At 33.7% G+C, this 144179-nt stretch overlaps 2 pseudogenes; both read left to right on the forward strand.

The window, feature by feature from the left end:
• Positions 1–16540: 16540 nt before the first annotated feature.
• LOC141519121 (ATP synthase F(1) complex catalytic subunit beta, mitochondrial-like) lies at positions 16541–100388 on the forward strand (annotated as a pseudogene).
• Positions 100389–132468: 32080 nt separating this feature from the next.
• On the forward strand, positions 132469–132778 carry LOC141516114 (small ubiquitin-related modifier 2 pseudogene; annotated as a pseudogene).
• Positions 132779–144179: the final 11401 nt, after the last annotated feature.

Genomic DNA, 144179 nt, shown 5'->3' on the forward strand with positions numbered 1-144179 from the left:
AATCATGACCAGCCAAACTTTAGAGAAGTATGGAAAGATTTGCATGAGTTGGTGCTGTGTGAAGGGAATATAACCCAGAGAACATTATATGTATTAACTGCGATATTGGGAGATGACCAACTATGATGGATGCAGCTCCTTTAGGAGTAGAGTTATCAAGGACAAACTTTTAAGGAAAATGCCATCCATATCCAGAGAATAACTTAGGGATTCTTAATGCAGAGCAAAGCATACTAATTTCTCTTTTTTAAAAAATTCCTGTTATAGTTTTTTCTTTCTAATGGATTTTCTCACATTGATTCCATTTTCTCTTTCACAACATGATTGATATTGAATTATGTTAATCATAAGTGTATGATTTATCAGTTTATTAATCTCTGTGGGGAGTGGGGAGGGAAGGGAAGGTGGCAGAAAAATGTGGAACTCATAAACTTGCAAATGCCGAAAACTATATTTGCATGTAATTAAAAATATTAAATAAAATTTCAATAAAGGTTAAAAAATCAAGGATCACTTTGGAAAGAGCTGTTCCAATTACGTATTGTTACCAATGGTTCATAAGTACTTCATCCATAGTAATTAAAATTACTTTTATTAAGACCTACTCTTTCTAGGAAGGGGGCCTTGAACTGATGCAGAGAATTATGAATGTAGCTTGAATGTTGTTAAATTTTGTTACTTGTGGAAGGCAAGCTCCTGAGATGTAAATGGGTCTCTGTTGATTGTATCCTGTCTCCCCATTCTTGCTTCACATGGTTTCTGGTTCCCATTTACTTGACCTTGCCCACTGATGCTAGTGTGATAGGAAATGGAATGCTGAACTTAGAGGTCATGCACTTTGGGTCAGGAAGGACCAGTACAGAACTTGCACTTTGGAGAATCCCTGACCCCTAGGTCATGTGCTAGGCCTTAGTGGTTCACCATGGGGCCCCATGCGATGTGACCAGACTGTTTCCTGTTTCTCTCTCTCTCTCTCTCTCTCTCTCTCTCTCTCTCTCTCTCTCTCTCTCTCTCTCTCTTTCTCTCTCTCTCTCTCTCTCCAACTATCCTATAATCAAAGTGCTTATTTATTTTCTAGGAGTTTTAACCTGTTTATTTTTGTAATAATTTGTAATAAGGTACTGAGCAATTTTAAAATCCCAAAGGGAGCATGTAAATTCTTTTGCATTTCAGTGACCTTAGATCTTCTATCTTCTTTCTCTATATCTCAAAAGATATCACAGCAAGGTTTTGTCTTATGTGCAGTTTAAAAGGCTGGTCCTCCCCCTTCATGTCTATCATTGGTCAAGGTCACAAAGTAATTTATACATTCACCTCCATATGTTTCCACTGCCCTGCAGCGAACTGAAGAGTAATCTTTCTGAGCAAGTGTAAAGGATAATAAAACAGACCTTCATTCAACTTCTGACTAGTTGCAAAGTCATTTCTTTAAACATCTTTCATTTAATTCTCCCCTTCATGTAAGCAGACTGGCATCTTTAAGTTGCTGCAAAGACCAGACATCCTGGTTTTTGTAATATATTATCCTCATAGATATTGTGAGATTTTACCCATAACCTCTCTCATCCCTGTGGAAACAAAACCCTTGATTCTTTCCCACAGTAAAATGACACTATATTGAGACTTTTCCCTGAGATAGTAGGAGAGGGTCAAAGTAGGGAATAATTATTGATTATTATGGGATAATCTTATAGCAAATGCAATATTCATACTGCCAGTGTAGTACTACCAGACTGAAGATAGATTTGACTGGTCTATAGAAATGAATATTGTAAACCAAAAGGCCCCTTAGAACAGAAGGGACATATGAAAGTATTTTGAAATTACATGAGAATTGTGGTAATGCATTTGATGGAGTACCTGTCCTGGAATCAGGAAGATCTGAGTTTAAATCTGGCCTCACACACTCAATAATTGCCTAGCTGTGTGACCTTGGACAAGCCACTTAATTCCATTGCCCTGCAAAACTCCCCCTCGCCCTCCAAAAAGAAATTACATGAGGAGGTATTTAAAAAAAAAAACAACCTTATAATCAGAACATCTATTGATCTGTAAATTGTTAATCTCAGTCCAATATGGATTTTGTTTTGTTTGTTTTTTGTGTTTTTTTGAATACTGGATATTTGTTATAAGGATTTTATATATTTGTTCAATTTGGAAGGGATACATGTTAGACAATGATAACCAAAACTTAAATAAATAATTTTTAAAGTTACACAGTACATGTTGGGAAAATTGGAACTTAGTATGACAAAAACTTGGATTAGATCAACACCTCATATCCAATGAAAGATAAGATCAAAATGGAAACAGGATTTAGATATTAAAACAAATATAATAAACTAGGAGATCAAGGAATAATTTACCTGTCAGAACTATAGAAGGGGAAGCAGTTTATTAACAAGGAAGAGATGGATAATATTATTTAAAACAAACTAGATAATTTTGATTACATTAAATTAAAAAGATTTTCACAGACAAAACCACTGTAACTAAGAGAAAAAGAAATTTAGTAAATTGGGAAACAATTTTTACAACTTGTATTTCTTTTTTGTTTTTTTAGGTTTTGCTAGGCAATGGGTTTAAGTGGCTTGCCCAAGACCACGCAACTAGGTAATTATTAAGTGTCTGAGACTGGATTTGAACCGAGGTACTCCTGACTCCAGGGCCAGTGCTTTATCCACTGTGCCACATAGCCGCCCCCCCCTTTTCTTTAGAAACAACTAGTATTTCTGACAAAGAACTCATTTCTTTTTTTTTTTAGGAACAACTAATATTTCTGACAAAGAACTCATTTCTTTTTTTTAGGTTTTTGCAAGGCAAACAGGGTTAAGTGGCTTGCCCAAGGCCACACAGTTAGGTAAGTATTAAGTGTTTGAGACCGGATTTGAACCCAGGTACTCCTGACTCCAGGGCCAGTGCTTTATCCACTATGCCACCTAGCCACCCCAGAACTCATTTCTAAAATATACTGAGAACTGAGTCAAATTTAAAAAAAAAAAACCATTCACCAATTGACAAATGGTCAAAGGATATGCAAAAGCAATTTGCAGATGAGGAAATCAAAGCAATCCATAGTAATATGAAAAATTGCTCTAAATCACTAATTATTAAATAAATGCAAATTAAAGCATGTATGTGGTACCACCTCACACCTCTCAGATTGGTAATATCACCAGAAAAGACAATGAGCAATGTTGGAAGGTATGTGAGAAATCTGTGACAGTAATACATTGTTGGTGAACTCATCCAACCTTTGTGGAGAGTAATTTGGAATTACCCTGAAAGGACATCAAAAATGTGCATACCCTTTGATAAAGCAATAAAACTACTGGGTCTATACCCTGAAGAGATGATGAAAAGGATAAAAACATCACTTTTACAAAAATATTCATAACAGCCCTGTTTGTGGTGACAAAGAATGGGAAATTGAGTGAATGTCCATCAACTGGGAAAAGGCTTAATAAATGGTGGTATATGTATGTTTTCTAATAGAACACAATAGTGTTCTATTAGAAACTAGGAGGGATGGGAAGTCAGGGAAGGCTGGAAGGATTTGCATGAACTGATGCTGAGTGAGATAAGCATAACCAGAAGAACATTGTACACCCTAACAGCAACATGGGGGTGATGATCATCCTTAATGGACTTGCTCATTCCATCAGTGCAATAATCAGGCAAAATTTTGGTGTATCTGTGATGGAGAATACCACCTATAGTCAGAAAAAGAATTGTGGAGTTTGAACAAAGATCGAAGACCTTTGATTTAAAAAAAAGAATTTTCTTATTATGTAATTTTACTATCTCATATTTTATTTTTCTTCCTTAAGGATATGATTTCTTTCTCATCACATTCTACTTAGATCAATATATACCATGGAAACAATGTAAAGACTAACAGACTGCCTTCTGTAGTGGTTGGGAGGGAGGGAAGTGAGATAAGGGGGGGAAACTGTAAAATTCAAATTAAATAAATAAACAAAATTAAAATTTTAAAAAATTGCATAGTAGATATGTAATATGAAACCAACAGAACTGGAAATTTGTAGTGGAACAATATTGGAAATGAACAATATTGGAACAGTACTGGAAATAGTCATTGTTGCAACACTAGAAGTATAGCATAGCCTTTTCTTTTATGTTTTTGACTTTGCAACAGCTATCCCTCATCTCTAGAATGTATCCCTCCTCATCTCATGTAATATACACAGTCCTAGTGCCACTTATCAGTTGGACTATTTTTGAAAAATGGTGAGATTTTATACAAATAAATAGGACAAGGTACTTAACTATATTGTCTCTGCATATCAAAAATCAATTATTTCTCCACTTTAGCAATGTTCTTTGACCTTTTTCTTTCCTTTGTAATTTTTTCAAGAGTACTTTTGTTTCAAGTTGAAGGAAGGTGCTTTTTGTTTTGTTTTGTTTTTTTTGTCTATTCAGGTAACAGTCACTCATACTGGAATAGGGCATGTCCAGCCTGAGGGCTGTATTGATCAAACATTGCCAAGGCAACTGCAGGCAGGAATCAAAATTCAATAATTATAGTAGCATTTTAGATATGAATTGATTAAATATTTTACCAAATATAGCCCAAAAATGATTAACACAAGGATAAAGTCTACATCCTATATTTCTAATTTTCTTAGAGTAATCTGAACCCTTCACACTCCCCAGTGAAAATGATTTTTAATCTATTTATTTAGGCCAGTAGGTTAAATGATTTGTCCAAGGTGACACAGCTAGGAAATTATTAAGTGTCTGAGCTCAAATTTGAACTCAGGTCCTCCTGACTCCAGAATCAGTGCTCTATCCATTGCACCACCTAGCTGTCCCCACCAGTGACAATTTAAGACCACTACACTAGTCATTATTTAAAAGGAAATGAAGAATATTTAGTCCCAAGTTTCCAAATGTTGGCATAAAGATCACCTGTTTCTTACTTTACTAAAGATTCATCAAGTATTTAGTCTTTCATTGAGACTGTATTACAAGGAGATGAGAGAGGCCCTGGCATTAACCCTAAGGCATTTGCCACTCTTTGTTCCAGTAAAAATTTATTTTTGTTTTCTTCTCTCAACCTGTTTTCTGAAAATTCAATGGGAGTATAACAGTGAAGATATGGTTTTAGATAAGAATTGACATGAAAAAGAGTGTATTTAGAACTTACTTTAATACCATAATAGACTGAATTAAAATTGCATTGACAGTCAAATAATGCTTAGCTTATTTTAATATATAAAATTAATTTCAATGTTTTCATCTTTAAAAAGTGCCAAATCAAAATAACACTTTAAAAATACTATCCACTTTTTTCTCTATTTATTAGACTCATCTCTAGGAAATCACTCTACTAGAATGTTAATATATGAGTTAAAAAATCCAATACATTTTCTTACATAAATCTAAAAGTCCTCAGAAATATCAGTTTAAACAAACCACATGTTATACATATGGGATTGATTACTTCAACAAAACTCTAATTTTTCATTACAGTGATATTTGATCTACAGTTTGTATAAGAAACCTTTGAATAGAACATAAAGTAAAGTTCGAAGAACAATTTATATGGAAAGGTTGGGGATACTAAAGAATTTCTATGACTAAAGTTAATACCTTTAGGAAGTATTATATTTTGAAAAGTAACAACTGACAACTTTATAAAGCCTTTTAACCAGCTGTGTTGTAAAACATGCCTTTGCTTTCAATAATATTTTTACTTATTTATCACATTCACTCAGTAGTTCATAGTATTTTAAATTCTTTCATTCCCCTTATAACTACTATAACTACAATAATTTCCATTTTTAGTGACATAAGATGAAATGTCTATTTCCCTCTAAATCTGTTCAAAAGCTCAAGCAACAAATTCTTACCATCTGAATAGTATAGTGACTTCTCCAAAGTCATAGCCAATTCTTTACTCAAATTCCATTTAGAATCTCAACATTCCAAGAGTTAGGGGCGGCTAGGTGGTGCAGTGAATAAAGCACTGGCCCTGGAGTCAGGAGTACCTGGGTTCAAATCCAATCTCAGACATTTAATAATTACCTAGCTGTGTGGCCTTGGGCAAGCCACTTAACCCCATTTGCCTTACAAAACACTAAAAAAACATTCCAAGAGTTTCCTTGGCTCTTCTAGGCAAACAGAACCCAGTTAAACTTAGGATTTACATCCATTCCAGACAATGTAGTCTTTAAACTGTAATTCTCTTTGAAGTATTTTCTAAATCCTTGAGGGAGGGGACTATTTTGATTTTCCATTTTTATTACTAGCTATTAGCCTCTAGTAAGTTCAAAATAATGTTTGTAAATTCTATTCTTTTATTAACTAAAAACTCTCTTTTTCATTTCATGCTCAAATAAATAAAACCAAAACTACTTATAGCTATAGAAAAATACTCTAAATCACAATTGATTAGAAAAATGGAGATTATGAGGTTAATCTCACATCTATCAAAAATGACAGATGCTGGAAGGGGTGAAGGAAAAAAATCTGATTTGTTGGTGGAGTATGAACTGAAATGACAATTCTGGAGAACAATTTAGAAATAAACCAAAAGGGCTGTCAATCTATGCATAACATTTAAGCCAGACAATATCACTAATAGATCTGTATGCCTAAGAGATCAAAGAAAAAGTAAAAGGACTTATATGCACAAAACAATTCTTTTTTATGATATCAGACAATTGGAACCTGACTGAACAATTTGTGGCATATGATTGTCATGGACTACTATTGCGCTGTGGGAATTGATGATTTATATGATTTCAGTAAAACATGGCAGTCCTATATGAAAGAATGCAAAGTGAAGCAAGACAAGCAAGTGAGACATGTTATCTATATTGTTGTAATGATGATCAACTTTGAAAGACATCAGTACAAGATAATATCCAAATATTGATAAAAGAAAAAGATGCTATGCACCTTTGATGTACAGAATTATGAATGTAGTAGAAACAAAATTGGTAATATTTTAATGGAGTTGAAATCTGGAAATCTTGTTAAGGGTGTGGAAAGTTCTTTGCTCTTGAAATATAAATTGACTCCTATTGTTTCATTCTTTAATGTAAAATTTGTATTCTGTCTCCTTGTTCCCAATACTCAGCCTTAAAATTTCCACCTGGTTTAGGTCACAGGGGGAGAAGGGATTTCCTCTTTTGCCCTCAATGCCCAGAAAAGGAGTAAGGCTATAAAACCTAAACTGGGCCTCCACTTGGGGCTGATCTGCCAGCTTTTCCTAATCAATTCACCTGCCTCTCTCCTGCTGTCTGTCTCTCTGTTCTGCAAGCAGCTTCTTCTATCCTTTTGTTATTCACCCTGTGATAAAGTACTTGACCTTCAAGAGGAAGATTTTTAACCTTTTTACTTTGTTATGTTTCATAATAAAATTCTGAGTAGTTTTAACATCCCAGAGAGCTTGATTTCTTTTGCCTTTTCAGCGGCCTTAAAATCTTCTGTCTTCTAACACAAACTCATTTTTAATTGACTTTAAGTACAAACATGTATGATTTTGTCATTTTATTTTTCTTGAATTTGGGGGCAATATATTTATTACAGACCTATGCTTTTCATGATTCTATATGTATATGTTATCATATAGATTTTCAGTGGGTATATAAAGGGTGGGAGGAAGGGAGAGAATCTGGAACTCAAAAATGTAAGAGAAAAGAGTGTTCAAAAGTAATAAATAATAAAGAAAAAATAGAATCTTCCCTACTCTCAAGGAATTCACATTTTAAAACGGGAAAAAGAATACATAGAAGTCTTACCTACACTTCAGATAAATGGTCCTTATAGCATAGGAGCAAAGCAGGTCATAAATTATCCAATTTAAAATTACTTCCATTAATAAAACTAGGTATGTTTTTGATGTTGAAACATTTGAAAGCACTAAGGTCTTTCTTCTCTAGCCTTCTGGAAAATGAAATATAATATTCCTAGATGGATACTTATGATCCTCCACTACTCTGTTCGAGTAACTAGCTTGCCTTTTCAGTTTCATTTCATTTTATTCCCCTTTGCTATTAGAACCTATATGTATTTTTCTTTTTACATTTCCTTTTTATATTTTCTACTTAAAAGTAAGTACTAGATGATTACTATTTATTGCCACCACAGTGCTTAGCACAGTTTCTGCCATATAATAAGATCTGTAAAAGTATTTGTTAAGTTACTACTGTTGACACATTCTAAATTTAAAAAAATTAAATTTAAAAAAATACCTTGACTATTGGCTTTACTTCCAATTTGATCTTATTCTCTCTTGCCTAAGTCCATATGTAGAGACCTAACATATACTATCTGTATCTCTGCCTATAGGAAGTCTTCTCTTCTTCAGTTGTCAGAAGTCTTCTCTTCTAGTTGTCAATTTCTATATGATATTTTTAAAGTACCCTATGCACTATTCCTATTCTTAATATTTCTTCTCAAAGAAATGTTCTTCCTTTGCTTATTTTACTGTTTTATATATATATATTATATATATATATATATATATATATATATATATATATATATATATGGCATGTATTAATTGACTCTGGAAAAGTCATTCTTTCTCTATTTCCTCAGCTGTAGGATGGGAATAACATTATTTTCCAGGGTTTTTGTGAAAACAATGTTTATATAAAATACATTAAAAACCTTAAAGATATTACATCCTAGCAAATGGTAGCAATACTACTAGAAGTATTAGTAGCAGTCTCAGTAGTATATGTCCTATTTGATCTACTAGATTGCAAACACATTGAGGGCAGTTGACATTTTCATAATAACTTCAATGTGGAATATAATGTCTTGCTCATATGAATAAAGGCACTTGCTTCATATTTCTAATTTGAATTGTGACATCGCTAAAGTATTCTCAACTGACACCTCAATGCTTCCAGAGTTGAACTTTCTATTTACTATTTAAAATCTTAGAGAAACAGGTTATAACGGGTAAGGGTAACATCCTCATATTCACTCATATTCAAATTTTCAAGGTCATATTATGCATTTTTCTCTTACTTTATCTCTTTATCTCCACAATTTTAATAAATTATTCCTAATAACATTGATTCTGAGAGAACTTTTCCATTCTAGTCTGGTGGTTATACTTCTACCTTATTTGGTATTGGACACTCCTGTTGCTATCATCATCCTAAGGTGCTTAAAGCACCCTTCTGATACCATTAGTCAGAAAGTTAATGTTTCTGTGACTCCCCATTCCTTACTAAATAATCTCTAAACTTCTTAGTCTAGTATTCATTGATTCTTTTTCATTTGATGCCAACTTGTGTTTCCAATATTATCTTCAATCATCTTCACTCCCCCTTCATTTTCATCAATGTGTACTACTCGTTATTTTATGAATGCTTCCCTCATTCTCTTGTTTTCAGTCATTGATTCACATGACTCATTTCACTTAAAGTTGTCTTTTCTTGAGAAGACTTCAGTGGTGGAGCCAAGATGGCAGCTTGAAGCTCAGTAGCTCCCAGAATTTTATCCCCCTAACCAGACTTAAGCTTCAACTTTGACACCAACACTGCAGATGCCATTAAAAAGAGTGAAACAAAGTTTCAACTCAAGATGTCAAGGAAGAACTTCAGTAAAGGTCAGTCTCATGGGTTTAAAATGGGAGAATGACCCAGAATGAAAGGGGCGGGGGTTATGTTGGCAGCAGAAGGTTCTTAACCACAGTAAAGCTCAGTTCTGGGCTCAGCATGGCAGTGGTGCAGCAGTTTAGCAGTGAGGGACCAAATATCATCTAGAAAGACAAAACCAAGTTGCAGAAATGCAACAAGGAGGACTGATTTGGGTTAAAACTGGGAACAAACTGCTAGCAAGTGAAACATAGGCAAAACTAGTGAGGAGGAATAAGGAGAAAGGAGAAAATAAAGTACAAATAAGGGAAAGAAAAAACTTTTGCACAAGTAAAACCAATTCAACTAAGATCAGAAGAAATATAGAAAGTTGGACAACAATTGTCACAGCTTGTGGTCCAGTTAGAAATAATGTGTAGATGGATTCTGAAAAAGTCTGAAAGACTTGCATGAACTGTTACTGAGCAAAATGAATAGAATCAAGAGAATTTTGAATACATTAACAGTAACCTTGTAAGATGATCAACTATTCTTACATTTTGTTTAGTAAGTCTTTACAAATTGTTTTAATTCTAGGGCTTTCCTTCTCTTATTTCTTGTTGATCCTGTCAGCAGCTTGTTCGTTTGTAGTTGTTTGTTTGTGGTCTAGCCCATTAGATTGTGAGGCTCTTAGGAGGAAGTAAATTTCTTTTGAGTACTTTATAACAAGTTTAACACAGTTCTTGACATATAATAAATGTTCTTGGCTTAATAAATGTTTATTGGCTAATTATTAGTACCTTTGCCATCTTGCACTCCATGAGCATAGAACTCAAGGTATTCTCCATGATAGTATGTGGCTCCAAAGTAGAGATTTAGTAGAAGTTAAAATTATGATGATCAAAATTCAGTCCAAAGGTTTCTACACAAGAAATGTTCCATACTTTGTTTTTTTGAGTAGTAGTAACGAGAATTGAAATCTACCTGGTAATAACAAGTCATATTTTATATCAGGTAGCTTTCTAGTTCCACCTGTAGTTTACCATGGTATATTTATATAATACTTGACATATTAAAGAGAGAGAGAGAGAGAGAGAGAGAGAGAGAGAAAGAGAGACAGACAGACAGCACACACACACACACACACACACACACAAACACACACACACACACACACACACACACACACACACACATACACACAGACCAAATTAACTATTGCTTTATCTCTTAAAGTCAAGTGATTGATTCTTCCACTGAATTGATTGGTGGAGTGTCCTTCTTATGGACATATGTAAGAGCATTACATGGAAAATACATCTTGGTTAAGCATTCTTGAAAAATTTGGCCAATGAGACTCAATTTTTCTAGGATGACAAATATTTTTCTAAAATCAGTAAAAAAAATATTTTACCTGGAGGTCTGGGAAATTGAAAAAAATATTTATACATTATTCTTTGTCCCTTCCATCTTCAAAGTAGTTTCCAAATGTAAAATACAGTGAAGAAGACAATTAAATAAAGTTATAAGACTGAGAGTAAGAATTCTCTCATTTCATTGTTATATGAAAAATGAAGATGCTTTCAGTATGCAATAAGGAGAAATATAGATGCAATCTATAATAATATGCCTGACAAAATAGCATTTTGGGAAAAGTAAGGTAGAAACAAATAAGCAAAGAGAAAATACCATGGAATGAGACATTATTAATTTAAGGACATGGAAAAAGTAAGTTAGAAACAAATAATCCATGAGAAAATATCATGGAAAGAAACATTATTAATTTAAGGACTAAGAATCTTCAGATTCTATTTCTGGGCTCAATCTGCCAGATCATTAATTCTACTTTTAACAATCATTAGACTGCTCTTGAACTAAAATGACAGAGTAATTTAGATTCAAAGGTCATTGGTTCAAGTACCCAAAAAAATCACATCCAGAGAAACTTTGATTAAAGAACTCTAAATGAAAATCTGGCATTTAATCTGATATTTTATAAAGATCTTTTAAATATTCTTCCCTATGAATTAATTTCACATTCATTTGCAAGGACACTTGATCATAGGAAATATGACACTGTGCTCATATACTAAAAGAAGTTAATTAAACAATATGTTCTGCCAAGGACATCATTGTCCTGTAATGTCCATCATCTCACTTCAATAGTTCCTTATTTCTATAATAAGTTGCCATGATGTTATAATGAGAGTATTCTATAATTCCTTAGGAAATCAGTTTGCTTTAGAGTGAAATGCTGGCATGCGCCTTGCAGTGCCTTTGTGTTTGCCAGGGCAATTCAGAATAAGTCCTTTGTATCAAATTTGTAAAGAGAAAGTTTGATATATTAAGTTCTCAAATGGGTCAGATGGCAGTGTAACTGCTCCTTTATATGCCTTGAATTGAAATTCTTAACCTGGGATAAGTTAATATTTCTTTCTGTCTGTCTGTATGTCTCTCTATCTATCAATCTTTCTACATATATATCATGTAAATATAGCAAAATAAACATGTGGAAAATAAGTATATATACTTATACATTCATATATATGAATACACACATATATACATAAATATATGTTTGCATATTTACATATACATAAATGTCAAAAGAAATGGATAAGAAATGTAGAGATGCATATTTTATATGTTCAGTTTCTTTTCAAACTCTATTTTATTTTATTAAAATATATTTTAGAAGAGGTCCATTAACTTCTCAATATTGCAAAAAATTGAACACATAAAAGAAATGAAGAATTCCTGGATCAAAGTAATGCATTGAGGATCTATAATAAATGGAACAGAATAACATATCAAAATCTGCTGAGGTGGCCAGAACTGTGAAAAGAAAGAGATGGGGGAAAGGCCAATAATTGTTTCTACTGTGTGCCTGGCACTACGGTTAGCATTTTACAAATATTATCTCCTAAGCTACTCATAACAAACCTTGAGATCATTTTTATTGGTATCCTTATTTTACAGTTAAAGAAACTGAAGTTACTGATCCTGAGTCACAGAGCTAGCAAGTATATGAGGCTTGATTTGATTCACTATGTGACATATTGATCAGAAGATCAGATAAGAAAGAAAGTTTATCTGGCATGAAGTTTCTGATATGCAGTTTAGTAACTTCCTATTTAGCTAATTATTCTTGACAAATAGGCACAAGTGGATATTTTTATGCCCCTGGTGGTTTGCAATTACTTCAATGTCTACTGTCCTTGGGACAAATGCCAGTTGTTCACCTTAGTTTGAATCCTGAAAATAGTGAAAATTTTTAATACTTCTCAGTTGCCAAAAGTAAAAATGTATGCATTCTTCCAAAATGCTAAATCAATCAACAAGCATTGTGGGAATCACTTGCTAGGTGCTGGGCATGCAAAAACAAAAATAAATGAACTGAAAATGGTCCTTGGTCACAATGAGCTTACATTCCATCAAGAGAAATTATTGACTAAATAACTAAATACAATATAAATAGGAATTTATGGGATAAGGAAAAGGGTGGTTAGGGAGGGACATTAACAGTTTAGGGTAAGAGTTTTCTTTTTATTTTTTTCCAATTATATGTAGAGATAAATTTCAAAATGATTTTTGAAAGAAGAATTAGTAAACAAAATAAAAAATGTTAAATAATTTGGGGCTATTCTGCTTTCAATAAAAGTAAGAATTATTCAGGCCAATTTTTAAAATATGGATAAATCAGAAGTGAAGACCTAAATTACACTTTTGTTTCTTTCTATTGCCCTCAAATTTCATTTAGCAGTTTTAACATCCCAGAGAGCTTGAATTATTGTGTCTTTTCAGTTGTCTTAAAATATTCTGTCTTCTATTACAAAATGTTTATTAGTTGAGACAACACCTCCAGAGAGGGAGAGAGAGAGAGAGAACTGATAAATTTTAATGCAAACATGTATGATTTTCTCACTCTCTTTATTTTTCTTTAATTTAAAGGTTAATCACTATGTAATATTCCTTGATATTTTGCTAGTGTTTTGTGTACTAATAAGAAATATCTTCAGCTGAGGTATTTCTCTGTACTGCAAGGATAATATGAGACAAGATTTCAAAGAGATATTGAGTACATTATGTCTCATAAAATAAGCTTAATAAAAAAATCCTTCCCCTTTCCTATTACCCAAATACAAAACTTTCATCAGATAAACCACCAATTAACAGGAAGACAAAAACATATTTAATAAAAATAAGTAATGATATAACTTCTTCAATTGTCTTTGCTTGGATTACTAGCAGATGTTGTTTTTTACCAAATTTAATGTCTTCTACATTCTTTTAACCACATAGAAAAATCAATTCTAATCTATTGTTCAATATACCCAGGCTCCAGTTTCTGAGATAAGAACTAACTATTAGATAAACACTACTGCAAAAGCTAGGAAATAGTATGGCAGAAACAAGGAATTCACCAACACCCCATACCCTATACAAAGATAAGATTAAAACAGGTACTTGATTTGGACATAAAGGATAAAACCTTATCAGTTATAAAAGCAAGGAATCCTTTTCCTGTCTTATTTATAAAGAGAAGGAAAATTTAGTGAAACAATTTTACACAAACAAAACCAATATAACCAAATTTTAAAGGAAAACAGAAAGCAAGAAAACAATGTTCACATCTACTGTTTTTGATAAAGGACTCATTTTTAAAATATATAAAGAAGGGAGTAAGATTTATAAGAATGATGTTGGTGATATTTGTCCTTAATTCTTAAAGAAGACCATGAAATTAGGGAAGTGATGCCGTGACAAGATGCATTGCTAAATCACCAACTTCATTTTCTCCTCCTTAGCCATCAGGGTCCAGTGAGCAGATATGAATCAGGATTGCTGGAGATGACCCTGGATGAGAGACAATCCAGGTTAAATGGTTTGTAAAGTTCACACAGGTAGCAAGTGTCAAATGTCAGATCTGAACTCCTATATTCCTGACTCCAAGGTCAGTGTTCTTTATTCACAGTACCACCTAGCTGCCCCTAACAAATATAGGAGATCTGCCAAGAACTGTTTTCTCTTTTTTGAAAACAATCACAAACCAAAAATTCCTTTGGCACTTAGAAAAATAACTAAGAAGCAAAAAAAATCACTGGAGGGGAGAGGGTAGTAGAAGGCACATCATATTTGTAATTCTATTAGAAAAGACATCAACTAAGTTAGTAAAAAATACATGCGATCAGAGTTAAGTGACTTGCCCAAGACACAGCTAGCATTAAGTGCCTGAGATTCAAACTCCTGTCCACTTGACTCCAAGGCCACTGCCCATTCACTGTGCCATCTAGCTTTCTTAAAAGAATATCAATTGATAAATTGATATGAACTGTCAGTTTTTAGATAAAGAAATTAAAGCTATCTATAGTCATCTGGAAAAAATGTTCTGTCACTTTTAATTAGAGAAATGTAAATTACAATAACACTGAGGTGCCAATTCATACCTTCACGTGGTGATCATTTTCCATTGCAAGTTCTTTAAATTGTCTTTCATTACTGTGTTGCTGAACCTATCGGATTGACTTAAGTGATAAAAAAAAAGGAAATGAAAAATGCTGGAGAAAATGTGGGAAAACTGGAATGTTAGTACACTATTGGTGGAACTGTGGACTGATGAAATCATTCTGAAGAGCAATTTGGTACTATGCCCAAAGGACAATTGAGCTGTGCACACCCTTTGAACAAACAATACCACTAATGGGTTTATATTCCAAAGAGATCACAAAAAGTGGGGAGGGAAGACCCACATGTACAAGAATATTCATAGCAACTCTTTTTTGGCTCATTAAAGAATTGGAAATTGAAGGGATGCCTATCAATTGGGAAATAACTGTCGTTGTGTAATACGAATATAGTGGAATATTATTGTTTTATAAAAATCCATTGACCAGGCAGATTTCAGAAAATAACCTGGAATGGCTTTAATGAACTCAGGCTCAGTGAAGTAAGCAAAGCAGGAGAATATTAATAGGAACACTGTGTGAAGACCTACTTAAGGGAAACTGGGAGGGAGATACTTTTTTCAAAAATAAATGCTAAAACTTATCTCTATGTTTAATTGGAATAAATAAAAATTAAATGAAATAAAATAAAATATTCTGACAAAAGAAAGTGATTCTCTTTACCTTTCTTCCTGTATGTCTGACTCTCTCTCTCTCTCTCTCTCTCTCTCTCTCTCTCTCTCTCTCTGTCTCTCTCTCTTTGTTTTTCTGTCTCTTTCTCTGTATTTTAATTCTTTTAAGGCACTCTATTACTATTTTTTATGAAACTTTATTACATTTCCTTGCTAGACACCCATGAGATTTTTAGGAAAAGCCATTCATCATTCCTATAGGAATTTTAAAAATTAATTTAATATTCTATTTGCCCAATTATGCATATTCTTTTTAATTTAATTTTTTATTTTTAAATTCCCCCCAGCTATAGTCACAAGCAAGTTATAACATTTATTTCAAAAACTCTGAGTTTCAAATTCCCTCCTTTACCCTACTCCTATCATTGAAAAAGTAAGTTACTTGGTATAGATTAAAACTGCACAGTTATGAAAAACATTACTATAGGAGCCATGTTGTAAAAGCCAACATAGGGGATGGAGTCAATATGGCAGCAGGAATACAGCCTCTCTTAGGTCCTCTCTCAAAATATGTCAAAAACCTTAACTTATGACACTAACTAAATTTTTTGAGAAACAGAACCACAGAAAGATCCAGTGAGGCAATTCTCCAATCCAAGGTAATCTGGGAAATGGTGGGAAGGCTCTATTCTATGTGGTTGGAGGGGTGGCAGTGTCACAGCAAAGGAACTTCAGCCTCACTTCAACAGACCCAGAATGCCTGGGACTCCTGGTTCCTGGCAGCAGAAGCAGTTTCCTGACCTGCACCCCAGAAAGCACAAAGCACAACTTGAAAGATCAGCAGGGAGACCTCTGCCAGAGCAAGCACAAAGCCCAGGCCATCAGGGCCCTCCTCAGCATGGCCACAGTCTTCAGTGCAGCCCATATTCCAGGAAATGGATGCAAGCTCCTGGAGCCAACTACCCAGCAGGAACCTCCTAGGAGCTGCTCTCTGAGTGTTCAGTCCACGGAAGGTAAGGGAGTAGAGGGAGATTGTCAAGATTTGTCCTCTCTCTCTGGGACATGACTCTGAAGATTTATCCATAATCAAGCCTATTAATAATTCTTTCTAATCCCAATTGAGTGTGTATGTAATTCCCTCTCCGAGTCACTTCCAAAAAGAGTAAGCCTCATGTAGCCCTCCTCAACTTCTCCCTCCTCCACTTCACTATAAAGCTTTTTCTTATCTTTTTTTATGTGAAGTAGTTTACCCCAATCTGCCATTCCTTTCTTTTTCTCCCAAGATACTTTTTCTCCCCCATTACCTCCATCATTTTAATATCTTATACCTTCCAATTCAACTAACTCCTGTGCCTTGTCTAAATATACTGCTTCTAACTGCTCTAATAAATGAGAAGGTTCATATGAGTTATCGGTATCATCTTCCTATGCAGGAATGCAAGCAGTTCAACATCATTAAGTCCCTCATTCCATTAAGTCCCCTATTCCATTCACCTTCTCTATGTTTGAAGGTAAAAATTTCTGTTCAACTCTGGTCATTTCAAGGAGAAAGTTTGAAGGTCCCCTATTTCATTGAATGTCCATCTTTTTTCCCTGAAGGAACAACTTTACTAGATCATTGATTCTTGGTTGTAATCAAAGTTCTTCTGCTTCCCAGAATATCATAACCAAGACCTACAACCCATTAATGTAGAAACTGCTAAATCTTGTGTTATCTTCATTACAGCTCTATGATCTTTGAATTACTTCTGGCCCTTTAAATTATTTTCTCCTTGAATTAGGAGTTCTGAAATTTGGCTATAATATTCTTGGGAGTTCTTATTTTCTGATCTCTTTCAGGAGATGATGGGTGCATTCTTTCAACTTCTCTTTTGCCTTCTGCATCTAGGACAACTAGGCAATTTTCTTGGAGAATTACTTGATAAATGAAGTGTAGGGTCTTTTATGGTCATGAGTTTCAGGTAGTTCAATAATTTTTAAATTCTCTCTTCTGGATTTGTTTTCTAAGCCTGCTTTTGTTTTATTGTTTCTTGATTTCTCAAAGTCATTAGTTTCCCATAGCTCCATTTTAAGGAATTATTTTCTTTAGAGAGTTATTTTATTCCCTTTTCCAGCTAGTCAATTCTGCTTTTTAAGGCATTTGTTTCCTCATTGACCTTTTGGACTGCTTTTTTTCCATTTGACTAAAACTGGTTTTGAAGACGTTATTTTCTTCAGTACTTTTTTGTATCTCCTTCACAAAATTGCTGACTCAGTTTTCATGATTTTTCTAACATTTCTCTCATCACTCTTCTGAATTTTTCCTTTACTTCCCTACCTTGATTTTCAAAAATCTTTGTTGAGCTCTTCCATAGCCTGAAATTAATTCACAATTTTATTGGAGGCTTTGGATTCAGAGGCTTGACTTTGTTATCTTTTTGAATGTGTATTTTGATCCTGCAAAGTACCAAAGTTATTGTCTATGGTCTATTGTTTTTTCTTCAGTTGATCTGTTCATTTCCCTAGTCTATGACTAGATTTTAATTCTTTGCTAAGTGGGGCAGTTTTACCAAAGTGGAAGATGCATTGTCCCAAGTATTTTTGCAACTGGAATACCCAAGGACCTTCAGGTTTTTAATTCCTCCAAGGTCTTATGAGAGACTCTGACTGTTCTGCTGACCTGTGCTCTGGTCTGTGGATGACTACAAGTGCCCTTTTCTACCATAAAATCGTGAGGAAGATTCCTGCTCTGTTGCAAGCTGTAAGTTCTGTTGTGCTTCTCCTTTTTCTGAAACTGGGGTCCCATACTGTGACCTGGATCTTAGTATGGGTCTGAAGTAGTAGAATACTACCTCAGGGATAGTTAAGAGACCTGTGCAGTCTCCCCCAAACCCCTTAATGGCAGAGGACTGAGCTTTTTGGAAACACCTGTTCCTCAGCTTCTGAGATATGTTCCTTGGTCGCTAGCACTGGGTCTGTGATAAGGCCTGTACTGGACTTGGCTCCTTTATCACCCTGGTGTGACAGCATTTTCCTACTCAACTTCCAAGTTGTGCTTGGCAATCCCTGGATTGAGAGAACTGAAAAAGCTGCTGCCTTCAGGGGAAAATGGTGGCCTGTGGTCTGTTCCTAGATGACTGGAGATGGTTCACTAGTTACTCTGTGGGCTCTTTCTAACCCCAGTGCAACATAACCTTCTGGCAGATATTCCAAATTGTCTTGGCCTGGGAAATTGTTTCACTCAATCTTTTTGTGGATTCTGCCACTCTAGAATTGGGTTAGAGTCATTATTTAAAGCAGTTCTGTCCAACCTTATCATTTTGGGGGTGCCTCATTAAAATAAAATAATTTTGAACTTGCAGTCTTACCTTAAATAGGTTTAGCAAATGCTACAGAAATCAAATATAAAACAACAAAGCAATAACAAAGCAGTATAAATATAGGTGCATACTGACTAGCCTGCATTGTACAGATAACACATTTCATAGATCGATTAAAAATTTCCTGCAATATGTTCCATTCATAATACAGCTTAAAAACACCAAGGAAAATTAACATCAATGACATCATTTATTAGTAATGGAATTAAAAATCTAACATGCATTCCATGCAAATTATTATTTTTTTTTTGCTAGTGAAAATTAAAAACTACAAATGGGCAGCATAAAATTGCTCTGTGAGTCATGTTTTGGACAGCCCTGATTCAAAGATATTTGGAGTGGTTTGGGGAGAGAACTGAGGCAAGTACAGGGACTTCTGCCATCTTAGTTCCCCTACTCCACAGAGTTTTAGTATAGAACTCTAACAATCTGAATTTTTATGAAAATAAAACCTAAAAGTAAAAAAAAAATGAAAACAAAAGCAATTAATAATTGTTTACTTTCAATCCTGTGAGTATCAAATAAAAAAGCAGCAAATGTAGCACTATTTTTGAATTTAAGACCTTTGGGCTTTAGGAGGGATAGTATATTCCTATAATGTAAAGTAAAATACATAAACCATGAGTGAAAATCTTCCTCTGTCTCAAATAGAGAGAAGTGCCCATGACCTAGCAAAGTTGTAATGATAAAAAGTAGGTACTCAGACATATGAGATTGAAAAAAAAGTTTTTAATTAAGGTATTTCCTTAGTTAACTATTTAAAATAAAGAAATTGAGGTCATTAAAGGTCAGAGAATAAGAATAGGTTGGTTCAATATTTTGGATCCCAATCTTAAATTCTATTTTACCATGTTTCACCTTGTATATGATTTTAAACTTTAATGATTGAATTACTGCCAAAATGGAAGGATAAATAATGCCTCAAAAAATCAAAGACAGGAAAATAGTCCATACTTCTTATAAAAGTAGGAACTGACATCATAATGATGAAAAAAATCAGTCCAGAGGTAAACTAAGTTTATGAAAAGCAGTGATCTAACTAATGAATGTCATGATTAAAAAATATACAATTGTCAACTGATGACATCATTAGAAAATCAAAGGCTACCCAAAGAGGTGGGTCAATAGCCAGGCAAGTAAGCAGGTATCTTTGACTTGTTTTATTCAGTATGATAAGCATTTATTACATATGAAATATGGCTAATGCATTTTCTTAGGCACTAAAAATATAAAGATGAAAAATTATGTTCTCATTCTCATTAGCAGTATGAAAATTGATCCCTTTTCTTCAATCCAAATACATCTCTCCACATCTTTTAGGAATTCATTACCAAGGGATACTTGTTCAGAATATCTAGAGGTGCCCTATATTTTAGAGCACAATTAGATAGCAATGAAGTTTAATAAGTAAAATTAAAATTGTATTTATTATAGGAACTTAATCTTGTTAGAAAATCTTGTTCCTTGTACACTTGGTTGGTAAGTAGATCATATTTTCTTGCTCTATCCTTTGGTGTCTGCTATTGTCACATTGCTATTCTCCAATTCAGCATCTTGTATAGATTTCCTTCCTCAGACCACTTCTTTTTAATATCTTTTGCTAATGGTTTCCTTAGCCCCTAATCCTGGACCTCTACTGCACTGACTAAACTATTCTACCAAATCAAAAAAGGGGGACAATAAAGAAATGGGAGAATGGAGGTGATTGAATGGGGCAAATCACATTACATAAAGAGTTACAAAGTACCCATTTCAATAGAGGGGAAGATGGGAGTTGGTGAGAACTTCCTGAATCTTACTCTCATCAGACTTAGCTTAAGGTTAATTTACTTGCACTCAGTTAAGAAATGTATCTAATATATCTAACATTAGATCTAACATATCTAAAGTAGTAAAAGTGTAAATGGAGTAGAGGGAGAAAAAGAGGAACTAATGGAAGAGAAGGAAGAAGGAGCAAAGGGAACAGGGAAAGGAAGGAGAGGGGGCATTGGATAAAAAGGGGAAAACACTGAAAGTGGTGGTATTCACGAACAAAATAATGTGGATTATGGATAAAGGGGGAAAATGTGGAAAATACAAACAGGGAAAGTATGGAGGGAAATAAAGATTAGTAATTATAATGTTGAATGTGAAAGGGATGTACTCTCTCATGAAATGTAAGCGGATGGCAGCCTGGTCTAAAAAACAGAATCCTACAATATGCTGCTTACAAGAAACTCATTTGAAGCACGGAGATACATATAGAATAAAATTAAAATGTTGGACTAAAATATATTTTGCTTCAGCTGGAATGAAAAAAGCAGAAGTAGCAATCCTTATCTCAGACAAAGCAGCTGCAAAAATGATCTCATTAAAAGAGATAAAGAAGGAAACTATATCCCCCTAAAAGGTACAATGAAGTGATTTCAATTCTAAATATGTATGCACCAAGTGGTGTACCATCCAAATTCTTAGAGAAGTTGAGTGAGTTACAGGAAGAAATATATAGCAAAATTCTACTAGTAAAAGACCTCAAACTCCTGCTCTCAGATTTAGATAAATCTAGCCATAAAATAAACAAAAAGGAAATAACCTTTGAAATTTAAGATAAGTTTCTTAACTTAACAGAGTGTATCTATGTTAACCTTAAGTCAAGTTTGCTGAGAGTAAGATTCAGGAAGCTCTCATCTCCTCCCTTCTTACGCTCTATTGAAATAGATCCTTTGTAACTCTTTATGTAATGTGATTTATACCAATCTCCCAATTAAATACCAAATTAAAAATTCTAAAAATTAAAAGAGAAATTTATAAAATCAAAAACAAGAAAACTATTGAACTAATAAATAAAAGCAAGAGTTGGTTTTTGAAAAAAACAATAAAATTGATAAACCTCTGGTAAATTTGATTATAAAAAAGAAAGAAGAAAACCAAATTCCTAGCATCATAAAAGAAAAAGGTGAACTTACCACCAATGAGGAGGAAATTAAAGTAACAATTCAGAAATATTTTTCCCAATTCTATGCAAAAAAAATTGATAATCTAAGTGAAACGGATGAATATATATGTTACCCAGACTAAATGAAGAGGAAATTAATTATCTAAATAACCCTGTCTTAGAAAAAGAAATTCAAATAGCCGTTATCGAACTACCTAAGAAAAAATCTCCAGGACCAAATAGATTCACAGGGGAATTCTATCAAATATTTAAGGAACAATTGGTCCCAATTCTATATAAACTCTTGGGGAAATGGGTGAAGTCAGAACTTAAAATAATAAGCAGTAACTATCTGAAAACATCAACAAGCATTATGTGCAATGGGGATAGGATAGCAGCATTCCCAATAAGAGCAGGGGTGGAACAAGGATGCACATTATCACCACTACTAGTCAATATTGTATTAGAAATGTTAACTGCTGCAATAAGAAAAGAAAAAATTGAAGGAATTAAAATTGGCAAGAAAGAGACAAAATTCTCTCTCTTTGCAGATGACACAATGGTATAATTAGAAAAATCCAAACAAAAAACTACTAGAAATAATTAGCAACTTTAGCAAGGTTGCAGGATATAAAATAAACCCACATAAAATCTCAACATTTCTATATATAACAAGAAATATGTAACAGAAAGAGCTAGAAAGAGAAATCACATTCAAAGAACTTCAAACAACATAAAATACATGGAAGTCTCCCTGCCAACGCAGACTCAGAAACTTTTTGAAAACAATTACAAAACCCTTCTCAAAATAAAATCAGATTTAAATAACTGGACAAATACCAAATACTCATGGATAGGCTAAGCTTATATGATAAAACTGACAATTTTGCCATAATTAAACTATTTATTTAGTGCCCTACCAATCTCCCAATTAAATACCAAATTAAAAATTCTAAAAATTAAAAGAGAAATTTATAAAATTGAAAGTGAGAAAACTATTGAACTAATAAATAAAAGCAAGAGTTGGTTTTTGAAAAAAATAAAATTGATAAACCTCTGGTAAATTTGATTAGGTGCAATAACTGGAAATGATTATAGTAATGTGCTGTTTGATAAATCCAAGGAGTTCAACTATTGGGATAAAAACTTTCTCTTTGATAAAAACTGGTAGAAAATTTGGAAGTTAGTATGGCAGAAATTTGTATTAAACCAACACCTCACATCGTATATCAAGATAAGATCAAAATGGATACAGAATTTAGACATAAAATCAATATTACGAGCAAGTTAAGAGATAATGGAATAATTTACTTTTCATGTCTATGGAAAGGGAAACAGTTTATGAACAAGGAATAGATGGAGAACATGATTAAAAACAAACTAGATAATTTCAATTACATTAAATTAAAAAAGCTTTTACACACAAAAAATAACACTGTAACCAAGACCAAAGAAATGTAGCAAATTGGGAAACAATTTTTACAACTGGCATTTCTGAAAAAGGACTCATTTCTAAAATAAACAGAGAACAAAATAACACTATAAAGAGAACTTAAAACAAGCCATTCCCCTATTGACAAATGGTCAAAGGATATTCAAAGGCAATTTACAAATGAGGAATCAAAGAGATCCATAGTCATATGAAAAATTTCTCTAAAATCCTACATACTAGAGAAATGCAAAAAAAATCACTGAAGTACCACCTTACACCTCTCAGACTGACCAATATGACCAGAAAAGACAATGATCAAGGTTGGAAGGGATGTTGGAAATCTGGGATACTTAATAGATTGCTGGTGGAGCTATGATCTTATCCATCCTTTCTGGAGTGCAATTTATTGGAATTCTCAGGTGACTGATTAGACTGGAAGGCCTGGGAGGTTCTTAAGAACAGCAACCTTTATAGAAAGATTCCAACTGAATGAAAGACAGTCTATTGAAGATAAGGAGAGAAGTAGTGGGCAGGAAATAAAGTATCAAAAGAAATTTCAAAGGATTTGCTACCCTAGAACATTTTAGCCAAAATGAAGAAATGTTCTTATTGTACTCAATTCAGGGAACAAAAGACTAGGTAGAGGAAGAGTGAAATATATTGCAGGAGGGGTGTTTAGGTGGCACAGTGGATAGAGCACTGGCCCTGGAGTTAAGAGTACCTTAGTTCAAATCTGGCCTCAGACACTTAATAATTACCTAGCTGTGTGGCCTTGGGCAAGCCACTTAACCCCATTGCCTTGCAAAATCCTAAAAAAAATGTACTGCAGGAAATAATGTTCTACCTTAGTCAATTCATTTTAAATAATGCATGCAGAAGTCTTTCTATCACTTGTCCCCAAATATTGTCAGTCCAGATGACTAATACTCTGTTTCCAAATGAATTTGTGAGAAAGTAGTCAGTGATAAGATTGTAAAATTTTCATAGACACATGAACGGCCAAGGGACTTGGTTGGATAGATTATGGAATGTTAATAAGGATAAGGAAAAGATGGGAGGAGAGAGTTCCTTTTCCTTTTTCTCATTTTTCTTTTTTATTAATATCTTATTTTTCCAATAATATTCAATAGTAATTTTTACCAAACATTTTTAAAATTTTAAATATTTATTTATTTGTTTTTCCAGCTACATGAAATGGTAGTTTTTAATCAATGAAGGGCAGGGGATTTTTTTCCCACATTTTTTGAGTTATACAATTTTTAAAATCCCTTACCTCCTCCCCCCGTCAGAGACCAAACTGAAATAAGTTCTATATTTATAACCATGCTAAACGTAGATCAATATTGAACATGTGAGAGAAGATTCAGATCCAAAATGAAGAAAGAAAATAGTAGAGAGAAAATAATAACAATACATAAGACAACTTTTAAGAATAAAAAATAATAAGATGTGATCATCATTTAAACTCCACTGTTATTTCTCTGGAAATGGATGATATTTTCCATCACAAGTCTTTTAAAATTGACTATCATTATTGTACTGTTGAAATGACAAGTCCATCATGGTTGATCATCATTCCATATTGTAATTGAGTATAATGTTCTTCTGGTTCTCCTCTTTTCCCTCAGCATCAATTCATGCAAGTCTTTTAAGTCTCTTCTGAAATTCCATCTCTCATGATTTCTTTCTTTTTTTGGTAGAAGCACTTTATTAGTAAAATTGCATCTTCAGAAAATTAAGAAGTCATTCACCTGGATCAGGTCCAGTTCCTAAGAAAAAGCTTGGACTTTCCCAAACACATAAATAACTGCCCACTTTTAAGACAGTTGCCAGCTCCCAACAAGGAATTAAAATGGTTTATTGTGCGAAATAATCACGGGGTTAACAGGTCGCTCCTCTGACTGTGAGTGAGAGAAATGTACAGTCAGCTGCACATATTCTGGTTGAGACAGCTCTGTATTAGTAGCACTGGATGCTTCTGCTGGAGGCTTGCAAATAATAGATTTACACAACTACTCTGTGATTTAGGAGCTCTCTTCTAACTACTTAGAACACAAAACAAAACAGAGAAGTTATTGTGAAGGCTTTCTTGAGGCAAGGCTTGAGCTTGCTTTTTCTTGACAGGAATAACTTATTTCATTATGATCTCTGACTTTAAGCATAACCTCTAACATACAAATGCTACACAGAGATGTAGGTAACAGTAATTTAAACTATATCACAATACACATTTTACTGGAGCACATAGCTTCAAGAGATGAATACAATCAATGGCAAGACGAATTGTTTTGGGTTGTTTTTTTTTTTTTTGGTATCTGCACATTCACTGACAGACTTCCATATTGGGAGGGGAAGCAATAGTAGTTACTTCTTATTGGGGGAAATGCTGTGATTAAGTGACATATGGATGGATGGATGGATGGATGGATGGATGGATGGATGGATGGATGGAGGGAGGGATGCATGCATGCTTTAGTAAGGAAGGGGAGGTGGTCTTAGTGTAGAATGCTTTTCCTTTCACTGGCCATTCTTTATAACCCAAGCTTGGTCCTTCTCCAGTGTCTATTCTTTGAGTTGCCATTTTTATTGCCAGTTTTCATCCAAATGAACTGGGGAGTGGGGCAATTCTGCTTCTGTTTTTTGGCCATAAATCTCTTGATTCTGAATGTTTTATGAGAGGACATGATGATGAGATGACAGCAGTGCTTCCATCATGATGGCTAGATGGGTGAAAAAGTCCCTCATGATTTCTTATAAGGCAATAGTCTTCCATCACATACATATACACAGTTTGTTCAACCATTCCCCAATTGATGGACATCTAATCATTTTCCAATTCTTTGCCATTACATAAAGAACTTCTATTGAATATTTTTCTTCACGTGGCATTTTTACCTTTTTTACATGATCTCTTTTGGGATACAGGGGCAGTAGTATTGCTAGAGGACAGGTATACACATTTTCATTGCTCTTTTGGCACAATTACAAATTGCTCTCCAGAAATGTTAGATCAGTTCACAACTACACCAACTACCACATCTCCTCCAGCATTGATCATTTTCCAATCTAGTCATTTTAGGTAATCTAAGGGATGTGAAGTGGTACCTTAGAGAGATAGGATAATTTGCATTGCTCTTATCAGAAATGATTTAGAGCAGTTTTTCATTTGACTATAAATAATTTTGATTTATTTGTCTGAGCATTGTCTTTTCATATAATTTGACCATTTATCAAATGGGGAATGACTTTTTTTAATAAATTTGACTCTCTTCTCTACATATTTTAGAAATGAATGCTTTGTCTGATACAATACTTGTAAAAGCTGCTTCCTGATTTATTCTTTTTAATCTTATTTGCAGTGGCTTCATTTGCACAAAACCTTTTTAATTTAATGTAATCAAAATTTTCCCATTTTTTATAATATTATTTATCTCAATTTTGGAAATAAAATCTGACAGGGAAACTATTATTTCTCATTTTTGGCTTATAAAGTTACCTTTTATATCTAATTCTTGCATACATTGTGACCTTATCTTGGTATAGTGTGTGAAATGTTGGTCTATGCATAGTTTCTGCAATACTACCTTCTAGTTTTCCCAGAAGATTTTTATTAAAGAGTGAGTTTTTATCCCAGAAAGTCATTTACTACTGTCTCTTTTGCAACTAACCCATTCAAATTTTCCAACACTCTATTTCTTAATCAGTACAAAAGAGATTTGATGACTCATATTTTAATACTTTAAGGTCTGTAATGGCTAGACCTCCTTCTTTTCCAATTTTTTTTCATCATTTCCCCTGATATTCTTGACTTTTCATTCCTCCATACGAATTTAGTTACTATTTTTCTAGATCACTAAAGTAATTTTTTTGGAAGTTTGATTGGGCACTAAATAGATAGCTGAATTTAGAGATGCCATTTTTATTATATTAACTTAGCCTACACATGAGCAGTTAACATTTGCCCAGTTATTTAGATCTGATTTTATTAATTTGAAAAATGTTTTAAGTCCTTTTCATAAAGTTTCTGAGTCTGCCTTGGCAGGTATATTATGTTGTCAGAAATTATTTCAATTTGAATTTCTCTTTTTATCTCTTGTTGCTGTATATTGTATATATATATATATATATATATATATATATATATATATATCCATATATTGTAATATATGGAAATGTTGATGACTTATGTGGGGTTATTTTATATCCCATAACTGCAAAATTTGCTAAATATTTCCAAGAATTTTTAAGATGTGTTCTAGAATTGTCTAGGTATACCATCATACCTTCTGCAGAGACTGAGAGTTTTGTTTTTCATCAGTGATTATGTGTCCTTCCATTTGTTTTTCTTCTCTTATTGCTAAATAAAACATTTCTAATACAGTAGTGATGATCGAGGGCATCTTTGTTTCACACCTGATCTTATTAGGAATGCTTTTAGCTTATTATGCATTACATGTAATGCTTGCTGATGATTTTACACTGATACTGCTTATCATTTAAAGAACATTTAATTTATTCCTCTACTCTCTAGTATTTTAGTAGGAATAGGTGCTGCATTTTGTCAAAACCTTTTTCAGCATCTATTGAGAAAATTATGATTTATTTTAAGTTTGTTATTGATATGGTCAATTATATGCTGACTGTTTCTCTAATATTGAACCAACCTTGCATTCCTGGTATAAATCTAACTTGATCAAAGGGCATTATCCTAGTGATAAATTGCTGTAATTGGCTTGCTAATATTTGAAATATTGTATCCATATTCATTAGGGAAATTAATCTATAAATTTTGTTGTCTGTTTTTACTTATCTTGGTTTAGGTATCAGCACCAAATTGATGTCCTAGAAGGAATTTGGTAGACCTTCCTCACCTGTATTTACAAATAGTTTTTTTTTAGAATTGGAATCAATTGTTCCTCCCCATTATTTTGTTTCTGAATTCCACTTTCCTCTTTCTGTTTTCTCCTTCTTCTTTCCCTCCCTTCTTTCTATCAGTTCCTCCTTCTCTTTCCTCTCCTAATACTTGAAGGGAAAGATAAACTTCTAAATTCAAATGAGTGTGTATGTTAATCCCTTGTTGAGACAAATGTAATGGGAGTAAGAGAATAAAGTTCTCACATACTCCTTTCTTTCCCCCAATTGCCTAAGGTTCTCTGTACCTCTTCGTGTGATGTTATTTACCCTATTCAACCTCTCCTTTCTTACTTCCTCTTTACAGTTCTCCCTTTTTTAAATGAATTTTTAAAAAATCATTCCATCAAAATCATGGACATACTCTCTCTAATAGAGTTGCAATTCTCAAGAATTTTGAGAATTTCCCTACCAGATGAAACCAGTTTAATCTTATTGAATAACAGTTTTTTTCTTTTCCCCTGCTTACCTTTTTACATATCTTTTGAGTCTCCTGTTTGAAGCTCAAATTTTCTCTCTAGCTCTCAGGTTTTTCTTAGGAAAGGCTTAAAGTTAACTATTTAATTAAATTTCCATTTTTTTCTCCTGAAAGAGAAGGCTCACTTTTGCTTGATGATCTATTCTTGGTTGTAATCCAAATTTTCTTGCTCTCTAGAATATCATATTCCATGCCTTTTGATTCCTTAATTTTCATGAAGATAGCAGGTCCTATGTAATCCTGACTGTGGCACCTTAGTATGTAAATTGTTCTGACCAGTGCAGGATTTTCTACTTGATCTAATAATTTTGAAGTTTGTCACAATATTCACTGAAGTTTTCATTTGGGGATACCTTTCAGGATGAGATCAATGGATTCTTTCAATAATTATTTTTCCCTCTGGTTGCAGAAGTCTCCCTTAAGTATATCATGACATATGGAGTCCAGGCTTTTTATTTTTAATCATAGTTATCAAGTATCTAATTTCCAGGTCAGTTGTTTTACCAATGAGATCTTTTACATTTTCTTCATTTTTTTTCATTTTTCACAAATTTTATTTAACACATTTGTGATGTCTCATGAAGTCATTAACTTCTGCAGATTCCAATCTATTTTTCAGAGAAGAATTTTCTACATTTGTGAATGTCCTTTTCCATTTGGTCTACTCTATTTTTGAAGGAGAATTATCTTTTTGCCTGGCTCCCTCTAGAATCAAAATATGTTTTATAATTTTATTCCCTTAAATTAGAGCTGTACAAAATGGCTCAATTTTGCTTGAAGTATTTTTTTCCTTAATCACACATGGAATACAACTCCTTCAACCTACCAGCAGGCACTGGGAACTCTATTTATGGGACCCAGAGATGAGCTAACTAACCATGATTAGTTTAGAGTAAATACTAATGTTACTAGGTAGTCAGTGAAATCCTGGGACTCCACATTGATTTGTTAATTAACTAATAATTTGACTTTTGTAACTAATTTTTCAAGAGTCCATTATCTTCATTATTAGAATAATAAAGATTGCAATAGTAATAGCAACTAGCAATTATCGGAATGTGCTAGTGTAAGCTGAAACCAACTCTACAGAATTGATTGTCACATATTTACATTTACATCAAGAAATTTGGCAAATACTATAAATCATACTTTTATTTATTGTTATGTTCACAATCTATTCTCCAGGAAATGATGGGTGAAATAATTCAAATTAAGCTTAAAATGTATCATACATACATTTTTATTAAGTTTTTATACTTTGTTTATGTAACATTAAACATTGTGAAGCACCTTCAAATAAATCTCATTTCATTTGATATATTTCATTTATAGTATGGAAGTTTAAATTATGAAAGACATATCTGTAAGAACTCTATTTGAGAAGAGAGGACATGAGTTTGAATTCCTATTGTCCAATTTATCACCCACATGACCATGGTCAAGTTCTTTACACTTTTGTCCTTAGTTTTTTTATCTGTAAGGGAAAAAAATTGGAAAATGTAAAAATCCCCTTCCATTTCTGTATACGATCCTATAAATACATTCTCCATTTTTTGCCGATAGTAGAAAGTATGCATTATTATAATAAATAGAACTGATATATATATATATATATATATATATATATATATATATATATATATATATACTCTAAGAAGCCTTAAAATATCTAAAGTAATTATCAGGTTAAAGTGTGAAAATGTGGTTCAAAGTGTCATTATATTATCTCCATTTTCCAGTAAAGTAATACAGACTCTAAGAGCTATAATGACATTTAAGGCCATAGCCTAAAAGAGATAGAGAAAGAGGAGGTCTTAGAGGCTGCTCAGAAAAAAAAATTCAGGTAATGATCCCAGGAAATTTATTTTCAAATTCATTAGGTTTCTCATTGTACCATGCATTTTTGAATGTAGGACTTCTGACATCAAATCCAGTGTACAATTTTCCTACTTTCCTTCCTTTGTTTCAGTTATTCATTCAGTTATTCATTTATTTAAGTTTTTATTATTGATTTATTAATCTGTTTATTTACTCATTCATTCATTTGTTTTTCTGTTTGCTTATTATGTTCTTTTGAAGTACTTAAGGATGCTTTAAATTTCTATGCAAGTTTGCTTTTTGATCAAGAATTCTTAGAACTTTGCAATTACATTAAAGTACAATTCCCCCCCAGAATTATATTGTTTATCTGTTTAATATAGTTTTACTTTTAAAGCTATATATCTTTTGACATCTGCCTAGATGAAGCTATACATACATACAAACAAATGGAGCTATCATGTAGATGAACTCAAACCAATCAACAATTAAAAACTTATTAAGCATCTTCTATGTTCCAGGCATTATTATAAACACTGGGAAATCAAAAAGAAGCAAAAGAGATCCTTGTCAACAAAGACTTAATGGCTCAGGCACTTACAAGCAGTATGATATTGTTAAGTCATTTCAACTATCCCATTTTTCTCAGCTCTAAAATCTAGAATGATAATACTACCTCCCATGGGAGTGGAGACAAGATGGCAACATAAGGACAGCATTTTCCAGGAGCTCTCTTCCAAAATATTTCAAAAACCTAAAATTATGACTCTAATTAAATTTTTGAGATACATAAAGATCCAGTGAGGCAATTCTTCAGGTCAAGGTAACCTGGAAGATCACGCATGGGAGGGTTCTGTTCCATGGGGTTTGAGGGTCAGGAGTAAATGCAGAATCCCTGTGCCAGAGTGAAAGAGCTCCAGCCTTGAACAGCCCATGGAGTGCCTGGGTCCCTGGGAACACTGGTTAATGGCAGAAGAAGCTATTTTCTGACTTTTCACTCCAGGGAACACCAAGCACAACTTGGAAGATCAGGGTGGAAACTTCCTCTACCAGAGCAAACATGAAGCCCCTGGATCTTAGACCATCCCAGATCCCAGGAAATAGGAGTAGATCAGTCTAGCCATAGTCACCAGGCAGGTGCTCCCAGAGCACTCAGTCCATGGTGGTAAGGGGCTGGGGGCAGGCTGTCAAAGTCTTTCCTCTGTTCCTGCACCAGGACTCTGGTGTTTTGCCCATATACAGACCTGTTCACAGTCTGGGGTCCCCTTTTGCCATAGATCAGGGCACCTCCTCACAGCTCTAGGGCAGTGGGGTGGTTTATGGTCATCCACAGACCAAATCACAGACCCAGGGAGCAGTCAGAGACTTTCATAAGACCTTTAAAGGACTGAGGTCCATGGCTGTCTCAAAAACATTTTAAAGCTCAGGAAACACCCAAAACCAGGGCATGGCCTGGGGAGATGGGTAAGCAGAAAAAAAAGGAACCCCATCATGCACAATTACTTTGGTCCCATGGAGGAAAAAAATGCATACTAAAAATATGACAAACAAACTTCTCTGTCAAAAGCCTCCTAGAAAAATTTAAGTTCAGCTCAGGATACAATAGAACTCAAAAAAGATTGTGAAAATCAAGTAAGTGAAGTAGGGAAAAAATTGGGAGGAGAAATGTGAAAGATGCAGGAAAAACCCATGGAAACCAAATCAGCAGCTTAGTCAAGGAGATACAAAAAATGCTGAAGAAAAACAATATGTTAAATCCAACTTAGGTTGAATGAAAAAGCAGTCCCAAAAATTGATTAGAACAATACCTTAAAAAGCAAAGTTGACCAGATGAAAAAGGAGATGAGAGCTCTCTGAAGAAAGTAGTTCCTTCAAATGTAGAATAGAAGTAAAGGATGCTGATGACATGGGAGGAATCAAGAAACAATGAAGCAATACCAAAAGAATGAAAAATCAGGAGAAAATGTGAAATATCTTATTGAAAAAACAACTAACCTGGAAAACAGATCCAGAAGAGACAATTTAAAACTTATTAGGCTACCTGAAAGTCATGATCAGGAAAAGAACCTTGACTTATTTTTAAAGAATTTTTATAACAAAATTGCCCTGAATCCTAGAAGCAGAGAGCAAATTATAAATTGAGAGAATCCACTGATCTCCTCCTGAAAGAGATAAAAAACAATCCCCAGAAATATTACAACCAAGTTCCAGAACTCCCATGTCAAAGAGAAAATATTAAAAGCAGCCAGAAGGAAACAACTCAAATATTATGAAGCTACAGTCAAGATTACACAGGGCTTAGCAGCTGCCACATTAATGGCTTGTAGGGATTGAAATATAACATTATGGAAGGCAAAAGAGCTGGGAATGCAACCAAGAATCAACTACCTAGCAAAACCACTCTTCCAGGGATAAAGATGGTCATTTAATGAAATCGGGGGAATTTCAAATGCTCCTGTTTAAAAAGCCAGAGATAAACAGAAAGTTTATTCTTCAAGTACAATGCTAAGGTGAAGCATAGAGAGAGTGAAAAAGAAGGGGAAAATTATGAGGGCTTTAATGATGTTGAACTGTATGTAGTCATACATGGAAAGAAGATACTGGGGACCCATATAAACTTCTCATTTATTAGAGTAGTTAGTAAGAGCATATACACAGGAAGGAGCTGAATTTAAAGGTAAATTTTTTTGTAATGTAATCAATGGGTGAAAAGGAAATGTACTTGGAGAAAGGGAAAGGAGAGGTAGAACAGGCTAAGATATTGCATGTAAAAGTCAGGGAAAAGCTTTTTCAATAGTGTGGAAGGGAGGAAGACAAGGGGAAATGAGTGAGCCTACATTCTCATTGGAAATGGCTCAGAGAGAAAACCACATCCATACTTAATATGTTATAGAAATCTAGAGGAAAAAGGTGAGAAAGGCAATGGGAGGAAGGGGACAGAGGGAGGGGAGGAGAAATACAGGTGACATAGGAGAAGGGAAAACATGGGAGACAATAGTTAAATACAACACATTGGCTAGCCTGTCTGAGGTGGGATGTAGACTTGGGGCCTCCTGGCCCCAGGGCCACTGATTTGTCTACTGCACCATCCAGCTGCCCCACAGTGCACTTTTGAAGAGGGACAGAGTGAAAGGAGAGAGAAAATATAATAAATGGTATTAGAAAGGAATGGATGGTGGAAATTACAATCAGAAACAGCAAATGTGGGGAAAAAAATAGAAGTAACTTCACTGAAGGAGCTATAATAATGAATGCAATCTGCCCCAGAGACAGAATATGAACACAGACTGAAACACATTTTTTCTCTTTCTTTCACTTTATTTCTTGTGAGGGTTTTTTCTTTAATGGGGAAGATTATGATTACTCCTACAAGACTATTTTAGTAATGAGTAAATTTTAAAAAATGTAAATTTAAATCAAAATTAAGCAGGAAATATTTAACAAAATAACAAATGTTTTCAAAAGAAAAAAAATAAGCATTTAATAAATGAGAAAAGTGGGAAAAAAAGGAGTATCTCCCTACAGGGATTGCTCTTAGTATCAAGATAATATTTGTAAATTTCTTAGTTCATAGTAGATGCTTAACAAATGTTTATTTTCTTCCTTGTGAAATATTTTATTCTAAACTATATCTTTATAGTGATGTATTATAAATTATATGTAATCTTGCCTTTTGAACTTCATTGATTAAATTTTTTGCTTCAAAATAATACACCATTTTCTTCTCTGAGTTTCCCCTATAATATTACTGGTTCTTTCATATTATATTTTCTTTCAGGAAGTGATTAATAAATTCGTTCTATTTTGACATTGACCTCTGATTTTAAAACATCTATGAAGCTTTTTTATATAATTTTGAATTACTATATGCAAATTCCTTATAGTTTTTTTAACCTGTACTTATTACATCATGACTTTTCAGTAGTAAACTTATTCTTTGAGTTATCTTTCCTCAATCTATATTTTAATTTTTTAAATTTATTTAAGGCAATGGGGTTAAGTGACTTGCCCAAGGTCACACAGCTAGGCAATTATTACATGTCTGATGATGGATTTAAACTCAGGTGCTCCTGACTCCAAGACCAGTTCTTTATCCACTATGCAACCTAGCTTCTCTCTCAGCCTATATTTTAAATCAATTGCTTTTAATACGTGATTTCTTTTTTGTTTGTTTTTTTTAGGTTTTTCTAATGCAATGGGGTTAAGTGGCTTGCCCAAGGCCACACAGTTAGGTAATTATTAAGTGTCTGAGACTGGATTTGAACCCAGGTACTCCTGACTCCAGGGCCGGTGCTTTATCCACTGTTCCACCTAGCTGCCCCCCTAATATGTAATTTCTTACATTTTATTATATTTTTTTAGTATTTTAACTGTTTTTGCCTCCTGGAATCATTTTTCTCTATTTAATCCATCCTAATTTTCAGGGAGTTTCTTTCTTGGATAATGGAGTTTTTTTTTCTTTGCAATACAATGAGGTTAAGTGACTTGCCCAAGGTCACACAGTTAGGTAATTAATCCAGTCTGAGGCTGGATTTGAAATCAGGACCTCTTGACTCCAGAGCTGGTGCTCTAGCCACTGCAGCACCTATTTGCCCTGGATAATGGTGTTTTTTAATCTCATATCAAATTTCTAATTCCCTTTATGAATCTGTCTTTCCTTTACTTGCATTTCTTTTCCATTTTTTTAAATATAGAACTTTTAATTCATATAAAAAATATTTTAGACTATTTTAAAAAATGAAAGCAGAAAGAAAATGAAAGAAAGAGAAAGCAAATAAACAAGCAAGCAAGAAAGAGACAGAGACAGACAGACAGACAGACAGACAGACAGAGAGAGAGAGAGAAAGAAATTCTTTCTCCATCTGTTGCAGGAATTTTAGTTGACTTTGTGACAAGCTGTTTTTCTCTTAGGTTTTGCTTGAAGATATTTTGGAATCATTCTTATTCTAGATTTATATTTTGAGTGACTTTGTCACAACAATAGCATTTTATTTGGAGTCCCATCTGTTTATTTGTTATTTCTTCCAGTCTATTTTCTGATTTTTTACTTTATGATAAGGCCGTATTCTAAAGGGTCCTGAAAGGAATATTTGGCCTCATCCTGCTCTTGCTTTTCTGGGATTACAGAATATAATAAATCAATCAATACCTTAGCAATATCTCTAGCAGAAATTTCTGAACTACCATTAAAAGTTGTGTCATGCAGGAAAAAGCTTGATCAACGCCTTCCTAATCTGAACTCTAAAAGTTCTTGATCTGGGTGGTGGTCTGAGCCACATGACTGGGTTCAGTCAAGTTTAAAATCTAATAGATTTCTTGTAGACTTAGTATAGGATTCTGGAAGGCTGCACTTATTCATAATGACAAAACTACAGCATCCTCTTGTTCTGGTATTCTGCCTTAGTACTAAAGATGTCAGATTTTACAGGAATCTAGAACTGTATTGCTTCTGGACTCACTATCACAGAGTCAGCTTGATTGTGAATTTGCTTCTTGTTCATTAGTTATCCTGAGACTCTGACTCACTCCTTACTTTGGAATATTATCCTAGGCACAGAGCACCTTCTCAGTTTGTCTTGGATCTATGACCTTAAAAAAGATAGTAAGTGGCAGAGCTGACAATTAGTATCTGACCCTTCGACCTTTACAGGTTTATGCAGTTTAATCTTTGATTTGAGATTTGTAAACATACTACCCATGAGTGGGAAAGTTTTTGCTTTCTCTCTATCACTGGCTGTTGGGCTTTGTTGATAATATATAAAAATACTGATAATTTATTTGGGCTTGTTATATATTCTGTTATTTTGCTAAAGTAGTTATTTTATATAAATATATTTGTTTTCCAATTATATACAATAGTAGTTTCTACATAACATTTTTATAAGGTTTTAAATTTTACATTTTTCCCCACCCTCCCTTCCCTGCACCCTCCCCCAAGAAAAGACAATCTGATATATTGACATTGTTTCCACGATATGTGTTGATCAAAATTGGATGTGGTGAGAGAGAAAAGAAGGAAGAAACAAAATATTAGAGGCACCAAAATTGTATAGTACAAAAGAAAACTTTTTTGAAATAAATTGAAAATAATAATCATTGACCTTTGTTTAAATTCCACAGTTCTTTCTTTGAATACAGATGGTGTTTGCCGACACAGATATCCTAAAATTAGTTCTGATTATTGAACTAATGGAGTGAGGAATTTCATTAATGCTAATCATCACCTCCATGTTGCTGTAAGAGTGTACAATGTTGTTCTGGTTCTGCTCATTTGATTCACCATCAGTTCATGCAAGTTTTTTCAAGCTTTTCTGAAATGTCATCTGTCCTGATTTCTAATAGAACAATAATGTTCCATCACAAACATATACAACAGTTTCTTTAGCCATTGCCCAATTCATGGACATCCCTTAGAATTCCAATTCTTTGCCACAAAAAAACAGAGCTGCTATGAATATTTTTGTACAAGTAATGTTTGTACCCTTTATCATGATCTCTTCAGGGGATAGACACAATAGTGGTATTGCTGGCTCAAAGGGTATGAACATTTTTTTAAAGATTTTATTTGAGTTTTGAGTTTTACAATTTTTCTCCCAATCTTACTTCACTCCCCTCACCCCTACCCTGCACAGAAAGTAATCTGTCTTTATTTCATTGATCCAAATTGAGTGTGATGAGAGAGAAATCACATCCTTAAGGAAAAAACAAAAAGTATAAGAAATAACAATGTTCATTATCCTTTCTGGTCATATTGGCCAGTCTGAGAGGTGTGAGATGGTAACTCAGTGAAGCTCTGATTTGCATTTCTCTAATAATTAATGATTTAGAGCAATTTTTCATATGGTATGGATTGCTCATCTGTAAATTGCATTTGCATATCCTTTGACCACTTGTAAATTGGGGAATGGCTTTGTTTTTTAAAAAGATATGACTCAGTTCTCTGTATATTTTAGAAATGAGTCCTTTGTCAGAATTATTAGTTGTAAAGATTGGTTCCCAATCTACTACATTTCTTTTGATCTTGGTTACAGTGGTTTTATCTGTGCAAGAGCTTTTTAATTTAATGTAATCGAAATCATCTAGATTGTTTTTGGTGATGTTCTCCATCTCTTCCTTAGTCATAAACTGCTCCCCTTTCCATAGATCTCACCGGTAAACTAGTCCTTGATCTTCTAATTTGCTTAAAGTATTGTTTTTTTTTTTTACATCTAAATCCTGTAACCATTTAGATCTTACCTTGGTAAAGGGTGTTAGGTGTTGGTCTAATCTAAGTGTCTTCCACACTAACTTCCAATTTTTCCAGCAGTTTTTATCTAAGAAAGAGTTTTTATCCCAATAGCAGGACTCTGGGTTTATCAAACCATAGGTTACTATAATTGTCTCCTGCTTTGACACCTAGTCTATTCCACTGATCCACCACTCTATTTCTTAGGCAATACCAAAAAGTTTTGATTACTGATGCTTTATAATATAATTTTAGATCAGGTAGGGCTAAGCCCCCTTCTTTTGCACTTTTTTTCATTGAATTCCTGGAAATTCTTGACTTTTTATTTCTCCACATGAATTTATTACAATTTTTTCTAATTTATTAAAGTAATTTTTTTGGTATTTTGATTGTTAGGACACTAAATAGGTAGTTTAGTTTTGGTAGAATTGTCATTTTTATTATATTAGCTCTACCTATCTATTCATGAGCAGTTGATATTATCCAGTTATGTAAATCTGACTTAATTTGTATGAGAAGGGTTTTATAATTGTTTTCAAAAAGTTTCTGAGTCTGTCTTGGCAAATAGACTCCCAGGTGTTTTATATTGTCTGAAATGACTTTGAATGTAATTTCTCTTTCTAGCAGTTCCTGCTATATCTTGTTAGACATATATAGAAAAGTTGGGGATTTATGAGGGTTTATTTTATAACCTGCAACTTTGAAAAATTGCTAATTGTTTCCAGTAGGTTTTTTTGGATGATTTCTTGGCATTCTCTAGGTATCATCATATCATCTGCAAAGAGTAAGAGTTTTGTCTCTTCATTCCCAATTCTAATTTCTTCAATTTCTTTTTCTTCTCTAATTGCTGAAGCTAACATTTCTAATATGATATTGAATAGTAGTGGTGATAGTGGGCATTCTTGTTTCACCCCTGATCTTACTGGGAATGCCTCTAGAATCTCCCCATTGAATATAATGCATGTTGATGGTTTAAGATAGAACCTGCTAATTATTCTAAGGAACAGTCTATAGGAATGGATGCTACATTTTGTCAAAAGCTTTTTCAGCATCTATTGATATGATCATATAATTTCTGAAAGGTTTCTTGTTGATATAATTGATTATACTAACAGTTTTCCTAATATTGAACCAATATTCCTGAAATAAATCCTACTTGATCATAATGTATTATCCCAGTGATAACTTGTTGTAATCATTTTGCCAACATTTTATTTAAGATTTTTGCACCTATATTCATTAAGGAGTTAGGTCTATAATTTTCTGTCTCTTTTTTAACCCTTCCTGGTTTAGGTATCAGCACCATATTGGTTTCATAGAAAGAGTCAGACAGAGTTCCATCTTTCCCTATTTTATCAAAGAGTTTATATAGAATTGCACTCAATTTTTCCATAAATGTTTGGTAGAATTCACTTGTGAATCCATCAGGCCCTGGAGATATTTTCTTAGGGAGTTCAATGATAGCTTGTTGAATTTATTTTTCTGAGATAGGGTTGTTTAGGTATTTAATCTCCTCTTTATTTAAGCTGGGTAACTTATGTTTTTGTAGATATTCATCCATTTCACTTAGATTATCAAATTTATTGCCATAGAGTTGGGCAAAATAATTTTACTTTACTTTAATTTTCCTCCTCATTGGTGGTGAGTTTATCTTTTCCTTTATTATACTAGGAATTTGGTTTTCTCCTTTCTTTTTTTAATCAAATTGACCAGGGCTTTGTCAATTTTATTGGGTTTATTTTCATAAAACCAACTTTTGGTTTTATTTATTATTTCAATAATTTTTTTGCTTTTGAATTTATGAATTTCTCCTTTAATTTTTAGAATTTCTAATTTGGTATTTAATTGTGGATTTTTAATTTGCTGTTTTTCTCATTATTTCTAGTTGCATGTTTAGTTCATTTATTTCCTCTTTCTCTAATTTATTCATGTAAGCATTTAAAGACATATAATATATCCCCTGAGAGCTGCTTTTAGTGAATCCCATAGGTTTTGGTATGTTTCTCATTCTTGTCATTATTTAGGATGAAATGGTTATTTTTTTTTTCTATAATTTGTTGTTTGGTCCTTTCATTCTTTAATATGAGGTTATTCAGTTTCCAATTGATTCTGAGTCTATATCTCCTTGGCCCAATATTGCATATGACTTTTATTGCATTGTGATCTGAGAAAGATAAATTCACTATTCTGCCTTTCTGCAGTTGATCATTCAGTTTTTATGTCCTACAACAATTTTTGCATAAGTTCCATGTACTGCAGAGAAAAAAAGGTATATTCATTTCTATTGCAATTCAGTTTCCTTCATAAGTGTACCATATCTAGTTTTTATAACAATCTATTTACCTCTTTAACTACTTTCTTGTTTATTGTATGATTAGATTTATCTAGATCTGAGAGTGGGATGTTGAGATCTCCCACGAGTAGAGTTTTGCTGTCTATTCTTCCTGTAGTTCTTTCAGCTTCTCCTATAAGACTTCAGAAGCTAACCCATAGGGTGCATATATATTCAATATTGAAATAACTTTATTGTCTACGGTAACTTTTAGGAGGATAAAGTTTCCTTCCTTATCTCATTTAAAGCTATCTAGTTTTGTAGCTGCTTTGTCTGAGATAAGGATTACTACCCCTGCTTTTTTCACTTCAGCTGAAGCAAAATATATTTTACTCCAAACTTTTACCTTTCCTATGTATTTATCTCTCTGCTTCAAATGAATTTTCTTGTAAGTAGCATATTGTAGGATTCTGTTTTTTAATCCACTCTGCTATTTGCTTGTGTTTTAAGGGAGAGTTCATCCCATTCACATGCAAAGATATTATTAGTGATTCTTTATTGCCATCCATGCTATCTGTCCTCTGTTTGTATTTTCCCCCATCCCCCCTTTATCCATATTCCCCAGTATTTTCTTTCTGAATATCACCCCTTTCAGTGTGTTTGCCCTCCTATATCACCCCTCCCTTTTCTTTTCACTTTCTCTTTTCTCTTCCTTTCCTTTTGTTAGTTCTCTCCCCCCCACTCCACCTCCCTTTCTCAATCCCCCCCTCCACTTTTCCCCTTTTAATACTTGAAAGGTTAGATTTTTTTTTAAGTTAACTAAGTATGTGTAAATTGACTTTAAGCCAAGTCTGATGAGAAGGAGATTCAGGTGTTTCTCATCTCCTCCCTTCTTCCCCTCCAATATCATAGGTATTTTATATCTCTTGGTGTAATGAGATTTACCCCATTCAATCCCCTCCCTCTTCCTGTCTCCTTCCTGTCCCCATCATTCTATCTGAGTCATAGAAAATTCTGAGTATCTGCCATTTCCAGCTTAGTTCTTTCTATCTAATAGAGTTAAAATTATTGAGAGTTATTAGAGTCTTTCTCCCAAGTTGGGTTAAAGCCAGTTACATCCCATTGGATAGCGATCTCTTCAATAGGTCATTAATGTCCATCACTTCTGTCTAGGTACATTCTCTCTGTTAGAGATACAGTTCTCAAAATTTATGATAATCTTTCCACATGCTGGGATATAGCCAGTTTCAAATTATTGCATAGCAGTTTTTTTTCTTTTACCCCTCCCTTTTATTTACCTTTCCATGTGTCCTTTGAACCTCCTGTTTGATGTGCAAATTTCCTCTTTAGCTCTGGTCTTTTCATCATGAATTTATGGAATTCTTCCATTTCATTAAATGTCCATCATTTTCCCTCAAAGAGAAGGCTCAGTTTTGCAGGATAGTGGATTCTTGGCTGCATTCCAAGGTCCCTTACTCTTTGGAATATCTCAGTCCATACCCTTCTATCCCTTAATGTTGATGCAGCCAGGTCCTGCATAATCCTTACTGTGGCTCCTTGATATTTAATTTTTTTTTTCCTTTCTGGCTGCTTGCAGGATTTTCTATTTTATCTGATAATTCTGGAATTTGGCTACAAAATTCCTTGGTGTTTTCATTTTAACATCTTTTTCTGGAGAGGATCAATGTATTCTTTTAATAATTATTTTTCCCTCTGGTTCCATGAAATCAGGGCAATTTTCCATCATGAGATCCTGTAATATTAAGTCCAACTTTTTTTTTCTCTTCTATGTTTTCAGGAAGTCCAATAATTCTCAGATTGTCTCTCCTCGACCTATTCTTGAGGTCTGTGGTTTTGCTGATAAGGCATTTTACATTTTCTTCCATTTTTTCTATTTTTTGATTTTGATTATACAGACTCTTGCTGTCTCATGAAGTCATGAGTTTCTGCAGACTCCATTTTTTTAGTGAGAAATTTTCTTCATTAACCTTTTGCAACTCCTTTACCAATTTGTCAATTCTGCTTTTGGAGGAGCTTTCCATTTGACCAATGGAGGTTTTGAGAGAATCATTTTCTTTTCGCATTTGCCAAATTGAGGATCTGAGGGAATTATTCTCATTTTTTATTTGTCCAATTGATGATGTGAGAGATTTATTCTCATTTTGTAATTGTCCAATTGATGATCTGAGAGATTTATTCTCATTTTGTATTTGTCCAATTGTACTTTCTAAGGATTTGTTTTCTTGTTGTAAGGTGTTAATCTTCTCTTGGGTTTCTTTTTCTAAATTTTCCATTTGATTTTTAATCTCTTTCCTTATTTCTGCAAGGAAGTCTTTCTGTGTTGAAGAACCTCCTCAGAGGTTCTAGGTTTCTCTGAGTTAGGGTCTTTTCGTTCCAAGAATTTTTCTATGGATCCACCTTTCCACTGAACATTCTTCATTTTGCTAAGACCTTGAGTTGGGGAGAGGCTAGTTCACAGGGATGTGGGATTGCTAGAGAATTTACTCACTGAGTTCAATTTCTCTGAGTGGCCAGTAGGAGGTGCTGGTTGCTTTCTCTGGATTGTCTATTACCTTGATGGAGGCCTGCTCCCTTAGCTTGAAGAGAGCAATTGAAGCTACTGAATCTTTTTGCCTTCAAAGAATGGTGGGCTTTACCCTGGTGTGAGGTCTTTGCTCTCCCTATTGTCAACTGGGCTGGTTATTCTGCTCACACACCTGTGCCTGAGGCAGCAGTAGTCTGCTATTTTTTTGTTCTCAGAAGAGGCCTCACCTGCAATGGAGGCATGGACTCAGTTATTCAGAGCCAAGGACCTCAGGGATGGTGTCTGCAGCTCTACTGCACCAGACCTCTCCCCACCCCCAGCCCTGTCAGTAAGCTCCAGAGTGTCAGTGCCAACATCAATGCCTCTGCTCCCTAGTTGACTCAAGCCCCCATAGTCTATCCACATCGCTGATCTGGTAGGTCTGTCTTTTGGGTCCTCAGACTCCCCAACTCCAATTCAGCTGCTAATCTGGCTGATCTGCTGTCTGAGTCCAGACTCACCCTGCCCGGATTCTCCCAAGGCTGCTGCAGGAGACAAATCCTGAGATAGATGTTCTTTCTCCTGTCTTTTGTTTCTGGGTTTTGTGGGTCAGAGTTTGGTTAAGAGGCTTGTTTCATATCATAGATGGGGAAAGATCAGGAGACTTTAGAACTGAGCCTGTCTTCTCTCTGCTATCTTGGCTGGAGGTGGGTATGCAAATCTTTATGGTCCCTTGGGCATAATTCCAAATTGCTTTCCAGAAAGTCTGGATCAGTTCACATTTCCACCAGCAATATGTTCCAGATTTCCCACATCCCTTACAATATTGATCATTATTCTTTCTGGTCATATAGGACACGCTGAAAAGTGTGAGGTAGTACCTCAGAGTTGCTGAAATTTGCATTTTTCTAACCAGTAATTATTTAGATCAATTTTTCATATGACTAAATTAGGATTTCTTAATTTGCATATCCTTCAAAGATTTGTCACTTGGGGAAATTTGACTTAGTTCTCTATATATTTTAGAAACACTACTTGTAAAAATTGTTTCCCAATTTCCCTCATTTCTTTTGATCTTGGTTAGAGTGGCTCTTTTGGTGCAACAGATTTTCAATTTGAAGTAATCAAAATTATCTAGTTTTTCAATGATGTTCTCTATCTCCTCCTTTCAGTAAATCTGCAAGTAGACTATTCCTTGTACTCCCATTTCTATTATAATATTTCTTTTAGGTATAAATCCTGCACCCATTAAGATCTTATCTTGGTATAGGGAGAGATGTTGGTCTAATCCAAGTTTCTGTCATACAATCTTACTATTTTTTGACAGTTTTTATTTGAGTGAATTTTTATCCCAGAAGGTGGAAACTTTTGGTTTATCAAAAAGCAGATTACTATAATCATTTCCTGCTTCTTATTTTGCACATAATCTATTCCTCTGCTCCACCACTATTTCTTAGCGTACTAGAAATATTTGATGACTAACGCTTTAGAATATAAATTAAGATCTGGTAATAAAAAGATGCCTTCTTTTATATTTTTTCATTAAATCCCTGGAAATTCTTGACTTTTAATTTCTCTATATAAATTTACTTACAATTTCTTTTTCTAAGATGGGGTTATTAAGAAACTGAATTTCCTCTTCATTTAACCTGGAAGTTTTGTATTTTTGTAAATATTCATCTGTTTCACTTAGGTTATTGAATTCTTTGGTATACAGTTGGGCAAAATAGTTCTGAATTATTACTTTAATTTTTTCCTAATTAGTTATGAGTTCACTTTTTCATATTTGATATGAGTAATTTAATTTTCATCTTTCTTTTTTAAATCAATTTAAACAAGCATTTATCTATTTTATTGTTTTTTCATAAAACCAACTCATAGTTTCATTTATTAGTTCACCAGTTTCCTTTATTATGATTTTATTAATTTATCCTTTAATTTTTAGAGTTTCTAGTTTGGTATTTAATTGGGGAGTTTTAATTTATTCTAACTCTAATTTTTTTAGTTTTATACTTAATTCATTGATTTCCTATTTCTCTATTTCTCTAAATGTAAACATTTAGAAACATAATATATCCCTTATTAACTGGTTTAGTTATATCCCATAAGTTTTGGTAAATAGTCTGGTTATTGTCATTGTCTAGGAGGGAATCATTATTTCTGCCTTTAATTTGTTTTTTGATCCACTCATTCTTAAAGATGAAGTTATTTAGTTTCCAATTAATTTGGGGTCTGTCTCTCCATGGCCCATTTTTGCACATGATTTTATTGCATTGTGGTCTGAAAAGGAAGTATTCATTATTTCTGTCTTTCTGCATTTGATTATGAAGCTTTTATGCCCTAGTACATGGTCAGTTTTGTGTAGGTGCCATGAAGTGCAGAACTGCAAAAATTCAATTTTCTCCAAACATCTATCAAGTCCAGTTTTTCTAACATTCAATTCACCTCTTTAATTTCCTTCTTGTTTTATGTATAGATTTATCTAATTCTGAGTGAGGGAGGTTGAGGTAGAGTAGAGTTTTGCTGTCTATGTTTTCCTGTAAGTCAATTAGCTTCTCCTCTAAGAATACGGATGCTATACCACTTGGGGCATACATATTTAGTATTGAAATTGCTTCATTATCTATAGTACCTTTTAAGAGTAAAGAATTTCCTTCCTTATCTTTTTTTAGAGTTTTGCAAGGCAATAGGGTTAAGTGGCTTGCCCAAGGCCATACAGCTAGGTAATTATTAAGTGTCTGGGGCTGGATTTGAACTCAGGTACTCCTGAGTCCAGGGCTGATGCTCTATCCACTGTACCACCTAGTTGTCCCCTTATCTTTTCTTTAAGAAATATTTTATTTATTTTTAATTTTTCAATTTTTCCCCTTATCTCACTTCCCTTCCCCTCATCCACACAGAAGACAGTCTGTTAGTCTTTACATTGTTTCCATGGTATACAATGATCTAAGTTGACTGTGATGAGAGATAAATCATATCCTTACTTCCTTATCACTTTTAATGAGATCTATTTTTGCAACTTCCTTGTCTGAGATAAGGATTGCTGCCCCTACCTTTTTTACTTCAGCTGAAGTATAATATATTCTGTGCCAGTCTTTTTACCTTGACTCTGTATTTATCTCACTGCTTCAAATGAGTTTCCTGTAACCCACTCTACTGTTACCTTAAGTTTTGGGGGAAAGTTCATCCCATTCAAAGTCAAAGTTATAATGACTAACTCTTTATTGCACTCTATGCTATCCTCCCTTTGTGTGTATTTTTCCCCATTTAACACCCTATCCCTATTTCCCAATATTTTGTTTCTGAATACCATTTATTTTGGTGTGTTTGCTTCCTTATATCTGCCCCATCCTTTTCTTATCCCTTTCCCTTTGTCCCTTATTCCTTAACTTGCTCTTGTCAGTTCTTCTTTACCTCTCTCTTCCCCCTTTCTCCTCCTAATACTTGAATTGTAAAATAAGTTTCTAAACTCAACTGAGTGTATGTTAATCCCTCTATGAGCTAAATCTGATGAGAGTAAGATTCAGGTAGTTTACACCTACTCCCTTCTTCCCCTCAATTGCAATAGGTCCTTTGTACCTCTTCAAGTGATGTAATTTACCCCCATTCAATTTCCTTCATCTTCCCATCTCTTTATTGTTTAAGAAGATATTATTTTTAAATCATTCTATCATAGATAAGTCACAGATAAGTCATTAATGTCCATACTTCTGGGTAAATATATCCCCGCTAATAAAATTAGAATTCTAAAGTCTTATGATAATCTTTCTCCCATGTAGGGATATAGCCAGTTTCAGCTTAATGGATAACTTTTTTTTTCTTTTCCCCTTTTGACCTTTTCATGTATCTCTTGAGTCTCCAGTTTGAAGTCCAAATTTTCTATTTAACTCTGGTCTTTTCATTAGGAAATGTTAAAATTATCCTGTTTTGTTAAATGTCCAGAAAGCTTAGTTTTGCTGGATAGTGAATTCTTGACTGCATTCCACACTCTCTTGCTCTTTGGAATATCAAATTCCAGGCCCTTCATTCCCTTAATATTTATGCAGCTAGGTCCTGTGTAAACCTTACTGTGGCTCCTATTTAAATTGTTTCTTTCTGGCTACTTGAAGGATTTATTTCTTTTATCTGATAGTTCTGGACATTGACCACAATATTTCTTGGTGTTTTTATGTTGGGATCCCTTTCAGGAGTGGATAGATATATTCTTTCAATTATTATTTTACCCTCTGGTTCCTTCAGGGCAATTTTCCTTCACAGTATCTTGAAGTATGGAGTCCATGATTTTGTTCTCCTCAAAGTTTTCAGGAAGCTAGTGATTCTTAAATTGTCTGTCCTGGATTTGTTCTTCAGGCTTATGGTTTTGCCCAGGAGGTATTTTACACTTTCCTCCATTTTTTTAGTTTTGTTTAACAATTTTTTGTCTCTTGAAGTCATTAGTTTCAACAGATTCCAGTCTCTTTTTTAACAAAAAATTATCATTATTTACCTTATGCAACTCCTTTTCCAATTAGTCAATTATATGTTTGAAAGACTTTTCCATTTGCCCAGTTGTGGTTTTGAGAGAATTATTTTCTTTTTTGCACTTGTCAAAATGTATTTTTGAAGGAATTGTTTTCTTTTTGTAAGATGCTAATTTTCTCTTGCATTTCTTTTCCCAATTTTTCCATTTGATTCTGTGCTGGAGACCAATTAATATTTTCCTCTGAAAATCTAGTCCTCTCTGAATTAGAATCCTCTTCCAAGTAACATACAAACAACCCACCTTTTCACCAGCCTTTCTTCATTTTCCTAGGGTCTTGTGTTAGGGGAGGGGCATTGAGATCCCTTCATTCCCATAGGAGCTCCAAGTGGGTCAGACAATGTGGAAAGAGAGAGCCTTTCTCTGGAGTGGCCCACTCCCTATGCTTGGGGGGAGGGAGTTGTTGAGCAGCAGGACCTGGGTTGGTCCCTTGGGCTATATAGATATACTATTCAGTCAACAATGGTGGAGATCTGCAGTCCATACCTGAGCCTGGGGTGGGAGTGGGGGGTGGAGCTGTTACTGTGTTTGCTCAAGGGAAAGTCACTTTCTCTCACAGGAATTGGGGGGAGGAGACAATCATTGTCCTTTCTGGTCATATTGGGCAGTCTAAAAGCTATAAGGTAGCACCTCAGAGATGCTTTAATATGCATTTTTCTGATCAGTAATGATTTAGACCAGTTTTTATATGAGTATGGATCACTTTGATTTCCTCATCTGTAAATTCCCAATTTACTACATTTCTTTTGCTCTTGGTTACATGTTTTTGTTCTGTGCAAAAGTTTTTTTTTTAATTTAATGTAATCAGAATTATCTAGTTTGTTTTTAATGATGTTTTCCATCTCTTCTTTGGTATAAACTGCTTCCCTTTCCATAGATCTGACAGGTGAACTATTCCTTGGTCTCCTAGTTTGCTTATACTACATTCTTTTAATGTATACATCTTGTACCCATTTTGATCTTATCTTGGTATAGAGGTGTGAGATGATAGTCTAATCCAAGTTTCTGCCATGTTAACTTCCAATTTTCCCAACAGTTTTTATAGAAGATCTTTGGGCTTATCAAAGAGCAGATTAATATAGTCATTTCCTGTTGTCATTCTTGCACATAGTCTATTCCACTGATCCATCAATCTATTTCTTAGCCAATACCAGACAGTTTTGATGACTGATGCTTTATAATATAAACATAGATCTGGTAGGGCTAAGCCACCTTCTTTTGTACTGTTTTTCATTAAATCCCTGGAAATTCTTGCCTTTTTATTTCTCCATATGAATTTATGTACAATTTTTTTCAAAGTCATTAAAGCAATTTTTGGGAATTTTGATTATTAGATCACTAAATAAGTAGTTTAATTTAGGTAGGATTGTCATTTTATCATATTAACTTGGTCTATCCATGAGCAGTTGATGTTTGCTGGCTTATTTAAATCTGAGCATTTCTGAGTCTGCCTTATCAGATAGACTCCAAGAATTTTATATATTCTGAACTTACTTTGAATGGGAGTTCTCCTTCTAACTCTTGCTGCTGTGGCTTACTAGTAATATATAGTAATGCTGAGGATTTATGTGGGGTTATTTTATACCCTGTGACTTTGCTAAAGTTGCTAATTGTTTCTAGTAATTTTTTTAGATAATTTTCTAGGATGCTCTAGGTATATCATTATGTCATCTGCTAAGAGTGAGAGGGTTGTTTCTTCATTCCCAATTCTAATTTCTTCAATTTCTTTTCATTCTCTTATTGCTACAGCTAACATTTTTAATACAATATTGAAGAGTAGTGGTGACACCAGGCATCCTTGTTTCACTGCTGATCTTATTGGGAATGCCTCTAACTTATCCCCATTGCATATGATGCTTATTGATGGTCTCAGATAGATACTGCTTATTGTTCTAAGGAACAATCCATTTATTCCTATACCCTTTCTTGTTTTCAGGTCTGGTATTTTGTCAAAGGCTTTTCCAGAATCTATTGATATAGTCATATGATTTCTGATAGGTTTATTATTAATATACTTAATTAAACTAACAGCTTTCCTAATGTTGAATCAATCCTGAATCCTGAGATAAATTCTACATACTCATAATATATTATACTAGTGAGAACTAGCTGTAATCATTTTGTTAAGAGTTTAATTAAGATTTTTGCATCTATATTCATTAAGAAGATAGATCTATAATTTTCTTTCTCTATTTTGACTCTTCCTGGTTAAGGAATCAACACATATTGGTGTTATAGAGTAAGGCAGAATTCTGTCTTCACTTATTTTTCTAAAGAGTTTATATAAAATTGGAATCAATTGCTCCTTAAATGTTTTATAGAATTCACTTGTGAATCCACCTGGCTCTGGAGATTTTTTTTCTTAGGGAGTTCAATAAGAGGTTGTTGAATTTATTTTCCTGCTATATGGTTATTTGGGTGTTTAATTTCATCATAATTTAACTTGGACAACTTATATTGTTGTAAATATTCATCCATTTCACTTAGATTGTCAAATTTATTGTCATGCAATTGTGCACAATAATTCCAAATTGTTACTTTAATTTCTTCTGCATTGGTGGTAAGTTCACTTTTTTCATTTATGATACCAGTAATTTTTCCAACTTTCTTTTTCTTAATCAAATTAACCAGATTTTATCCATTTTATTGTTTTTTTTTCATAAAAGCAAACCTTGGTTTTATTTTTTTAATATTTTTCTTGATTTCAATTTTATTAATTTATCCTTTAATACTGAGAATTTCTCATTTGGTATTTAATTGTTTAATTTGTTCTTTCTCAAATTTTTTTAATTTGCTCTTCAATTTTTTTAGTTGCTTATTTAGTTGTAAATTTTAGGATTATGGTTTTAATCCAGTCTTCTATTTGCATATGTTTATGGGAGACTGCATATGTTTTATGGGAGAGTTCATCCCATTCACATTCAGAATTATAATTACTAACTTATTTATTGCCTTCCATGCTATCTTCCCTCTGTTTATAGTTTTCTCTTTTTTCACTTTATTCATATTCCCCAATATGTTTTCCTGAATACCACCACCTTCAGTGCATTGGCCTCCTTGTATCAGCCCCCCTCCCCTTTCCCCTTTTTCTTTCGATTATTTCCTCTTTCCCCCCTCCTTCCCCCTTTCCCCTTTTAATACTTGAAAGGTAAGATAAGTTTCTTAACTTAACTGAGTGTTTGTATGTTAACTTTAGGCCTAATCTGATGAGAGTAAGATTCAAACGGTTTTCACCTCCTCGCTTCTTCCCCTCTATTAAAATATTCTTTTGTACCTCTTAATCTAATGAGATTTGCCCCCATTCAGTTTCCTCCATCCTTCTTTCTCCTTACTGTCCCCTATTTTAAAGAGGTATTATTTTTAAATCATTCTATCTGAGTCACAAAAAGGTCATGAGTGTCCATTACTTCTGGCTAAGTATATTCTATCAAATAGAGTTGCAGTTCTCAAGAGTTATGAGATTCTTTCTTCCAGTTGAGGATATAGCTAGTTTCATCTTATTGTATAGCAGTTTTTTCTTTACCATTTTTTGACTTTTTCATGTGTCTCTTTAGTACCTGTTTGAAGTCCAAATTTTCTATTTAGCTCTGGTCCTTTCATCAGTAAAAGTTGGAAGTGTCCCATTTTGTTAAATGTCAATCATTTCCCCCTGGAAAAAAAGGCTCAGTTTTGCTAGATAGTGGATTTTTGGCTGCATTCCAAGCTCCCTTGCTCTTCAGAATATCACATTCCAGGCCCTTTGATCCCTTAGTGTTGATGCAGACAGGTCCTGTGTAATCCTTACCATGGCTCCTTGGTATCTAAAATGTTTCTTCCTGGATGATTGTAGAATATTCTCTTTTATCTGATAGTTTTTGAATTTGGCCACAATATTCTTTTGTGTCTTCATTTCAGGATCCCTTTCCACAGGAGACTGACATATCCTTTCAATAAGTATTTTGACCTTTGGTTCTATGATATCAGGATAACTTTCCATCACTAAATACTGTAATCTTGAGTCCAGGCTTTTTTCTCTTCAATGTTTTCAGTAATTCCAATAATTCCTCAGTTGTCTCCCTTAGATGTATTCTCAAAGTTAGTGGTTTTGTTGATGAGGTATTTCACATTTTTCATCAATTTTTTCATTTTTTAAAATTATGTTTAACAGATTCTCGTTGTCTCATGAAGTCATTGGTTTCTACGGATTCCATTTTCTTCATTTACCTTTTGCAACATCTTTTCCAATTGGTCAATTCTATTTTTGAAGGAGTTTTCCATTTGCCCAATTGTGGTTTTAAGAGAATTATTTTTTTTTGCATTTGTCCAATTGTATTTTCCAAGGATTTGTTTTCTTGTTTTGAGATGTTAATTTTCGCTTGCAAGGTGTTAATTTTCTTTTGACTTTATTTTCCTAATTTTTCCAATTGATTTTTAAACACCTTCCTGATTTCTTCTAGGGAGTCTTTCTGGTTTGGATACCAATTCATATTCTCCTCAGAAATTCTAGTTCTCTCTGGGTTAGTATTTTTGCCTTTAAGTTAATTGTCACTGGGCCCCCCTTTCTGCTGGCCTTTCTCCAATTTCCTAAGATCTGGGTGCTGGTTCACTGATTTTGGTGTGGAAAATCCTAGAGGTTTTGCTTACTGGGTTTAGTCTACTCCAAATGGGCTAGCCAGTAGGGGGTGCTGGTTGTTTTTCCTTCATTTGAGGCCCTCTCCCTAAGCCTGGAGGGTGTGAGGTGTACAGTTGAATACTGTTACCCTTGAATCCTAGGTCAAGGAAGTTAACCTCCTTATTCAGCTGAGGGAGCTCTGCTGTCCACTGAAGATCCTGAAATGGTGAGAGGGTTTTTACTGGATTTTATTTTCTGGGAAGTTGCCTGTTGAAACTATGGAACTCACACCCTCAGCTGAGTGGATTGATGTCCAGGCACATTCTGCAACTTTCTATGCTTGAATTCGCCCTCCAGCCCCACTGGGGCTCCTCAGAGTGCCACTCCCACAGCCAAAGCCTCCACAGTTTAGGTTGGTCCTCTGACTATACCCCACTGCCCCTGGACTGGCTATCTGCTCGTTTTCCCCAGGTTACCTATGCGCCCCTGAGACTGCCCTTGTTGGTAGATGTTCCTCTCCTCATTTCTTTTTCTGGGTTTTGTCAATTGAATTATATGAAGAGGTTTCTTTCATATTATATCTGACAGAAAACCAGATCTTACCATATTTTCTGGCTTCTCTCCACCATCATGGCTAAAACCCTATTACTTTCTACAGTGACTAATGTTCAGTCAGTCCAGCAAAAAGTGTTTATTAAGCACTTAAGTGTTAGCCTAATCTTTAGGATACAATAAAAGAGAAAAACATCACCCCTGTAAGCCTCAAAAAGGACATCCTATAAGGGGAAAATGCGTGTAAATACAGTATACATACAAGATACAATACAAAGAAGATATTCTCAAAGGAAAGTCACCAGAGAAATGGTGTAGGGTGAGGTATCAGGAAAATACTATTATGGAATATGAAATTTTAGTTCATTTTATAGGAAATCCATAATTAAAGTTTAGGAGAGATAGCATTTTAAATATGGTAAGAGGCTAACATTAAAAAGGTATAGGGTCAAGAGATGCTGTGCCTTGTGTAAAGATCATTATCATAAAAGTGAGCAAGTTGTGAAAAGGTTTAAAGTATAAACAAAATAATATTTATTTGATCCCGAATGTGATAGGGAGGCAGTAGAGATTTCTGAGCAGCAATATGACATGGTCAGACATGTGCTTTAAAAAAAATCACTTCAGAGTTGAATGGAAGAAAAATTGAATCTAGGGGAGATTTAAATAAGGAAAACCAACAGAGTGATAGTATAGAACAGCAGGAATGAAATCCTTCACCAGTGGCTTTGTGAATAGAGACAAGGGGAACTATACAAGAAATGCTGGGGAGATAGAAAAAAAATCTTAGTAAAAGAATTTTGTAGTGGAAGTATGAAAGGGAAATCAAGTATAACCATCCTACCAATCCTAAGTGACTAGAAGGATAGTGGTGTTCTTAACAGAGAAATTCAGAAGAGAAGATGATATTGACAGAAAATATGAGTTTTCTTTGGAACATCCTGAGTTTGAGAAGTCTTGGGACAGCAAGTTCAAGATGTTTTAAGGTGACTAGAATTTAGTAAATAGGTTAGAAAATATAGAATTAGAAATTTTAAGCCAAGAAAGTTACAATAGTAGGAAAAGGTCAGAGCATTAAGACTTGGGGGACACTGAGAAGTACTGGACATGACTTGATTGAAAAACCAGCAAAAGAGACTGAGATCAGATAGAGAAGAGATCCATCAAGGACCATTACTAAGAAATGTAGAGAGGAGAGAGTTCCATTAGAAAGTTATAATCAATAGTGTCAAAGTCTGCATTAAGGACAAAGATGATCAGAATTGAGGAAAACTCATAGATTTGGTAATTAACACATCATTAGAAACACTGGAGAGCAGCTTGAGTTAAATATTGAGGTCAGAAGACAAATTATAGTGTTTAGGATCAAGTGAGAGAGGAGATAAAATTGAAAGTACCAATTATAGAAATCTGTTTAAATCCTTTTTTCTGCAAAAAAGATTCAAGTCAAAGAAGGGTATTTGGAAAGAGATAATAACAGAACTAAGGCTTGCTCAGTGATGACAGAGACATGGAAATGTTTGTAGTCAGCAAAAATTGAGTCAGATTCTATCCCTAAATTTTCCTCATCCCTCCAACTTCTTGTGTCTTCTCATGCCCAGATTACATTGCCTTTGTGTGTATAGTTTGCATATATTAAAGCACATATACAGCTGTGTAAATACACACTATTTCCCTAGTGACTGATAGCAAGCATGATGCCTAATAGGCATCTAATTAACATATATTGTTTGATGGTTGATTGAAAAATCAAATAAAGGATAAGTTTACATTTGATGTATAAGAATTGCCCCATGAAATATCTCTATGAGGCAAAGATAAGTAGATAAATGTAGGCAATTTAATTTCTACCCTCAAACTCCAAAATAAAGACTATTTTTCTATAGTTTTTTTATAGTTCTTTTGCATATTTATAATTCAACTAGAGGGTGTAGAGTGTGTTCAAGGAAGACAAGTACCTTGGTGTGATGGCTGCTGTACCCTCTTCAGGGTACACCTTTGATGTCTACCTGAAACACCTAACTCCCACCTGTGACTCCAAGAAGCTGTAGTATACACAATAGCCACACCCAGGTAAACTTTTCAGCAGGCAGGCTAAAACAGGTTAAGGGTAACTGAGGGAGTCTCAGATTCATTGATGAGTAGTGCAGGGTGCTCTATATCAAGCATGTGAAGTCTTCCACTGGTGGAATGGGCAGAAGAGAACAATTTGTTTCAATGTCCATAAACCCAGCAGTGTTGTTGATCATAGAGAGATGAGCTGAACATAATATTCTTTTTTTGGTAAAGCAATGGTGTTAAGTGACTTGCCCAAGGTCACGCAACTAGAAAATTATTAGGTGTCTGAGGCTGGATTTGAACTCAGTTCCTCCTGACTCCAGGGCTGTTGCTCTATCCACTGTACCACCTAGCTGACCCTGAACACAGTGTTCTTAAAAGATCATCATCAATCAATGTCGAAGTCATTGACCATTAATGGACCACTTGAAGTCAACAAGTGCCTAGGTGAATTTACAACTGAAGAAGATTTTTAAAATGCCACTAGGATCTTTTCAAGTGACAAAGCACTTGGTGCTGATTCTATTCCAGAAAACATGACAGGGTCAGGGTTCCTTTGCTCATCCAAAAACTGACTGAAATTTTCAGTTATATGGCATGAAGAGGTTATGCCCCAAGAATTCAAGGATGCCACCATTGTCCAACTCTGTAAAGGTAAAGAGAATAGATTGTTCTGTGACAATCACAGGGGTATTTCTCTTTTAGATATTGCTGGTAAGATTCTTGCCAGAGTCCATCTCAAATGGCTGATCCTTCACCTGGAAGTTGATCCCCTCTCTGAGAGTCTGTGTGCCTTCAGAAAGTGTAAAATAAAAGTCAATATGGTTTTTGCTGCCTGACAATTCCAGTGAAATTTCCAGGGCAGAACAAAGGTCTGTATGTAACATTTGTAGATCTGACCAAGGGTTTTGATACTATCAGTCATGAGGGTTTTTGGAAAGTTTTGTCAAAATTTGGTTGCCTTTGATGCATAATCTTCTGTTTGGAGATGACTGTGCACTCAATGCAGCCTCCTCTGAAGTTGAGATGCAACAAAATATGGATAGATTTTCTGCTGCCTGTACTAAATTTGATCTAACAATTGACAACAAGAAAGCACAGATGTTCCATCAGCCAGCATCACACCATCCATATATGGAACCATTGATTATAGCAAATAGAGAAGTTCTGAGTACTGTGGACAAGTTCACTTACCATGTCAGTGTCCTTTACAAGTAGGTTTACATTGACAATGGGGTTGACACTTACCTTGTCAGAACTAGCTCAGTATTTGTGAGGCTCTGAAAGAAAGTATGGGAGAGAAAAGGAATTAGACTGACTTGAAGATCTACACAGCTGTTTTGACCTCATTGCTATATGCCTGTGCAACTTCAACAGTGCCATGTTAGGAAACTGATTTGCTTCAATTTAAATTGTCTTAGGAAGATTCTGTAACTCATCTGGCACGAGAAGATACCAGATCCTGAGGTTCTTTTTCAAGTTTAAACTGACTAGTCTTCAAGCATTCCTACAGAGAGTGCAATCATCATGGGCTGGATACCTTGGAATACAAGATGTATGCTTTCCAAAAAAGATATTTTATGGAGAACCCACACAAAGCAAGAGCTCACAAAGGGGTCAGAAGAAATGACACCTAGATACCCTGAAGGTCTCATTGAAGAACTTTAGAATTGACTGTACAGCTTGGGAGACTCTATTCTATGATGAGGGAATAATTGAAGCAGCTCAAAGAAAACATGCATATGTAAGTTTAGAATATCCACCCCAAGTGCTCACCTGGACTAATTTTGCCCAACTTATGATAGAACATTCTAATCTTGTATTGATGTGATCAACAACAGTAGGAAATACTGTAATTTGTCTCTAACATAGTGATTTCATTTTGGTCGTCTTCAATAATGAAGGACAAGAACCAACCAACAAACCAAACAATTCAACTATAACAACCATTTTCTTTCCCTATAACTGAAACCAGTTATTTATACAGTATTTGTGCCTCATCTATGTCATCTTAAAGTCAGGTGATTGATAACTCATAAGTGAGGAATTGCAGGACCCTCTGATCCTGGAGTGCAGATGTAAAAAAAAAGACAAAAGTCACTACAAACACAAAACAGAGGAAAAGAGAGGAAGTTAAGAGTTCTTTCAAAAACATGTGGAGGTTGGTCATAATAGTCCAAATCATGGTAGGTCATCTGTTGATTAAATTTCACATGAAAGGAAAAGTATAAGAGAGCAAGTCATGTGACATATGCCCCTTAAATGTCTCACCAGTGTAAGTTGAAGGAGCAGTATTTTGGGAGTAGTTATCATCTGGTTTTGGACAAATTAATGTGGGAGGGATTTCTACCTGATTTAAAGTGACAGTTTATGAGATCCATGTGATTTAGCCTGGCCCACAGGTGAGCTTGTGGCCAAAGTCAAAGAAAGGACCAAAAAGGAAATGTTTTAACAGTACAGAAAAGATTTCAAAAATCAGTTCCCAATTTATAAGATCACAATACTACTCTTTGTTACTAGTTCCCCTACATCATAAAATTTCTTAGCCCATTTCCTATATATATATATATACATATATATATATATATGTATATATATATATATCTATATATATATATATATATATATATATATATATCTATTAGGTTCAACTCTATGATAACTTAAACAGGAAAGCTTTCTTAAGAATTAAATCCACTCCAATGAACTAATTATAAGAAATGCAAGTAACACAAAAGTATTTTCAAGTGTTTCTGAGTCTAGAATCTTTTATTTTTTTCCATGGGAGTTTTCTAAATGTTAAATACAATTAACTAAGATCTTCCTAAAGGTTCTCAATGAATCATAGGATCATTAAAAACCCTGAAAGAAAGTTTTATTCTAATATTTGCTTTCCATTAGAATTTTCTTAAGGGCAAAATCCAGATGGATAAAATGTTTTAACAGGACCATGACTATCTTTGCTCTACATTTGTACATAATTTACATATCTACAGATCATGAAGTTTATTCTTTATTGACTGAAATTTGCAAGTAAAGTTATATTACACATAGATAAGAATGTCATTTTATGATAAGTATCTCACTTTTCAATCCTTGCTTCTCATTAAAGCTGTCTGCTCTTCATTATACTTCTCTATGGATAAAATTGAGAATTGAATTTCATAAATATCATAGTTTGGAATGGATCTCAGGGACCATCTATTCCAACCCCTTCATTTTAAAGAGAGACTGAATGCTAATGTACCTCATCTGTGCTATTTCCATTCTGAATTTCATAGTTGATATGTCAGTAACATTCTAGGTAAGATAAGAAAACTAAAATAAGTTGCAATTAAGCCCTTACATCTAGCCTTATGTTAACTTCAGTTATGACTACAAATAAAACAACACATCATGCTTACTCTGATATTCGGGGTATTGTGGCACTCTGCTACATGTGGCCTACTACTTTTGAAACAATAAAATGCTTTTTCTCTCAACAAATTTCATTTTTCTCTTTATCAATTTAGCTTGTTTGAATATGCACTATTAGTATGGCTATTTAATGTTTCTGTATATACCCATTTGAATTTTCCATGTTGTTTTCATATAATATGATATTGCTAATTCTAACAATGTTCTTATTATTTCTTCACCAATCATTGGTAATGATAATATAAATGATAAATTTTGATAATGTATTCCTCCACTTTAAAATAGATCATATTTTACCCATTTTTGGCATAATTTTTAAAAGACCTTCATTTCATATTTCCATATCAGTTTAATTCTGTATTCTTTTCAGATATCTTTTAAGTTCTTAGACTGGGTTTAAATTCTGATCTTCCTGAGTACTAAGCATTTAGCTGCCTCAATTAAAAACTGTATTTAAGCACTTCTTACAAATATTATCTCACTTGATCATGAAAACAACAGTTAAGAAAATTGAGTAAAAAAAAGATCAAGTGATTTTCTCAATGCCTCAAATCTTGGAAAGGTCTCTAAAGTCACCTTTGAACTAAGGACTTGACTCCAGCCCCAGTCCTTTCCATCATCACTTGTCTCTGATAAAGAGGTCAGCAAGTCAAAAGGGTGAGAACTCTGTGATAGAAGAGGAACAGATTGTAATGAACTTAGATGCTTTTTCCCTGAGATTTTGGACATCAAAAAGAGGAAATATAAAGTAGAATATAGTAGGATAATACATATTAGGATACTATATAATATATATATATATATATATAGTATATAAATATACATATGTAGTATATATATTTTAGTATATAGTATATAAATATATACATGTGTGAATATATATATATGTATATACATATATATATATGTATATATATATATATACATATATATATATATATGTATATATGCCATATAGTAGGATACTATATAGTAGGACATGGTTAGGTAAATTCAGGTTATTTTTGGTTTTGTTTTTAAAGCATAAGAAAGAATTAGGATACATTTGATCACGAAGAAACTAGCAAATGAAAGAGTAAAGATGATGGAAGCTAACTGTGGTGTTAAACTTCTGGAACAGTCAAGAGGAATGGGATCAAGGTATGTATAAATAGATGTGCTGTCTTTGTTGAGGAGAAAGGTGATGTCATCAAATATTGAGGTAAAGGAAGAGAGAATGGGAGAGGGTCATCTTTGACACAGAGATGAAACATAGAGACAAACATATAATTTAGGAACAAACTGCAGATTTTATTTTACAGAAAGTAATATCCTTAGTTATTAAAGCTATTGAATTGTAAAATATACTACTTTAAAAGGTGAAGAGTTGTGTTTTGGTTTGTTTGTTTTTAATTATGAAAAGTCTCTTAGTAAATATGAATTAACTGCAGGAAGTAGGTGGCATAGTAGATAAAGTACCAATCCTGGAGTCAGAAGACCTTAAGTTCAAATCTGGCTTCAGACACTTAATACTTACTTAGCTCTGTGAACTTGGTCAAGTCACTTAATCCCCTTGCCTTGTCCCCCCAAAATTTTTTTTAAAAAGTTAATTAACTATTTTATTGGATACTATAAAAAAGATGCCTACTTCAATTATAAGCTGAACTGGATGGCCTTTGAGATTCAATAAAATACTTAAATGTGAATATTCTTTTTTGTTTGAGTATATTTTTGAATTGTAGCTTTTGAGGGTCATTCAAAATAATTTGCTATACCCAAGTTACCTCAATGTAATATTGTACAGAAATTACATGAGGCATAAAGAAGTAAAATAATTCATTTTTATACATTGAGAATATCTGGTTTTCCTTGTGAGAAAAATAAATATTGAATATCTTATCTTCTGTGCTGTAAAATACTGCCAAACTAAGTTCAAAGAACAGAGTTGAAAGAACAGCAAGAGCCTATAGTAATCAAACCCCAAGTAAAATATAATGACTCTAAAACAGAGAAACTTTGAATTCACTTTGAATTGTCCAAATTGACAAAATATACTTATTTTGGCACAAAGGTTCTTTTTCCAACATTAGCAGCTGCATGTTAAAACTAATGGTGACAACTTACACATAAGAAAATAAAAATGGAAGCAACTGATAATATGATGAACATAAATATTCTCAAAATTATACCAGCTTTCATCCTTATCTTTGTTAGGTAAATATAGCAAAGATACAGGAAGCAGTGGGGATTATACTTTCTGAAAGACTGACTCTTCCTGTTTTCATTTTAAAACTCAATTCTGAGCTCTGCTCATTTTACATCTCCAAAACATGATCAGGTGGGTGGACTAGCTCTAGGTCATTTTTTCCCCTTTGAGACCTTAATTGCATATAAAAATCCATAAAAGTTCATTAGATTCATTTCTGCTTCTTTGAGGCATACAAATACATTCAGTGTTACTGAAATATTATATTGAGATAAATATACTTTTTTTCTCTTAGATTCTTAACTGCTTTCCTGTTGCTCATTTCTGAAAGGTTATTTGATTTTAAATTGAGCTAATTATTGAGTAAGATGAGTCTTCAATCATGGAAGGTTATAATATTCTGCTACTACCCCACTTTAAACCTAAGGTGTCATTAACAAATTAAGCTTGATTGTGAAACTCCATTATTACTATACCTGTACTCCAATTGAGATGCTTTTTATATAATAATCATAGGGTCTCTAAAAAGATAAAGGTAAATTCAATTCAACTATGGAAACTTTTAATTTTACCTTCAGAGGAGATATGGTAATTACTTCATGCCATTGGTAAGAATTTTGAAAGACTGCACAGAATGACACCTAAGAAATAATGGAGGGAAAAGGCTGTCTATGAAAAGAAGAATACTTGAATAATAATTTTTTGTAAAAAACTGCTTTTGTTTCTTCCTAAACAAAAACAAGATCAGCAGACTCAAAGAATTATCAATTCTACACAGCTCCCACTGTTTCTTTCAAAGTATTAATGCTGTCTTTAACTGTTCTCAAGTGACCTCTGTTACAAATTACTCATTACTAGGTAACTAAAATCTAGGGACTTTTGGCAAATATGGCAGAAAGAATCCAGGTGCTGCCTTAAGTTCTCCTGACTTTCCCTCAGAACTAACATGCACCAAAACTCTTAACAGAATTTAAATCCACAGAATCCAGAGAAGAACCTAGGAGAAGAACATCTACCAACAAAGTCTATCTCAGAGGACTGTGGGTGAGCCAGGGGGCAGAGAGCAGAGCATCACCACAGATGCAGTAGAGTGAAACCCAGGGATACATGTATATGGCAGCAAGGAGAGCTCCAGTGTGGAAGTGTGTACTGTGTGAGATGGAGAGCTCCAGCTCAGTAAGGAGATAGCGCTCTGGGCAGAATGGCTAGTAAGGAAGACCAGGTCCATGGGCTCCCATGTTTTCAGTGAAGTCCTGAGGTTTTCAGTTGAATCCCATACCCCCTCTTCTATACCTGTCAGAGAAAGTGGCTCTTCCTTGAACAAACACAGTAACAGTCCTCCCAGCTACCAGCCTCAGGTGTGGCCAAAAGATCTTCCTCAACACTGATTGAGGATTAAGTAGATTAACTATATAGCCTGAGGGCTCAGTCAGCATTGTTTGAGAATAACCCGGATCCTGCTGCCCCCCCCAAACCTGCCCCCAGGCTGAGGGGCTGGTTGACTAATCCAGGACACAGACTCTTCAGGGAAAATGTCTAGCAACCCCTACTGACTGGCATACATGAAGTTGCCAAGATCAGTGATCAAAACCTCTAGGAATTTTGACACCAACAGTCTGTGAACCAGCCACTTTCCCAACATAAAATCTTATGACAAAGAAGAAAGATTGGAATCTATGGAAACTAATAACTTCATGAGACAATCAAATCTCTTATACATAACCAAACAAATAAAAAAAGGAATAAAATGTAAAATATCTCATCAGCAAAAGAACTGATCTGTAGAGAGGAGAGACAATTTAAGAATCATTCAGCTTCATGAAAACATTGCAGAGAAAAGAAACTGGATTTCATACTGTAGGATATAGTGAAGGAGAACTGCACTGATACTATGGAATCAAAGGGCAAAATAGTTATTGAACTAATACATTGATCCCTACCTGAAAGGAATTACAAAATGAAAACACCAATGGATATTATGACCAAACTCCAGAACTATCAGGTAAAAAAGAAATCCTGGAAGGAGCCAGAAAGAAAAAAAAAATAAATAAAAGGAGCCACATTAAGTATTACACAGCATTTGATTGCATCAACATTAATGGATTGAAGAACTCGGAATTTGATATTCTAAAGAGAAAGAGAACTTGGAATGCAGTCAAGAATTCACTATCCTGAAAAACTGAACCTTCTCTTCCAAGGGAAAAAATGGACATTTAATGAAATAGGAAACTTCCAACTTCTTTTGATGAAAAAACTATTGCTGAATAAAAAAAAAATTTAGAATTAAAACAGGACACTCAAGAGGTACATGAAAAGGGAAAAGGGAAAAGAAACAAAAGTAATTGTTATCCAATAAGATGGAACTGGCTATATCCCTTCCTGGGAGAAAGACTCTTTTATCTCTATCAGAGAGAATATACTTAGCCAGAAGTATTGGACACTCGTGACTCTGACATAATGATTTCAAAATAACATCTCCTTATAAAAGGGGGACAGTAAAGAGAAAGAAGATGGAGGAGATTGAAAGAGTGGTAAATTGCATCATGTGAAGAGGTTCAAAGGAACTATTGCAATAGAGGGGAAGGAGGAAGGAAGTGAGAACCAACTGTGTTGTGGCTTGCTTCCTTGGGGCCCACAGTGGTGACCTCCCTCCTGGAGGGGAGCTGAGAATAAGGAGTCAAGCCACTACTGCCTTATTCCTCCAGCTCAATTTTATTACTGCTTAGCTATTACATATGTACTCTTAGGTCTTCCGGGATAGATCAAAGAATAATGAGGTAATTGGGGGTGAAATCACTTTGTACAAAAGTGCAGTGTCTTGCATTACAGCAGTGGGAGGTACATTGGGGAGGAGGTGATAAGGCACAGCTGTGTCTAGTTCCCTTGGTCAGTGGGGTGGAATGTCCAGTTCCCAAGGACTCAGGCTCACCTTATCTCTCAGGGCAGCATGCCAGCTCCTGAGACATCCATGTGGCATTTTACTTGGGAATGATTTGTGTCATGGCTGTTAGAATAGCCTGTGTACCCACACAACTGAATCTTATTCTCATCAGATTTGGCTCAAAGAAGGATTAACTCACACACATATACAGTGTTAAGTTAAGAAACTTTTTAAGTATTAAGGGGGAAACAGGGAGGGGGAGAGGAAATGAGTAACTGACAAAAGGAATAGAAGAAAGAAAGAGCAAAGGGAAATGGGAAAGAGAGGGGAGTGGTTGGACTGAAGGAGGTGGTATTCAGAAGCAAAATATTGGGAAATATGGATAAGAATAAAATTATAAACAGAGGGAAGATAGTATGGAGGGCAATAAAGAGTTAGTATTTATAACTGTGAATGTCAATAGGATGAACTCTTCTGTAAAACATAAGCATATATCAGAATGGATTAAAAACTAGATTACTACAATATGCTGTTAAAGAGAAACTCATTTGAAGCAGAGAGATACTTACAGAGTAAAGTTAAGAGGTTGGAGCATAATATATTATGCTTGAGCAGAAGTGAAATAGATAGGGATAGTAATCCTTATCTCAAGCAAAGCAGCTGCAGAAATAGATCTCATTAGAAGAGTAAGGAAGGAAAACTGCACAAATATACTAGAACAAGATAACAGTAAAACCATTGAAAGAATCCACAGAACTTCTCCAGAAAGAAATCCCGAGATAAAAACTCCAAAGACTATAATAGTCAAATTCCAGAACCTTCAAATAAATGGGATAATATTGCAAGCAACAAAAAGAAAACAATTCAAATGTAAATGAAACACAATCAGACTCATATAGGACCTATCAGCCTCGACACTGAAGGATCAGAATAACTGAAATAGCATATTTCGAAGAGCAAAGGACCTGTGAGTACACCACATATTGCACTACCTGAAAAATTCAGCTTATACTATCAGGGAAAAGCATGAATGTTAAAAAAAAAAATAAAGGACTTCCAGAATTTCCTGACATAAAGAACAGAACTAAACAGAGATTTTAATCATCAAATACACATCACAATAGTTGCATAAAAAAGGCAAATGAAAAGGGGAAGGTAACAAATCAAAACAAAACAAAACAAATCTTTGTCAAGACTATCAAATTGTTTACAACCCTAAAAGGGAAGCTATAACACTTCTATTTCTTTAGAATTTTACATCTCTAAGGATAATTAGAGGAGGTAATTGAAGAGAATGAGCCTAATTTTTATAGGTATAATTAGATCTTAAGTCTCCATTGTATAGGTCCAAGATCACATCATTATGTTTGAGACAAAATGCCCTGAAGAAAAGCAGAGTTGTTAACTCAAATCTTAAGTGTCTCATTCTTTGACTCACTTTGATCACACAAGGTGCTTAGCTCCTTGACTAGTGAGGGCATTATAAACTGTGAGGACCTGAGTCAGTGTCTCTGTAACTTACAATCATTTGGAGTGAGACCTCCAGAACCTCCAAGGACTTAGAGATCTTTAAGATTCTTACAGTTAATTAGACCAGGGTTTTACTTCACTTAACACGGGATTAAGTAACCTAGGTTGGGGAGGGGGGGGGGTAAAGTGTGAAAGAAAATCGGGCTGGGGTGTGCGGTACAAATAGCTCAAAAAATGATCAGGCTTTGGATGATACTTTGGCTTGAGAGAAGGATTGTCTGTACTTGAAAGGACATAACTTTTTTCTCTGCAGTACATGACACCTCCACCAAAAATGATCATGTGCTATGGCATAAAAACCTTAGAGTACAAATGCAGAAAGGTAGATAAAATAAATACACATTTCTTAGACATGCAATAAAAATTGCTTGTTATAAGGGGTCAGGGAAAGACAAAGAACTAATTGGAAATGAAATAACTATCTTAAACAATGGGAAGTTCAAGCATAAATTAATAGAAATAATCAATAATTATGCCTAAAAATGAAAATAATGAGACATCATATCAAAATGTATTGGATGCTGCCAAGACAGTTTTAAAGGGAAACATTATATCACTCAATGCCTTTATGAATAAAATAGAGAAAGAAGAGATCAATGAATTGGATACACAACTAAAAAAGCTAGTAAAAGAACAAATTAAACATCCCCAATTAAATACCAAATTAGAAATTCTGAAAATCAAGGGAGAGAGTAATAAAATTGAAAGCAAGAAAACCACATGGATCTTATAAATAAAACTATAAGTTGGTTTTATGAAAAAGCTAAATATGATTTTTGAAAAGGAAGAAGATAACTAAATTATCAATATCAAAAATATAAAGGGTGAGGAATTAGAAGGATAATTTGGGGCCACTTTGCCAAACTGTATGTCAAAAAAGTGGATAATATGAGTGAAATGGGATGACTAGGTGACATGGATAGAGCACCAGCCCTGGGGTCAGGAGTACCTGAGTTCAAATAGACCTCATACACTTAATAATTACCTAGCTGTGTGGTCTTGTGCAAGCCACTTAACCCCATTTGCCTTGCAAAAAGCCCTAAAGCAATAACATGAGTGAAATGACAGAATATTTACAAAAATTCAAACTGCCCAGATTATATTCAATATAGTATTGGAAATGCTAGTAGTAGCAATAAGAGAAGAAAAATAAATTGAAGGGATCAGAATTGGCAATGAGGAAGCAAAACGTTCACTCTTTGCAGATGATATGGTAGTTTACCTAGAGAACCAGAGAAAATGATCTAAAAAGACTCCTTGAAACAATTAAAAAATTTAGCAAAGTAGCAGGATTAAAAGTAAACCTACATAAATAATCAGCATTTCTATATCTGAACAACAAAGCCCAAGAGCAAGAAATAGAAAGATAAACCACTTTAAATAACTACAGACAACACAAAATACCTGGTAATCTACCTCCTAAGACAAACCCAGAAACTGTATAAAACACTCCTTACTCTAATAAAGTCAGATATAATTAACTGGAAAAGTACCCAATGTTCATGGATACCTTGAGGCAATATAGAGAAAAATAAATTTTGATTTGGTAGGGATTAACAAGTAGTTTAGTTTTGGTAGAATTATGATTTTTTATATTACCTTGACTTATCCATAAGCAGTAGATATTTGACCAGTTATTTAAATCTGATTTTATTTATGTGAGAAGTGTTTTGTAATTGTTCTCAAAAAGTTTGTGAATCTGCCTTGGTAGATAAAGTCCTCAAATTTATATTGTCTGAGGTTACTTTGAATAGGATTTCTCTTACTAGCTCTTCCTGCTGTATCTTGCTAGTCATATATAAAAAAGTTAAGGATTTATGAGGCTTTATTTTATATCCTTCAATGTTTCTAAAGTTGCTTTTTTGTTTACAATAGCTTTGTAGTGATTTTTTGAGATTCTCAAGGCATACCATCATGTCATCTGCAAAGAGTGAGAGTTTTGGCTCTTCCTTCCCAATTCTAATTCCTTCAATTTCTTTTTCTTATTTCATTGCTGAAGCCAATATTTCTAATACAATATTGAATAGCAGTGGTGATAATGGGCATCCTTGTTTCACCCCTAATCTTATTTGGAATACTTTTGGCTTATCCCCATTGAATATAATGCTTGTTGATGGCTTCAGATAGATACTGCATATTATTCTAAGGAACAGTCCATTTATTCCTATACTCTCTAGTGTTTTTACTAAGAATGAGTGCTCTATTTTGTCAAAAGCTTATTCAGCATCTATTGATATAATCATATGATTTCTGATAGGTTTGTTATTTATATAATTAATTATATTAACAGTTTCCTAATATTGAATCAACCCTGCATTCCTGGGATAAATCTTACTTGGTCATAATGTATTATCTTAGTGATAACTTGCTGTAATCGTTTTGCTAAAATTTTATTTAAGATTTTGCATATATATTCATCAGGGAGATAAGGCTCTAAAATTTTCTTTCTCTGTTTTAACTCTTCCTGGTTTAGGTATCAGCACCATGTTGGTGTCATAGAAAGAGTTTTACAGAGTTCCATCTTCATCTATTTTTTCCCAAGAGTTTATATAGAATTGGAAACAATTGTTCCTTAAAGGCTTGATAGAATTCACTTGTGAATCCAATGGGCTCTGGAGATTTTTCCTTCTTTTTCTGAGATAGAGTTGTTTAGGTATTTAATCTCCTCTCCATTTAACCTGGGCAGCTTATATTTATGTAAATATTTGTCCTTTTCACTTAGATTGTCAAATTTATTGGCATAGAGTTGGGCAAAATAATTACAATTTATTACTTTAATTTCCTCTTCTCTGATGGTTAGTTCACCTTTTTCATTTATGATACTAGCAATTTAATTTTCTTCTTTCTTTTTTAAATCAAAATGACCACAGGTTTATCACTTTTATTGCTTTTTTTTCAAAAACCCAACTCTTGGTTTTATTTATTAATTCAATAGTTTTTTTGCTTTCAATTTTATTCATTTCTCCATTAATTTTTAGAATTTATAATTCGGTATTTAATTGGGTTTTTTAAAATTTGTTCTTTCTTTCATTTGTTTAGTTGCATATTTAGTTCATTGATTTCCTCTTTCTCTAATTGATTCATGTAAGCATTTAAAGTTAGAATACATCCCCGGACAGCTGCTTTGAGTGAATCCCAAAGTTGGTATGTTGTTTCATTATTTTCATTATCTAGGATGAAATACCTAAATTTTCAATAATGTGTTGGTTGATCCATTCATTTTTTAAAAATTAATTTATTTAGTTTTCGATTTTTATCTCCCTGGTCCCATATTGCATGTGATTTTTATTGAATTATGATCTGAGAAAAATGCATTCAGTATTTCTGCCTTTCTGCAATTGATCATTAGGTTTTTATACCCTAGCACATCTTCCCTCTGTATTTTTCCCATTTTCATTTTATCCATATTCCCCATTATTTTGTTTATGAATAATGCCACTTTCAGTGTGTTTACCCTCCTTTATCCACCCCTCCCTTTCTTTCCCCTTTTCTTTCCCCTTTTCCTTCCCTTACTTCTGTTGGTTCCCCTTTTTCTCCCGGTCCCTGTCTCCATGCGCCCCCTCCTGTTTTCCTCTTTTAATACTTGAAAGGTAAGATGTTTCTTAATTAACTGAGTGTATGTGTAATTTAACTTTAAAGCCAAGTTTGATGACCGGAAGATTCAAGTGTTAACTCATCTCCTCCCTTCTTCCCCCCTATTTTAATAGGTCTTTTGTACCTCTTAAAGTAATGAAATTTGTCCCATTCAATCCCCTCAATCGTCCTGTCTCTTTACTGTCCCCCTTTTAAGGAGGTAATGTTGATGTTGGGATCCCTAGAGGTTTTACTCACTGTGTTTAATATCTCCAACTAGACAGTAGGGGGTGCTAGAGGTTTTGCTCACTGATTGTAATATATCCAGTTTTCCAGTAGGGGGTGCTGGTTGCTTTCTCTGAAGTGTCTGTGATCTTAATTGAGGCCCTCTCCCTTGGCCTGGAGGGAGTGTTTGAAGCTGTTGAATACTTTTATCTTCCATCATTGGTTGGGGATACCCTAGGGTGAGGTACTCACTCTGCCTATTCACAGCTGAGGTGGTTCTGTGCTAACACCTGAGCCTGCTGGGAGGTGGGCTGTATTGTGTTTGTTCTGGGAAGAGCCTTCAGCTGAAATGAAGGTATGTACTCTGAGTTCCTCCTGACCAGAGGTACCCATGGATCCTTGTCTGCTGCTCTCCCACACTGGAACTCTCCTTCCACCCCTGCCCCCAACTCTAAATAGCACTACAACCAAGGCCTCTGCTCCCTAGTTGGCCATGCCCCCATGGCTGCCCAGGCTCTAGCCCACCACTAATCATGCCAGTCAGGTTCTCAAGCCCTCAGACTCCCAGGATCCAACCCTGCCTCTAATCAGGCTAATCTGAGGCTAATCCAGTCTCCCTGGCTCTAACCCAGTTCCATGCTCCCAGCAGAGTCTGCACTCTGTACCCATACTTACCTACAATCTTGGAAGACAAATCCTGCGGTAGATAGATATTCTTCTCCCACCTTTTCTTTCTGAGTTTTGCAGACTGGATTTCTGTTAAGAGGTTTGTTTCATATTACTTGTGAGGGAAGATCAGGAGACTTTATCAGTGTGCCTGTTTTCTCTCTTCCATCTTGGCTGGAAGTCAAGATTTGTTTTTCTTATAAAAGTGTCTTTCTAAAATATATAGAAAATGGATCCATATTTATCAGAATAAAAATTATTCCTCAATTGACTACTCCATGCATCTGACATCAATAAATTCATCAGATATAGATGCATATCTCTATTGAATCCAGTAGAAAAGTCATGGGTAAAGTATTTAGAATTCCATTGAAAGAATTTTCTAGAAGCTGTGAGTAATTTCATGCCATGCTATTCATGCTCTCTGAGAGTCCACTTTCCCCTGGGCTTATTAAGCCTGGCTGAGTACTTGATATAAAGTATTATTTATGGCAGAAATATCATCCTTACCATTAGAAAAATAACAAAAAGCAACTCAACTAACCTGGTCTAGAACTCTGGGAACCCAATTCTGCGTATGAGAATTGTGATTGTCAATTCAAAGCATGTGTTAGAGAAAGATTAATGGGTTCTTCACATTCCTCAGGCTTCACCTTCTTTGTTGCTGAATAAAAACAAGATAATCACAACTCCTTTTTTTAAATTGTGCTTTTTTAGTTTTACCCAGTGACTAGTTTCATCTCTTTTTCCATGCAAAGACCAGCTAGTTTGCATGTCTAGCCAGGAGACATACAGTAAACCAAATATTTACTTTAAGCCATTTGCACTCAATATAAGATCCCTTTAACAGATTTCACTCTTAGTCATATGGACAAGTCATTGAGCCCTGATTGCTTCACTTAAACAACAAAACAAAACAAAACTCTTACCTCTCTAATGGAATGTTTCATAAATTGAATCTTGGTCCTTTCTTTTAAAAATAATTTTATTGGTATATTTTATTTCATTTTAAATGCTTTCCTAACATACTCTCTTCCCTGCATCTCTCAGAGAAGAACTTTCCCTTATATTCTAAAAAAAGAAAAATAGAAAAGAATCCTATAAAAAAAATCAAAGCATCAAACAAGTCTAACACTGTATGCATCCCTCTATCCATAGTCCTTTGCTTGTATGAAGAAGGGATGAAAGTATGATCTCATTTCTCAATCACTGATTCCAAATTTGTTCATTACAGCTTCACAGCAATCAGTGTTGTGCCATTGAGGTGAAAAAGTGTGTTGTGGCAATATGGTGTTATTATTTTTCCTCTTTCCACTTACATTGCTGTAGTCATTTTGACACTGTTTTCCTGGTTTGATTTATTGTACTTTTTTCCAGTTCATATTGTATATTTCCATAATTCTTTTAATTCTTTGTATTCATTGTTTCCTATGGATATTTAAAATCCACTATATTTACATGGCACAATTCCTTTTTCTTTTAAAATTTCAAGTTACAGATGGTATCTTCTTCCAATAAAAGAAAGAACTATCAGACCCTTAAAAGGTAACCCTTCCTTTCTGAGTATCACAGTCACATATTTTCTTCTAATACCTTAAAAAGCAGGGAATCAGTGACTATCTAGGTAAAAGCACTAGAATAGACATTGTATCAAGTTTTTAAAACATAAAAAACCCTGTGAGATATTCTTTTCACAAGGTTTTCTAAGAAATTAGGAAGAAGTGATGTGAGCTAAAGAAGACTATTTCAGCAAAGAAAAAGTAGCAATCATTAACTACATACTTATTATGTTTCAAGTACTGTGATACTTTTGGGAATGAAAACAAATCAATCACTCACTAATTATTTTATAAACTGTTTGGTATACATCAGGCACCATGCTAAGTGATTGGTAATACAGATAATAAGATAAAACAGTCCTAGCCCTCCAGAAATTTACATAATAAATTCAAGACTCATTTAGATTAGCTTGAAGCTAACCTGAGAGGAAGAGGAGCTAGAAGCAAGGGAAAAACCTTTCTGAACATTGTCTTACTTCATCTGAGACTCAAAAAAAATCATGATTCTAAGATTTCCAGGAATGAGGTACCAGATAGAGAATGGCAGTGAAGGATGCAGGGAAGTGCAAACTAAAATCTAATAGGAGACCAGTATGGTTGGATCATAGAGTTTATGGATAAAAGCAAAGTTTAAAAAGACAAAAAAAATATTGAAAAGGATCAAAGAGTGAAGAATTTTAGTTATATGTAGTTATATGATTAATTTTAAAGATAATATTAAGTTATTTTAGTTTATTGGTCAGAGAAGGGTTACAAGATAAAACCTCTACTTTAGAAAATTCATTTTTGCAACTTTGAAAGACCGGTTTGTGATAAGAGACTAGAAACAGGAAAGCCAAGTAGATATGTATTGCGATATTCCAGGCTTGTGTGTGTACAAATAGGATAAAAAGGAATCTATGTAAGCGATCAGAAGGAAATTGATTGGCTATATTGAAATGAAAGTGAAGATTCAAGGAAGTCAATAAAGTAGTAAGGGAAAAAAAAACAGTTCGTGTCCTAAAAGGTTTCACTAAGGGCACTTAATGAATTTCCTGATAAGTAAATTCAAAGTAGTTTGATGTGGAAAGGATAAGAAAAGACCAGATACAGTAAGCATTACCTAAGCTGAATTTTGAATAGGGGATTCCAATATAGAGTAACCATTATGGATACCAATTATTATGTCATACAGTTACACAGTCATACCATAAAGCTTAGGGAAGTAAATGCTTCCAAATTGCTCAGTTTTCTCTTTTGTGTCTTACTGTTATAATTTTTCTGTTGTTGTTTAATCTTTCCTAATTTGAATTTGCATTTCAAATGTTTTGCAATGTGTTATAAATCATTTATCCAGGCTTATAAGATCAGCTAATAAATTAGGAAAACCTAGAAATTGGGAAGAAAATTTGAAAAGCTATCCTATGAATAATATCTAGATATTGTTTCTCCTGATTTGGTTCCCAGACATCTCTTTTTCTTCCTTCTGTGTTCTATTCTCTGTTTTCTAGATAGGTGAGGAAAGTGAAGAATTGTTTTCTAGGTAATGAGTTGTCACAGTGCAATAGCAGTGTTAAGTTATCACACTGGTGGCTTAGGTGAAAACATATTTTATATATATATATATATATATATATATATATATATATATATATATATATATATATATATATATATATATATATATATATCCAAATTTGTCTATGAAATAGGGATACTAAATAGAAAAAAGGCAGGCAGAGTGTCACAATAAGTCTCATTAAAATGGGAGTTTCAACTAGAAGAGCTGAGTTGAGACTAAATGCAAAGAAAAAGTTGCTTCTTACTTGACAAGGAGAATTCTAAAAGTATTTACACTAATGCTAATTGTCCATGATGAAAATGATACTGAATTCTAAAATTTTTCTTTATTATTTTTCTGGAGAAATGTTAAGTGAAGTGGCAAAGAACAAACATGTAGTTGAAAAAAGAAACTGAGAGGCCCCAAAAATATTAGGATGCTTTGTGTCTTGAGATTATCTGACTCACAGGATACATTTAGAAACATGTTTTTTATTCTATTGAAGCAATCATGGTACTAATCATCATAACATTACTACAAGGAAGAAATTTTCATTACTTTTTCTCTGGAGTACTGAGGGGAAAAGTGTGAAACAGAGCTGCATGATCCATGTGTCAACATTCAATTAACTCTCCACTGAAAGTACATAAAGGTAATATACTTAACATATACAGTATATTCCTGAGGTGAGCTTGATACATATCCCCAAAGCCAAATGTGGTTTTCTTATTTCTCTAACATATTAATATAAGCAGTTCTGTCTGATTAAAGTGCTGGCAGGATGTTCCTTGCCATCTAAAACACCCATGCATTCTAGGTTTGGGAATGCATTGCAGGTTTGGGAAGAGGGCATGAGGGAAATTAAAGGTGGGAAATCATTGGAAGACAACCATTCATTAAAGGACTTTTGTGTCAACAATGAATAACTAAAGACACCATAACTCAAACTGACAAGGATAGAGACTCTGTCTGCTTCTGAAGCTCAAAAGGACGTGAAAAAGAATGTTACCATGTCACCAGGGGGTTCCTAATTTCTTTCATTGGAAAACAAGCCAACACTGGCTTTTTTAGTTTGACTGTTTCTAAAAACAAGCAAGAGAGACATTATTTCCAAGCAAAGGGAGAGACATTAGATAGTAAGACTTAATTGTTCTTATAGCATAGGCAAATTCCAGCTTGATTGGAGTTAGGGAGGTGGAGATCTCTACTGATTAACTATCCCAAAGAGGCATCAACTGGCAATGAGCATTCAAGAGAATATTGAAGAAAAGATTTTTTTGAAGATAAGATTTATGTTAGATTACGACTGAAAAACCTTCCAAGGGCTCAAATAGATAATTTCTTCATAATATCCATGCTCTCATTATATTAATTCCCATTCTCTGCATTTCTTACCTTTTTCCACCCAAAATTCTTCAGAATTCTAGAAAATATAGTAAAGGCTTCCTTCTAATTTCTCCAACATTGTACATAAAAATTTTAACTTTAATATTTGATGCTTCTTTGCTAATTTGCAACACCTACTATTTCATCCTTATTACTTAATGCACTAGATATTTTGAGATCAAATTGTTCCAAGATTCATAACCATATAACAACCCCATACAATGCATAATTTATGGTCACATATCAAAATGTAGGTATAAAGAAAGCAAAATAAAGTTTTGTAGCAGCAAGAGGCTTGGGATTATTTGCTTCACATTACAAATGTGCTTATGTCTGATCTCCTTTTATTATTCAATTCTCAGGACAACTCTTATCTAAGTACATAAATTGTTCATGATGAGATAACATAATAAATTTAATATAGAACCAATTGTATTGTGTGAAATGACAAATATTTTCCAGTTCCTCACAATGAATCATTTTTAACTGAATAAGCATATGCTTAAAGTCATTCTACCTAGGGCCTTAAAGGACAGCTGCAAGTGTGTCTGTGTGTGTGTGTGTGTGTGTGTGTGTGTGTGTGTGTGTGTGTGTGTTTTCATTGCCAGAGGTCAGTTTCCATGTGTTAGTCAAGTGAATGTTTTTGACCTTGACAGTAGAAAAAGGAATCTGAGATCTCTGGAAACCCAAAGTACCTAGAAGTTACTTGCTATTTATTTTAACTTGATTACTATAAGTCACTTGAAAGGATGAATGACTCACTAAGAAACATGATTTTTAGAAGTGTCTTGAAAGAAAAAGATAAAATATTCATGGGGAAACACATCAGGGTATAATTCAAATTCACTGTACTTGGAATAAGAGCAGGACAAGTCCTAGCTCACCATTTACTATCAATGCTGACATTTTCTGAAAGTTTCTGAGACTTTGTAAAAATTTTATTCAGAATGTTTTTTTTCTTTGCTTTCATGAAAAATTTTATCCCATGAGGATGGTATTGATTTTCAGAAACAGTGAAAAGTCATTTGGAGAAAACCTTGTATTCTAGTTAGACTAGTGAGTTGGGGCATGACTTAAAACATAATCAGACTGATTATTGTTAGGGACTGGTAAATAAGTGGTGAAATTTGTGAAGTGAAGAAACCAAGTCAGGTGAAGTATTTTCAGTATTTTAAGAAGTATGTCCTGATACAAAAATCACATTGTTCCCAGTAACTGTTTTTGTCTTCCATAACCAGCACCATGATACAAGACTGATAACTTGTCGTAATTATATCACCTTTGCCCAAAATATTTGTCCAGGTAATTTGCATTGCTTTGAAAATGAGATCATCTGAGCTAGCTGAGCAAAGTGCTGCCAAATCTTTCTTAAATAGAAAAGCAAAAAGGTCTTTATCATTCCAGTATCTATCTAGCTAAATTCAAAGAGGTTCACTATCAAGGAACAGCATCATGTTTTCTTCAGCCACAACAACTCATGAAACTGTCTATTAATATACCTATATTGCTTTCTGGTAGGGTTCCAACCCATCATGGTATGAAGTACTCACATTGACAAAATCAAATATCTTTGAAGGACTGAAGATTAATAACAGATTTGGAACTGACATTTATTGTGGGCATAATCCGTTTTAAAGGAAAATGTGTATAAAAGTGATGTTATTTGTTCATGTCATAAAGATCCATGTCATGACCCTGTCCTTTGTTCTTCAACTGTCATTGAAGCATGAACATCTGTTTCACTATTATACTGCTATGGTAACAGATCTGCATTAAAATTACATTCTTTCATTGTATATCAAAATCTGTTTAGAGAGTGACAGTATCAATTCAATGTCATTAAACATCATGGAATATGGACTGCCCTACAAAATTTATCTCTAGTGCTTTTCACAAGTACTATCTGAATGAAGATCACTAGAACACTGACCCATGTGTCACTTCAATGATACAGTGTTCATAATCTTATTCTAATTGCAGTTTGCTTCTTTAGATACCTACTGGTGAAGAAAAAAATATGTACCATTTTTTATCAACTGAACACTGACTCAAGAATTTGGGGCCAATGATTCTTTATTCAAGGTAGAATCTGATTCATCTAACTTTTCAACTTTGTATTCTACCTTCACTGATGGGAAGTCTCCTTGTGCAACTGTCACTTAGTAATACCTTCTCCTTTAATGTTAACTCTATTAAAATTTTTCATTCTAAATCATACTGATTTTGGTTACTACTCCCCATATTTCAGTACTTGGATGACTGACCTCCTCTCTTCTCCACATCTTTCTTTTACATTAGGGTCCTTTAGTATTGATGTTGATGTTGCAAGATTCTAAACTCCCAATTCCTCAATCTCCTCAAATTACAAAAGATGTGTATCTACTCTATGTCAGCCACACATAAAGATAGCTATACCCTGGTTCTCACAAATTCCCAGTTCAAAATAAAAATCTGACATATCTCTATCTGAACTTAGATCTTATAATTCAAACTATGCTATGATTCATCCTTGCTAAACCTATTCTTCACCCTCATCTCAACCTCCTTAGTATTTTCTCCATTATATTTGCTCTGATTTCATTTTCCTCTTCTCTTGATCTCAACCCTGTGGTTACCCAATGTATCTCCATAGTATATTTGAATCTCTTTGCCTCATAAACCATTCCCATTTCTTTCCAAATTCCAGCTCTGTATAATTCCTATCATCTCCATTGAGCTCTTGATCAGGGAGCTAAAAGAAAGCCTACAATACATTAAGTTTGTCTTTCCAACTTCAAATTGATACTAATGGTAGCAAAATAATATTTTTTAAATTTTTTAATTGTTTCCATATTTCAAATCTTTTAGAAGTAATTTCAAAACTTTTTTCTCTCTAAGTCTCTCACAAGTGCCTTAAATCACCCCCTTAGCTAAGGGCTGTAATTTTTTTCTTTTATCAAAAATAATTGATTTCATTTATCATGAATTTACTCTTTTCCCCCTTCTCTTCATTTCAGAATTCTACAACATCATTCTCTACTTTCTCCCCTTTTCTTCTAGTTCTAAGATAATGAGTTGTTTTTCTTTTTGACAAGGCATGTGCCATTGATCCATCTACTTTCTGAAATGGGTTATCTCCATAATAAAGACCACAATAATTTTCATTTTTCCCCCATCTATTTTTTCTTTCCTTTAGTCTGTCTCTCCTTAACCTCCCAAAACATCAACAACAGCAAGAATTGCAGGAAATTTGGATTAGATTCAACCATTCCATTAAACTTTTCTCTTATATCTTCCTTTTTTCTCAACCAGAATCATAGGAAAAGCTACATAATATTGATTGCTTCCTCTTTCTTTCCTCTCACTACTTCTATGGATTTACCTGGCCCTTGTCATTCAATCAAAACTGTCTGTTCCAAAATTATCAAAAATCTATTTACCATTAAATCTTTTGGTCTTTTCTCATTTCTCGGCCTCTAGACCTCCTTGCTTTCTTAGTCTTCTCCTCCTCTCTCTACACTATCTCTCTTAGTGATCTTCACAGTTTCCACAGATCTACTCACACACTGAAATGGTGTGTTTATTGCTTATTTCAAGTTGGATTCTGAAAGCCATTTCCAACTTAATAAATCCAAAACAAAATTTTTCTTTTTCCCCAAACTCATCTTTCATCTGAACTTCTCTATTTTTGTCAAGGTGCTATCTTTATTCCTCTCTCCCAATGCTATAAATTCAGCATGTTTTCATGTTTCTCTCACTTCATATCCTTAAGAAGTGTCCAAATTTTGTCTTTTCTATTTCTATGACATCTCTCATATACAATCTATTATCTTTATTCACAGAGCTACAAGTTCAGTTCAGATCCTCATCAGCTGTCATCAAAATTATTTCAAATGCTTTCTAATTATTTCCCTAATTTATTTCTTCACATTCTAATGGATCCTCCTCTGTACAGAGGTCAGTCATTTACTTTAAGTGAAAAAATGATCATCTTATTCTTCTACTCAGTCCACTCCTTCATTCTGCTAATACCTCAGTGATAAAATATAAACTTCCCCATTTACTTTGTGTTTTTTTTGCAAGGAAATGGGGTTAAGTGACTTGCCCAAGGTCACACAATTTTAAGTGTCTGAGGTAGGATTTGAACTCAGGTACTCCTGACTCCAGAACTGGTGTTCTATCTACTTCATCAACTAGTTTCCCACCTCCATTTAGGTTTTAAAACTCTTCACAATGAGAACTCCATTGTACATTACATCATAGTATATTGCATTACTCCTTTCATTCTGCCATCCAGCTTTCTTTCTGACATACACATGGGACAATCTAATTTGCCACTTAGTGTGTTTGTACTTGCTGACCCTCTTGTCAACAATGAACTCCTTGATTTTTTGCCTCATTGATTCCTTCCTTCAAGATGTAGCTCAAATAAGTACACTCTCTACATTAGCTCTTTCTGAATTCTCTCAACTGCTAGTTGCTTCCCTAACTAACTGCCTTATATTTAACTACTTGGTATTTTTTCTCTTCATATTTGTTGTCTGTGTATTTACTTATATGTGTACTGTTTGTTTTCTATGTTATCATTTAGCCTTTTTTTTCAAAGGGGGATTACATTATTCTATTTATTTGTATCTCCCAAGCCTAGAATAACACTTTGCATGTAATAGTTGCTTAGTAACTAATTCTTAAATTGATTTATTATTCTCTAGTCCAACAGGTCTAGTCTAGTTTTGTTAGGCTTAGGGAAAAGCAACCTGCACTAAATATCAAGGAAGCTAGAAACTTCTTATCACTTGGTGATATGTTCAATTGGTTAAATCACTAAATGTTTAAATGATTATCTTACTCATAAAACTGAATTCTATTGTACTTCTTTAGGTGACAAAAGACATTTGAATTATTTTAATGTATTTATCAAATTAAACTACTACCATCATCTGCTAATTAAACTGAATCTCACCAGTCTTCATTTATTAGGAACTACAAAGACTTTCACTGTTCTGGCCACCTCAAATGCTAAGAATTCTGATTCTGCCCTTTAAGATGATGTTATGGACTCATGAATCCTCTTGATCACATAATTACATATCTTTATAAAATTTCAAATGAGGCTATCTTGATTTATTTTTATTTAAATTCAAATAATAGCTAAAATGCTACTTTTTGTTCACTTTGGCTTGATTAATTGAAATTACATTTGAAAATCCATTTTTTAAACTGTCCCCTTTTATTTGCAACTACTTTCCATCAGTGCTATAGATCTTATGATGTATCTTTATGTTATATGAGGACAAATTAATTTCTATATACTTGCAATAAAAGCAACTAGTTGGCACAATGGATAAAATGCTGGACTTGAAGACAGTAAGACTCAAGTTCAAATCCAGTCTCAAAAAACTCCTAACTGTGGTACCCCAGTCATAATTTTAGTCTCTGTTTATTTCAGTTGCTTCTACCTACAAAATGAGGATAATAATAGTACTTAAATCACAGAGTTGTCTGAGGATCAAATTAGATAACATTTAAAGCAGTTTAACCACATTTAAGAATTTTATAAATGCTAACTTTTGCTACAATGTGGAATCTAGGTGATGCGGTAAAGAATGTTTGACCTGGAGTCTGGAAGACTACTCTTCCTGAGTTCAAATCTGGATTCTGCTATTTAATAACTGTGTGACTTTGGAGTTTCTTAATCTTTTTTGTTTCAGTTTCCTCATCTATAAAATGAACTGGAGATGGAATTAGCAAATCCTTCATTATCATTGGCAAGAAAATCCTAATGGAATCACAAGGAGTGTGAAATGAATGAGCAACAACAATTACGACTTCTATGACTATTGGGTATTACCATTATTCAAGATTTGGGCATCACCTTGTTGGTGAATCAATAAAACAGCAAGTTAAACTGAGAAGTCTCAGTTTATCTTTCAAAAGACTCTTTTCTATTACTAAGCCAACTCTGTGTACAATTCCACATCTTAAGATAGCTGCAATAGAAATCACTGATTTCAAAGTCATAGTGCTAAAGTCAGTCTACAATATTAATATAGTAAGTGCAGTTTACTTCATTTCAGAAAGGAAAGAAAATAACTGAATATTTCTAAGTAGAAATAGAAATTCCAGAATTATCAGTATAAGTTTCATAACAATAAATATTTCAGAGATTCATCTTTAAAATGTTTTCTATTTCATCACAGTAAAAATGAAGAGTCTAGATAAAAAATATAAGCAAAGAGACTTTTTTATTGGATGAAATATGGCAAACAACACATAGCAAATGTTTCATATAAACATATATCTTCTTTAAACAGTTCTAAGCTGGCAAACAAATTCCATTAAGATTTTGATAACCTTGAGTTAAGAATCTGGACTTATTAAAAATGAAAATATACTCAATCCCATCTGGGTATCCTATACACAAAGTAAAAGCATAGTCACATGATACAAATCTATATTTTTCATTCAAAGATAATGTAAAGTTTTGTAAAGAAAGGTGAACTCAAAAAAGAATAATTCAGATTGATTAGAAGTAGAAGAGTAGAAGAAATAGTAGTACTAAACATTTAAGTATAAATAAAATTATAATTTTCTACCTTGAAAGCTAAATAGGAAAAACAAACAAAATACTAAAATGTTCACAGTTTTTGTTTGCCAAAACTAAGAAACTTTTTTGCTTTTCATTCAAAACAAAGGACATCCTTCAAAACAACAACTGCTGAACCCATTAGATTATTGTTCAATATTTCAAGAATCTAAGATTTTTTATCACTGAAGAATTGTATTCAATTGTCATAGTAGTAGTAACTGTTGTTACTCATTCATGTCACACTCTTTGTGATTCCATTTGCATCTTCTTGGCAAAGATAATGAAGTGATATGCTAATTCTTTCTCCAGGTCATTTTATAGTTGAAGAAATTGAAAGAAAAAGGGTTAAGTAACCCAAGCAAGTCACAGTTTTCAAAATTAATGAAATTTTCACAATTAAGATGTAGCTCATCCATACCTTACTGAATGATTTCATGAGTCATTGTGGTTGAAAAGGTAAATCACCTGTTAACCCAATCTCATCCCAAACCAGCCTGAATTTGGCTAAATTCAAAATCAGAATATAGGAATAAGCTAGTTGGGACCTCAAAAACAACTTGATCTACAAATTCTAAAAAGATGGGGAAAAGTAAGTTTAACTGACTTAGCTAAGGCTAAATAAGTAATTAATAGAAAATCTGAGATCTATATTCATTCTTCTGTCATCCAGAGTAGAATTTTTTGTCTCCCATTGTCTCTTGGCTGCTTTTCAAGTCTAAAGTTAGGCATTAGACTCTTCTTTTAAAACTTGCAAAGGATTCAGGACCATATTTTCATCATGAAGCACCAGAGAAAGATTTAGGGAGAAATATAGTATTTTACCTATATTTACTGGCTATGCCTATGAGTTAAAAAAAGCATTAAACACATTTGTGTAGGTTAAATATATAACCATAAAGTATATTAAGGGGAAGTTTATTATAAAGGAGATATGATTGAGAGATAAGTAAAGATATTTTTCATAGAAGCCTACATGAAACTAAGGGGAAATTGAAATACTTTGAAACAATGCATTGGTGATTCTTCCAATATAATATAAGCTTTTGGAGGGCAGAGACTTTTTGACTTAGCCTTTGATATTTCCTGGAACTAGCACAGGGCAGTGCAAATTTTAGGTGTTTAAAAATGTTTGTGGGATTCCATTGCTATGGATTGAACATGGACAAAAACAGAAACAACTCATGTCTTTAAATGTGAATATGTCCTCATAGTTTTGCTACAGTTAGTTTTCTAAAACCTCCAATTTCTCATTTTAAATAAGTATAATTGTATCTATACTTCATCTTTTTGAAAATAAATGAGAATTATTGAAATCATTTAAGAAGGAAGGAAACTTGAAAATAAGCAAATGAGTTATCTTAATGGTGATCTGCCTTTGATTAAAGGTATTTGGGGCAAAGTAAAAAACATTGGGATTATGGGTCAAAAAGATTGGGGTTTGGATCCTGCCTTACTTAATTGCTGTGTGACTTTTAGTTTCTTCTTGACTTCAGCTTCCTCATCTGGATGAGGGCAAAGTTGCTATAGATAATCTCTTAATAGCCCTCTGAACTTTTATCATTCTATATATTTCTAAGTTAATTGAAACATATTCTTCTATTGGTGTTACAAAATTTTATTAAATTCAGTTCAATTAAATTAAATTTAACAAAGATTTATTGAGAATCACCTTTGTACAAAATAATTTCCAGTGCAGGAAATATAGACTGAAAGAAGAAAACAAAGCAAAGAAAGAAAAAAAATGTTATCTCAGAGGATGCATTTTGCTTGGAATAGAATATTTAAATTCTGAAGCATTTGTTCAGTACCAACCATATATAGAGAGTATTGTTTAAAAAAAATACTGATTAAGGCAACAATAAAGAAATGATCCTACCCTTAAGGTCCTTATATTATAATGAGGCCTGTAACATTTAGATAGATAGATAAAGAAATGTATCCATGTATTAAGAGAAACCTCCCTGCAGTTAGTAAAAGTTTCTGAAACTTAACTATTTGGATTCAGGGAATGAGAGATGCCAACAGTTTCCTCCTTGATCTGGAAAAGATGCCCTCATCAGAGCGAATGCATTGGAAATGGAAAGTAGATGCTGAGTTGCTGGCAAGTATGCCAAAATCAGTATATTAAGCAGTTTTAGGGTGAGAAAAACTCCTGCAGACAATTTTTAATGTAAGAATGTTTTGAGGGCAATAGAGAGAGAAGAAAATGTAGTGGTTAAGGGTTTAATATGTGCAAAGAACTGGACAAAACACTTTAAAATATTATCTCATTTAATACAGTTCTCTAAGATCAATGATATTGTTGTTTCTGGTTCAGTCATTTCAGAGAAGAAAGGAAGGAAGGAAGGAAGGAAGGAAGGAAGGAAGGAAGGAAGGAAGGAAGGAAAAAGAAGAAGGAAGAAAAAAAGAAGGAAGGAAGAAAAGAGAGAAAGAGAGAATGAAGGAAGGTAAAAAAGATAGGAAGGACGGGAGAGAGAGAAGATGGAAGAAAGAAAAAGTGGAGAGAGAGAGAGAGAGAGAGAGAGGTTTTGTGGTTGAGTATACAATCTTAACCAACTCACTATCAAAAACAAATGAAAATCCAGGCCCACTAAGCCTAATACCAAGGCCTCCTTCCTCTATTCCATGTTCCTAATTTTTCCTAAGATTTAGTTAATATGATTGCCAACAAAAATCACAGCATTTCGTTGTTCTTGAAACCTATACAGGCTTCCCCTAAAACCTCCAATTTTGTTGATCACATTATTCAAATCCTCCGTTAAGATGTTATTTATCTCTTTAATGTTATGAATAATAGTAGACTTTGCAATTAATCATAGGATGTATATACATGTATACAGATATGCATGTACATATATGCCTAAATATATATGTGTGTATGTATATACATATTCTTGTTTACAACTAATAAAAATTACTGCATAATCATATCAACACAATATTGATTTTGGAAGAAGATCTGGGAAAATTATACATGATGCAACTGAAAAATCTAGAATGCTCATAAATAACAAAAAGCTCAATGAAAAGACAGGAAGTTCAGCACTGAGTTAATTTTTTAAAAAAAAGTGTGCTTAATCTGCTGCTGAACCTCGAAGTTAGAGTGTTTGTTCCAAGTAAGTCAGGAGTCTATTGAATAATAAAATAGACAGACATTGGATCACCACAGTAAACTCTATCTAACCCCTTCAAGAAACAAGGAAAACAGAGATGGAAGCAATTTCCATGGAAGGCTGTTTCTTCAATATGCTCTGATGTTCCACTTTATTTTGAACATCCACAAGCCTATAGTGAAACATATCAAAAATTTCAATATATGCTTTCCATATTGTATTTCTTCTTAGTTTTGCACAAACAGAAAATTGGCTTCATAGTCACAGGCTACACTCATGACTTTCAAATATTTGCAAATACACGATGCTGGGCACAAGATGAGCAATTTATACAATGATCATCACAGTTATTGAGAAAACAAATTAAATGAAACATCTTTCTGTTATATAAAGAATACTATGACCTGGGTTTTTAAATATTTTCTGGTTAAGGGTAGTGTCTGTGGAAAAAGAAAATGGATTTTGCTTTTCCTTATTTATTTTGTAGGAGCAATCCTTGACTATTTCTGCTCCCCTAGTCAGATTTTCTTTTCCTCAGAAACATCTTTATGAAAAAAGAAGTGATAGGAAATAATGAAAGAATTTAAAGACATAGAAACTAAAAGGAAATATATATTCTATGTAGCATGATATTACTTCAACACACAGAGACTGAAATCCTGGATGTTTTTTGCATAGACCCTAAACTCAGGAAGGTTGGATTAAGGAGGTAAGAACTAGCAAAAATCTACCTCCTATTATTTCTAATCATTTTATCTAGTTTAACAGTCTAGGGTCATATGAAAAAGAATTTTATTTTGGTCTTTCATTGATAGGCCTTTAAATATATCAATTTAGCTCTGAAATCTCATGGAATTTTTTTTATCTCTAAGACAAACATTATCCAGTGTGCTCAACTTTTCATACTGTTTAAGTCCTTTTAGACATGCTCCCTCACATCTATATTTTAGACTTGAAATGCCACTTTAGTAATTAGTTGGTACATTGAATAGCATGTTGGGCCTGGTATCAGAAAACCTTGAACAAAATTTTAACCTTAGATTTTGACTAGTAGTATTTCTCTAGACAACTAACTTAGTCATTGATTTCCTTCTCTGTAAAATAGGGATCTTCTCAGGGTTGGTATCAGAGTAACATGAGATAATATTTGTTAAGCACTTTATAAATGTGAGAGCACTAAAAAGATCATCATTATTATTAGATGACAGCAGTGTTGCTGAAATTTAGAATTAGAGAGATATCTATAGAAGTTGAATCAAGATAACTTATATTAACAACTCACCTCTGATTCTTTATAGTGAGTCTTAGTGCCCTAGGAATCTAAGTCTTATCTTAACTTTCTATCCCTTCTCATCCTTCTATTCAGGATCATTATTTATCTCCTGCTCACTGGGTGCCATTCAAGGCTACAATAATAGGATCATAGATTTAAAGTACAATTTCTCAAGATAATAAGTGAAAAAAATGACTAGCAAAGTTAAATGGGAACAGGAATGGGAAGAAAATAAACTACTTAGCAGTTTGTTGTAAAGTTTGAGAAAACTAAGTTTCCAATAACAATGAAAATTCTAAGATAACAGGAAAATATTAATGAGGCAAAAGATTAGAAAAAGATATTTTGACTTGAAGTTAAAATATTAGACATGAAAGATAGCTTATGTTATTTTTTTAAGTCTTGGTAAACTTCATATTTTTTCTTTTCCTTCTCTATGGTTTGTTGTTGTTGCTTTTTTTAAGGTTGGAAGAGGCAAATGAATCACAACAGAATTTTCTCTGAAAATAAATTGTGGCTGAAATTAAAGACCACCATTTTTATAAGCTACAGTGGAAATCATACTCTATGGACATTTTAAGTAATCTTTTATTATTTGAAGGGGTTTGGTTTGCATTACTTGTGATTTTTCCCCCTTTCCAAACTGCTAGGAAAAGTTTCTGTTGTAGAAGGCTATCTGCTAGTTACTTCTTCCTCATTAATAGACGAATTGAAATTCTTGACATTCTCATCTTTGTATTTTATTTATGTAGCATGTAACTCATATCAGTTATGTATTTCTGAGGCTCCTCATTTACTCATCCATTTTATTCTATGATTAGCAATACTCATATATCTTCTAACTATTATGCAGAAATATGGATAATGATGTTTCGTGTAAAATATTTATTTTCAGAACTAAGTCATCCAATGTTATACTAACAGAGTGAGAGAAATTTAGTCTGACAGTCCAATTAAGCCTTAGTAACACATTTAGCTACTGTATGTTCACATTTACCATTGGAAGAATAGAAGCTAAAAAAAGAAAAATGATGAAAATCATTTCCCCATTGCCAAAAATATCTTAAAAGACTCTTTTTTTCCTATATGAAATACACTCACAAAACAACTCTAGACCATTCACAGATATAAAGTTACATTTTAAATATTCTGTGACTAAAAGGAAATTCTAAATAAAATATCAGTAATTTACTTTCTGGGGGAGGGGGGGACCAAGATGGCAACATGAAGTTAGCATGTTCCTGGAACTTTTCCCTACGCAACACAAATGAAACCTCTACACAGATGTTAAAACTACAGTTCCATCAAAAAAAAAAGACAATATCAAATAATATTGAACTGTAGGGAAGAATGGACTGATAAAAGGGAAGGCAACGGTATAGTGAAAATAAAGCAAAAGTAGTGTCTGTGAAAAAAGAAAATTAATTTTGCTTTTCCTTAATTATTTTGTAGAAGCAATCCTTGACCATTTCTGCTCCCCTAGTCAGATTTTCTTTTCCTCAGAACCATCTTTATGAAAAAAGAAGTGATAGGAAATAATGGAAGAACTTAAAGACATAGAAACTAAAAGGAAATATATATTCTATGCAGCATGATATTACTTCAACACACAGAGACTGAAATCCTGGATGTTTTTTGCATAGACCCTAAACTCAGGAAGGTTGGATTAAGGAGGTAAGAACTAGCAAAAATCTACCTCTTATTCTTTCTAATCATTGTATCTAGTTTAACAGTCTAAGGTCATATGAAAAAGAATTTTTTTTTTGGTCTTTCATTTATAAGACTTTAAATATATCAATTTAGCTCTGACATCTGATGGAATTTTTTTTATCTCCAAGACAAATATTATCCAGTGTGCTCAACTTTTCATACTGTTTGAGTCCTTTTAGACTTAAAGGGATATAGGGAGTACTTTGGTAAGGAAAGATACAAGGGAAGCAAAGAGAGAAGTATAAATGAGGTAATTCAGAAGGGAGGGAATATACATGGAGAGAAATACAGAATTAGGAATTTCAACTATAAATACGAATGGGATGAACTCTCCCATAAAACAGAAGATGATAATAGAATGGATTAAAAACAGGAATCTGTTGTTTACAAGAAACATTTGAAGCAGATTGCTACTGGCATGTTAAAAGTCAAAGACTGGAGCAAAATATATTATGCAGCAGCTGAAGTAAAAAATTCAGGGGTAGTGAAAAACAAAAAGAGTTCTCATTAAAAGGGATAAGGAAGGAAAATACATGTTTCTTTTTATGTCCTCCTTTCTTTTTTAATACATAATTTTTTTTTTCTAATTAAAGCTACATCTTCTTAAAAAGGCACCATAAACAATGAAGTTATATATGCATCTAGTGGTATGGAATTCAAATTCATAGAGGAGAACCTGGATGAATTACAAGGAGACCTAGAGAACAAAACTCCAGTAATAGTGGACTTGAAACTCCCTCTCTCAGAACTAGATACCTTTAATGACAAAATAAGTAAGAAGAACATTAGGAAAATGAATAAAATCCTAGAAAACTTAAATCTGAAGGAAAATTTAATGGAGATAGAAAAGAATAAACCTTTTTGTCTGCAGTACATGACACCTATACCAAAATTAGCTATGTACTTGGACATAAAAATCTTTCAATCAAATGCAGAAAGGTTGAAATAATAAATGCATACTTTTCAGATCAAGGTGGAATGCAAATTACATATAAGAAAAAGTCATAGAAAGACACACCAAAATTTAATTGAAAACTAAATAACTTAATTTTAAAGAATGAATGGATCAAACAGCAAATCACAGAAATAATGAATTATTTCATCCAATAAAATGATAACAGGGATACATCATACAAAAATTGATGGGATACCAAAGTAGTTTTGGGGGGAAATTTTATCTCTAAGATATTACAATCATAACATAAAGAGATCAATAAAGGTCCCCAATACCAAATTGGAAATTCTGAAATTAAAGGGAAAGAATAATAAACTGACACAAGTAAACCACTGATCCAATGAATATAACTAAGAATTGATTGCATGGAAAAAATCAATAAGATATATAAACCTTTGGTTTATTTGATTTAGCAAAAGAAGTAATAAAAACAAATGTTTCAGAAATAAAAAAGGTATACTAATCACCAATGAGGAGGAAATTAAAAAGATAATTTGAAGCTACTCTGCCAAAATGTATGGCAATAAATTTGATAAACTGAGAGAAAAAGATGACTATTTACAAAAATACAAACTGCCCAGATTAGCAGAAAAGGAAATAAAAAATTTAAATAACTCCATTTCAGATAAAGAAATTGAAGAAACAACCCCCAGGAATATTATAGCCAAGTTCCAGAACACCCAAGTAAAAGAGAAAATATTGCAAGCAGCCAGAAAGACACAATTCAAATATTGTGGAGCTGCAGTCAGGATTACACAGGACTTAGCAGCAACTACATTAAAAGCTCATAGGGCTTGGAATATAATATTCCAGAAGGCAAAAGAGCTGGGAATTCAACTGAGAATCAACTACTCAGCAAAACTGAATGTCCTCTTCCAGGGAAAAAGATGGACTTTCAACAAACCAGGGGAATTTCAATTGTTCCTGTTGAAACAACCAGAGCTGAACAGAAAGTTTGATCTTCAAATACAGGACAAGGGTGAAGCATAGAGAGTGGAGGAGAAGGGTAAAATATGAGGGACTTAATGATGATGAACTACATCTATTCCTGCATAGAAAATGATACTGATAATGTCCATAAGAAACTTCTCATTTAATAGAGCTGGTAGAAGAAGCTTTTATAGTTGAAGCACAGGAGAGAGCTGAATTTCAGGATATAATATATTGTAAAAATGGAGTCAGTGGCTAAAAATGAAATGTAATGAGAGTAAAAGAGGAGAAGTGGAATAGGTTAAGATATTTCATATAATAAATTTTTATTACAATGAGCTATTTCAATTATACAGAAGGGGGAAGGCAAGTGGAAATGGAGGGAACCTTCACTCTCATCAGAGGTGGCTCAGAGAGGAAACAACATATTTATTCAATGGGGTGTAGACATGTAGAGTAATAAGAACAGAAGGTATATAGGAGGAAGGGGGGGGGGATGTGAGTGATGGAGGAGAGAGTGGACCATGGGGGAAATTGGCCAGATATATCACATTTCATTTTTTACTTCTTGCAAGGGGTTGGAATTGGATGGCCTATCTGGGACCACAAGGCTGGGTGGTTGCTGGACCTTAGGGGTGGTATGTGGACTTGGGCCTTTTGGCCCCAGGGCTGGTGATCAGTCTGCTATGCCACTCAGCTACCCTACAACACATTTAAGAAGAGGAACAGAGTGAAAGGAGAGAGAAAATATAGTGTATGGTATCAGGAAAGTATGAATGGAGGGAGTTGCAATCAGTAATGACAATGGTAGAAAAATATGGAAGTAGCTTTTGTTAAAAGAATGTGAACAACCTGGGACAGAGCTGGTGGTGTTGGACCACAGATTGAAGCAACATTATTATTATTATTATTATTATTATTATTATTATTATTATTATTATTATTATTATTTAATGAGGGGTTTCGGGGCAAATAGGGTTGGGTGGCATGCTCAGGACCTCACACTTGGATGATTGTTGGTTGTCTGGGGCCAGATTTAATCCTGGGTGCTCCTGATTCTAGGACCAGTGCTCTGTCCTTTCCACCACCTAGCTGCCCCTATTATTATTATTATTATTATTATTATTATTAATTTTAGTTTTAATTTTTTCCTCTTTCCTTTACTTTATTGCTCAGGAAGGTCTATATTTTTTGGGGGAAGTTGTATTATGTTTTCTCTTAAACAAGAATATTTTAATAATGTATAAAAACATCATTTATACAAAAAATAAGTATAATATAAATATATATAAAATAAAAAAAAATTAAAAATATTATACTAGTTAAAATCTAGAAGTGTTAAATATTAATACCCTTTTATGGAAAAATGTATTGTGATATATTAAATGTTCTATGTATTTTCTCTACTGTGAGAACCAGGTGGACTTTCCCCCTGGGTTTGGAGGCCTCTCTGGTTCAATGTGCTCTGCTTCTGTTTATGTGTTTCTATGTGTATGTTTTAAAATACAGGCAGCAGAAAGCTCTTAGCTTTCTCTTAGCATGGTCAAACTTGCTGTCATATCTTTGTATTCTGATTGGCTGGTCCTCTTTCCTTTCTCTCTTTTCAAAACTGGCTTTTTCTTTTTTCAAAAACTCATGATTGGCACCACAGGAGATTTTTCTGAGAGTCATATTGTTTAAGGGAAAGAAGGGATTCTATTAATTTTTCTTATTTTCTTTTGCTTGTTTTCTGATCTGGTTGTCCAACAGAGTTTTGCTTACTTATTTGGCAAATTATACATATGAGGGATCTAGATGAAATTGAAATTGTCCTTAAAATTATTTTTCTTGACGGATCTTAATAAAAGAATTTATGGAAAAGAATAATGGAACAGTATATTAAGGGAATATGTAAGTAGTTCAGTCTGAGTAATAGGTTCTGCAAAGATTTTGATGGAGAAAATAGGGTTGCAAGGAAATAGGAAAAGTCATATAGAGACTGTTGGGGGTTTTAATAATTTGTGAAGTAGGGAAGTTAGTTCAACCATGTAGAAAGAAGGTCTGAGAAGGTTTGACGTTGTATAAAGGGAACAATTTTGTAATTTGGGGAGCCTTGAGAAAATGATTTGAAAATCAAATAGGAAGAGGAGAAAGGAAATGGCAATATGTGTTTAAATGAGGTTGGGATCATCTGAAAATTGCATTAAATCACCACTTTTACAATATCGGGCAGTGAATTGATTTGAAAATTAATAATCCCCATAAAGTGAAAAGTTTTGATATGAAAGTAATTGCTAAGTAAATGTTAACTGTTTCTTCAAATTGGTTATATTGGTTAAATGTGTAATCCTGTGAACAAAGTTATCTAAAAATACATGTAATTGAATTTGTAAAATATAAATTTTTTTCTTATAATTTTTTTTGGCATCTCCATGGTCATAGGAGGAAAAAGAACTATGGGGAATGCTAATATAGATAGGGTCAGAATGACCTTGATAGAGGCTGGGAGTCTGCCAAAACCTTTGTTTGGCATAGACTTTGAGAAATTACAATAGCACTGATACAGATAAAAAGAATTTGCAAACTTTTATATTTTGAAAAAAAGTTTAAGGTAATTTTGAATATGAGTTTGGGAACTTATAAGATTATTAAGAGAAGTATTAAAAAATCTTGTAATCATAAAAATTTTTAGAAACATCTGGTCTTAAGAATTGTATTTATTTAAAAGTTTGAGGGAGTAAAGGGAATATACTTTAAATTGAAAACGTTATTATGTATAACTAGCAAACTGTATAGATTCAAGCAATTTTTATTTGAAAATTTAAAATTATGTTGCAATAACAAAATATAAATGAATTATGGTGTCATTCATCACATTTGAAAAAATTTGTTATAAGAAAATTAGAGAAACCCTTGCCAAAAGATTATATCTCTTTCCAGGTCTTTTTGGTCCAGAGAGTTTCTGAAAATTTTTTCCAGCTCATGTTTATGAAATTATATCTATTTAAAATTATATATGTATCTTGTAACACTACGTTGGTAAAAAATTACATTGAGTTTTTAGAAATTGATTTATATTTAAACCTAAATTCATATAGAATCTTATTTTCTTTTTGTAAATAGGAGTATATTTGGAATAAAAGGAAAACAAGCTCATAACAATAAGATGAATAAGAAATTTTTGTGTAAAAGATATTCAGAGCTAAGGTTAACTTTAAGAAAACTTGTTTTGTTTTTGCTTTAAGACTGAAATATCAGCCTGGGAATCTTATGTTTCACATAGGTTAAGAATTAATAATATCTAAAATTAGAATTAATTTCTTTGTAAATACAATGAGGGAACAATATCAGAAGTTATGACCCTCTGGGTTGTCTGAAATTTTTAAACAATATTATGAACCTCATTGTAAACCTATATGTCCAAGCATATTGCAATAATAAAAAAGAAATTATATACTCCTTTTACAGCTATACAAAAATATATGCTATATGATTTGTATTAAGAGAATGACTACCACTTCTTAATTTTTACAAATAGTATTATTATCATGGCATTAGATGTATAGTAACAACCTTTATTAATCATAGCACTGAGGCAGTGTTATGTCAACTCTTTAAAGAATTACTAGGAGTTATTAGAAATGGTTATAAAATCCCATCCTGGATTATCTGGATCTATAATAGATAGATAGATAGATAGATAGATAGATAGATAGATAGATAGATAGATAATCATAGAACCAATCAATTAACACTTCCACACCTTATAAGCTTAGTAGAAGCAAAAATTTTCATCAGAATGTCTCTTTACTAAGGAAACAATTTAATATAACCAGAAAGCAAGGTAGGAATATAGTAAAATCCTCTCCAAAAAGGGTATTTACTTACCCCTACAAATGGTTTTAAGAATCCTGGAGGCCAGACTCTTAATAAGTTATGGCAGATGGATGTGTGTCATTATGCACCTTTTGGAAGAAATAAAATCTATTCATGTTACTGTAGTTACATTTAGTTCATATACAATGGCAACAGCAGAAAGTTCAGAGGATACTCAAGTTGTGATTGATCATCTGTTACATTTTTTTGCAGAGATACCAAAACTTATAAAACAGATAATGGCCCTGAATGTACTTCTATGGAATTTAAACAACTCTGTTTATACAACATAAAACATATTACAGGCATTCCTTATAATCCCACAGATCAAACCTATAATTGAGAAGAAAAATAAAAAAATAAAAAATATTCCTACATAAACAGAAAAGAGGGAATGTGGGGAAGGCAGATACAATACTATGCCTAAATAAAGCTTTGTATTCATTAATTATTTGACTTTGGATGATAAGAATAAAACCTTGACTGAAAAACACTTTAGCTACAAAAGTAAGACTGAAGTTATTTTGATAGGAGAAGCTGAAAATTTATTTGGGATATACAAAGTTACTATTGAAAATATCAAAGAAAAATGTTGAAATGTTCGGGATTATTTTTCTGACTTAAATAGTATCACACCTATAATCATTACTGAGAGAAAGAAGGAAAAAATCCTTAATTGTTACAATTGCATTATTTGAGCATATATATGTAAAGAAGTGATGAATAAGAAAAAGATAGAAGCAAAATTTATTCAAGAATTGTCAGAAAATGTCACTAGAGCACTCAAGGTTCAGAAGACTTTATGAAAATCTTTATCATTTGATTAATACATTACAAACTTCTGTAATAAACAATTTGTGTTGGGGAAGAATATATAGATTTGAGCAAGACATTGTATGATTAGTTGCATTTTCCACCTGTACATGGTTACATGGTATTATAGAAACAGAAATAGAAGTAATAATTTCAGCTTTGTTGCAATGATGATATTGATCATTTATTGTTTGTCTCTCATTTTTAAAATTATCTTTTGGTATTGATGTTTTGTATAAGTTGACTAAAGAAATTCAAGAAGCCTCCCAAGTGAGACTTGATTCCTGAAAAGACAGGCCAATAAGATAATTAAGTGGTTTCATCATCCCACCCTCTTTGGGCATTGGGCCCAGAATATTATACAACTATGTCTTATATTGATTCTCTTGACCTTTCTACTTTGTTGTTTACCAAGTTTTTTCAAAGTATTTTTTTGTCACCAAAGACACTATATATGCTATCAACAGAATTCAGGATGGTGTTACACAGGTTGAGCATCAGGTTGGGGGATCACAAGCTTACTCAAGCAAGTTTGATATGAGAGGTCAATTATGGCCAAACAACCTCAGCTCTGGAGACCCTTGAGTTGAAAGCTTCCATGGAACTCTGTTTTGATTACACAATTGCATCATTCATGGCCTCTCTTGTTGGAAAGCCCTGTTTCCTGACCTAGGTCACATCCTGCTGGGTTAATTCCTGACCATAACAAAGTTACATCCTTGTTTTTATTCTGTATGCTAATTTGTGGTTTTCTTCTATAAGAACTGTTTGATATTTTCAATAAGTCGGCTCTGTCAGATTCCTACTGACTTTCCACCCCACATTCCACACACTGTCCTCTCTTGAGCTGAATGGATCCCCTGCTGGTCAGGGCATCACAGCAATAAGTCATCAAAACTTTTACTGGGTTAGAAATAAAGTGGTGGATCAATGGTATAGATTAGATGATAGCTGTAAAATGATCTATCCTCTGGGATAAGAACTCACCCTTCAGTAAAAACTTCTGAGAAAACCTGAAGATAGGATGGCAGAAACTCTGCATAAAAGTGTATCTCATACCTTATACTGAGATAAGGTACAAAATGAGGCCAGGATTTAGACATAAAAGACTATATTATAACCCAATTAGGAGAACATGGAAGAGTTTTCCCATCAGATCCATGGAAGGTGGAGGAGTTTATGACCAAAGATGAGATAGAGAACATTTAAAAAACTGGATAATTTTGATTATATTGAATTAAAAAGTTTTTGCACAGAAAAACCAACTACAACCAAGATTAAAGTAATGTAGCAAATTAGGAAACAAGTTTTATAACTAGTGTTTCTGACAAAGGACTCTAAAATATATAGGGAATTGATTAAAATTTATAAAAAGATATATATATATATATATAATATTATCTTACTTGATATATGGTCAAAGGATAGGAAAAGGCCATTATCATATCATAATATGAAAAATTGCTTTATATTATTATTGACTAAAGAATTCCAAATGAAAGCATCTCTAAGGTACATTTCAGATAGGCCAAATTGACTAGAAAGGATAATAATCAATATTGGAGGGAATCTGGGAAAACTGAGACACTAATGTATTTTTGGTAGATTTGTGAATTGATCCAAACTTTCTGGAAAGCAAGTTGGAGTTATGCCCAATAAAAATGTGCATGTCCTTTGATCCAGCAATACTACTGTATCCTAAAGAGATCATGAAATAGGATAAAAATTCCATACATATGAAAAATATTCGTGGTGGTTCTTTTTGCAGTGGTGAAGATTTGGATATTGAGTATATGCCCATCAATTGGAGAATGGCTGAACAAATTGTGGTATATGTATGTGATGGAACACTATTGTTCTATAAGAAATCATGAGAGATGGGATTTCAGAAAAGCCTGGAAATACTTTCATGAATTGATATTGAGTGAAATGAAGAGAACCAGAACAACATGGTGTGATGATAAGCCATGATGGAGTTGTTCATTTCAGCAGTACTATATTCAAAAACAATTTTAAGGGACTTGTGATGGAAAATACCATTAATATTCAGAGAAGGAACTGTGTAGCTGAAATGAAGACTAAAGCTTATTATCTTCAATTTTTAAAAAACTTTTTTATATATTATGCAACTGTGTTATCTGTAATATTTTCTTTTTTCTTCTTGAATTTGATTCTCCTCTCACAACACATTCAATTTTGATCTATGTTGAAAATTTAAAGCCTATGTTAGATTGCATTCTTTTGGGGCAAGGGAAAGAAAGGGAGGGAGAGAGAAAAAATGCAAAAATAAAAACCTTACAAAGATTATCATTGTATGTAGTTGGGAAAAACAAAATATTTATAAGATTTAAAATATTAATAATAGTAATAAACAATAAAAAATTATTTCATTAAAAAAGGGTAAGAATTGTAAAGAGAGGGGAGAGAGTTTGAATGAGGCAAATACCATCTAGTGAAGACATGCAAATGACCTATTGCAATGTAGGAAAAGAAGAGAGGAGGTGACAATCACTGAATCTTACTCTCAAAGAATTTACCTAAAAGAGGGATTAACACATATTCAGTTGAGTTTAAAACTTTATCTTAACTTTTAAGTAAATATAAAGAAGGGAAAGGCAAGGGGAAGGAAAGAGGGACTGATAAAAGGGAGGGAAACATAAAGGGGAAAGGAAAAGGGAAAAGGTAAAGAAAAAGAATAGAAGTAGAGGAACACATTGAGGCTCATGGTAAACACTGAGCAGGAGGGATAAGTTAGAAGAGGAAAATAGAAATTGAGGGTAGAGAGCATGATGGAGAATAAAGAGTTAATAATAACAACTGTTATTATGAATGGGATGAACTCTCCCATAAAATGGAAGAAGATAGCAGAGTGGATTCAAAACCACAACAATATGTTGCTTACAAGAAGTATTTTTGAAGCAGAGAAAAGATAAAAGACTGCAGCAGAAAATATTATGCCCCAAGTGAAGTAAATAAAGCCAGGGTAGCAATATTTTTCTCAGACAAAGAAGTTGCAAAAGTAGATCTCATTAAGGTACCACCTCACACCTCTCAGACTGGCCAATATGACCAGAAAGCATAATTATCATTGTTGAAAGGTTGTGGGAAATTGGGGACACTATTACATTGTTGAAACTCATTCAACCTTTCTGAAGAGAAATTTGGAACTATTTCCAAATACCAACAAAAATGTACATACCCTTTGATCCAGCAATATCACTACTGGGTCTATACCTTGAAGAGATGGTGAAAAGGGGTAAAAACATCGCTTGTACGGAAATATTCATAGCAGCCCTGTTTGTGGTGGAAAAGACTTGGAAATTAAGTAAATGTCCTTCAATTGGGGAATGGCTTAGCAAACTATGATACATACATATATATATATATATATATATATATATATATATATATATATATATATATATATATATATCCCACTATTGTTCTGGAATTCAGGGAAGCCTGGAGGGACTTGCATGAACTTATGTTGAATGAGATGAGCAGAACCAGAAAAACACTGTACACCCTAATAGCAACATGGGGGTAATGATCAAACTTGATGGATTTGCTCATTTCATCAGTGCAACAGTCAGGGACAATTTGGGGCTCTCTGCAATGGAGAATACCATATGTATCCAGAGAAACAACTGTGGAGTTTGAACAAAGACCAAGGATTGTTATCTTAAATTTAGGAAAAAAACTGATATTTTATTGTCTGATCTTGCTATCTCTTATACTTTATGTTTCTTCATTAAGGATATGATTTCTCTCTCATCATACACAATTTGGATCAATGTATACCATGGAAACAATGTAAAGAATGACAAATTGCCTTCTATGGGGGGTGGAGGGAGGGAAGTAACATTAGGGGAAAAATGTAAAACTCAAAAGAAATAAAATCTTTAATAAAGAAAAATATATCTCATTAAAACTGATAAGGAAGGAAACTGTATCCTTCTGCAAGGAAGCATAGACAATGAAGTAGTTTCAGTTATAAACTGGTATGCAAAAATCAGTATAACATCCAAATTCTTAGAGGTGAAGCAAAATGAGACATAGACAGCAAAACTCTACTGGTGTGTGTGTGTGTGTGTGTGTGTGTGTGTGTGTGTGTGTGTGTGTGTGTGTGGAGTTGGGGTGGGGGTCTCTATCTAGAGAACCCTAGAAAATCATCTAAAAGGTACTGGAAACAATTAGCAAAGTCACAGGATATAAAGTAAACCTGAATAATTCCTCAGCATTTCTATATATGACTAACAATATATAGCAAGAATTAAAATGACTTCAGACAATATAAAATACTTGGGACTCAAACTACCAAGGCAGACTCAGAAACTTCATAAAAAATGAATATAAAACACTTTTAACACAAATGAAATCAGATCTAAATAACTGGGAAAATGTCAGTTGGTCATTATATTAAAATTACTTATTTAGTGCCATAATAATTAAACTTTCAAAGAAATTTAGCTAGTAGAAAAATAATAACTAAATTCATATCGAGGAAGAAAAGGTCAAGAATATCAAGGGAATTTATAAACAAATGGAAAGGAAAGTGATCTAGTCATAAAAGATATAAAATTGTACTATAAAACATCACTAGTCAAAACTGTTTGGTACTATCTAAGAAATACAGTGGTAGATTGATGAAATAGAATTAGGTGAAAAAGTGACAGCAGTAAATAATTATGGTATTATACTGTTTGATAAACCAAGGAATTCAACTTGCGGATCAAAAAAAAAATCACTCTCACTCTCACTCTCACTGACTCTGGCTCTGACTCTGTCTCTGTGTTTCGGTATCTGTCTCAGTCTCTCTCTCTCTCTCTCTCTCTCTCTCTCTCTCTCTCTCTCTCTCTCTCTCTCTCTCTCCAGTTGATATTCAGCCATATTGGAGAAAGGTAATCTCTCTTATAAAGTTTTAGAATTATAATATGCCATCAGAATAGTCATGGAAAAAGAGAAAAGGGTAGAGTTGCTTCTCTCTTTTAAAGATCACTTATTTCTCCTTCTCTACTTCGCCAGTAGAAACTAGAGGTTTCCCATACAATGACCAAGTATTCTGCACAAGCTCTGTTTTTCATTAGATTATATACTTCTTGCCCCAACCTAGCTATACATGATTGCTTAGAAAGATCTCTTCTTTATGTAGCTCTTGCTTAATTCTTCAACTCAATGGGAATAAAATGGTCTAGAAATATAAATCTCATTCTTAAATACAATCTTATTTTTAATGATATTTTTATGAAGGACTAAAGGAGGATGGGGGTCAATGAGATCAAAACAAGTCAATTGATTAATAATAAAAATAAGACTAATATTTATTTAATGCTTTGAAGTTTTGTCAAGCTCTTTGCAATTATTTCATTTAATCCCTAAAACAACTATGGTTGACAGGTTCTATTATTATTCCAATTTTATGGAAGAGATAATTGAGGCTGAAAAAAATTAAATGATTTGCCCAATATTAGTTAACAATTGTTAAGTCCCTAGAGCAAGTCAACTGAGTTTTCCTGCCTCTGTATCTGATGTTGCTCCTGTTGCTAGTACATGGTAGCCTTTATCTATGCTTTAAGGTTTGCAACATAGATAGATATAAAAATCATCCTTTAAACTAATAAATATTAAGATGGGAGGTAAGTGTTGGTACTAATCTCTATTTTACGATGAAGGATGAGAAATTAGAATTAATGAAGAACAGAGGTAATAATAAACAATGATTAAATGACTTATTCATTGTCACACAGCTAGTAACTGTATTTTGAATTTAATTCCTATCTTTGGGGCAACTAGATAGAGCACTGGGTCTGCTGTAAGGGAAATCTTAATTACTTATCTTTTTTGTCACAATTTTTTTTTCATCAGAAAAATGAAGGGTTATTGTGAGGATTAAATGAGACAGTAAGTATAAAACCAGGACTTTATAAATTTTAGTGATAGTGATGCTGATGAGGAAATCCCACAGTATTTTTGTGTCACCCTGGTTTAGGTGACTTCAAGTACTTTAATTTTATCTCAGTCCATGTAATCATACCTAAGAGAACTTTGAGAAACACCCAGTCTTTCTTCTTCTTAACCCTCTAGATATCTACTAAAGTAGTAACCGAGCAACTAGGTTGTGCAGTGGATAGAATGTTGGGTCTGGAATTAGAAAGTCTCATCTACCTGAGTTCAAATCTGGCTTGTGTAACCCTGGGCAATTAATTTAACTATATTTGTCTCAGATTTTTGTTTGTAATGTGAACTGGTGTAGGAATTGGTAAACCACTCCAGTTTCTTTGACAAGAAAGCTGCATAGGCATCAAGAAAAGTCAGACAGGGCTGAAATGCCTGAAGAAAAACAGAAAAGTAACACCCTAAGTAGTGAAACTAAGGCACAAGTATCAATTATGTGAAGTGAAAAGATTACTAGCTTGAGAATTAAAGAATTGGCTGAAAATACTATCTCTGCAGTCTCTATCAATCTCTGCCATGTTTGGTCTGTGACTTGACTTCAAGACCCTTCTGGGCCTGATTCCTTCAGCAATTGCTTCAGGCTCGACCTTGCTATGGGAGAATGGGATCTATGTAACCCAGACATCTCTGCTGCCAAGAGCTGGGCACTCAGGATCACATCATGGCTGTCATCTGGACAGGGTGGATGTATATTTTTATAATGATCTCCCTCTCAAACTCTATGCTCTTAAAGTTCAGAACTGGGAAATCAGGATAGTACTAGAGGTCATCCAACATCTGGATTGAAAGTACAGTTCAGGTGGTACTGAAGGATTGGTGAGAGGGTAGATTATCCTGGATTCTGGTGTCCCAATCAGAATCCCTGTGGGACTTGAGAACTTAGAAAAATCATGAATATGACTGGGGAACCTATCAATGAAAGGGGTCCAATCAAAACCAGTTTGCTAAGTTTCTAGAAATGAGTGTGGAGCAAGAAATCTTGTTCACTAGCAACAAAGTTGTAGATCTTATGGTCCCTTATGCTGAGTGATAAAATTGATCTATTGATGATACAGGTGTGGAAAAGACTATATTGATTATGCAGTTAATCAAAAATGTTACCAAAAGTTCATGGTGTTTAATCTGTGTTTGCCGATATTGAGGAAAGGACCTAAAAAGTCAAGGACTTGTACTTTGAGATAATTAAGTCTGTGCCATCAATCTGATGGATGCTACTTCCAAGAAGGTATATGGTATATAGTTGGTATATATTCATATGAATGAACAACCTAACACTTGGGCCCAGGTAGCCTGGTCTAGACTCACTGTAAATGAAAATTTCAGGGACTAAAAGTGTCATGATTACTTTTTGTAGATAATATCTTTTCATTCATTCTGGCTGTTTCACAGGCTTTACTAGGCAGAATACATTTTGCTAAACGTGACCAATTCACATGGCCCTGATATGGGTAACATGCAACCAATACAACCAAGAATGGTTTTATCACCTATGGGCCTGCTGATAACTTAACTGATTCTTCTCTTGGCATCACTTTTAAGCATTTGAATGCTGTCACTGTACTGTCCCAGGTCATTGCTAAGTTGGGTATTTACCATAAAGTGAGTTGTCTGGACTCCACCTCTCAGATCATAGAACCCAACACTGTTGACAGTGAGCACTATGATGTTGCCCAAGGTGAGCAAAAGATTCTGTAGGATTATAAGACCTTCCAAGACATAATTGCTCTCCTTGGTATACATGAGCTGTCTGAAATAGACAAGTTAACAGTGTCTCAAGCATAGAAAATCCATTGTTTCTTATCATATTCGTTCCTGGTTGTTGAGTTATTCATTGTTCTTTTGGGGAAGTTGGTATACATGAAAGAAACTATTAAGGGTCTCCAGGAGATCTTGTATATGGTAAGACTCATTGAAAACACTGTAATAAAAGCTGGAAAATTAATTGAAGATCACCCATGAGCAGTCACCTTCATCTGCCACATGTCCTTCAATTTCAGTGGTCTGAGTAAACTACACAAGAACTTTCACTGGAAAAGCTATGGACTATCTGTAGAATATTTAAACTTTTGAATAAAATATATATCTCAAAGTAAAAAAAAACTGTATTGTCTTTGTCTCTCAATTATCCATTTGACCTTAAGATAAATTTCATAATTTCTCAGAGCCTTCATTTTTCTTCTTTATGAAATTGAAGTATTTTCATTGCTAATGCTGCTTGTCCTTTATTTTAAAGATGTACAATGAAGTTGGGTTGATGTTTGCACATGAATTGAATAGAAATGGTAGATTGTTAAAAGGGCTCAACATCACTCTCTCTTCCAGAGCCATCAGATTTAAGTGACAGGACAAAAGTCAAGATGACTTGTGATGATAGGCCAGGGTACACTTAATGACTTTGGTGTCATTGATGCCTAAGTTCTAAGCACTCTGCCTTATCTGTTTCAGTGATCTTCATGACTGTTAAAAGAGCCATCCACCTACTTTGCAGGAAGGAGTCTTCATATGCTTGGGGTAGACATCCTCTTAACTCATCAGTAGATTTGAGATCTCTTGGTTACCCTCAATCTGGTTTAGACCATCTACCAAGAAAATTTTGAATAGATTTCAATTGATGGACCCTAAAAATTGGGGAAATTAATGGAAAATAAATGGTTTGAATTTATCTGTCAAAAACTGAGGCATTATAACAAAGAATTCCCTGTTGTATATTTTCCAATCCAATTGAATGGAGTATTAGCAATTTCAAATGAAATCATAAGAATGCAGTACAAAGAAAGGATAGCAACCCTTAAGAAAAAAAGAATCTTTTAGAATAAATCAATTACCTATTATCTGTACACTACACCCACACCTACCTCATAAGATAGAAAGAAGAAACATGTTAGTTACAACCCTATGAATGATGAATCAGGAAAACTCTTTAATGTGACATGGTGATCCATGTTTATTTTTCTTCTGGCACAATGTCGTCCAGTCTTCTAACAATTGAAAAATAACTTTTAAAAATTAATCTGATATAGGGTCAATTCTGAAAAGATGTGATACAATGTTTTTGCAATTATTAGTGCTATTTATATAACACTTAGTCAAAGGACTTTGACCTTTAAGTAATGGCAGCACAAATGAACTTTGTTAACCTCATTGCTGCATGACATTGAGCAAGTCATTGTACTTCACCTGCAAAATGGAAGATTTGGAGAAGATAGATATGATAGTCCTACATTCAGTTCGAAGGGAAATAACAAAGATCATTATCAAAAAGTCCCATTCACTTCTCAATATTTGTTCCAATTGTGTAACTGACAACAAACTGGAAATATGGAACAAAGTGTTTTTAGTCAGTGTTTAGGGAAAAAAATAACATTAAATCTGGAAAACTATGGAATGTAATCCATAGATGTTATGAAATCAATCTATTTCCATGAGGCCCATTTCTTTGTTACTTGGACAATTTCTTTTTTCATCACTAATTCTTATAGTACTGATGAATTCAATCCCACTCCTTATTATTGTCTCCTTCAGGATATAATTCTAACCACCACTTCTTCTTTTTCTTTAATCTCTCCCTATCCACTAACTCTCCTCATCTGCCTTTCAACTTATTCAGTTCTCATCAATATTGACAAAGATTTATCTTTAATTTTCCAAACTATCCAGCTATATACATCTCTGTTTCCCTTTATCTAAATATCTGCCCATTCTCATTCTCATCCTCTATAAATCTGCCTTCTGCCTTGATAGCTCTATAGAAACTGTTGTCTCAAAGCGAACAATTGGTACCCAAAAGCAATGACCTTTATTCAGGATCCATCTTTTTGAATCTTCTGACAGCATTTTTTCACTGTTTAACCACACCTTTTTCTGAATTGTCTTTCCTCTCTTGGTTTCTGATATTCCACATTGTCTTGAATTTATGCATTTCCCACTAATGAATCATTTCATTTATTCTTTAGCTTCTCATCTTTTTCCTAACTCCTTAAGATTTGTTGCAGTATTGCCCCAAGGCTTTGTCATGAGTTTATTTTTTTTCTTTCTTTTCTCTTCTCTGTCTCATTTGGTGATCACATCAATTCCCATGGATACAATTAATATCTCTACGCAAAATATTCCCAGATTTTTATCTCTTGTCATTTACTATGCTACAGTTAGGATTTACCAACTGCTTCTTTATTGTCTTATAGAGATCTCAATATTTCCAAAAGAAAATTTTTAGCTTTCACCAAAAGCATTCTCCTATTGATGCAGGGGAAGATGAAGAGAATTTGAATGTAACAGAAATAATTTGTGTGGAAATGTACACTGACTCTTGATATGTAAATTGACTTGAAGTAGAGAATAATGACTGTAACAGAAACAATTGTAATCTTGGATGGAGAACATCCCCATTCTTAAAATACCATTAATTCATTGTTTATTGTAAAATTTATATCCTGATCTTGTTCAGTTTTATCCTCTACTTAATTCCAGGTCTAGTAAGAGAAAAGGAGTTCCCCTTTTGCCCATTGATGAGAGGCACCACATAAAAACCTGAGCTAGACTCCAGTACAGAGCCACTTCAGTTTGGCTGTTTGGCTATTCTCTCTCTCTCTCTCTCTCTCTCTCTCTCTCTCTCTCTCTCTCTCTCTCTCTCTCTCTCCCTCCATCCCTCCTGCCCCCTGCCCTTCCTATTTCTTGTAACTTTTTAAATAATTTTTTTGTTTTATTATCACCCATGCTTTCCCCAGTCTGAGTAATGATTCCTCATAGGAAGAACTGAACCCAAGTAGCCAGCATCTACACTATTACCAACTTTTGGATCATTGGAACTATCTCAGTTACCTAGAGCTATTACTTAAATATCCGTCATCCCACATATCCAATGGTTTGCCAAATCTTTTAATTTCTACCATCATAATTTCTCTTGCATATCTCTCCTTCTCTCTACTCACATTACCATCACTACAGTTCAGGTCCTCATCATTGATCACATGAATATTAAGATACATGATCTCGTACATCAAGTTTTTCCCAATTCCAATCATCCTCAATTCAGCTGCTATGGTTATTTTTCTAAAGTGAAGGTCTAATTAATAAGCTGCTTGATAAGTCCTGGTATCTAAGATCAAATATAAACTCCTACATCTAACATTTAAATATCTTCAGAAAAAGATTTTTTCCTCCCTTTTTAGTCTTACACTTTACTCTTTTCTTTGTGCTTTACAATACAGCTACACTGGTCTTCCTGACATTCCTCAAACAACATATGCCTTCACCAATCTCCATACCTTACCACTATCACTGCCTTTGGTTTTCCTGGTTTCCTTCAAGACTTTGTTCTCCCCTTAGGAGATATTTTTTTTCCTAAATTACACCAGGCTACTAATGCCTTCCTTCTAAAATTACTTTTCATATACTCTATATACATCTCATATGTAATATATTTATAGACATGCTGTCTTTACAATTTAAATATGAAGTCCATCAATTTAGAGCCAACTCTTGCCTTTAATTATATTCCTTAATTTCTCCCCTTACCAGTTTTATTATTCAAGCAGTTCAACTATCACTTTCTCCGAGATGGGTCTGAAATCTGTATCTCTATCCTGATCTATCAGGTCAGTCCTAAAATTGCAAATTGCATAGTCTTCAGAATCACTCTATTAAACTGTCATAATAATAACTTTCCCATTACAATGTAAAGTTTTTGAGATTTCTATATTTACATAATGAATATTTAGTCTACTTCTTTTCACATAGCAAGTGGTTAATAAATAGTTTATTCATTTATTATTCATCTCACACCTAAAAAAGAATCAAGATTACAGTTCTAGGATTGGAGGGATATTCAAAGATCACCTAGTCTATCTTTCATCATTTATAATTGAGAAAACTGAATTCCAGTGTGATTAAGCAGCTAGTGAAAAGGTAAAACAATAGTAGGGTCAGAATTTGAATCCAGATCCTTTGAGTCCAAATCCAAAATTCTCTCAACCATTTCATATCAAATGTGGTATTTCATGACTAAAATCCCAGTTATTATATGTTCCCCCAAACTTTTCTACTAACTTTATTGACTCCATCAATAGCACCACAATTTCCCCAATGTTTAAAGTGTTGCTCTTATCTTGCATTCTTTTGTCTCTCTCATCTTGGATATACTATTGAATACCAGGCCTGTTCATACTATTGCAAGGAATATTTCTCATACTTTTCTCTCTTCCTTTTCTTGCCTATCACACATCTCTCTGCTACTCTGTTCCCACTGACATTTAATGAATTCTTGTACTCATTTTATGTTTAGAAAATTGTCAGTTCCTAACAGGTGTTCATTCTTTCTCACACATTCCCTTTCCTATCAGTTCTTCAGATTGATGTCAAAATAGGTCATACACCCAATCATAATACTTTTATCCTCAAAAACCTTCATTCATTTTTTGTTCCCTATCTAGTAAAGATCTTCCTCTACTTCATGATGCTCTGTCTTTCCTTTTTTATTTCATACAACTCCTTCTATATACTCTTCTGTTGTAGCCCAACTAGATGATTCTATACTTTAAATACATTAATCTCTCATAATGCCTTCATTGACATTGTTCCTTATATCTGGAATGCCCTAATATTTCCCCTCTCTTTTTCCTACTGGATTCTAGCCATCATTTAAAGTCCCACTCTGCTATTTTCTGCAGATTCTCCTAAATAGAGAAGTATTTCTATAGTAATCCATTACCTTGCCTTTTTTTCTTTCCCTATTCCCCCCAGACAACTTCTCTCACTATTATGTACTTCATTTTTTTATCACTGATGAAGAGGTGAATTTGCTCATTGGCAAGGAAAACCCTCTATAAGAATTCTTTATCATATCTTTTACATGAATTCTTGATCCCATCTTCTCCTTCAGGACACTGTCTCTATTTTATTTCCACCTCTCTCTGACTCTCTCTCTCTCTCTCTCTCTCTCTCTCTCTCTCTCTCTCTCTCTCTTTCCTCTCCTCTCTCTCTCTCTCTCTCTCTCTCTCTCTCTCTCTCTCTCTCTCTCTCTCTCTCTCCTCCCTTGCTCCATTTATGTCTTGTCTAAGAGGCAAGAGGTATTTCTAGGCCCCTATCCAACTAGTAAATTCCCTCTGATATTACCTTACACCTATTCCATGCATTTTTGTATTACAAAATTATTTTCATGCTATCTCCCTAATTTCAATATAAAATTCTTTGAGGGAATATACTGAAACTTTTAGTTTTATTTCCCTTTTATGTATCCTGAACAATTTCTGGCAGATTGTGAGATAAATGGCTTTTGACTGACTGACTGACTAGGACCTTCCAAAAGACTTAATTTTATAACTTTTTAATACTTTTCGTATTAGTACTGCTTAGTACAGTGCTTTGGCTACAATAAGCACTGAATAAAATGCTTTTCCTTACATTCATCCATTAAATTGCCTCTGTATGTTTCTAATTCTTCTACAAGCATTTTATTTCTTTCAGTTCCTTGTTTAATTCTCTTCTAGGTAGATGTTTAATAAATATCTGTTGATTTGAAAAGAAGAATCACTTCATTCATATCCATGTTTTGTTTAGTTACAGAACTGTATTCCCACCATACCAACAGGTTCCCTAGAATGAAAGATAGATAATATTTTTTTAGAATTTCAGTGACATGATCACTCTAGTATGTATTTAGAAAATTAATTTGACAATTTATATTGCTTCTTCTAATTCAGAATTTCCTTGGATATACCACTCAGAGGTCATCTACATTCTAAACTTCCTATTGTCTCTTTCTTGACCCAGATTTACTTCTAGTCCATCTGATTATTCATACCATGGAGTTGTGAAAGGATTCACCAGTTCTACTACTTTCCATAATTATGGAGAATCTCCAGGCTTTACTATATGAACAGCACGTGCATCTTTGCATGGTCCAGAGCATATCATCTGTTGTGGTTCTATGTCCTCCTAAGGTCTGATCTATTCTTGAAAATTAGGATCCCTGATCCAGTCTGATCAGAACTCATACTGAACTCTTAGAATTTCTGTCTTGTAATCCATTTTGCAGCTGAATTTTCTTTAATGTTTTATCTTCTCCAAATAAAGTATGAGTAACAGTACGAATTTTTCCATTTGTATGTGCACTGCTTAGTGCAGTGCTTTGGCTACAGTAACAACTGAACAAAACATTTTTACTTACATTCATCCATTCCCACTCTCTCTCCCTTGGCAGACTTGTGCAAAGCATTCTCAACTTCCATTTTCTGCTCTTTATAGAATTTCTGCTGTGGCAAAATCCTTCAGAAGACCTGACTTGCTTAGTAAGCAGAACCCCTACATACTATTCCTTGATATCTTTAACTTTGGAAGACAAAAATATGATCTGAGAAGAGAGTGAAAATATCAAAAAAAGGAGGAACTGTGGAAAGTGATCTGAATTTGGAGTAAAATTACCAGAATTCAGGGATATGATAGAAACAGCTTGAATCAGATCAGAAGAGTTAATTATTAAATTTTCAGTTGTGAGTATTTACACCTCAATAAAACCATAAATCCAGACATAATTTATGTTCTTTTTTGAGTTATAAATGCTTGAAGCTGTGGACAAAATATTAATAATGCAGATTAAACTCAAAATTATGTAGTCTGTATTTTTTTCTGGAGAGTCAGTTGGTAAACATTTATATGGCAACTCAGAAGCCTAGTTCTGAACAAGTCCCTTATTCTATTAGTACTCTTGCAGCTCTTAGTCTATGAGACTATGAATTCTCCTCAAAGTAACATTGTTAGATTTTGCTCATTGATGACTAATAAAAAGAAAAGATATATTAATTTTACTCTCTCCAAAAAAGCAAAAAATAGATTCATGTGTTACACAAGAAAGAACAGTGCCTGTAATAAGAAGGTCTCAATTTCAAATCTGAAAACTGAAATATATAAACTAATTTTCTTAGATCTCAGTTTTATCATAAGTATATTATATGTATGGAAAGATAAGTGTAATACAGAACTTTAAGAGGAATTTTGAGCTCAAAATACTCAGAATCAAAATTTACAATGCATTAGAAAGAGAACTGAAACAAAATACAGGCTACCAAGATACCTGGATCCAAATAGTTCATCAATGGCTCTGTGATCTTTGATCAGACTTCAATTTCTTCTTAGGATACTTCCATCTCTGTAACATCTATAAGATTTTGTTCCTTGAATTGAATATCATTTTGTAACTTGCCAAGACAGCCAGCTTCACTGAATCAACTTAAGGGATGGGTACACAACTAGGACCTTACCATTATTTGGATAAAATTTGGAAGGGATTAACTGGCAGATGTTGGAGCTGACATCCCCTTTTTCTTCATTAAGGATTTTAAAGTGCTGGCAGCTACACCCATGTTGCTATTGTTTTTACCAATTCCACCAGAACAAACTCCAAGGGGTGGGAGTGAAGAATGTAAAGTGGACTTTAAGTCTAGAACACGCAGTTCTTCTCCTGGGATCATTGACTTGTATTCCACAGAATCTGATATGTAACAGATGTAGGAGGAAAAGGGAAATGTAAGGACCATAAGGACCCATTTTAATCTCTCCTCTTTTGTTTGGACTTTTGTTGGGGTTTTTCCTCCCAAATGTTCACCTTGATTGACAATTATCAATAGTTTGTTAATAAGGACAGTCTCCAAGGTAGATTCAAATGGAAATTCATATAGAACATGCACTAGAACGAAATCAAACCAAAGAACATGCATGCTAACAGCTGATATTTCAGAAGTATCATCATATATGCTGATCTCAGTCCACAGATTGAGAAGACTTATTTTTAGATTATAAATATTAAATGCCCTTTTTATAAATTCTAATTAATTCCATAATGAAAAGTAAAATATGAACTTTCTGAAAGGTGAAAGAAACCTAAGCCTTTTGAAAGCATTCTAGAGAACCAGTAATTAAGCCATGTACAGGTCCACGAAGTTGGAAAGAAGGCAAACACTATCTCAATTTCTCCTGGTTTTCCCCTCAAAATTAACAAGAACCAAGCCTCTGGACAGAAACTGGTTCCACAAAAACCAGAGGAGAACCTAGAAGAATAACATCTATGAATGATCTTATGGGACCTGGGGTCAGAGAGCAGAAAGTCAGCACAGGGGAAGTGTGGTTAGGTCCAGGATGTGACCTGAGAACAGCTGTGGAAGGGTTTGCTGTGTGTGCAGTGGAAGGGACAGCTCCAGCATGGAAGTGTTTACTGTATGGCGCAGGAGAACTCTGGAGTAGGAGAGTTCCAGTGCTGCATCAAATCAATTTAGTTCAACTGGTCTGAAAGACCAGGGCAGGGAGCCCCCAGGTTTTCAGGGAAATCTTCATGTTTCCATTTGAGTCCCTTACCCCCCTCATTCCTGTGAGAAAAAGTGACTCTTTCCAGAGCAAATACAGTTATAGCACCACTATAGCCCAGGCTCAGGTGTGGGTGACAGATCTCCCCCAGTGAAGATTGAAGCTTAAATAGATTAACTATATAACCCAAGGGCCCAGCCCACATTGTCCTAGGATAACCCAGATCCTGATGCCCCCACCTGCAAAGGGAGTAAGCAACTGATCTAGGTCACAGACATTCCAGAGAAAACATCTAGCATTCTCTACTGGCCCAGACACTCAGAGTTCCTAAACTCAGTAAGCAAAGCCTCTAGGGATCTCAAAACCAAAAGTCTGTGAACAAGTCCATCACCCAACAAAATATCCTAGGAAAAATGAAGAAGAGAAAGGTGAAAGTGGGATTTGATCCATTGAATGCTTCCTTGAAACAAGGATCCAAACCCAGAGAGAACTAGAGCTTCAGAGGAGAATATGAATTTTTCTACATAACAGAAATATTTCTTAGAAAAGATCAGGAAGGAGTTTAAAAATCAATTGGAAAAATTGAGAAAAGAAACCCCAGATAAAATTAGCATGTTGCAAAAGAAAATTATCATCTTAGAACAGGAAAATGTTGCAAAAGGACAATGAAGAAAATTCTTATATAAAAAAGAGATTGGAATCTATGTAAACTAATGACTTCTTGAGACAACAAGAATCTGTTAAATCAAATTAAAAAAACTAAGAAATAGAAGAAAATTTGAAACACCTCATTGGGAAAAAAAATTGAGTTGTAGAACAGATCCAAAAGAGTCAACTTAAGAATTAGGCTTCCTGAAAACATTGAGAAGAAAATAAAGACTGATTCACTAGTTCAGGATATAATGAAGGAAAATTGTCCTGATATCATGGAAGCAGAGGGCAAAATGTTTATGGAAACATTAAATCAACCCCCTTCTTAAGGGGATCGCAAAATGAAAACAGCAAGGAATATTGTGACCAAACTCCAGAACTATCACATAAAAGAGAAAATCTGGCAAGCTGCCAAAAAGAAATAATTTAAATACCAAAGAGTAAAAGTAAGGATTACATAGGACTCTGCTGCATCAACAGTAAGAGATTGAAGGGCCTAGGATATGATCATCTGAAGAGCAAAGGTGCATGGAATACAGTACCTGGACCTTTTTTTACCTCATCTCTCATGGATATTTAAGGAAATGGGAGACTGTAAACTTTTTTTGATGAAAAAACCTGAGGTAAATAGAATATTTGGACTTCAAACAGGAGGTGCAAGAAATGCATGAAAAGCTTAACAAAGGGAAAAGAAACAAAAAAAAAGTTACCCAATAATATGAAACTGGCTATATCCCCCCAGGAGAAAGAATCTTACCGTACATTAGAATTGTAACTTTCCTAGAGCGAAATAATGGACACTCATGACTTGTCCATGACTTTGATAGAATGGTATCTCCTTGAAAATGGATGACAGTAAAGAGACAGGAGAATGTAGGAGATTGAATGGGAGTAAATGAAATCACATAAAGAGGTACACTGGAACTATTTCAATAGAGAGAAAGAAGGGAGGAGGTGAGAATCTCATGAATCTGACTGCCATAAGATTTGGCTCAAAGAAGGATTAACACAGACACACACACACACACACACACACACACACACACACACACACACACCCCACACTTAGTTACGTTTAGAAACTTATCTTACCCTTCAACTATTAAGAGAGGAAAGGGGAAGAAGGAGGAAAAGAGGAACTGACAGAAGGGAAGGAAGAAAAGGCAAAGGGAAAGAGGAAAGAAAGGGGGGAAGAGATTGAATATAATGAGGCAAACACACTGATTAAAGTGGTATTCATAAGAAAAATACTGGGAAATAGGGATGAGGTGAAAAAAGAAGAAAAATTTAAACAGAGGGAAGATAACATGGGGGCAATACATAGTTGATAATTATAACTTTGAATGAAAATGGGATGAATTCTCCCATAAAGTTTAAGTGGATATCAGAGTGGATTATAAACCAGAATCCTAAAAAATACTACTTATAAGAAACTCATTTGAAGCAGAGAGATACATGCAGAGTAAAGGTAAAAAGGTAGAGCAGAAAATATTATGCTTCAGCTGAAGTGAAAAAAGGCAGGGGTAGCAAACCTTTATTCAGAAAAAGCAGCTACAAAAATAGATCTTATTAAAGGAGATAAGGAATGAAACTATATTCTCCTAAAATGTGCCATAGACAATGAAACAATTTCAATACTAAATATGTATGCACCAAGTGGTATAGCATCCAAATTTTTAAAGGAGAAACTGAATGACTTACAGGAAGCCATATCCAGCAAAACTCTACTGGTGGGTGACCTCCCTCTTTCATATTTTTATAAATCTAACCATAAAATAAACAAGAAGGAAGTTGAGGTAAATAAAATGTTAGAAAACCTAGACATGATAGACCTATGAAGAAAATTGAATGGTGATTAAAAGGAATCCACTTTTTTCCTGCAGAACACGGTACCAACACAAAAATTGACCATAAAAAAGTTATAATCAAATGAAGAAAGGAATAAATAATGAATACTTCCTTCTCAGACCATAAATGCAGTAAAATCACTTGCAGTAATGGGCCTTGGAGAGATAGATCTAAAACTAATTAGAAACTAAATACCCTCTTTTCAAAGAATGAGTGGATCAAACAACAAATTACAGATATAATTAATTATCTTATTGTAGACAATGACAATAATGACACAACATACCAAAATTTATTTAATACTCTCAAAGCAGTTATTTGGACATATATAATTTCTCAATGCTTACATGAATAAAATACAGGAAGAAGAAATCAATAAATTAAGCATTCAACTAAAAAAAATTAGAACAAATTAAAAACCCCTAATTAAATACCAAATTAGAAATTCTAAAAATTAAAGGACAAATTAATAAATCAAAAGCAAGGGGCCAGCAAGGTAGCCCAGTGGAAAAACCACTGGCTCTGGATCCCAGTGGACCTGAGTTCAAATCCAACTTCAATCACTTAATAATTGCCTATCTGTGTGACTTTGGGATGAGACACTTAACCCCATTGCCTTAAATAGATAAAATATACTGATACTATGTTGATTTATTTACTTATTTTTTCAAAGCGGAGGAATTCATGTAATAATTCAGAATTATTTTGCCCCACTCTATGCCAATACATTTGGGAATCTAAGTGAAATGGATGAATATTTACAAAAATATAAGTTGCCTGGGTTAAATTAAGAGGAAATTAAATATCTAAATAACCCCATCTCATAAAAAGAAATTCAACAAGTCATCAAAAATGCTCTAAGAAAAAATCTCCAGAGCCAGATGGATTTACAAGTGAATTCTATCAAACATTCAAAGAACAGTTGGTTCATCTTCTATATAAATAAACTCTTTGGAAAAAATAGGTGAAGACAGAACTCTGCCTAATTCATTCTATGACACAAATATGGTGCTGATACCTAGACCAGGAAGAGTCACAACAGAGGAAGAAAATTATAGACCAATTTCCCTAATGAATATGGATGCAAAAATCTTAAATGAAATACTACCGAAGCAATTGAAGCAAATTATCACTAAGATAATACACTATGACAAAACAGGATTTATCCCAGGAATGCAGGTTGGTTCAATATTAGGAAAACTGTAAGTATAATTGACTATATCAACAACAAACCTATTAAAAATCATAAGATTATATCAAAACTAGACAGCAGAGAAATAGATGGATTTTTCCTAAGAATTATAGATAATACCTATCTGAAACTATCAACAAGCATTATATGCAAGAGACATAACCAATAAGAGCAGAGGTGAAACAAGGATGCCTGTTATCACTACTACTATTCAATATTGTATAAGAAATGTTAGCTTCAACAATAAGAGAAGAAAAAGACATTGAAGGAATTGTAAATGGCAAGGAAGAAGCAAAATACTCATTCTTTCCAGATGACATGATGGTATATATATAGAGAATCCTAAAAAATCATTTAAAAAGCTACTGGAAACAATTAGGAACTTTAGCAAAGTTGAAGGCTATAAAATAAACCCACAGAAATCCTCAGCATTTTTACATATAACTAGAAAGAAAGAGCAGCAAGAGCTAGAAAGAAAAATCCCATTTAAAATAACTTCAGACCACATTCAAAAAACTTGGGAGCCTACTTGCCAAGGCAGACTCAGAAAGTACATGAAAACAACTTTGAAACACTTTTCATACAAACAAACTGGGCAAATATAAACTGCTTATGGAGTTAACATAAAAGACAATTCTAACTAAATTACACTTCTTATTTGGTTTCATACCAAATTTCCAAAAAATTACTTTAATGAGCTAGAAGAATTGTAACTAAATGCATATGGAAAAGCAAAAAGTCAAAAATATCAAGGAAGATGATGAAAAAAGGTGCAAAAGAAGGTGACTCAGTCTTGTGAGATCTAAAAGTATATTAAAAAGCATAAGTGGTGGGGGGCGGAGCCAAGATGGCGACATGAAGGGATCGAGTCTTAGGAACTCTCTGATAAAAACTCATAAACTAAGGACTCTAACTAAACTTTTGAGAGACAGAACCCACAGAGGGACCCAGTGAGGCAGTTCTCCTACTGAAGGTAACCTGGAAAAGAGCAGAAAGGCTCTGCTCCAGAGGGGTGGCCCGCCAGAACCAAAGAACTTCAGCCTCCTGGAGGCAGCCCCAGGGTGCTGGGAGCCTCAGCTCATAGCAGCAAGGGAGTCTTCTGAGCTGCACCCCAGGGAGCACTGGCACAAAGTGGAGGAACTGTGGGGGACCTCTGCCAGAGCAAGCATGTGGAGCCCAGCCCTCAGAGCACACAGGGAGCAGCTTGGTCTTTTGGCAGCCAGCCTAGACCCAGAAACAGAAGCAGGTGGAGCCAGTAAGCAGGAGGCCGCAGGGCATGAGCCCATTGAGCTGAGGGAGGGGAGTGAAGAGAGACTGCAGAGCTCTGTCCTCTGTCCCTGGAACAGGACTCTGGAGCTCTGACCACATTCAGATCCTGATCACAGTCTAGGCCCCCCATAGAACAGCAGGGCCCCCCCCACCTCGGCCCTGTGTCAGAGCGGGGCGCTTATGGTCATTCACAGACCAGGAGGGAGGACAGAGCCTCACACACTGAGACCCTTGTGGGAGTGCCCCAAAAGCTCAGGAAGCACCCCCCAAAAAACAGGCTTAGGCTGGGAAAAATGAACAGAGAAACAAGGGAAAGACCATTGAGAAATATTTTGCAAATGAGCCCAAGAAGGATCAAAATACCCAGTCTGAAGATGAGGAAGCACAAGCTCCTGCATCTAAAGACTCCAAGAAAAACAGAAATTGGGCTCAGGCTATGACAGAGATCAAAAAAGACTTTGAAAATCAAATGAGGGAGTAAGAAGAAAAACTGGGAAAAGAAAGGATAGAGATGCAGGAAAAACATGAAAATGAAGTCAGCAGCATAGTCAAGGAAATCCAAAAAAATGCTGAAGAAAATAGCATGCTAAAAAACAGCTTAGGTCAAATGTATAAAACAGTTCAAAAAGTTATTGAGGAGAAGAATGCTTTAAAAAGCAAAATTGGCCAGATGGAAAAAGAGATAAGAAAACTCTGAGGAGAATAAAATTCAGGGAGATTGATGAATTTACCAGAAATCAGGAATCAATACTTCAAAACCAAAAAACTGAAAAATTAGAAGAAAATGTGAAATATCTCATTGAAAAAACAACTGTTATGGAAAACAGACTTAGGAAAGATAATTTGAAAATTATTGGAATACCTGAAAGTCATGATCAGGAAAAGAGCCTTGACATCATTTTCAATGAATTACTACAGGAAAATTGCCCTGATATTCTAGAAGCAGAGGGCAAAATAGAAATGGAGAGAAACCACCGATCCCCCAGAGAAAGAGATCCCAGAAAACCAACCCCTAGGAATATTATAGCCAAGTTCCAGAACTCCTAAGTCAAAGAGAAAATATTGCAAGCAGCCAGAAGGACACAGTTCAAATATCGTGGAGCTGCAGTCAGGATCACACAGGACTTAGCAGCAGCTACATTGGAAGCTCATAGGGCTTGGAATACAATGTACCGGAAGGCAAAAAAGCTTAGAATGCAGCCAAGAATGAACTACCCAGCAAGGCTGAATGTCCTCTTCCAGGGAAAAAGATGGACTTTCAATGAACCAGGGGAATTTCAAAGGTTCCTTTTGGAATGGCCAGAGCTGAACAGAAGGTTTGATCTTCAGATACAGGACTCAGGTGAAGCATGGAGATTGGAGGAGAGGGGGGAAATATGAGGGACTTAATGAGGATGAACTGCATGTATAGAAAAATGATACTGATAATATTCATATGAACCATCTCAGTTAATAGAGTAGGTAGAGGGAGCTTTTATAGTTGAAGCACAGGAGAAAGCTGAATTCGAAGATAAAATATGGTGTAAAAATGGAGTCAATAAGAAAAAAAGGGAAATGGAATGGGAGAAAGAAAAGGGAGAGGGGGAATAGTCCAAGCTATTTCACATAATAAGATTTTTTTTTATTACAATGAGCTATTGCAATGATATGGAAGGGGGGAGGCAAGGGGGAATGAGGGAACCTTTGCTCTCATCAGAGATGGCTAAGAGAGGAAACAGCAAATATACTCAATGGGGTATAGACAATTTGAATAAGAAGGAGTGGGGAACAGGGGGCAGGGGTGGGGATGTGAATAAAGGAGGAGAGGATGGACCATGGGGGGACAGTGGTCAGATATAACACATTTTCTTTTTTACCTCTTGCAAGAGGCTGGGATTGGGTGGCCTGCCCAGGACCATAGGTCCAGGTGGATTCTGGGCCTAAGGGGTGGTATGGGGGCTCAGGGCTTCTTGGCCCCAGGACCAGGGATCTGTCTGCTGTGCCACTCAGCAACCCTACAGCAGAGTCAGAGTGAAAGAAGAGAGAAAATATAGTACATGGTAGTGGAGGAATAAGAAAGGAGGGAGTTGTGATCAGCAATGGCAACACTGGAAAAATATGGAAGTAACTTTTGTGATGGACTTATCATAAAGAATGTGACCCACTCACGACAGAGTTGATGGTGTTGGAAGAAAGACTGAAACACATTTTTTTTGTTATTATTATTTGGGGGAGGGTGCAGGGCAAGTGGGGCTGGGTGGCCTGCCTGGGGCCATGTAGCAGGGTGATCATTTGGTGTCTGGGGCCAGATTCGGACCCAGGTGCTCCTGGCTCAAGGGCCAATGGTCTGTCTGCCACCCAGCCACCCCTAATATTATTACTATTTTACTTTATTTTGGGTCTTTTTTTTTCTTTTCTTCTTTTTGGTTTTTGCAGGGCAGTGGTGATCAGGTGGCTTGCATGTCACATGGCTGGGTGATTATTGGGTTTACAAGGCTGGATGTGGACTCAGGTGCTTATGGCTCCAGGGCTGGTGTTTCGTCCATTGCACCACCTGGCCATACCTTCAATTATTACTATTATTTTTTTTTTGGTTTTAATTTTTTTTCTCCCCCCTTTATATTTTTACCCAAGCAAGTCTATCTATATTCACGGGGGGAGGGGTATTTTGTTTGCTTGTAAACAAGTATATTTTATTAATGTAAAGAAAAGCATTTGTACAAAATGAGAATAAAAAAATAAATTTAAAAAAATAAATAAATAAAAAGGAAATAAGCATAAGTCATCAAAACTGTCTTGTACTGGCTAAGAAATAGAGTGGTAGATCAGTGGTATAGACTAGGTGCAAAATAGACAGCAGGAAATGATTATAGTAATCTGCTGTTTGAAAAACTGAGTCTAGTTTGTGGAAGATCATACAGCAAAAAGTTGGATTAGAACAACATTGCACACCCTATACCAAAAAAAGATCAAAATAGGTACATGATTTAGACATAAAAAACAATAATATAAAAAACTAAAAGAATAAAGAAAGTTTACCTGTCAGATCTATGGAAAGAGGAGCAGTTCATGATCAATGAAGTGATAGAGAATATCATCAAACACAATCAGATAATTTTGTTGGCATTAAATTAAAAATCTTTTTCACAAAGAAAACCACTGGAACACAGATCAAATGAAATGTAAGGATATGGGAAATAATTTTTACAACTAGTCTTTCTGACAAAGGATTCATTTCTGGTCTGTGTTCCTGATACCATCAGCTCTGTCAGTGGGATGGATCACATTTTTTTATCATAAGATCAATGGAGAAGTTACTTCCATATTTTTCCATATTTGCTGATGCCGATTCCTTCTATAACTTATTATATTTTCTCTCACCTTTCACTCTTTCCATCTTCAAATGTGAGCTATGGGGCAGCCGAGAGGTACAACAAATAGAGTACTAGCCATGGTTCCAGGAGGCCCTAAGTCCACATCCCATACCAGAGACCCAGCAACCACCCAGTCCCATGATCTCAGACAGGTCACCAATTCCACCTCCTTGCAAAAAGTTAAAAAGAAAATATGACTATTCTCTCTCATGATCCCCCCTTCCCCTCTCTTTCTGGCCCCTTCCCCCCCCCCTTTCTCTCCTTTTTTCCCTAGATTTCTATACCCTATTAAGTATATGTTGATTCCACTCTCAGCCATTTCTGAAGAGAATGAAGGTTCCCTCATTCCCCCTCACCTTCTCCCCTTCCATACTATTACAAAAGTTATTTCTTTCCTTTTTTACATGAAATATCTTGGTCTATCCAACCTCTCCTTTCCATTTCTCTTAGGACATTTCCTTTTCACCTGTTGATTCCATTTATTTCAATCTATTAAACCTTCAAATTCAGCACCTTCCATTGTCTTATCTATGTTCTTTCTAACTGCTCTAATAAATGAAAAAATTCACATGAATATTATCATCATCTTCCCATGCAGGAATACACATGGTTCATCATCATTAAATCCCTCATAATTTATCCTTCTCTTCCACCTTCACCATGTTTCATCTGAATCCTGTATTTGAAGATGAAACTTTCTGTTCAGCTCTGCTCATTTTAAAAAGAGTATTTGAAATTCCCCTGTTTCATTGAAAGTCCATCTTTTCCCCTGAAAGAAGATGTTCACTTTTCCTGGGTAGTTGATTCTTGGTTGCATTTCAAGCTCTTCCCCTTCCAGAAATTTATATCTCAAGCCTTATGAGCCTGTGCAATCCTGACTGGAGCTCCATAATATTTGAATTTTTTCCTTCCAGCTGTTGATAATTTCTTCTATTTGGCTTAGGAGTTCTGGAACTTGGTTATAATAATCCTGGACGTTGGGGGATTTGGGGATCTCTTTCAGGAGGAGATCAGTGGATTCTTTCAATTTTTATTTTACTCTCTGCTTCTAGAATATCAGGTCAATTTTCCTGTATAATTTTTAAATGATGTCAATGAGTTTCAGGTAGTCCAATAATTTTTAAATTATTTCTTCTGGTTCTGTTTTCAGTCAGTTGTTTTTCCAATGAGATTTTTCACATTTTTCTTCTAACTTTTGGTTTTTCAGAAGAATTTTAATTCTTTCTGATTTCCTGCAAATTCATCAACTTCCTTTAGTTCCATTCTGCATTTGAAGGAGTCATTTTCTTCAGAGTGTTTTTTTATCTCCTTTTCCAGCTGGCCAATACTTCTTAAGACATTCTTCTCCTCATTTACCTTTTGTTTTGCTTTTTTCCTTTGGCCTAAATTGGTTTTTAATTTTCTTCAGTATTTTTTGTGTTTATTTCACCAAACTGTTGATTTACTTTTCATGATTTATCTGCATCGCTCTCATTTCTCCTCCCAGTTTTTCCTCTACCTTCCTTTGAAAGTTTATTTTGAGCTCAGCCATAGCCTGAGCACATTTTCCTATTTCTCTTGGGCATTTTGGGTACTGAATCTTCGATTCTGTCAGCTTCTGAATCTTCCATGAGACCAAAGTAATTTTCTGTGATCAGATTCTTTTTTTTAATTTTGTTTGCACATTTCCTCCACCTATGACTGATTTACCAAACTTCCAAAGCTTTGGGGGCTTTGGGGGACAATCCACAGGGACCTTAATTCCTCCAAGGTCTTATTACAGGCTTTGACTGCTCTCTTCCCTGTGCTTTGGTATGTGGATGACCACAGACCCTCCCCTCTACCCTGTGAGAAGAGTTCTTGCTCAACTGTGGTGGTATGGGAAGCTGCAACCTGGATTTGAGTGTGCACAAACAGCTAAATCCTACCCCAGGGATAGCAGAGAGGCCTATGCAATCTCTCTGATCCTCTTACAATCTGTGGGCTGTACTCTGAAAGTGCAGCATGGCTTCCATGATTCCTGCTAAAGGTTCTCACTGAAGGGCAGCTCTGTAACATGCCTGCTGGCTAACTTATCTGTTACCTATAACTAATACTTGTCTCAGGGGAACATTAAATATGCGGGAGACAAAGATGACAAGTTCTCAAATTAGCAAATCAAACAAATTCAATCCTGCTAGTGGACAGCAGGTGATAAAGTTTACTTCTTAAGCTAGTGCTTCTCACACAATGATGCTATCATCAGCTTAGTGTTTAACACAATGCTCCAGGAAGTGCCAAAACATATGAAGAAACTGAGAGTGGACCAAGGAAATTAGGCCAAGGGTGAATCTGGGTAAGAGGACCACTAGGCCATTCCCAGTCAGGTAATGACCTCTCTGTGATCCTCAATAGTCTCTTTCATTGTTTTGAGGCCAGGATTCAGCTCGATCTACACTCCGGTGCAGCAGAGATCTCTCACTACCCTTTCAATCTGTTCCCAGTGATCCCTTGGCCAGAAGGTCTGGAAAACACCCAATTTGCCATGCACCCATGTGCCTGGCCCAGATGTGCTACACCTGTGGCTGTTTTTATCCATTTCCCAGTCCCAGTGAAACAGACCTTTCCTGTAGAACTTCTAAATTGTCTTGGACTGGCAAATTGCATCACTGAGTCTTTTTGCGGGTTCTGCCCCACTAAATTTTGGCTAGAGTCATAATTTGACAACTTGTGGAATTTTTTGGTGAGTGAGTTTCCTGGAATTCCTGCTTTCATGTTGCCATCTTGGCTCCACCCCATCATGGTTTCTTTAAACATATTAAATGATTGCCATCTATATGGAGCTTATTATCCTTTATAAAACTTGGAGTAACAGTTTGTAATTTCAGAGACAAATTTTAACATAGTATTTGATATTTAATAAATTTTGATATTTAATAAAGCCATATATTTAGTATTAGAAGGAATAAAAGCAGCATGACTGAGAAAAATGATGTCAAAAGGAAATTTGACTTATATTCAAGGCTAAACAGCTATTTATCAGGAAAGACAGAATTCAATCCAAAATATTAAAATCTTATGTCTCTGTCTTTTATCTTGAGGAATTATTGGGTTAGAGTAAATGAGTTTTGAAGTCCTTTACATTTTTGAGATTCTGTAATTCTCTAAATACAGTAATAAAATTAGAAGACATTTTGTATAATGATCAAAGGAACTCCATGTAATTACTCCGTTCAAATAATCTTTTGATATACACCTAGATATTAAATTTATAAAAGTGATGACATTTTAAGAAGCTATTCTTTTAACTCCCTGATATTGAATTATAATAATATACAACAATCAGTAAGGATTATTGTCATTATATGTCTAGTACTGTGATAAAAGGAAAATTTAAAATGAAAATATAAAGATAAATAGAGTATAAAATTGAAAGATTAGAATGAAGAACAAACAAAAAGGAAACATATATTAATTCCTTGTCAATAAGTTAAAATAGCATATTTAAAAGTAGCATAAAAGGGAAAAAAAGGGAAAAAGTTTCCCAAAATTTCCCAAAAATATTAATTAGCATAAAGAAGCTCTGGTTAAATGTTTAAAGGCAAAGTTAGGCACAAAAGCATATGTATGGATAAATACTCATCTGTAATAAAACTCAAAATAAAAAGTCAAATAATGTATATAAGACTATGTAGAGATGAAAAATCAGAGATTTGATTTGAAGAAAAAACTGAGTAGTTAAAATAACAATATTGTTATGCATCTATTAAATATTATGTGTTGCCAAAGCATATGTAGATGGAAATTCATTGTGTTGAAAGCTTTCATTAATTAGACAGAAAGACTAGATTGATTAGAGACATTAGAAAACAATAAAGAAATGCTCTAAAGAAAGCTAGAAATATTAGACAAAAATGGGGGAAAAGGATTAAAATATAATTGGAAAATATTCAATAGTAACTACAAAATCATTTCTAAGAGCCCAACAAAAATAAGGAAATGGGAGCAAATTTTTTTTAGTTTTTTTTTTTGCAAGACAATGAGGTTAAGTGGCTTGCCCAAGGCCACACAGCTAGGTAATTATTAAATGTCTGAGGCCGGATTTGAACTCAGGTACTCCTTGATTCCAGGGCCAGTGCTCTATCCACTGTGCCACCTAGCCATCCCCAATTAATCTTTAAAGAGGATTTACAGTAAATTATGAATATTTGATATATATTAATGTTGAGATAAAAATACATGAAATAAAATAGGGCTTATAAACTTACAAAAACTTAAATTGAAAGGATGATTAATTGGGAATATTCAAATCAACTAAATTGGTAAAAATGGTACTACAATGAAGAGTTCAAAAGTTATCCGTCAATAATCACTTCTCTTTGGCAGTGATTTAGATAACTAGATAATCTGCAAAATATTACAGAGAAAGACAACAAAAGATGGCAAATTTCAGGTGGTGGTGCAACATAAATGAATTAAAAGACAATCAAGCTGGAAATGAACCTGAAGAAAGATTGTCAAGGAAATGCATTTAGTTATATCAGCTTTATGCAGCTTTTTTCAAATTTAAAGCTTGTTTTTGATATTATTTTACCTTTTTCCAATATCAAATAAAAAGTTTTCAATCTTCATTTTTGTAAAATTTTGAGTTCTAAACATTTCTTCCTTCTTTCTTCCCTCCAACTCCAAGACAGCAAGCAATGTGATATAACTTATTGGTGTACAATCCTATTAAACATATTTTCATATTGGTCTTGTGAAAGAAGAATAAGAACAAAAGGGGAAAAAACAAACTTTTAAAAGTTAACATAATATTCTTTGTGCTGTCTTCAGAATTCATAGTATTTTCCTTTAGATGTAGATGACATTTTCTAAAACAAGTCCCTCAGAATTGCTTTCAATCACAGAACTGCATGAGAAGATTTGTTCAACATATTTGATCATCTCTCAATGTTGCTGTTAATACATACAATGCTCTCCTATCTCTGCTTACTTCTCTCAGCACTGATTCATATAAGTCTCATTGGTCACTCATGATTTATTACAGAAATATAGTACTCCATCACATTCCATCAGTACCAACAATGCATTAATGGCTGAGTTTTTCCATGTCTTCTTCAACATGGATTTTGTTTTCCTTTGTTGATATCTTAGCCAATCTGATAGGTGTGACGTGATACCTCAGATTCTTTTTAGATGTTTTAATTTGCAATTCTCTAATCAATAATGATTTGGAGCATTTTTTCTATAGCTGTAGTAGCTTTCTTTTCTTCATCTGAAAACTAGCTGTTCATATCCTTTGATCCTATATTAATTGGACAATGATTTGTATTCTTATAAATGAGACTAAGTTTTCTACATAATTTAGAAATGACAAGAGATGGAGAACATTATAAATTGCAAAATAGTTTAAATAAAGTTAAATTATATTTAAAATTTTTTCACATGTAATAGAAATGCACCTAAGAATAAAAGGAATTCAGAATGCTGGAGCACAATTTTACCAGTTATTGTTTCAGATAAAGGACTCATTCTAAAATTGTAAACTATACCAATATAAGGCAGAGATGGGTACATGATGTAGATATAAAAAGGTGATACCATAAACCAATCAAGAGAAGAAGGAATCATTTGCCTATCAAAACTATGGAGAGGGGAGGAGCCTATAACCAAACAAGAGATAGAGTTTTTGTTCCAACAGATGAATTTTGTTCTAAGTTTGTGCTAATTTCAGTTTTCCTAGCAGTTTTCGTAAAATTGTGAGTTCCTCTCCCAGGAGCTAGAATCTTGGGATTTAACAAGCAGTTGATTACTGTATAGTTTCTTTTGTACCTAATCTGTTGCACTGATCCACTTCTATATGACTTAGCCAGCAGCAACCACTTTTGTTAACTGACATGTTATGATGTAGTTTTAGAGTTCAGTAACCTTCTTTTGCTTTCTTTTTCAATTCTCTAGATACCATTGATATTCCTGCAGATGAATTTTGTTACTATTTTTCCCTAGCTTTGTCATACAGCTTTTTGATACTTTGATTGATATGGTATTGAAAAAGTAATTTAATTTAGGTAGAATTGTCATTTTTATTCTAATAACTCAGTCTACATTAAGCAACTGAAATTTTTGCAGTTGTTTAGATCTGGTTTCATTTATGTGGAAAGTGTTTTGTAATTGCATACATATAGAGTCTGGATTTGGGTGGTTGATTCCCAAGTATTTTATTTTTGTCTAAAGTTACTTTAAATGGAATTTCTTTCTGTCACTTGCTGTTAGGCTTTGTATTTATGGAAATACTAATGATTTTTTGTTTTTATTTTATACCCTTCTACTTTGATAAAGTTGTTAACTGTTTTAAGTAGTTTTTATTTGATTTTCTATATTTCTATGATCATTCTAATTCCTACGATTTCATTTTCTTTTCTTTTTGTTAAATCAAACATTTTTAATACAATACTGAATAATAGTGCTGATAATCAGCATCCTTGCTTCATCACTGATTTTATTGGGAATACTTCTGATTTATCCCAAATTGATATGCTTGCTGATGGTTTCAAATGCATGTTGTTAATTGTCTTAAGAAAAAACTCCATTTATTCCTATATTCTCTAGTGTTTGGAATAGGAATGGATATTGTATTTCTTCAATAGATTTTTCACCATCTATTGATATAATCACACAATTTCTCTTTGTTTTTCTTATGATATAGTCAATTATGCTATTCATTTTCCTAATATTAAATTCAATTCTGCATTCCTGGTATAAATCCCACCTGGTCAAAATGTATCATCCTGATGATATTCTACTACAGTTTTTTTTTGCTATTTTTTGTTAAGTTCATTTAAAAATTTTGCCACAACATTCATTACTTATATTGAATTATAATTTCATTTCTCTGTTTTAAACCAGAAATAGTCAAAACAGAGAAATATGTTTGTGTCAGAAATTTGATAGTACTACTTCATCTGTTTTCCAAATAGTTTGTGTAGAATTAATTTTTCTTTAAATATGTGTTAGAATTCAATTACAAATCCATTTGGTCATGTAAATATTTTCTTAGGAGTTTCATTGATTGTTTGTTCAATTTCTTTTTCTAATATGGACCTCAGTATTTTATTTCCTCTTCTTTTAATCTGGGCAATATATATTTTGGTAAATATTCACTCAGATCATTCAGATTTATTGGCATGTAGTTTGAAAAAATGGCTTCAAATTATTGCTTTATTCCTCTTCATTGGTGGTGAATTCACAGTTTTCATTTTTGATATAGTAATTTTGTTCTCTTCTTTTTTAAATCAAGTTAAACAAAGATTGTTGTAAGGAATTGTTTTCTTCATAAAATCAATACTTAGTTTTATGTATTAATTCTATAGTTTTCTTAATATCAATTTTATTAATCCTTCTTTTGATTTGCAGAATTTCTAATTTTATATTTAGCTGGAAATTCTAAATTTGCCTTTTTCTAAATTAGTTGTATGCCCAATTCATTGATCTCTTGTTTCTCTGATTTACCTGCATCCCACTAATTTTGGTTTGTAGTCTCATTATTTTCTTTCTCTTTGAATGAATTAAAGATTATTTCTGTGACTTGTTTTTGGAAAGACTCATTCTTTTTAACCTAATCAGGTTATTTAATTTCCAGTTAATTTTAGTCTATCTTTCCACGGGTGTTTGTCACAAATAATTTTTATTGTACAATGATCTGAAAAGGATGCATTTAAAATTTGTCTTTCTGAATTTGATTGTAAGAATTTTTGCTTTCACATGATAACTTTTTTTGTTGGTTCCATATACTACAGAGAAAAAATATATTCCTTTCTATCTTCTTCACTTTTATCCATACGTCTATTATATGTAATTTTTCTAAGATTATAGTCACCTCTTTACTGTCTATCATCCTGATTTTGTGCTTAGATTTATCAAATTCTGAGAGAGGGATGTTAAGTTTACCTACTAGTCGTTTTTCCCTTCTATATTTTTTCCTTTTACTTACCCCCCCCCTAAGAATTTGGATGTTATATCATGTACTTCATATATTTTTAGTTTTGAAATTGTTTCATTGTTTTTGGTCCTTTTTAGCAAGATGTAGTTTTACTCCAAATCTCTTTTAATCAGAATTATTTTTGCTTTTGCTTTGTCTGAGATCAGAATTTCTATCCTTGCTTTTTTTTAAGCTGAAGCATAATATATTCTGCTCCAAGTCTTCAGATTTATTCTTTATGTATCTTTCTGCCTGAAATGTTTTTCTTTTAAACAACATATTGTAGGATTTGGTTGTCATTCATTCTCTTTTACATGTGAGAATTCATGTCATATACATTCACATTTATGATTTCTAAACATGCATTTTTCTTTATTTCATTTCCCCCATTTATACTTTTCTTTCTCCCTTCAATGTATCACTCCTCACCATGTTTTGCTTCTGACCACACACTTTCCTCAATCTACTTTCACTTCAATCAGTGCCTCTTTCCCCTTTATTTCTTCATCCCCCCTCACTTACCATTAGAGCAAGATAAATTTCTAAATCTAATTGAGAGTATGTGCTAATTCCTCTGAATCAAATCAGATGAGAGTAAGTTTCCACCAATAGTCCTCCCTCCCTACTTTCCCTCTACTGCAATTGATCCTTTATACTTCATCCTGTAATGTAATTCACCCTTTTCTACATCCACCTTTCCTCTACTCCCAATACAATCCTTTTTTTCACCCTTTGATTTTTTTCTATTTTATCACATCAAAATCAGCATATATCTACAATCTCTCTGTGTATACTCTCAACTGCCATAAAAGTAATACAGCTTTCAAGAGTTACAAGTCTCAACTTCTCATATGCAGATGCAAACAGTTCAATCTTATTGAATAACATGTAATTTTATTTGCTCTTACTTTTTTATACATTTCTTTAGTCTTGTATTTGAATATCTGATTTTATATTCACCTCTGGTCTTTTCACCAAGAGAGTTTAAAAATTCCCTCTTTCATTGATTATTCTTTTTCCCAGAACAATTGTGCTAATTTTGTTTGATAGCTAATTCTTGTAATATAAGCCCCTTTACCATCCTGAAGACCTTATTTCAAGCCTTTAAGGTGGAAGCAGCAATAAACTATAGCTGTAATGGTGACTGGCTGATTTTTAATTTGGTTCTTTCTGACTGCCTGCAATATTCTCTCCTTGACTTGATCTGGATTTTTAGTTACTGAATTCCTTGGGGTTTTCATTTGGGATGTCTTTCAGGAAATGATCAACAGATTATCTCAAGAACCATTTCACATTCTGGTTCTAGAATAACAGGGCATTTCCTTGATAATTTCTTGAAAGTGATTGTACAGGTTCTTTTTATATTTTTAATCATGGGAGTTCAATAATTTTTAAATTATTTTTTCTGGATGAGATATATTATATTTTTTTCTATTTCTTCACTCTTTTGATTTTGTTTGAAAAATTCTTGATATCTTAAAGTCATTAGCTTCCATTTGCCCAATACTAATTTTAAAAAATATATATTTTATTTATATATTTTTCCAACTACATGCATGGCAGTTTTCAAAAATCATTTTTCCAAGATTTTGAGTTTCACATTTTTCTCCCTCCATCACTTCATTTTCCCTCCTCTTGATGGAAAGTAATCTAATGTAGGCTATAAATATTTGACCATGCTAAACATAGACCCATATAAATCATGTTGTGAAAGAAGAATAAAATTGAAATTAAAAAAAGTAAAAAAAAAAAAGACAATGCTTAAAAATAAAAGATAGTAAGCTTTGGTCTACATTTAAACTCCACAGTTCTTCTCTGGGAGAGAATGGTAATTTCTATTACAGAACTTTTAGAATTATCTTTGATTATTGTACTGCTGAAATGAAGAAGTCCATCCTAGTTGATCATCACCCAATGTTGCTATTAGAATATATAAGGTTCTTCTAGTTCTGCTCACTTCACTCAGTATTTCATGCAAATCTTGCCAGTTTATTCTGAAGTAACAGCCCTCATGATTTCTTATAGAACAATAATGTTCCATCATATTCATATACCAGAAGTTGTTTTGTCATTCCCCTCTTGATGGGCATCCCCTCAATTTCCAAATATCTGTCATTATGAAAAGACTTGCAATAAATATTTTTGTATGTGTAGGACTTTTACCTTTTTGTGTGATCTCTTTGGGATATAGACCTAATAGTGGTATTCCTGATTCAAAGCATATAGAGTGTTTAATTGCCCTTTGGATGAAATTCTAAAATGCTCTCCAGAAAAATTGGATCACTTACAATTTCAGCAATAGTGCATTAGTGTCCCAGTTTTATACATTCCCTCCAACTTTTTAGTCATATTGAGCAATGTGATTAAGTGTGTGGTAGTATCTCAGAGTGGTTTTAATCTGCATTTCACTAATCAATAATTTTTTTAGCATTTTACATAGGGCTATTTATCAATTGGAGAATGACCTGTATTCTTATCCATTTGACTTAATTCTCTATATATTTAAGAGAGTAGACCTTTGTCAGATATACTAATTGTAAAAATTTATTTTCCAATTTTAAATCTTTCTTTTAATGTTGGTTGTATTGATTTTAATCTTTGCAAAAACTGTTTAATTTAATGTAATAAAATTATCCATTTAAAATTTTATAATGTTCTCTATCTCTTCTTTGAATACAAACTGTTCCTCTTTCCATGGAGCTGACAGGGGAATTATTACCTCTTATCATGTTTTATGTCTAAATCCTTTACTCATTTCAATCTTATCTTGATATTGTGTGTGAGATATTGGATTATACTTAGTTTCTGCCATACTGTCTTTGAATTTTCCCAGCACTTTTTATCAAAGTTTCAAATAGCAGATTACTGTAGTCATTTACTACTGTTTCTTTTGCACCTCAACTATTTCACTGACCCATCACATACAGAAGAGTTTTGATGTCTGATGCTTTTTAATATAATTTTAGATTTGGTATGACTAGGTCACCGTCCTTTGCAATTTTTCATTACTTTCAATGTTATTCCTCCATATAGACTGCTATTTTTCTTCTAGTTACATAAGGTAATTTTGGAAGTTTGATTGACATGGCACAGAATAAATAATTTAATTTGTTAGAATTACCATTTTTGTTATATTAGCTCAGCTTACTCATGAGCAATTAGCAATTGTTCAATTATTTATATTTATATACTGTGTGAACAGTATTTTATAGTTGTTTTCTTATAGTTTATGAATCTATTCCCCAAGTATTTTATGGTATCTAGGGTTACTTTAAATGAAATTTCTCTTTTTATCTCTTGCTGTTGTGCCTTGTTAGTAATATATATACAAATGCTGATGGTTTATGTAGATTTATTTTATATTCTGCAACTGTGATAAAATTGCTAATAAATTCAAGCAGTTTTTAAGATGATTTTCTAGGGTTGTCTAAGTATACCATTAAACCATCTGCAGAAAGTGAGAGTTCTGCTTCTTCATTGCCTATGTGAATTCATTTAATTTCTTTTCTTCTCTTAATGTTAAAGTTATTATTTCTAAAAGATATTCAATAAGAATTTCTAAATTTCTAAAATAAAATTCAATTAAGTGGTGATAAACACTGACCTTCTTGGGAATGTTTCTAGCTTATCCCCATTAAATATTCTGCTTGTTGATGGTTTCAGATAGATACTGCTTATCATTTTTAAGGAACAATCTTTTTTCCCTGTGCTCTCTAGTGTTTTCAGTAGAAATGGGTGCTGTACTTTGTCAAAATCTAGATAAGCATCTATTGAGATAAAATATGATTTCTGGTAGGTTTGTGATAGATATGGTTAATTATGTTGATAATTTACCTAATACTGCATTCCTGGTAAAAATCCTCAATGATCATAGTTTATTATTCCAGTGATAATTCCTGGATTCACTTTGCTAATATTTTATTTAAAAATTTGCATCCAAATTCATTAGGGAAATTGGTCTATAATATCCTTTCTCTACTTTGAGTCTTCTTGGTTTAGGTTTGGTTTGACTCTTCTTGGTTTAAGTGCCATATTGGTGTCATAGAAAGAATTTGGTAGACATCCTTCTTCACCTAGTTTTTAAACAAATAATTGTATAGAATTGGAACCAATTGTTCAGTATTCGGTAGAATTCACTTTTAAATCCATCTGACCCTGGATATCTTTTCTTTGGGGGTTCAATGTTGGCTTCTTGAATTTCTTTTCCAGAACTAGGTTTATTTAAATATTTAATTTCCTCTTCTTTTGATCTAGGCAATTTATATTTTTGTAAGTATTCATCTGTTTTATTTAAATTATCAAATTTATTGACCTACATTTGGGCAAAATAGTTTCAAATTATTACTTTAATTTCCTCATTGGTAGTGAGTTCACCTTTTTCATCTTTGATACTTGTAATTTAATTTTTTTTGTTTCTTTTCTTTAATTAAATTTACAAAGGTTTATTTAATTGGTTTTCATAAAACCAGCTTTTTGTCTTCCATAGTTTTGTTACTTTGAATTTTTTAATTTTACCGTAAATTTTTTAGAATTTCTCTTTTGTTAATTGGGGATTTTTTATTTGTTCTTTTTCTCATTTTTATTTGTATGCGGAGCATGATGATCTATATTTTATTCATGTAAGAATTTAGAGATATAATAACTGCTTTGGTTGTCAGTATGTTACCTCATTATTGTCTTTGTCTTGAATGAAATCATTAATTCTATGATTTGTTATTTGATCCATTCATTCGTTAAAGTTAGGTTCTTTAGTTTCCAATTGGTTTGAGGTCAATCTCTCCCTAGCCCTCTACTGCACATGATTTTTTTTTGCATCATGGTCTGAAAGAGTACATTCAATATTTCTGTCTCTCTATATTTTATCAAGAGACTTCTATGCCCCAATACATGGTCAATTTTTGTTGACCACAGAAACAAATGTATATTTCTTTCTATCCCCAGACAATTTTTCCAGAGGTTTATCTATATTTTCTAACATTCTGTTCACCTCCTTAATTTCTTTCTTGCTGATTTGGTTAGATTTATCTAATTCTAAGAGAGGGAGGTTGAAGACCCCCACCAGTAGAGTTTTGTTGCCTGTGTCTTCCTGTAACTCATTTAGTTTCTCCTCCCTGAATATGGATGCTATAGAACTAGATGAATATACATTTACTATACACATTACTTCATTGTCTATGGTACCTTTTAAAAAAAGGTATTGTTTCCTTCCTTACCTCATTTAATGAGATCTATTTTTGCAACTGCTTTGTCTGAGATAAGAATTGCTTTCCTTCTTTTTTAGCTTCAGTTGAAACATAATTTATTATGCTGTCACCTTTTACTTTTACTCCATGTTTATCTCTCTGCTTCAAATATATTTCCTGTCAGCAGAATATTGTAGGATTCAGTTTTTTTAATCCACTCTGCTATTCACCTCCATTTTATGGGGGATTTCATTCCACACACATTCAAAGTTGTAATTATTAACTATTGCCCTCCTTTTTATCTCCCATCCATTTTTCTTTTTCTTTTTTTATCAGTTTATTCCTCCTCCTCAATGTTTTGCTTCTGAATACCACCTCAATGTATTTCCCCTTCTATTCCCCACCCTGCCTTTTCTTTCTCCTTTCTCTTTTTCTCTTTTTCCTTGTCTCCCTTCTATCAGTTCCTCCTTCCTTCCCCTTTTCCCTCTTTAATGCTTAAAAGATAAGATAAATTTCTAAACTCAGCTGGGAGTATGTACTAATTCCCCTTTGAGTTTGCTTTGAGCTTATTAATCCCTTTCATTTTTTTTCTGATGAAAGTAAGATTCAGGTGGTTCTCACCTCCTCCCTTCTTTCCCCCAACTGCAATTGGTCCTTTGCAACTCTTCACGTGGTGTGATTTCCCCTTTCTACAGCCTTTTCTTACCTCTTTAATGAAATATTTGTTAAATTACAAAAATATTTCATTTGTTTTCCAATTACATACAATGCTAGTTTCTAACCTATCATTTTTTCTGCAAAGTTTTGAATTTTACATTTTTTCTGCCGTCTCTTTCCTTACCCCTTCCTCAATAGAAAGTAATCTGATATAGTCTTTACATTTGTTCCTATGACATGCCTAGATCAAAACTGAATGTGAAAAGAGAAAAAAACAGATTTAAAAGGATGAAAGAAAATATTAGTAGTCAAATTATATAATACATAACATAACTTTCAAAAAAATTGAATATAATATTCATTGGTCTTTATTTAAGCTCCACAGTTTCTTCACTGGATACAGATATTATTATCTATCATGGATTCCCTAAAATTGTCCCGATTCTTTCCCTGAGGGAGTGAGCAAGTAGATCAAGGTTTATCAACATCCCATGTTGCTGTAATGTTTTTAGGTTCTGCTCATCTCACTCAGCATCAATTAATGCAAGTCTTTCAGGCTTTTCTGAAATCCTGTCCCTCATAATTTCTTAGAGGACAATAGTGTTCCATTATATATGTTATATGGATGTATATACATATGTATATATGCATATGCATATATAAAACTTTCCCTAGGGTCTTGTGTTGGGGGAGGGACTGGTTCAAGACCTTTGGTTTTGACAACCCTAGAGGCCTTGCTTACTGGGGTTAAGAATTCCAGGGGTTACTCAGCTAGTACAGAATGTCAGAAGCTTACTCTCAGTTGTCCCTTTTGGGAGTCTCATTCACCACCGGTCTGGGTTTAGGTCTCAGTCTGGGTCTGGGCTGTCCTTACAGAATCTAGTCCCTGGGTTAGAAGATTAGGACTAGAAATGTCAGAGGGTAGTAAGTGCCAGAGAAGATCTGCCACCCACACCCTGGGGAAAAGTGCAAACACTTGGGACTATTTCTAGTTTTGTACTCAAGAAAGTCAGACCCTTTCACAGATATATCGGCTCTCTGTTGGGGGGTCTCTTGGCCTGGGCCTTCCAGACAGCTGAACTGGTGGAGTGGATGTCCTGGGTAGTCCCACTGCTGTGGTTCTGAAGGTAACCTCCCATCTCACCATGCCTGTATGTCTCCCAGACTGCATACTCCACAGTCTGAGCTGTAGAAGTCTCTGCTCCCACAGGGGAGCATTTCAGATTAGTCCCTGCTTTGCTCACATCACTCCTGAACGGGATCTCTTCTCTCATTCCTGAAAACACCCAAACTCCCCCATGATAGACCTTGCTGGAAGATGTTCTGTTCTGTTGTTTTGTTCCAAAATCTGTCAAGAGGCTTGATTAATGTTGTTTTGAGGGAAATCCAGGGGATCTTAATAAATTTCCTGGATTCTTTCCACCATCTTCGCTAGAAGTCCCTGAATTCTAATTTTAAAGAAATTATTTTCTTCATTCAGATTTTATTTCTCCTTTTCCCTTTGGCCAATTCAATTTTTAAGATATTTTCTGCTCCTCCTCCCACCGCTGCTCCTGCTCGGCTGCTGCTGCTTCTCCACCCCCGCCCGGTTCCCTTGGAGCGGACCCTCCTGGTACCTCTTTTGTGAAGCGGTGGCTGAGGAGACCCCGGACACACCATGGCAGATGAAAAGCCGAAGGAAGGAGTCAAGACTGAAGACAACAACCACATTAATTTGAAGGTGGCAGGGCAAGAAGGTTCAGTGGTGCAATTTAAGATTAAGAGGCACACACCACTTAGTAAACTAATGAAAGCCTATTGTGAACGACAGGGTTTGTCAATGAGGAAGATCAAATTCCGATTTGATGGGCAACCAATCAATGAAACAGACAGACCTGCACAGTTGGAAATGGAGGATGAAGATACAATTGATGTATTCCAGCAGCAGACAGGAGGTGTTTACTAAAAAGAGAACCTGCAACTGTACTCCAGAACTTTTCTCCCAAGGAAAACAATACATTCACAATTAGAAAACCAAGATTTGGTTCATCCACATCCTGACTACGGCAGTATAGTTTTCTCTTTGATTCCCTTCCCCCATTCCTTTATTGTACATAAAGTAACTGGTGTATGTGCATAGACGTAATTCGTATTTCTTTTTTAAACTAAATGGCCGATGGTATGTTTTGATCAACATCAAATGGAGATGGGGAGGGGAAAAACAAACTGGTTCTGTGAAAATATCCCTTTTCTCCATTAGTGGCATGCTCATTCAACTTTTATCTTTATATTCCAGTGTTATTTTGCTCTCACTGTTTAACAAAAAAAAAAACCACCAAAAATAAAAGATATTTTCTTCAGTTAATTTTTGTGTTTGCTTTTCTTAGATATTGATCCTTTTTTCCATAATTTTATTTTTTGTGGGTTCTGTCACACCAGAATCCTGAATCTTTTCAAAGATGTTTTCCTCTCTTATATCCTTAGAGAGCATACATTAGATTCAAGATTACTTCAACATTTAAAGCCCTCAACATCTTGAATAGACACAAATTTTTTCTAGCAGTTGTTGAAGGTAATCTGTGAAACATTTCTTGAGGCTACATTAATCTAGTTGATGATTTGAAGCACAATAACAGATTTCGAGAAATCCATATTGGGGTTTGGGGTTTGTTTCCTATTATACTCAGGAAGAGCAGTAGATATCTCTGGTACAAGGAAACTTGAAGTTTTTGATGATCCTTTGAGCCTATTCATAGGCTAGATCAAAGTTTTGGAATTTTGGAAAACATGAAAACAACTTCTGTGTTTTCATGGGTATTTTCCAGCTGCTCAGTAATATGAATTAGATTGTTGTTGAATATTAAAAGAACCTTGAATATAAGATTTTTTCCCCTGAAATTAATGTCTGGCTTCCAGAATGAGTAAATCCTAGAGGCACTCTGTAATCAACTGCACTTGTTTATTCTGGAATCAATGCACTTGCATTCTTTCCTTTTGAAACCCTGGAATTTGGAAATAATTAGAAATAATAAGCAACTTTAGCAAAGTCAGGATATAAAGTAAACCCTCATAAATCTGCGACATCTCTATATATGACTAGCAAGATGCAGCAGAAAGAGGTATAAAGAGAAATCTTATTCAAAGTAACCTCAGACAATACAAATACCTGGGAGTCTACCTGCCAAGGCAGACTCAAAAATCTTTTTGAAAACAATTAGAAAACACTTCTCACACAAACATCAACTGCTCATGGATAAGTCAAGCTAATATAGTAAAAATTACAATTATACCAAAACTATACTACTTGTTTAGTGCCCTAACAATAAAAATTCAAAAATATTACTTTTATGAGTTAGAAAAAAATTGTTAGTAAATTTATATGGAGAAATAAAAAGTCAAGAACTTCCAGGGATTCAATGAAAAAAACTGCAAAAGAGGGTGGCTTAGCCTATCCTGATCTAAAATTATATTATAAATTATCAGTCATCAAAGATGTCTGGTATTGACTAAGAAATAGAGAGGTGGACCAGTGGAATAGACTAGGTGCAATAGCAAGAAATGATTATAGTAATCTGCTGTTTGATAAACCCAAACTATCCAGCTATTGGGATAAAAACTATCTCTTTGATAAAAAAACTGTTGAGAAAATTGGAAGTTAGTATGGAAGAAATGTACATTAGGCCAACACCTCCCACCCTATACCAAGATAAAGATCAAAATAGATACAGGAAGCAAACTAGAAGATCAAGGAGTAGTTTATCTGTCATATCTATGGAAAGGGAAGCGGTTTATGACCAAGGAAGAGATGGAGAACATCATTGAAAACAAACTAGATACTTTTGATTGCATTAAATTAAAAGGCTTTTGCACAGACAAAACCACTGTAACCAAGATCAAAAGAAATGTAGTAAATTAGGAAACAATTTTTTCAACTAATGTTCCAATTTTATTAATTGTAAAGTCACTATGCCCTCCCCCACCCAATTTGTCCACATTGCTATTAAAAGGTTGCCATATCTGTGCACTTTAAGGTCCTTGGAGGGAATATTTCATGATTTTAAGGGATTGTTTACTAGAGGGTTTTTTTCTGAACAGTAATGATGAAGATAGAAGTATGGATTGTCATTTTATTCTTGTAGTGAATCGCTAAAATTAGAACCAGAAAATTTTTTAAAATTGACTTAGACTACCAATGGATACTGATAGGTTGTCACATAATTTATCCTTTAACATTTCACCCATATTTTTGCAAATTTTTCCCTGAAGGATTTATATCTGGAAAGTTTCTTTAGCAGCTATCACATTCCACCTTCTTCTGTTACAAATGATGAAACCAGAGCAGTTAATTAACTGCTATACTGCTGGGCATATTAATCACACATATTAATGCAGAGATAAGAATTATTCTTGAACTTGGATCATTAGATAGAAATAATTAGATAAGAATGAATAGAAAAACTCAAAGATTTAGAATTACTAAATGGAAGTATATCTAAAATAGATTTTATTTGTATATATGCATGTCTGGGCATATGTTTGTATATATAGTTGTACCTAATGGTAAATGGATCTCCAGAGGGTGCAGGGGAAAGGAAGAAAAAAAGAAAAAATTCTAAATTTATTACAAACATAAGAGGTATAAAAAGTTGTAAATAATAGATTTGCAATTTCATATGTGATCATCATGGTATTTATACTATGGTAAGGATATGCTTGTTTTATTTCATAAATTAAAAATAAAATAAATTTTTAAAAGTATTTCATTTTGATTTATGGAAGAAAAAATGAACTAATGAATGATGAGCTTTATTCCAGAATAGGGCAATCTCCCTTGTTGAGACAGTAAGTTCCTAAACTGAAGAGTTCTAAGTCACCTGCTTACCAGTTCTCTAGAATCAGAGGACATTTAGTAACCCAGCCCCTTTGACTTCAAAGCTGTTGCTATTTCTACTATGCAATAGCACACTTTCTGAGAGGCCTATTCATATTTAAATCTTTCAAAAATCTCTTTTTTTCTAAACAGGACATGATCACTCTCCTCCAAAAAGAAGAAATAAGTATAAACTTCCCATTAAAACTACAAAGAGATTGTTTCAAAAGGTGCCTTTTGAGACAAATGAAAAACATTTTTACTTGCTTCATAAACTCAGCAATTGACAATTCATTTTTTTTACATAGAGGGAAAACTTTAAAGTCCATTGACATATGTGTCCATTCTTAAGAAATACCAGCTGATGTAACTGGTACTATAACCATCCTTCATAGGCCACATCACAGCATCTGCCTACCTACTAACAAGATGACAAGTCAACACGTCTTAGCGAATTTCACAACTGTCACATGGCATGAAAACAACAATTCCCTATCCCCTTTTTTTTAGGTTTTTGTAAGGCAAATGGAGTTAAGTGGCTTGCCTGAGGGCACACAGCTAGGTAATTAAGTGTCTGAGACTGGATTTGAACCCAGGTGCTCCTGACTCCAGAGCAGGTGCTTTATCCACTAGTGCCACCTAGCTGCCCCCTCCCTATTCCTGTCTTGTATCACTCTGTATCAGAGAGGTTTTGCTCTCATGCTCTGCTAGACCATACTGCTGGGCATATTAAATCCCTTGCTATTTAAACAGAATAATCACACTAAACTCCTGATCACCAGGTTTTGAATTCACTAGAATCGGAGGAGATTTCAGATCTAATTACTTTTTATAAGAGTATAACAGGGTATATGGAAAGAGAACATGAGACTAAGAATATGGAAGCTTAGAAACATGATCTCCATAGTTATAGAAGGAAAAGATCTTTTCTTATTAATTACCACAGTCAAGATGCTCTGAATTCTAAAGTTCCTTAACATCTATTTGTGTCCAATTTCCCGACTATAAAATTAAGCTTAGGAATTATTCTGTCAAACATCTGATACAAATATGTATCAAATGGAATGAATAGAAAAATTCAAAGAAGATGCTACTCAAAGTCAATGCACTTATGTAGCCTAAACACAACTATTTTGATATTTGCACCTAAATTTTACAGCTGTCTTCACCTCTATCATCATTTCATCAATAAGGAGGTAGAATGCACCAAAATAATAAAAGCTGCTAAAATATTTTAAATTCCATAGATTGTCTGCTCATTTCTCTAAATTTTAGATTCCACAGCAGAATAAATATTTCCTGCCCAAAGTGTTAGAAATAAATCAAAGCTGCCTAACAGTGATGACTGTGTTGGTCTCTGAATTCTTTCAAAACTCTAAATTTAAATATTTCAAAAACATTTCTGTTTTCAATTCTCCCATCAGCAAAGTGAAATAAAGATGCTATCAGAATCAATTATCTATGTACCTTAAGTGTCCACATATCAAAACCATTCTCAGGGCAGGAAATACTTCATTGCTTGCAGTTAAATAATAAAACCATAGAGCACAGATGAGCTGTGGACCTCCAAATCTAGGTGAACCACAGAACAGCCATGGTTGTTAATTTTTCCTAGAGAACAACCTTGTTTTCTTTTGATGTCATTTGGAACATATTTTTATCCAATGAATCAATTTGTTACATTAATACAGAGTGATGAATCTTACCACAAGGTCTCTACTTATAGCAAATGGAATTTTCAAGTTTGCATAGCTCTAAAGATTTTTTCCCCAGACTATCTTTTATTATGAACAAGGAAGAAGCTAACAAAGAAAATCAAAACAGTGGTGCACAGATATTTGTAGTGCAATGGGAATGACACCACCCTGAATCAATGATTGGTAAATTTTTGACTGGAAGAATCAGATTATAAGGATGCTCAGAAATACTTTTTGATCAGTCTGTTCCATCTTTTTACACAGGCTGCCTGGATACTTTGCTGATTAATTCCTTCTCATGACAGTTTCCCCCCATTCTTCTATTTCATTTTCCAATTAGCATCTCATTTTCTTATATGTATATCCACAAAACACAGCACAATGGTCGGTGTAAAGTGCTTAATTGGTGTTTTATGAATCACCTACATATCTATATATTTATTGGTATATATATATATATATATATATATATATATATATATATATATATAATTTATCTGTCTGTCCACTTACCTATCTATTCAATAGAAAAGGTGATGCCCCTGCATCAAAAAGGTCACATTCAAATATAACCCAAGATGCTTTCCAGATAAAGTAGCACTTTATATTCCAGAAATACACAGCAATCATTAGAACATTAAGGAAAAGGACATACTGAAATGTACAGAAGAAGAAAAGGAATTTTTTTTTATTATTGACTTCCAACTAAAGGGTTCTGAAGAAGCTACTTTTCAAACTGACCTGTATAGAGTGATCTATTATCTCCCTAAGGAACCTCTCTAAGATTGAACATCATTCTGACCATTGACAACCTTGATATATATTACCTGTTTTTAGTGAATCCTAGAGAGAAAAATGATGTCAACAGGTTTTCCAGATCTCTGTCACCTCAAGTTGGAGGAATACTGAATGGGTCCGAGGTTCCACCTGACAAAAAAGATGTCTTCACAGCAAATTTTTCTTTTATTTTTAGGGATGTTTTAGCAAGGCAATGGGATTAAATGACTTGCCCAAGGTCATACAGCTAGGTAATTATTAAGTGTCTGAGACCAGATTTGAACTCAGGTCCTCCTGACACCAGGGCCAGTACTCTATTCACTGGCCCACCTAGCTACCCCTACACAGCATATTTTTCAATATAAACAGTTATTCAAATTTTCAGCATTCAGGCTGGATGCTGATATAACCAGAGACCACCATAAGTATTATTTGATCCTGTTCCAAAGTAAGAATCAAAAGTGTTAAGCATTCTGAATATCTATCTGATTTTATGCAGTCATTAGTAAAAGGGCAGGTAGACATAAAAACTTAATTCTTCACTGCAGGAAGGTAGGAGTTTCCTTCCCCTTTGATTTACTCATAGGAAGAAATCAATGAGTCACCAAGGCTTGGTACTTCTATAGCTTTATAGTAAGAAGAAATATATCAAAGAAATCATAATCACTGGAATATTTTATTATAGACAATTTCTGAATAGAGTACCATTCTGTAAAATTCTTAAATTATCTGGGGGGAAAAATTGTTTTGTTAAAACAAAACAAAACAAAATAAAACAAAAAATAACTTCTGGGAAAACTGAAAAGCTATCTAGGGAGAATTCAGACTTAACTAACACTTTTCCCCATATTCTTCAATGCAATTTAAATAGATAAATGACCTTAAAATTGATGATCAACTATTTAAAAATATTAAAAGATAAATCATATATTTCTCAGAGCTCTGATGAGGAAATGTAAGAGATAAAGTCATAAATTTAAAAACACTGAAAAAACAATGTATCTAGGATTTTAAAAATTTTTACATCATTTTCTGATTTGAGTTTAGGATCATATTAAAAGTAGTCTAAAAAGAATGGCAAAGTTTTTATGGCCACATGAAAAAATATGCAAATATATAAGGAAAGCAAACCCTGAGATTTCACCTCAAACTTTGCAGATTGACAAAACTGAAAACAAAATGGTAATACAAAAATTGAAGATATTATGGAATGATAGACACAAATACATTATTAATGAAAATGTGGAGCAGTATAAACATTTTGAAAAATAATTCTAAATTATACAAATAATGTGACTAGATATTTTTATCCTTTGAAACACAAGTTCCATTATTGAATTTATACTCCAAGGAAGATATGGATAAGAATTTCTCATATTTATATGCAAAGATAATGCATAAAATAATGTAAAATATTTATAGCAGCACTTTTTTATGATACCAGAGAATTTTAAAGAAAATCAATGCCTATCGAATAAGGAATGACTAAACAAATTATGGTGCTTCAATTTAGATTTAAAATTACTTGCTATAAGAAAAAATTTCTGATAAATTCAGAAAAGCATTGAAAAATTCATAAGAAATGATGTGGTGAAGTGAATGTAGCCAAGAATATATAAACATAACGACTATAACTGTAAATAGAAAGAACAACTACACATCCAAAATTCAAAAGTGAATGTAACAAAATTGTAAATATTAAATATATTCAAATGAGAGATAGGAAAAGACATATCCAACTCATCTCTTCAAGGAAGTATAATGTCCTCAGAGGTTATACATTGTTCATGCTTTCAGGCTTTTTCATTCATGTGAATCAGTTGTTCTGATGTTGCTTTAAAAAAAATGCTATTTGTTATATTGAGTTGACTCTCTGGGCTGGGAAAAGGGAAGGAATTAAGGATCATTGTGCTGGAATAGGGAACAAAACACAACAAAATTGTTTAGTCATATATCCTAGGGACCTAATGATAGAATTCTGAAGTCCTCAGGTCTATAATACTCTTACATTTAGGGAAAATTTTATGATGCAGTAGAGCAAATATCTTCATTCCTATGGAGAAGCTGCTGAGGAAACAGAATGACTACAGAGGTTGAAATAAGATTGTTGGCATGAAAGTTAGAAGAGACAGATCATAATGATTTTGAAGAAAGATCGCACAGGAGAAAAACAGCACTTATTTTTCTAGACTCCAAGTTAGAACTAAAAGAATTGGGCTAAAATCGCAGAGATTAGATTTAGTTTGATGTAAGGAGAAATTTCTAAGTAATTAAATTCCATTCCAAAATAAATGGGCTACCTAAGTAAGTAGTGAATTTCTCATTTTAGAGAGAAATATTCAACCAAAAAGGCAATGAGCACTTCTCTTATTCTTCCTCAGATTTATATTGTACTAAATGATCAAATTGCTGTGGCCACTTCTTACTGTGAGATGTTATATATTTTTTTTAGTGAAGAATGCTTACATATAAAGAAATCTAGTCAAAAACACAGTAGCAAATGATTCAATGCCATGCTCTCCACTGCGTTTGAGAATTCCAAAGAATTCAAGGTTAAAAAAAAATTTTAGTGAAGACTTAAAAGTAGTTTGATTGTCCAGCTATGTAACAAAGATATACATATATGTATATATATGTATGTATATATATGTATATGTATGTATATATATGTAACAAGATATATATCTTTCCTTTGTGATCATAAGCATATACAAACCTATGTTCAAATTAAAAAGTCTAACATATTTCCATATTTTGCTAATTATGTTCTCTCACAATTTATTTAAAATGATATCTATATTTTATTCCAAAATAAGTAAATTTGATGTGAATTCTTTTTCTTAATTTGATTTTTTTTATTTATTTAAGGCAATGAGCTTAAGCAACTTGCCCAAGGTCACACAGCTAGGTAATTATTAAGTGCCTGGACTCAGATTTGAACTCAGGTCCTCCTGACTCCAGGGCCAGTGGTCTATCCACCTAGTTGACCCTGCTGTGAATTCTTGCAGATAACAGTTAAACATATAATGTCTTGTTAGATTCTTTTAATTCTTATAGAATATTGGTAAATATTTAATAATGCAAATTTTATAATTCTATATTTAGTTTTAACCAATATGGGTAAAATAAAATATATTTTACAATTATCTCTATATAATACAAATTTTAATTTGGAGATTTTTGAATTTAGCACTGCAGTACAAATAAGAATTTAGTGATTGAATCTAAATGAATAAGATGATCATTATATTAAATTTGTCTAGGGATATTTTTTGATGTTGTGAAAAGTTATTCATGGTAGAAAAAAATGAAAAGCTATTAACCTAGAATAAAAGACCATATTACTTGAATGCTTTGAATTCATGATCTTTTCCCAACAGTTTAAAGTTGTCATTTGATGAAATCCAGTCAATTTTTCCAAAACTTAAAAAAATAATAAACTTGAACAAACATTTTAGATTTGGTCTAGATTTTCCTTTTATTCACAAAACAGTATCTGCAAATTCTACATGTCTCATCAAGTAGAGATAATAAGTTACTAGTTAGTCATTTTTTAGAATAATTTTTAAAAATGTTTCTCTAAGGTTCAATTTCATTATCTAAAAAACTGCAGTATAAGGATTTTCAATAATTTGCTTAATATTTGTAGTAACCTGAAGGCAAAATTTCATGCTTTTGAAAGTAACCTGATGTGTACATCAATTGTGTTTATATCTATCTGTATATATACAGATAGAAATATGTAGATATAACACTTTGAGAAGACTAAATTGTATATTACAGTTACCCAAGAACAAGCATCACCTTTGTAAAATAGTAAACAAGTCATCATTCAGCTTCTACTTAGAGATCTCCATAGTTTGTTTACCTATTTTTACTACCAATTTAAAAAAAAAATCTGCCTCCTTCAAAGTACTGTTTCAATGGAATTAGACAAATTAAAAAGAATAAAGAGGAAATAAAATAGAAGAGAAAAAAAGATTATGACCTGTATTGATTATCCTCAGGTTGAGACAAAAATGTGCAATTGAAATATTGAATTATAGTGTTACTGAGCATCCATTTACATATTGCCTGGAGAAAAAGAGACCATATTCTTCTGATGTACAATGGGTAATTAAGGCTTCCAATTATCATGGGTTTTCTGAGGAAATAGCAGTTAAGAATTGCCATAAACTGTGCATTACAGATTGAATTAGCCTTGGGACCTGAAGTTTCAGAAATGTTTATTTTTGTGCACCAAAAAATGTAAGCCAACTCTGTTGTGTTTGTACACACACACACACACACACACACACACACACACGTATATATGTATGCATATAGGTAATTTTGTTGTTCTCACGTTAAAGAAAATTTTGAAGTTTAGTGTATAAAAAATCCTTTCTAAAGCCTATGGTAATTATTTAAGGAGACCTTAAGCTTTCTCAAGTCCCATAGCCTTATGTATTCTTTCTTTGCTACTAACACTTTATATGCCCTAATTTGAAACTTCCGGCTCTTTCTGTGGTCTGGCTTGTAATTTTGGGAAACCTAAATCTTTAGTCATCAGAAAATCAAGAACAGTCCTCCACACTTTTGCACTTCATTTACTGAGAAAGAAGTTGTCAAAGAAGTGACAGAACATTTTTATTACATTTTCTGGGGGAAAAAAATCTATACAGATTTTAAATTGAGCTCTGGATTTAATTGAAGTAACCTTTTGTGCAATGTAGCTTTAATGACGTGCAATGAAGTAAAACTCCATGGGGGGACATTAATTTGAAACACTCCATTAAAAAACTACAAGGTAGGGTTTTTAATAAACAGTGTGGAAATGTAATTGAGAGGGAAGTGGTGTCTGGGAAAGAGTGTTATTAAATCCTTATCACAGGTAAAGCTGAAACCTCAAATGGCAAACCATCATGCAATTTATACTGCCCTTCTCATCCCAAACTTAAAGGAAAGGCTAAGTTTAATAATAATTTTTTTTAAAGTTCTGAGACTAAACTATAAAACAACTGAGCAATTATTTAGAATAACTTACACTGTGCAATTTACTGACCTTGCTCAAAGCAAAAAATCTACAAAATAACTCCAGCAATAAAGCCATGAACTAAAGGTTATAACTGATTGATGGTGCTAAGCCTGAGGAGGGGTGGTGGTGCCATAAATATACATTATATTCTAATAGAAGGGCTTAAGAAATTCATATTTTTTATCTTTAAAAGAAAATCCTTTTTGTAAAAGTTTGTTACATAGGACTAATTATGGATCAAATATGCAAATTTTCTAATCTCAAAAGGCAGAAAATTGCAGCTAAAAGAGAATCCACATGCTGAAAGAGTTGGTTTTGAACCCCATTCTGGTCTTAGATTCTTCATTTGTAGAAATGGAAAGGCAACTTTCCTATCACAATGTTTTAAGGATAGCACTTTCTGATGACAAGTTTATGTTAGTGGCAAGTGTTATTTTTATTTATTTTTTTCTTCTCTTCTTTTCTTCATCTTGTTTTTTACTTCTTTTTTTGTTTTATTTATTTTGAGTTTTGCAATTTTCCCCCTAATCTTCTCTCTTTCCCTGCCACACGCAGGGAAAGAAATTTGTTAATCTTCACAATGTTTCCATGGTATACATTAATCTAAGTTGAATGGGATGAGAGAGATACCATATCCTTAAGGAAGAAAACTTGCTCTCCAGAAAGTTTGGATGAGTTCACAGCTCCACCAACAATGTATTAGTGTCCCAAATTTCACACATCCCTTCCATCATTGACCATTATCCTTTTAGGTCATATTGGCCAGTCTGAGAGGTGTGAGGTGCTATGTCAGAGATGTTTAATTTGCATTCCTCTAATAAGTAATGGTTTAGAACAATTTTTCATGTGATTAGCGATCACTTTAATTTCCTCATCTGTAAATTGCCTTTGCATGTCCTTTGACCATTTGTCAACTGAGGAATGGCTTTTTTAAAATTTCTATGTGTATTTTAGAAATGAGTTCTTTGTCAGAAATACTACTTGTAAAAATAATTTCCCAATTTGTTATGTTTCTTTTGTTTTTGGTT

The sequence above is a fragment of the Macrotis lagotis genome, chromosome 3, assembly GCF_037893015.1.
Source record: "Macrotis lagotis isolate mMagLag1 chromosome 3, bilby.v1.9.chrom.fasta, whole genome shotgun sequence".
Lineage (NCBI taxonomy): Eukaryota > Metazoa > Chordata > Mammalia > Peramelemorphia > Peramelidae > Macrotis > Macrotis lagotis.